This window comes from Saccostrea cucullata, unplaced genomic scaffold (genome assembly GCF_032062105.1).
Source record: "Saccostrea cucullata isolate Sc308-1 unplaced genomic scaffold, CSIRO_AGI_Scuc_v1 ctg142, whole genome shotgun sequence".
Classification (NCBI taxonomy): domain Eukaryota; kingdom Metazoa; phylum Mollusca; class Bivalvia; order Ostreida; family Ostreidae; genus Saccostrea; species Saccostrea cuccullata.
Window position 1 is genome coordinate 455,020 of NW_026939327.1, and position 144,179 is coordinate 599,198.

Consider the following 144,179-nt stretch of genomic DNA (forward strand, 5'->3'; position numbering starts at 1 on the left):
TGAATCAGATGTGGATACTCAAAAATTCCAAAGAACTTTTGGACAATTTGAAATCACAAGATTTTACCAAAATCAACAGCTTAAAAACTTACGACATTTCAACTTTATACACAACCATTCCCCACGATATATCAAAATCCAGGCTTTTTGATATCATTCACAGCTGCTTCTTCAATAAAAATGGAACTCGTAAATTTACGTATCTGGTCATTGGTCATTTGCAAAATTATTTTGTTAAAAAGGATTCTGATTGTACATACAAGTACTCTGAAGTTGACATTAAGAAGATGCTTGAGTTTTTGATTGACAATATCTATGTGGTTTTTGGAGACCAGCTCTTCCAACAATCTATTGGAATTCCCATGGGAACCAATTGCGCTCTGTGATTAGCAGACTTATTTTTGTATTCATATGAAGCAGAATTTATACAAAATCTTATGCGTGAAAAGAAGAAAACGCTTGCTGTGGCCTTCAAATCGACCTTCAGATATATTGACGACGTATTGTTAATTAAAAATGGTAATTTCCATTCCTATGTCGATACGATATATCCAGGAGAGCTTGAGATAAAAGATACCACATAGTCTGACAAATCTGTTTCATACTTGGATATTTTACTTGAAAAAGACGTTAATGGTAACCTTACAACCAAGTTATATTATAAACGTGACGACTTTAACTTTTCTATCGTCAACTTCCCTTATTAATGCAGCAATATACATGTACCTTCTTCACCTGCATACGGAGTGTATATATCTCAGTTGATTCGATACGCAAGAGCATGCTCTACGTATGAGCAATTTCTAAAATGAGGTAAATTATTTACAAGCAAGTTGATGAAACAAGAATATCAGCAGTCTCGTTTAAAGTCATCATTTCGTAAGTTCTATGGTCGATACAATGACCTTGTCAGCAAATACAATTTATCATTGAGTCAAATGCTGACTGACGTTTTTCATACTAATTGTTAGTCCATTATTTATACACTGAATTGACGACGGATTTTTCCGTTATTTCACGATCATGACAATGATCACATGGCGGGTGTGACCGGTCAGCAGGGGATACCCACTCCTCCATGGCACCTGATCCCACCTCTGATGTTTCGGAGGTCCATGTTTGCTCTGCTCTTGTTTTGTATTGTTTTATGGACTTTGAGATTGAATAGTGTTTGTTATCTCAATATCCTTCTTTCACATCTCAATGGCAAATTGATTTTGTGATTGATCAGGGTCTACATGTATACTTTCTTTGCGACTTCAGTCTACAGTTTCCGTTGACTTTTGAATTTATACCAAAGCAATATCTTTTTCATCCAGAAATTTCTTAGAATCACTTTCTTGTACTACATATGAAGAATTTCTTCAATGCCACATTAAGGGACAAAGGTAATCTTTCTGATAGGCAGCAGGAAATGGGCAGAGTCCTTAACCTAAAAAAATTTTCCAGACAAACTAGCATTTAAATATGTTCTGTATATCTTCGTATAAAAATACATGAAAATTTTAATTACCAAATGATTTCTAAACTGGTTTGTGATTGTCTTTAAGAAATCAAAATTCTTAAAGTTTTTTGGCATCTGTTACACTTTATCTCTTATCTGCAATTCCTCTTATACTACTGAGTGAAATTTAATGAAACTTTCACAGAATCTTTATTACATAATGCCATTGTGCACCTCCAATTCTACTTTTTTATTCGACACATATTTTAGATTTCCCATAGCAAAACATGGACATTGCCATTATATGTTTACCTATGACGTCACATATAGAAGCTTCTGGATAACATTTGATAGGACGAGTTATTCCTCTTTACACATTGCCGTAAAACAATATATAGATTATAGCAACACATGGACATTATGGGAGGCGGGGGATATCATTTAGTGAGCTCATTGCTCACAGTACCTCTAGTTTCTGAAATGACTATATAAGACACGTCATCATCGTGTGGTATCTCACACAAATGCATGGTAAAGTAAATACATTTTTTGTGAGAAAACATGTTTTAAAAAGAAGCAGTACAGTCTTCAATGACAAAATTTGTGGGGGAAAAATTATATATTATTTAGGAAGGTATCGTGTGTCCTTGAAATCCTGAATTAATTTTATCTAATATACATGTTTATTATACCTCTGTGAATTTGTTCAATATAAAAACATGACGAATAAACATGCTACTGTAAATCACTTTTAATTCGCGAGGACTTTATTTTCGCGTAATTACACGAGACAGTGTGCTCGCGAAAATTGAATTCTCGCGTATAAAAGTATTCCTTAAGATTATATAGAACAATAACCACAATTCGTGAAAATTTTGTCTCGCTAATCAAGAGTCAATGATTATCTCGCGAAAATAAAGTGTCGCGAAAATTTAGTGATCTACAGTATCTTTTTCAAACAGCCCCTACTGTGAAATAGTTTTTGTGCTATTTGCCCATGGTGAAATAGTAATCAAACTATTCACCGGCAGCATTCTGTTTCCCTCGCTTTTCATCTCCGAAAACTTCTGGTTTTATACGGATTGTGAAGCGTATATATTATGACGTAACAAAAGTTAAGTCAGCATCGGTATAATATGGAATATCATAATTGTGTGTACCCTGGACTCCCAAAGGTTAACAAAATTTAAGTCAGCATCGGTATAATAAAACACCTATTTACTGACTATTCGGACAATAGCAAGTTTATCGTTCCACTCTACAGCGAACTATTTCCCTCGGCTGCGCCTCGGGAAATAGTTTGCTGTCTTGGGGGACGATAAACTTGCTATTGTCCTCATAGCCAGTAAATAGGTGTATAATATTTGCCTGCTGTTAACAAGGGGAAAAATCAACGGGGACAACTATGCCGGTAATCATGTTGTCAATTTACCTCAACGCAGGAAGTATAAATAATCGTGTGCAAACGAGTTTTTGTCTCGTGTGTGTAAGAAATAATATCTTGTGCAAACGAGAAATCTCGTTCGAACGTCATAATAAGTCGTGTTCAAGACATAAAATTTCCAACATAATTAGTAATTATTTGTCCTTAATCAGCTGTTGATAACTGATTTCGATTTTAAAGCATGTGCGGTAACGTGGAAATCGAACCACTTCCATATCAACAAGAATTTATTTTCAGGTGAATTGAATTCAGAGATTACTAACTAGATAGTACATGTATATATATATTTATTCTGTTTTGCACATCAGGCTGTTCCAAATGAAGATAGGCCTACATGTAGCTTTTTAATGAAATGTATGGAGATAACGAATGGTATTCAAGATCAAAAGACCATTGAATATTACAAAATACGAGCGGAGCAAACACGGACCTCCAAAACATCAGAGGTGGGATCAAGTGTCATGGAGGAGTAAGCATTCCCTGCCGAACGATTACACCAGCCGTGTGCTCCTTGTCATAATCAGGAATAAGGGAAAATTCCGTCGTCAATTAAGTGTGTAAATAATGATCTAACAATTAGTATGATTAACGTCAGTCAGTATTTGACTCAATGATAAATTGTATTTGCTGACAAGGTCACTGTATCGAGCATAGAACTTGCGAAATGATTACTTTAAACGAGATTACTGATATTCCTGTTTCATCAAATTGTTTGTCAATAATTTACCTGTTTCAGAAATTATACATTCAATGTCCGCAGAGCATGCTCTTGCGTATAGAATCAACTGAGAGAACCCCGTATGCAGGTGATGAAGGTACATGTGTATATTGCATCTAGATCCCAGAAGGCTGTTCTCTTCATAGTAGTCCTTACTCTGCATGTTATTCTTGAAACAGGAATTTAATACCGGGGTGAGTTAGGTAGTTATAAAAATCGGAATAATATCTTGTTAAATCTTCATATTATTGTTGTGCTCGATATAGGTTTATTTAAATTTTATATAATGAAATCAAAGCTGTCTTCAATCCCCTTTAATTATCTTTGTATTACAGTTTAAAGCTCTATCTTTATTGTTCTATCATTAAAGAATTCCAATGTTCTCTATATAACTGTGGTATTTATGATGCATGATCGAGGCTTGCTCATGTGACAGTTCTTATTTCATCTACTCCCTACCAGAGAAATAGAAACCAGAGGATCATGCGCCTCGAGTGGTCACCAAAGTACAATGCAGCTCGATTCCTTATATCCCTTGGGTGCCAGGGGGTGCACCCCAAATAATTTTGTTGATATATAGTTTACTACAGAAAACATGTATACTACAGAAAAAACATTGCTACTACATGTATGCTCGTGCCCCCTCAAATAAAACGACTGATGACCCCCCCCCCCATTTTTTTTTGCTTGTGGAGGAATTTTTGGTAGTTAATAGTGCCCGCTACTGGGGTTATATGGCTGTGCCTATCCCCCATCTGAAAATGCTTCCTATGGCTGTATATACAGTATAAATGATTACAAAATCGGAGAGTCAAACAATTTCCTCATTGGGATGAAGGAGGTAAGGACTATGTGTCTATCATTAAAATGATACAAAAATGCAGAAAAAATATCTCCTGTGAGTGAGTTACTAGAGAACAGGGGAACGAATAGCAAGTTCCAAGTATCTGATGAAAAAAAAAAAACAAACAACAAATAATGTGACATCAAAGTCGCGCGTAAAATTAAGCAATGCTTCTGATGAAGAGCGAGAGAGAGCATCACATTAAAACAGTGTAATTTTAAATTGGAGCAAGCAAAATTTGAGACAGACAAGCTAAATACTCATCTAGTTTCGAAGAGCATGTATAATTCATATTTTGCTCCAAGATAAATAACCCATTCTATCATAACATCAGCTTGTCAGCTCTGGAATATCACTAATTCTTTTTACCCAGTTTTCCAATTACATTTCCATATATATGCTAATAGGAATACTACATATATACAACTAATATTTGAGACTCTTCATCTGGAGAAACCCCACACATAGTGTACACACTGAAATTCCCTGAGGGAGACAGAGAAAGCTGTAATAAATTTAGTGACAGCTAATTTACTTGGAATTGATTTATCAGATTAAGAAGTTGAACAACCTTCAACATGGGGATTCAGGGGCTCGTTTTACAAATAAAAAAACCCAACAACTAAGACCAAAACATAGGTAATCAGGGATAACAGAGCTCACGTAAATAAATGTTTTCTTTAAGTAAGATAAAGTACCAGAAGTGTACATCCAAAGAAGCAACATTTATGCAATTTTATTCTGATCTGATAGGACTAACAGTTACTTTGGAATAGACTTATCCTAAAACTTCAAACTAGTCACTCATACATAAGTTAAATCCAGCATCTGAAGCAACTTTGAGTATTCATCCCTTGATGCATCATCCATATGCAAGTTTGCTTCAGATAGACTATAGTTCTTAGTAATAGACCTGCACCAGAATGCTAACCTGGTCTATTATTCTGGAAAATGTATGACAGATCAAGCATCTGGAGCAAGTCCATTTAGTGTACATCCTGTATCATTCATGCAAGTTTGCTCAACAAAGGACTTTATAGTTACTTGGAAATAAGACCTACACCAAAAACATTAATCTGGTCATTCTTTGGCTGAAATTGCTGCATCAGAAACCTTGGCTGAAGAATGAAACTCATTAGTAGCATCTCCCATGCATCTCTGACTAATGAAGGGCATAGAAGTATTTAAAAAAACTGCAGCATAAACTTTAACCTGGAATACCGATACCAATGCCAATTAACACTCACACTGGGGGTATCACATATTTTGGTTCCTCCCACTTTGTTCAGATGAGCTAAAAATTAAGCAACATGCATCAGCAGATTGATAATACGTACATTTCAAACATGCTAACTTAATAAAAATGTCAACAAGAGATGGTTTTGAAAATTTGGGCAGTAGTATCAGTCTGTAATTCATATGAATCACAGTTGGGCTTTTTCCTAGGCCATAGTCCAAGATTTGGTTTCATTATTTAATTAAAGTAGACAATCATATATTTTTATGTCCCCATACACGATGTTTCGGGGGGTATATGGTTTTCGTCGTGTCCGTCTGTCTGTTTGTCTGCAAAAACTTAAACCTTGTCCATAACTTTTGACTGGGTGGGGCTTTGGTTTCCTATTTCACAGGTGTATTCCTTGTAACAAGACCTTTCTTTCTTTCGGTGTCACCAAATTTGACCTCTTAACCTTGACCTTGGAGTTTGACACACTTTTACACCAAAATTCCAAACTTTTACTTTGGCCATAACTTTTAAACTATGGAGTTGGAGCAAGGCTTTTCATACTTCCCATATGTATTCTTTGTGACAAGACCTTCCACTGAATTCCAACAAATTTGACCATTTGACCTGGAGATTGACCTACTTTAAAAAAAAAACTTTAACCTTGGTCATAACTTTTGAACGGTAAGTGCTAGGGCTTTAATAGCTGCAGATCTGTAGCTCTCCGAAAAAATATATTGATAGACCGGAGAGCTACAGTGCCACCCATTGAAAAAACTGTATATTTATTGCGCACAAAAAAGTGCGCTCGCTTCTCGATTAATTCCTCGAAATTCTTACCTCAATTGCAAAAAAGGGAAGATTTCAAAAAATCCCTTTCTCCTCTATCAAGTATTCTCGAAGGTGACATCTGAACGAAGCATATTGGACCGAATTATCTTTGAAACCAAAATGCCTGTATATATACGCGAAATGTTCGATGATTACAAAATAAGAGTCAGGAGGACTATTAACAACAATTATGAGGAATGTTTGGTTGTGAGAACAGTGAAAGAATATGTAATGAACATACGGTTAGTAATATTTTGAGATTACAGTTTAATTACATGGAGAAATAAATGTAGCGCACTTTTTTGTGAAATGTTACTTCACAAGCTACTATCATTATATTGTCTGAGAGCAAATTCAGATTTATACTTCACATATTTATTCTTTGTGACATGACCTTCCATTGGATACCAACAAATTTGACCCTTAGACCTTGGAGATTGACCTGCTTTTAAAAAAACATTAACCTTGGCATAACTTTTGAATGGTTAGGATTAGGGATTTTTTAATTTCAAAAATCGCAAACTAATTGAATAACTTCCATACAAGAAACAATATTTGGTTTTAATGTTGATTATATTTTAAATCAATCCTCCCCAATTTTCATGCACATCAACCACCGTTCTGCGCATGCGAAATCACGTGATATTAACTGTAGCGTTCTGTCACAAAAGTTAAAAGATTTTTCCGAGTTTTGTATTTCTTTCCATGTGAGTTAATTTTTATGACAAGAACAGTTAATTTGTCAGAAATAAAGCAACAGAATGGGTAATTATCACACTTTCCAAAAATAAGCATGGGCCATTAAAACACAAATCTTCTGTCAGGAGAGACCTTTATTCAAGGTGGATAGAGAATGGGTGCATTCTTTTTATCATATCTAATATGTTTAAAATCTAAAATAAACGATATCTTAGGTATTTAATACTCATATCATTGTTCAAATATTCAACTATTTTTCAAAGTGCTAATTGGAGGTCTTTGATAGCAAATTGCTTAATTAAAAATACATATCTTTTCAAACTTGCTTTCACTAGGCAAGATGACAAGTATCATTTTTAACCAGCAGCCTTCCTTCACTAAAACGATTAATCCAATCATTAATTGAACTTAAAGGAACTCATTTATCTCAATAAACTATGTACAAATTATTACTTGATACTGTAGAGGGATTTCTAAGATATTACAATAAATTGGAACAGCACTGAGACAACCATTTTTTCACAAGTGACCTATATATGACGTCATTATCACATTGTGACGTCACAAACAAGGAGAGAAACTTTATTCAGCATATGCTATTTATAGACCCTGTGTATGGCTATGTGTGTACCGAATTTCATTCTAATCTGAATTGTGGTTTTGTAGATATAGAGATAGTTTGCGAACTTTTTGATCACCCCTCGTACGTAATCCTTGAGACAAGACCTTACAATGAATACCAACACCTTTGACCCTGACCTTGGAGATTGATCTACTTTTTAAAAAACTTTGACCTTGGCAATAACTGTTTTAATAGATTAAACTTCACCTTGACCTCGGAGTTTGACCTATTTAAAAAACATTAACCTGGCCATAAATTTTGAACAGGTGGTGCTAGGGCCTTACTTTGGGTATCAACAAGTTTGATTTGCATTTGAGAAAATTTAACCTTCAGTATGTTGCCATATGGGGGCATCAGTGTTTCACAAACACATCTTGTTTCATATTTAAATTTTAATTCACTAATTATTTTATCAATTATGATTTTTACTTTTTCCCAGGTTTATATGTTTAATTAAGAAAGCATTGTTTGAAGCATAACAAAAAATCTTTCATTTTAATTTCCATTCTTTCTAAAGCTTGTATTTAGCAGCCCTGCAACAATAAAGAAAGACAATTCAAGCAAAATTGCAGAATAGAACAGAGAATTGTTTGACTCGGCAATACAATATTACCTTTAACTATAACATGTAAATGTACATTTTTCTGTAAGTGCCTGGCATGCTAGGATCTATGTTTGATTTACTTGGAGGAATAAATTAACCAAGTTGCTGTAAAATACATGTAATTGCTAAAAAAAATCTCACCATTAATTAAAACAGGATCAAGAGAATCAGATCTTAACTCAACTGAAAACCCTTCCATTAGATCAATATCCATTAATTCATTACATTGATACCATCTATCTTGATTTCAGCTTACTCAAGAATGTAGAATGAAATGTTACTTCACAAGCTACTTCAACTGTCTGAGAAAAATTCAGATTTTTCTTAGCAGTACCAGTGATATACAATATACATGTTGATAATAAACAAAATTTTAGCATTTATAATTTACATTTATTTTCATTTCAAAAAAGCTTTGTTTCTAACAACTGTGCATGTACATTGTGAATAACTTAATTCATCTGAAATGAGGAATTAACTGAACAGAGCATATTACATATCAGTAAAAAAAATGTCATATTATGCTACTTTTCAAAACATTTGCACCATAATCTATTCACACACCAAAAAACACATTCATAAAAAACTTTTTAAACCAATTAGATACTACAGTATGTTGCTCTAATTTGTATAAATATTTTTATAAAAAAGGATAAATAACATCATGGTGCTGCAAACCAACATGAACATATAAATTTTTTAAAAAATACTAGAAAACTGACAAAGTCTGAGAAGGGCCCCCTAACAGGAGTGGGTTAGTGGTGGGGTTGTCCCTAAACACCCCACCTGGGAATCCTCGGCTGTCTCCACTACGCTCCATTCAAACCTAAGATGTGATTGGTGGAGGAATACACATCAGGTCGATACATTTCTCTGCCAGAAACAGCCTTGTCACTCATTTCATATTTTGCTCTGTATTAAGTTCATGGAAAATTTTTTTAAACTTGTCTAATTCTTCTTTGTATATTGCTTTTAATTACAATCATATATCAGTAGTATTTTAAAGCAAGAACATGTTGGGCATGCCACAAAGTAACTCAGATTTCAAAAGTATAACATTTGAATGAAATTCAAATAAGATCACATGACTGAATCAGCAAGATGGTAGAACACCTTTGACGTCCAAGGTTAATGTGCAAGGTACGAGCCACCTGAGGAGCTCTGAATGCTAACACCCCAGTAATTTCCCTGCCATTAATAAAGTAATCCCCCAGTTATTCTAGTTTTTCCTAAAACCCTTGTTGGAGGGTCGGGAGGAAATCCAGACCCCCCCCAACAAACACATGCATGCTACTTTTGATCTCCCCTGCAATTACAATTCTTTGAAGACATCCCTGGTAAGGGCTTGTGAAGGGAATGTGATAACTGTGCTTAGTACAGCAATGCTTAGAACAAAATATTGCATATCACAGGAATACAGAACACTCCAAAGGGTACCGGTTTCTTCTTCTAACAGTAAAGTATTCCTCCTAAAATTTGTAATGTGACATTGAAAACTTTTAGGTGTATAATTACAAAGAAGTGTCAATCAATTAACATTCAGACTTACATATACAGACAAAAATATACAAGTATATTGCTTTGACACCTTAATCCACAAGAAAGTCGTTGTCTGCTTAATACATGTATAGTAAAAGCTTCTGTACAAAATATGAAAATATTACACCGAGCACTATTTGAGTTATTGCATCACATGAAAAGAGTTGATAAAATCATTCAAACATTTACACATACAGACAGACAAGGCAATATGGTCCCAGATGTCTTTTACAGTAGAATAACAATATTTCAGAACATTTGAGAACTGAGTTACTGAGTAACAACAAAATATTAATGGACATATGGACAGACAAATGGAGAATGTGACAGTTATATTTGTGGTCATCAATCAATACAATAATATAGCCTGACCATATGTACCTCCCTAGGAAATGATTTTTCAGGGCATCTACATGTACAATGTACGTTCAATATATGTATCAATGTTTTTGCATTATATGTCTTATTATAAATAATATCGTTAATATCTGTCATACATAATCACACAAAATTTTTTTTTACAATTAAGCCTAAATCATTTTTTACTTGAATTAAAATAAATAGGTATAAAAACATTGTTTAATAGAATAAATATGATGAACAACACATGCAAGTTCGAAAATAAAAGATGCAAAGACAATTCACAGAGCAAAGGTATCAGTCTGTCTTTAACTTCTGTTTCCTTTTTGATTTGATCCATTTGTATGCTTTAAATAGGGATCCAAGAATTGGTAGACCAATCGGCAGGAAGAGAGGTATGTATATGGCAAACCTGTTAATAGAATTTCAGTTTATCATGATTGATTGCAAAGAAAAATGTCTTTCACAGTCTAACACATGGAAAAGAGCTGTAATTTCTCTGTATGAATGACTTACTTTTGATCTTCTGGGAAGTATAATAACTCTAACAGGGACGGATCAAAGAATGCTTTCTCTGAAAGCAAAATAATATGTTTGGTATAAATGTCTATATACAGTAAAATATACTTAAAGTTAACTTGTTTCTAATGAATTCACACTTAGAATGAAGTATTTTTTATTCCCAGTGGTTTTAAAATATATTGTTAACATTTACAGTTTACAATTAACAAAGCAAAATTCTGTATGACATAAAATGGTTTTTCAATAAACAGAAAAGTTAAAGAAGTCAATAGATTGTATATAAAAATATCTCTGAACTCTCTTTCTGCGGCACTACATGTAATTCATATATCAAAATAAAGTAGAACTCGGTGCTTTCATTTTCTATAATAAAATTTTGAACTTTTTAAGAAAGCATTAAAAATCCACATATTGCAAAACAGGTATTAAAAAATTTTTAATGTTTTGAAATTTGCAGAAAAAATGTGTATTTGACAACCTTCAAGTAACCAAAGAATTAAAATATAAAAAGTCTATCTTTGATGTAGCCCCCACGATCAAAAAATTGATGTTTTTTGATCTTGTGCCTCTTTAATGCCATTCACTGCTTTCCATTATATATTAGACACAGTGTGTTTGGAATCAGAGGTTGTGCTGTTTTATTGTATGAAATATACAAAAAATGCTTCATTTTTAGATCATATATTTCAAAGGAATTTACTGCAAATTATGAGGAATATGACGCATTTTATGACGTCTTATTGACACATTGACTAGGATTATATAGGAAAATGAAATTTTTAACACTTTAAAGCAAATTTACAAATAGAAATGTTTTCCAAACCAATACTCCAAGTGATAAATACTGCAATATATTGCAACTTAAACTGAGCGGTTCAAAATGCCAAAAATTTTCAGAATTTCTGTTTTTATAGGGCCAAATAAGGCCATATGAAAACATTATAAAAATAATGGCTCAAATTTCTCTTTAAACAAAGCAATGTTTATTACTTTTTCCCTAATAATATTTTTCTACCCCTTTCTTTAAGAATGTAGCCCAAAAACACACTGATGAGGCCAGAGCCTTGTTAAAAATCAGTTAAAAAACTATATCAAATTGGCTCTATGCCTGTAATTTCTAATTTTGTTTAATTTTAATAATTAAGTGAAAAAAGTTCTTTAAAACAGTAAATACACTCATTTTTAATGATGCACACATTCAACTGCATTCTCCACCTACAGAATGCAACACATGTAGACAGTGTGTTACAAAATCAGTTAAAAAATCAGTTATATCAAATTGTAATTACATTTCTAGAAACACATAATCAAGTTTAATTTTAATAATTAAGTGAAAAAACACATAATCAAGGTTCTTGAGAAACACTTAATGAAGCACTTCTTTTTGACCAGAGAAATTGCAATAACCAAGTCAAAGGGAGGGAGGAGGAAGGAGTATTTTACTACATGAAAAGAAAAAAATGAATCTTAATATGACAGAAAGCAATATTTGTTTTGCATCCCTTAACTGTATGTTTTGCAACATCTAGATGCCTAGAAATAAAAATAAGGACAAACTAACCTGCTGTCCGATATCATCCTGTATAACTATATTACTGATGCCCTCTAACAAAGCTGTCAGGGACTGAAGAGTGGATATCGAGGTAGCCAGATTCTCTGTACATTTCTTTCTTAACCAGTTGTCCAGTTCCTAAAACGTAAGTTAAAATTAATTTTTTCTACATTTCAAAATGAAAATTCCGCTCTCAAATAATGACAAATACACATTCATTAGCTACAAATATGTCCATTGAAGGCCCTGCTGAGGGTTCATTGGTAAATCAAAAATGAAAATTTGACCACGTATCAGTGTATGATGTTTGATGATAATATCTTGAAAAGTTTCTTTAAAAATAAGCTAAAAACAAAGTAGCAGTCTGAAGGATAGACATGACAAACAGTATATACTCTAGCCATATTCAAGTTGGGGCAAAAAAAAAATCAGTTCACACCATCATGAGATTTCAAAAAAAATTAATAAAACATTCATAAAAGCAAATCTTGTACTTACCCATTCTCTTATGACAAGATTTTCTACTTCTCTGACCTTTACATCCTTTACTTCCTACAAAAATTCCCCAGTAGATGTCATTCAATTTAAACACATAAACATCATACATGTAACTGATATAGTAGTACAGAACTATAATATTTCAAAATTACTTTAGCCAACAGGAATAATGAGTAAAAATCTATGCAACATATGACAGTTAAAATATTATTTATTTGTGCTTTGAATAAATACATTTATTCTAAATTCACATGAATTGGCACACTCAAAATTTAGCACTGCCTTTCTCATCAAATGATTCATATAATCATTAATTAGCCAACCTTCTACATGTGTATGCATGAATGTTTTTATCATACATGTATACCTAAGATATACAGTAAAACTTGGTTATAACAAAGTCACCAGGACCTGTGAAATTACTTTGCTATATCCAAAATTTGTTATATCTGTATAAGGAATTCGTTAAATCAATATAGCTGGGGATCCAAGATAACTTCACTACATCCATGAATTCGCAATATCTGTGTATGTACTAAGCGAGTTTTACTGTATATTTTGAAATGGCAGAAAATTTTATGCAGCATAAAAGGTGCTATTAAAAATATGATTACCGCTAAATTTAGTATGTTAACAGCAAGGTATGCACATTTATTTTGTCAACAAACATGGTAAATATATGTATACAAAAAATACCTGAACACTAAAATCCATGAGAAGCCGTAGTTGTGTCAGGAAAACTTCCATCACCGTCTTCATGTCCACTTCAGCATGAACAGGGAGGGAGGAATTAGGAGGGGGAGAAGGGAGGTTCAGAATCACTATCCCTCCCCACTGGGGGCTCAGAAACGAGTTGGTCTTCACAGGTTTACCTGAATTAGCCAAGTAATAAACCAGTACATCAATTCACATAATCTTTCATGCTTGAAGCATTTACAAATTGTTTCAATGACTGAATTTTAAAAACAATACACTTCAGTAAAAAAAATAAATGAACTAAATTTTAACAAGAGGCCCAGGGGCCACAGCGCTCACCTGAGCACATCGGGCTTGAATTTACTCCCCCCCCCCCTTCCAGGCGTTCATCATTTGAACAAACTAGAATCTACACTACCTGAGGATGATTCATACAAATACCTGGGCGGGTATCACTAATCATAGCTCTGAAGTACTTGAAAAGAAGATTTTAAAAGGTTTCCCTATATATCCCTATGTAAAACTTGGGTCGGCCAATTTGGCCCCTTCCTTGCCCCGGGGATCAGGATTTGAACAAACTTGAATCTACACTACCTGAGGATGATTCCACATGAGTTTCATCTTTCCTGGCCCAGTGGTTCTGGAGTAGAAGATTTTTAAAGATTTTTCCTATATATTCCTATGTAAAACTTGGGTCGGCCATTTTGGCCCCATCCTTGCCCCGGGGGTCATGATTTGAACAAACTTGAATCTACACTACCTGAGGATGATTCCACCTGAGTTTCATCTTTCCTGGCCCAGTGGTTCTGGAGTAGAAGATTTTTAAAGATTTTTCTTATATATTCCTATGAAAACCTTGGGTCGGCCATTTTGGCCCACCCTTGCCCCAGGGGTCATGATTTGAACAAACTTGAATCAACATTACCTGAAGATGATTCCACATGAGTTTCATCTTTCCTGTCCTAGTGGTTCTTGAGAAGAAGATTTTTAAAGATTTTTCTTATATATTCCTATGTAAAACTTGGGTCGGCCATTTTGGCCCCATCCTTGCCCCGGGGGTCATGATTTGAACAAACTTGAATCTACACTACCTGAAGATGCTTCCAAATGAGTTTCATCTTTCCTGGCCCAGCGGTTCATGGTAAATATAGATTTTTTAAAAATGCCATTAATTTTTAACAAATTCATGATTATCTCCCCTTGGAAAAGGGCGTCAGCATGAACAGGGAGGGAGGAATTAGGAGGGGGAGAGGGGAGGCCCTTCATTTGAACAAATTTGAATTCCCTTCACCTAAGGATACTTTGTGCCAAGTTTGGTTGAAATTGGCCCAGTGGTTCTTGAGAAGAAGTCGAAAATGTGAAAAGTTTACAACGACAACGACTACGACGACGACGACAACGACAACAACGATAGACAACGGACAAATTTTGATCAGAAAAGCTCACTTGAGTCTACGGCTCAGGTGAGCTAAAAACAACACATGTATGTAATACAGGGGAAAAATTGTCCAGAGATTTTAAATTGGAGAATAAAATGCTTTTGGAAAGATAATATGAATATTTTGAATTCAAAGTTCATTATAAATGTACACTTGCTACACAAAACATACCATTTTTGTCAACAATGTGAAGGGGGCTTTGGTCTCTACTTGGAATGTAAACAATGAAATTCAACATGGGATTATTGGAGGCATGGGATCCTGAAAAAAGACGTCATTAAATCAGGTCTTACAAAGTGCTGAATAAATATTTTTAAATGCAAAAAAACTTCAAATTTTGAAGAAGAAATACAGAAAACAAATGTACCAAGAAAATGACTTTTCAACTGGCACTTATCAGTAAATATCAATATTCTTAGTAGTTAATAAAAGTATCAGATGTTTTGGTTATTTTTACTGATTTCATAACTTTGCATTTAAAAAAATATTGATGTTTGTGCCTCTATCATAATGTACATGTACAAATTTATAATTATGTAGCTATGTGCACTTTCAATAAAAAAAAATGTTAAAAGTTGATTTTTTATGGAAAAAAGATAATTGAGGTTTTATCTATAAAATGAATGTAGCATTTAATACAGTTAATTCTCGATAAACCGCCACCTTTTGTAATTTAGAAATCATGGCGGTATAACGAATTTGGCGGTGAATTGAATTTCCCATCTTTTAGAAAATAAGAAGTAGAGTTATCGTTCTTAGAAATACCATTTAGCGTTTCTATTCTTATTATTACATGTACATGTATATAAAAACATATTTCTGAATGAAAATACTTCAAGTAATTTTTTTAATGTACAATTTTGCTAAAACAAAATGTGCAGTTATGAAATAAAGACAAATATTTGTATATGCATGTAAACCTGCATGTTCGATACTGAAAAAAAAAACATACTGGGTCGATCGTCGTGATATATTTCCGATAATAAGTAAAATAAATCCTTGAAAATGTTCATTGTTTATGATATCATTGTTGAATATCCCAGATTTATAGCGTATAATTATTTTTTCCAGCAAACTTTGCACTGTTTAAAGCAGAGATCATCAAAATAATATCGTTATACTTTAACAACGAATAAAAGCCATGATTTTTTAAATGATTATATTAAACAGAAAAAAAATTATTATAACAGTTCATGTTAAAATTATATTTATTTATTTGTTGTTTAATTACTTAAATGTACCTTTTCTGCGTTTGCATGCTTTACAACTTTATTAAAATACCCGCGCTGACCACATGCACCTGTTATATAACAATTGACACTGAAAAATGATTGTTTGTTGTGAAAACAGTGTGGCGGATATATGCGAATTTGGCGTTATAAAGATATTTTTATATAGCAGGAAAAACGTTCTTGGGAAATCATGGCGGTATTGCGAAAATGGCGATGAATCGAATGGCGATAATTCGAGAATTGACTGTAATTAACCAAGAAAAAAATGACTGTTCTCTGTCCATCTCAATTTTCCCTTGGATAACTCTTATTAGAATCATCCCATATCACATTAACATGATGTCCTTTACACAGATATCTTTTTTCTGACCTAACTTGGCCTCCAGTGGATTAATTGTGTGGGGTAAATCTTTCTCCTCATAGTAGTAACCAGAGTCTTCACTGCCCTTCTTGGGTTTCCTTCTTAATCCAGTGAAAAATATCATCTGCAGAATATTAATATGACAGATTTTACTTTTATTGTGAAGATTGAAATTCTACAGTTAGCCTACATTTTCAAAATGGATAATGTTATAAATAAAACTGTATTTTTTGAAAAAAATATTGGAAGGAAAAAAATTAAATACACCATCAATTTAAATGTATATACACATCATCAATTTTTAAAAATGTATATACTGTTACTTTAACCACTTTATTAAAATAGCCTACATGATTATATACATGTAACTTACTTGTGATTTGGTGTCCAGGCTAATATATTCAGACAGTTGATTGGCTAAAGGATTCAAGTAAGCTGTAACATTAGAAATGTCGAACTTCATTTTAAAATTTTGTGCAAGGCAAAATATGATTTAGCTGCACATTTGTCATACAACTTCTAAAACAAACAACTGAATGACTAATATCAGTGGCAGATCAAGGAATCTTGAACGGGTGGGGTGGGGGTGGGGGTGGGGGGTTCTGGGTCAGGGTAGGGGCCCACAATCACACCAAAAAATAAATTGTTTTATCCCATGTTTACCCCTTTATCGCATGGATAAATCTCACAGAATGTTTTTTTCAAATCCCACAGTTAAGTGCAGTTATGAAGTCACAATGGTTTTTGCAGATTCAAGTAATTTACATGAAAGTATAATATAGTAAAATAAAGTGGAGTCCAATATAAAAACATTGTGAAACATTGTTTGTTAAGTATAAAACATATGATCAAAAAGAATCTCCCATGATTTGTAGCTGGATATGATTTTTATCCAACTCGCCAAGGCTCTGGGATAAAAAAACACACAACTTGTTGGATAAAAATCATATTCAACTACAAATCATGGAAGATCCTATATTCATTAAATATGTGTATTTGGGCATAAAAGGGGTACTCCCTCCCCCCCCCCCAAATCTGCCGGTGTATCTAGATATGATTTGTAATTCAAACAATAACCATGCAGTTCCTTACCTGCTATAGCCTCCTTGATTGACCAATCAACATTCAGGATATCAGGTTGTGGGTTCACCAAAGTGAATAAAAGGTCGTATCCTTGATGATAGTGAAGAGATCTCATGCTTTCTTTATCCTGTCAAAAAATTTTACATATACATTTTAGCTGTATATAATTATATTGTATATACAGTTTTCAATTTTTAACTACTGAGTACCGAAGCTTTGGATTTTCTCTTTATTATAAACTTCAGTGCTACAAAATATAGTTGGAATAGTTTCAGGATCCATGAACAAACATCAATTTATGTTGAATAGAAACACACAAAAACTGTAAGTTCTTGTCTTCTCCATCTACTGGCTTAAGGAAGTTCATATATGCTTTGATCAGAACTTGAAACCACTTAAACAATATGCTTTGCTCAAGGAAGAGCTATTGCAATATTTATTCAATTTTTCAATTCATATATCAATCAATTTTGATCACATTCTAAGTATATATGAGCAGGTCATTATCCACTAATAGATTATCCATTACACAGATTAGTTATATAGTTTTAAATTTTTTTTGAGCAATTTATGATTAAATAATTAGAGTGCAAAGTATATTTCGTAATATTTTAAACATCCTACTCTCCTCATACACATCTACTTTGAGGCATAACAAGGAAAAAAAAATTACCGGTAGGTGAGAGAGCCAATTTATAGTCACATTTTCTGCTAAAAAATTTCAGAAAACGGCAAGCAATGAAAGTGCAATGACCTGCATAAAGCATGGCGATGTGTTGGATATGTTCTGTGAAGACTGTGAGTTGGAAATATGTCTAATTTGTGGTCAGCAAGATCATGCCGCCCATAATTGGAACAGAGCAGTTAAAGTTTTGAACAGTGTAAAGTCTAAAATCAGAGACCACTGCGATATTTTATTTCAGATCCAAATTCCCCAAATGAAGGCTCAAGTTCATGAAATCAATACCATGAAAGCTGAAAACGAGAGGTTTATCGACACCCAAACAAGTAATATTCTTATGCAAACCACTGTGCTGGAAGAATGTTTGAGCAACATCTCATGTCAACAAATTAAATTCTGCAGAGAGGTTAAGGACAAGATTGATGCAAAACTGAACTTAAAAGAAAAAGAAATATGTAATTACATTTCACATGTGGAGTCCATTGTTGAGAAAATGGAAAAGAGCAAGATAACAGATATTTCAAAATTGCTGCATATGAAAAAAGAAGTGTCGCAAATGCCTGAACCTTTGAAATTCTCGGATAAAGATGTGACTTTACAGAATATTGAGTTTAAGGAAGTAACCCCTGGGGAAAATATCTTACGATCCATGCTTGGTGAACTAACTCTGACTTACAGAAACATCAAACTTACTCAAATGTTTTCATCAAAGAAGGGAGAAAAAAACATCAAGTATATTTCTCCTGTGACTGAATCTATAGCATGGTACCGGGAATTCAAATCTGTGGACAACATTCTACTTAATATCAGGAAAGGAAAATCTGAAACTGGCTACAGTTTTGGAAATTCTACTCCACTTCCGGAAAACCTAATTTCCTTAAAAAATGGAGAACTTGTATACACAAGCCATGTAGGGCAATGTGTGATGAAAATGTCTGCTATAAATATTGAGGCAGAGTCACTTCTGCACATCGTAAAATTGGCAGACACTTCCCCATTGTATCCAATAAATATTTGTCAGTCAGCTTCAGGCTGTTTCCTCTTCACAGCCATGGATAAAAAAGCAATCTGTAAAAACCTCTACACTGAATATCCACCACAACAAAGTGTTGTCATTGTGCTGTCTTATACAGGAAAAACCAAGAAAGTCTACCAGTTTGAGGAAGATGACAAAACTCCTTTGTTTTTCTTCCCTTATGCAATAGCAGAAAACAAAAATGGGGACATCTGTGTTGTTAATCGCACAGCCATTAACAGAGGACACATTTGTGTTCTGTCCTCCTCTGGGAAACTAAAATTTAGATACAAAGGAACAAGTCCAGATCTAGTGCCTTTTGCACCCTATGGAATCTGCTGTGATGCTCAAAGCAACATTTTAACAAGTGATTGTGAGAGCAATTCTATACATCTGCTCAGCGAAAAGGGAGAATTCTTGACATATCTCATCAAAGACAAAGAAGACTTAAGATCAATGGCCATGTACCTAAACACTCTATGGATTGGAGGAAAAGATGGATTTATCTACACCTACAGATATGAAATTAGTGATAACTGAACAATCAAGACATTAACTTTTATTTTTTCCTTAGGGAAGTGTATAGCTAAAAATTTCATATCGCTATACAAAATTTGGTTGCCCATAATTTTTATCAGAAAAAACCAATTATTTTTACATGCATTTTTTAAATATAAAATGACAAATTAATCATTATTTTTTCTTCGGAAAAAAATGTTGATAAAAACAAAATATCACTCTTTTAAAAATTTTTATGTGAATATAAACACACATGTTTGCAGGAATATTATTTCCTTTAATTTTTTTTGAAATTTAATTTTTCCTGTAAAAAGCTGAGGTGAATTTAAAGAGAGTTGTTATGTTTTAAATGAATAATATCGTGCACTCGTGAATAATATGCACCATATAATACCTTAATTGGGTAGAGAAAGTATACGTATCTCTATTTCAAATAATTGCGATATACGTAATAAAATCGCACATCCCGTATTTTTTAAACTACACAGTAACACAAACACAAGCATCAGAAATTCATAAAGGTAAGACCAGAAACGCTACAGGGATTCGAATGCAATAACAATGTTTTTTTTTGGCGGAAATCAAGTGTTTAATTTATTGTGTTGTTTAGAAACTTATGTGAGATTAAAAAAATGTTTCTATCAGAAATATCCACTTGGAAATCAGACAAGTACATTGATAGTTTCACTTGCCTAAACTCTGCTATAATATACATTGTACTTAAATAAGTACCGTTAATGTCAATCCCTGTTGAAACTCTTAATCAAGACATGTACTTTGTTATTCCCACTACACAGACATAAAACATCAGTAATTCATCCAAGACTTCCAATTACATTCTTCTTTTTACATATATTTGATATATAGGATCTTTAAAGCTCTCATAATGGATATGAAAATCCTTGAAATTTATAGGGATTATCATAACATGTAACTTCTAGAGGTTGTCTAAGCTCTGCTGTAATATACATTGTACTTACAAGTACTTATAAATAGTAAGCCCAGGAGAGGGAACTACTCTTGCATGTTTTTTAATTTAGTATGCAACATACACTGTAACTATGTGGTGTTATAAATTAGAAAATTAAGTTGTTTGATATATTTGATATACATTTTTTTTAGTGCTTTACATTGTTTACAACAAAATGGTTTACAGGAGGTGTGTAAAGATTGTGTTAACAAACTTTTCCCTTATCAGAACATCATGAAGAACTCCTGTAATCTTGGTAGAAACTGTCTTCAAATCTGAAAATAGTTTTAAAGAAATAAAACTTCGCAAAGAATTAATTTTTTGATTTTCTGTGCAATTTTTTTTCTAATTTTTAGATTGTTTCCAACAAAATGGTTTAAAGGAAATGTGTAGAAGTACATGTATATGTAAACATCCTCCTTAAGCATTGTTTGAATTCTTGGTCTTATATCTTACCTACATTCCTTACAGGTAAAAATACTGCCCTGTAGTTTCCCACAGTAGGTACTTTAACCACAGCATTGTTAGATGGCAGTAGGACAATCATGTATTTATTGATGGTTGACTCCTCTCCATGGAAATATTCATCCAGTTCTAACAACATAAAATTACATGAGAGATAATTTTATACAAATAAATTATTTATTTCAAATAAATGAAAACTTGTCTTTTTATCTGTATATAATTTCATTTTGAAATGTATCATTTGATCTAATTAAAAAAAATGTCTATATCAAAATATGCTGTAAACAAACTTTTATTCCTGTGCGAGAAATGTTTGCGAGTTTTGCAACCTACTTTCATTTGCAAATATTTCTCGCTGTGAACCATTTATTTGGTTTTATATTGGTAGAAAATGCTTCCTCAGTTGCTAAAATAAATTGTCACATTTGATTTCAAACTGACAAATTGCGAATAATAGTTGGTTTACAGTTTTCTGTGTTGCTTAGGTCACAATGACTTACGTCAGGAAGGTATCAATCCACTTGATGTTACATTTAAAATTGGCTCAATTTGAAGGCATTTTTGAAAAGATTATTTGAATTAATTTCAATACTTCATAATGGAAAAATTAAATTAGCCAGTATAAAGATGAATAAAAAAGCTACACTGTACCCAAGGAATACAGCTATAACCTGTTGGAGCAGTTTATGCTTTTTTTATATAAACTGCATAAAGCGTAAACTGTCCCCAACCAAGTTTTACAGTATAACATTGGGAGCTATAATTAAGTCATTCGTTAAAGTTAAAGAAATCTGCATAATGGATTGTATAACTCTGCTAAGGCAATGAACTATGGCTAAAGCAAAATCTAAGTTCTAAAGCTACAAAAGTAAAATATGTTTAAAGTATTTCTTAAAGAATAAATTTTTTTTTAATTAAAATAATGAATTCTGCATAACAAACATTGTACATGCAATCATCAGGATAGATTTACCTGTCAGAGTTTTAATGGAGTTTGCATCACTTATCTGGTTCTCTCCCCCTTGTCTGACTGTCACTCTGTATTTAGGAAAAATTGCTCCCTGTTTCCTGTCTCCGTCTAAAGAAGTATATAGTCTTAAACATGTTAGAAGTGATATGAAAATAATGTTCTCTATAAAATTACTGTTATCAAATTTGCAAAAGAAAACTTGCTGAATCACTTAATTTTTCTGCAGAACTGCAGATATTAAACATAGGTAATCAGAGATTAAAAATAAAAATGCAAATGTTGTATATTAAATAAAGCAAAGTCACACAATTAACCAACAAAAAATATACATTCCAAAAATGAAAATATCTAAGCAATTTTATTCATACTTTGAAGTAGACCAACATAAAAAATTTAAAGTAGTTCTTCTTCATGAAAATGTAATTCAGCATCTAAAGCAAATTTGAGTTTTCATCTCTTGATGCAACATTTGTGCAAGTTTGGTTTAAACAATGTTATAAAATGTTTTTTGGTAATAGACCTGCAACCATAACTTTAACCTGGTCTATTATCTGAAAAATATATTACAATTCAGCATGAAGAAGTCCATTAGTAAACATGTATCGTCCATGCAAATTTGCACATTATAAGTCTCATAGTTAATTGGAAATGAAACATACATCAAAAACTAACATTTTCACTCATCCACAAAATATATTCAGCATCCGAAGCAAGCCTGGTAGTATGCATCCTAAGATGTATCATCCATGCAAGATTGGTCATTAAAGAACTCATAGTTACTTGGAAATGAAACCTGCACCAAAAAACACAAAAAATGTAGGTCAGATTCAGCATCCGAAGCAAGCCCAGTAGTGTGCATATTGATTTATCATCCATGCAAGTTTTCAACATAGCTTAAATACTTGCAAATGAAACCTGAATAAACACTTTAACCTGTTCACTTGAAAATGTAGGTCAGACTGCATGAAGCAAGCCCAGTATCCATCCTTAGATGTATCATCCATGCAAGTTTGGTCAACATAGGGCTTATAGTTACTTGCAAATGAAACCTGCTCCAAACACTTTAACCTGTTCACTCAACCGGAAAATGTAGGTCAGATTCAGCATCCGAAGCAAGCCTGGTAGTATCCATCCTTAGATGCATGATCCATGCAAGTTTGGTCAACATAGGACTTACAGATACTTGGAAATTCGAAATACTTTAACCTGTTTCAACTGGAAAATGTAGGTCAGATTCAGCATCCGAAGCAAGCCCGTTTTGCATCCTTTTATCATCCATGCAAGTTTGGTTAACATAGGGCTTATAGTTACTTGGAAATGAAACCTACACCAAAAACTGCACCAAAAATGTTAACCTGCTTCAAAAACATTAACCTGGTCATTCCTTTGCTAAAATTGCAGCATCTGAAACTTTGACTGGTACAATGAAACACACTAGAACCATCTTCCATGCATGTCTAATCAATATAGGACATAGAAGTACTTAAAAAGAAAACTGCTCCAAAAAACTTAACCTTAACCCGGGACGCCGACGCCGAATTCGACACCGATGCCGACGCCACATATCACAACTTCGTTGAGGTGAGCTAAAAAATGGCTCAACTACATTGTATTTAGAAGTTAGAAATGTTACAAAGTTGACAGAAAATGGCAGAAAGATGAAGGAACAGATAGCAATTGCCACATTTCAGATGGACTCTGGTGGCATACCTAGGATTTAAACCTACAATGAACTGATAATATACATGCATTCATTTATCATTACTTTGTATGTGAGTTACATAAATATTACATGTACATATTATACCTAGGTTTGCCTTCAAAAGCTTGGACAAGTCTGTCAGATCCTTATCAGTCCAAGACGTTTCCAGATTTAAAACATCAATGTCAACTGTGAACTGAAACTGAAAAAATATTAATTATGTAAAATAGAGCAAAAAATATATAATATTTTAATACTTATCTTGCAAAATTTAGGTAAAAAAATAAAGCTGGTGTACAGTGCTTCTATGCTTTAATAAGTTTTGAAATATTTTTAAGTAAGAAATTGAATCACAGTATCACCTCATGAAAGTTTTTCATATACACTCAAAATTTGGGCATGGTCAGTCACTCTGCCAGGTTTATGCCTTCTTTATCATTAAAAGTAACATTTTTTTGACAGACTCAGTAAAAAGCTAGTTATTAAAGTTAAGATGAGCAATATCTTCATAATTTTTTTTTCAACTAGTGGATTTTACACTTATAGCAAGCAAAACCAGCAGAGTGAAGCATTGCTCACACAGTGAGCTCTATCAAATATGCCTGAGTGAAGAGAAAATTTGGACATGCACATTGATCCAAAATTTTTTTTTCTGCATCAGTAACTTCTTGATAACACTACATTCTTGCAATAATAACGACAAAAGTTCACACAAAAATTACTTTGAATTAATGAATATATTGCAGATGAAAAGTAAATAAAATAAAAAAGTTTGGCGTTTCAGAAATCAGCACTGTTCAGGCTTTGGTTAGGTAATACATGTGTACCTATGAGGCTATGACATCACATGAAATCCAAGTCTACATGCAGCAAATGTAGAGTGTGGTTTGAATAGATGATTCTTAACACAGTTAATAAATAGTACCCTGAAAAGTATCTGCGCTCACCCTTACGCCGTGCGGTTGCATGTCAACATATTTGTTCTCAGAAAAACAATGGAGTCTAATTTTTTGCTGGACGCATCAAGGCACTTGGTGAGACATCTTACCTTAGTATTTGATAATTCTGCTATCTCTGAATATGGCAGACTCACTCGATACACCTCAGTTGTCTTCCACCATAAGGGTATTCCAATAACAATGCAGATTACCCCAAAGCTTATCGCAGCAATATGCTGGATGGACTTGTCTACAATTTTAATCATTATTTGGAAAGTTTTACCACTGTTTACGGTTTAGAATTATTGTGGATAAATCAAACTTATTAAAATGTTACTTGTTGTCTTGCATTCAAGCTCGTTCACGTTCATCGATCAACAGATCAATAATGCATGTATTCCGACATCGCTTCAAATTGATCACTCAAGTTCCATTAATTACTTTTATTGTGCATTTCTATTCTATGAATCTCAGTTTAACCATCCATTTAAATGATCTATATTTTTTTTTTATTTTATCTGGGATATATCTCGTTTATTATGAATGAAAAAATGGTTAAAAGTGTACCCTTGTCCTCAGACGCATCTTCTCCCGGCATGATGATACAGGAAGTAAACAAATGTAGCACATTTTATTCCTCCTTACTCTAAAGAGTTCTACTTCTAGTCAAGGGTTTGCAAGAAGGTTTGTAGAAACTAGTTACTTCACTATGGATAGCCAAAACTACTTTCGAAAATTTAAGCGTAAAAATTTATTTTGGAGACTAAAAGCAAAAGAAATTAGAATTATATGAACTAGGCTTTTTTTTTGGTATTTCAAATTTTACAAAATTTTATTTAATTTTGATACGACCCCTATAGTGTCTTTATCAATTATAACATATTTTTAGATTGATAAGAAATGGCTTCAAACACAGTGTCAAGATTTCGAGAACTTGGCAAGAAAATAGTTGCAGTCGGAAGAAATTATAGGTGAGGTTTACTGGTTTAATTATTACCAATTTACTGTCATTTATCAAGTGAACCTGACACTGGGGTCATTATATAGAGTGTTCGAAACCCTGAGCCCGATGAAATAAAATACAGTACAATATCCATGCAGTGTTCAAGGATGTCTCCTCCTCATTCAGGTACCACAAGTCCACGAGATGAAGCTTGAAATTGTATGAAAGACTTCAAGGGTCAAATAATGAAAGACATGAAAAACTTGAAAAGTTGTGATAATTAAATCGATCATGATATTGATATTAAAAGTTTTTATTACAACTAAAGAAAGTCATTACGACAGTTCAAGAAAAATTATAATCAATATAAAAAGTTGCTATTATGACTATAATCAATTATGTCATATAATAACATCATAATAATGAAAATATTGACGAAATAAAAGGTCATTATTTAGACTTAAGGAAATCATAATATCAAGATAGACACAAAATATCCAGGTAAAAAATGTAATAAAGAGATAAAAAGTTGGTTATTAAATTTAAGAAAGTTGAAATTACATTACAAAATGTCATTAATAACCAAAAGCCTAGTAGGGTTAAATAAGAAAACAATATGGTTTAATTAAAAAATGTAAAAGTCAATAACAAGATAAAAAGTCATGATTATCAAGATAAAAAATCTTTAATACATGTACAACTAAAATGAGTTGTAATATCAATAACAACAAAAAAAAAAAAAAAAAAAAAAAAAAAGTCTCATTATGAGACTTTTATCTTGTAATAACTGACTTTTTATCTCGTAATAGACTTTTTAATTCTGGTGAATATATAACTGCATGAGTATAAATTTCATCTGGTTATTACAAAATTCTTATCTGTTGTAATGACATTGTGAACTTTCCAAAGTCACAATTTCATGACTTAAATTAATTTTTTTATCTTGCAATTACAACTTTCTAAAGTCGTAACTAATAATGTCTTTTTATCCGATTATTAATGACTTTTTTTCTTGTTATTACAGTGTATTTTACAACTCTTCTTTCATTCTCTAAGTTGACCTTTGTAGGCATTCATAAAAATTCAGGGTTCTTTGAAATTTTTGAAATTGTCACATCATTGAACATCACCACAACATTTGATGTCAAACCACAATGTGTTGACTCAGGACTATTGAGGTTAATTGTGAAGATGACAATTAATTGAAGAAAATGAAAGAATTAAGGGAAGTTCAACATCTTTAAAAAAAAACATTACTATGACATGCACTTTTCTCCAAACTCTGGATATACCCATATTTTTTTTTTAAATCCTAAAATATATTTGTTGTTGATCTATTTACATTTAGAGAATGTATAAAATGTGATTTTATTTGGATTTCCTGATATTTTGTTTTCAGTTTTGATAATTTTCCCTATTTAAAAGATTTATATATGATATGATTTTTTTTAAAAATAAAGTTTGAACTTTAAAGAAATACTATGGGTAAATACAAATTACTTTATGAAGAGACATTTTTGTGAGCATTTTCAAATAATTTACTCGATCACTCCTGGTTTTCAGAACCTGACGATCAGACTAATTAACTTTTGTAAAGATTTGAATTTTCTCTTATCATGTTTTCAAAAATAAATGTGATATTAACATGTACATGTACCATGCATTTATATATCTATTAGTGAAAACAAAAACCCTGGGGTATTTTCATTAAATAAAGTAATATATTGGAATGAAAGTATTTCACAAAATCACATATTTAGAGAAGTTAATAATTTTCAATACAGGGAACACGCTGCAGAACTAGGAAATGTTGTACCAACAAAACCAATCCTGTTTCTAAAACCAACATCTTCTTATATCACAGAAGGTCAAAATATAAAGGTAACTCAAATCTTATTTATGTTTATAATTGTCTAACATGTGTTGGTAGCATAGCCACTGAATTAATTACATATTTTTCACTTAACTGTACATATTGAGATCATGCAGTATTTTGATCAATAAAAGTGCTTCTTATTATCTTTACTTACTTTGATAAAATAACAGATTTCATTACTTGTATACATCTTGATGGAAAGATGCGTGGTTCCATCCTCAGGTGGATCCTCCTTCACCAGCTGTTTCGGCGCTGTCCACTACAGCCTCCAGAGGTGCGCCGACTGGGGTGATCAAGTCCCAGCCTGGAACCACTTGGCTCTACATCACTGCTGTACTAATTCAGTGTCTGTCTTACTGTTGTTTATTCACATCACTGCTGTTCTACCTTTACTGTCTATCTCACTAATGTTTATTGTCTTTCCACTTATCTGCTCTTCTTCTCCACAACCACATGGACGCTGATTCCGTCTCCCTGCACAGATTCCCTATCAGCCTCCTTCTCTCTGCTCCCGTTATGCCAATGGCTCTCAGTGCTCTCCACATAGACTGTCCCACGAATCCTCTACAACCCACTTCCACTGCAAAAAACCAGACCTTCCATCCGTTCTGCTGACAATCTTTCAGTAGGTCTTGGTACTTAAGATTTTTCCTTTCATATGCATCCTCCATCCTTTCTTCCCATGGCACTGTTAACTCCAAAATAATTGTCTGTCTTGTAGCCATTGACCAAAGGACTACATCCGGCCTCTTGTTTGTGGCTATTATTTCCGGTGGAAATACTAATCTTTCCTTAAGGTCTACCCGCATCTGCCAATCTGTTGCGGTCCCCAAGAGACCACTTCCTTCAACTCTAACTTTATGTCCCTTTTCACCTTCTTTCACAAAGTTGACGAATCTCAGGCTCTCTGCGTTCTTCTTTGGCCTTTTAATACCTTTCTCCAAGGTGTCAGCTATACTGGCTAGGACTCTATCATGTCTCCAAGTGTATCTCCCATCTTTCAAAGCCTCTGAGCATGCTGATAATATGTGCTCCAAGTTTGCTGGTCTACCACAGAGGACACACTTTGGATCTTCTGTCATTCCCCATGTTACCAGATTAGTTGGGCTGGGAAGAACATCATAAACTGATTTCAGCTTAAACTGAAGTCTGAATGGTTCCATCTTCCAAATATCATTCCAACCCAACTTCACTTGACGTGCATTCTCCCAGTTCACCCAGCTACCTTGTTTCTTCATTCCAACTGCTTTGACCATTCTCGAATCTTCCTCCATTGCACGCACCTCCCTCTGCACCAAACTACGCTTCTCTTCTACCGAAGCTGTACCCCATCTTGCTGTTGGTGTGACATCAAGTCCCTGCCTTCCTATTGCCAGTCTTCCAACAATGTCACTGTGTCTCAAGCGGGATTCTGCTTCTTGTACAGTTTCTTTTACTGACCATTTTCTCCCCGTCCTGATATCTACTTTTGCTGTCCGAACCTTCTCGTCTTTGCTATTCTGTAACATTAAGTGCTGACGCACCTTTGTCACCTTGAATTCCTCAGTAATTGACTTTAGAGGTAACTGTAGCTTAGTCCCAGAGCTGTATAATCCAATGCTGCTGAAACTTCTTGGTACCCCCAGCCATCTCCTCAGGTATCTGCTCGCTGTTGTTTCCATCCCTTCTACTGTGCTCATTGGTACCTCATACACCAATAGCGGCCACAGCAAGCGAGGTAGTATCCCATGTTGGTATATCCAGGCTTTATATTTACCGGGTAGTCCACTTTTATCCACAGTTTTCATCCATTCATCCAGCTGTCTGCATGTTTCTTTCACATTTTGTCTGTCTGTTAATGTGTCATTAAAGAATTTCCCTAAACACTTTACTGGCTTCTCTGAGACTGTTGGTATTGCCTCTCCTTCAATCATGAATCTAACTTCTTTTACTTTTCCATTCTTTATCACTAAGCTACGGGACTTGCTTGGTTTTACTTTCATTCTTGCCCAAGTGATAGCTTGTTCTAGTTCATGTATTGTCCACTTGGCTTCAATAACTGTTTTGGTTGTTATTGTCATATCATCCATGAATGCTCTCCCAGGTGGTTGGCGTACTCCTGACTTCATCCATGGCCCTCTGCTCTTCTTCTCCACTGACTTGACTATCACGTTCATTGCTGCTGAAAATAGGATTACGGATATGGTGCATCCTGTGACTATTCCAACTTCTAAGCGTTGCCATGCTGTTGTGTAATCCTGTACTGTGAATCTTAGTTGAAGATGGTCAAAATAGTCTTTTAAAACTACCCTCGTCTTCTCTGGTACATGGTATCTTTCAAGTGTCAGCTCGACTAGTTTATGGGGAACTGTCCCATATGCATTGGCTAGATCTAGCCAGATGACTGCCAACTCCCCTTTTGACTCCTTTGTTTCCCGGATAATCTGTGTCAGTACACTTGTATGCTCAATACATCCTGATACTCCGGGTACTCCTCCCTTCTGCACAGCGATATCAATATACTGATTCTCAAGCATGTACCTAGACATTCTCCTTGCTAAAATTGCGAGGTATATCTTCCCTTCTACGTTCAGGAGCGATATAGTCCTAAATTGTTTCAATGCCTCTGATTTCTCTTCTTTGGGAATAAAACAGCCTTCTGCTCTGTACCAGCTATCTGCCAATCTGCCCCTCCTCCAAATCACTCTTATCAGTTTCCAGAGGCGCTTTGTCAACCGTTGACAATTCTTATAAACTTTATAAGGAACACCATTTGGTCCTGGTGCTGATGCTGCTCTAGCTTTCTTGATAACATCTGCTACTTCTTTTAGTTTTGGTGGTGATTCATCAAAGGGTTGATTTGGTTCTTCTGGTTGTATCAACTTCTCCCACTCCCCCAACTCTTCCTCCCTATGTGGATCACTGTGCATCTCCCTCAAATATTCCTCAACGTCTTCCTTCGAAGATTTCAATGATCCGGACCCTTTATTTCCTAGTAATCTTGATGTAAACTGAAATGGGTCTGCTGTGAATCTTGCTCTTGCTCTGTCTCGCTGTTTCCTTCTACGCCTACTTCTCTCTGCTCTTCTTGCTATCTTGAGATGTTCCCTGATGTTATTTCGTAACTGTGATAGGGCCGGTTTCTCCTCATCGGTAGCCTTCCTATACTGCTTACGAAGCTGCCGCAAGTCTTTCCTCATCTTTGCTATTTCCCTCTCTCTCCTGTTCTTCCTTCCTTCTTTTTGTGACTTTTTCCTTTGTTCTGCACCAAACCTGTCTAGACCTACGCTGTATATAATTGATGTCATAGCTTCTATTTTCCTGTCAATACTGCCTGCAAGGGTTGTGTTCAGAATTGCATCCACATCTTTGTCAAACTGTTCCCAGTTGCTTTTGTTGTTACTGTTGGGCCATTTTACTTTCTTCTTTCTTATATTACTGTCAGCACCCCTGTTGTCTCCCATCTCTTCTTGCTGTTGATTGATGCTCTGTGATTGGTTATTGACCTCGCTGTCCTGACTTTCACTGTATGAAGCCTCGTCGTTACCTAACACGTGGAGGCTGCGGTCGCTGTGGTTTTCGTCCTGAACCACTTCCTCCTCCGTCTCACCAGGTTGCCCTGTGCGTTGTGTTAGCTGCTGATCTGGCTTACATCCCATCCTCCCCATGTGGATTTTCAGCCCCTTTTCATTCTTGCATACTTTCCCACAGCTGCATACATTTCCACTGTTCGTATTCGTTGTCGTTTTTCGTTGCCTGGTTGTATCCTGATTTTCCGTCCCAACAGGTCGCTCATCCTCCCCCGCTCTCGCGCGACCTCGGGGGTATCTAAGTATGTATCTGTCCATAGCGTGATGAAATGGGTCCTTCCTCACGGAAGATGTGCTTTGGCCTGCCAAGCCTCCACACCCCTGATCCCAGTCTCTCCTGGTTGTCTCCTGTCTCTCCAGGTTGTCACTGAACTTTTCTCAGTTGTCATCCAGACTTTCCTGGCTGTCACTGGTTTCCCAGATAATATTACTTGTATACATCTTGATGGAAAGATGCGTGGTTCCATCCTCAGGTGGATCCTCCTTCATCAGCTGTTTCGGCGCTGTCCACTACAGCCTCCAGAGGTGCGCCGACTGGGGTGATCAAGTCCCAGCCTGGAACCACTTGGCTCTACATCACTGCTGTACTAATTCAGTGTCTGTCTTACTGTTGTTTATTCACATCACTGCTGTTCTACCTTTACTGTCTATCTCACTAATGTTTATTGTCTTTCCACTTATCTGCTCTTCTTCTCCACAACCACATGGACGCTGATTCCGTCTCCCTGCACAGATTCCCTATCAGCCTCCTTCTCTCTGCTCCCGTTATGCCAATGGCTCTCAGTGCTCTCCACATAGACTGTCCCACGAATCCTCTACAACCCACTTCCACTGCAAAAAACCAGACCTTCCATCCGTTCTGCTGACAATCTTTCAGTAGGTCTTGGTACTTAAGATTTTTCCTTTCATATGCATCCTCCATTTTTTTTATCCATTGTTTATAACCTCCTCTAAATTGAGCTGAGGATGGTTTATCAGTCTGTTTGTATGTATACCTGAAAAAGTCATTAAGTGGTTTATGTGTGATCAATAGATTCCACCCAACTGCAAATCCCTTCATCACGAGGTAGAACTAGGTATTGTTATAGGGAAAACGGGGAACAATATAAGCGAGGAGCAAGCTATGGACCATGTCGGAGGTTATGTATTAGCCCTGGACATGACAGCCAGGGATTTACAGGTAAGTCATTGTTTGTGGCTGGCATCTACAGGTATGACATTTTATATAGCACAGCATCTACAGGTATGTCATTTAATATGGCCCTGCTTCTACAGGTAGTCATAATATATGGCACTGCATCTACAAGTATGTCAATTTATATGGCACTGCATCTACAGGTATGTCATTTTATATAGCACAGCACCTACAGGTATGTCATTTTATAAAGCACTGAGCATCTACAGGTATGTCATTTTTTATGGTACTGCATCTACAGGAATATCATTTTATTTAGCCTCCTATCTACAGGTATATAATTTCATAATACCTGACATTTACAGGTATGTCATTGTATATGGCCCCACAATAATAGTTATGTCATTTCATATAGCCCTGTGTCTATACCCTATACTTATAGATGTTTATGACAAAGGAACATCCTTTATCTTCACATAGCTTCGTGGAGAAAGTAGATGCTGAAAATATTTCCAAAAGTATCAATGGAAGATTCATAAGGGGGAGAAATGTTTTCACCCAGCAGTGCGTTTCATTAAAAAAAAGAAAGGCCTGGGGTATATTCCACTTTTTGTGTTATTTTGGACAATACAAAAAACTACAGGGTATGGAAAAGCTGTGTGGTTTTTATGACATCACAATCAATACTAAATACAGTCTAATTATAGTACTAATTCTAGCCAGTAGGGTATGGATGATACATAGAAAAAAATTATATTGTCAAAAAATACATTGTATATTGTTTATGGTGGACAAATGCTTGAGATTTTTTTTTTGAAATTCGATCCCACGAAATAAAATTCGCTCCCATGAAAGAAAAATTCGTTCCAACAAACTGAAATTCTTCCCATCAAATAAAAAGTCGTTCCCACAAAATAAAAATTGATTAATTCGACTCGTTCCAACGAAATTAAACTTGTTCCCACGAAATACAAATTCGATCCCATAAAATTAAATTCATGGGAACGAATTTAATAACGTGGGAACGAACGATTTGAAAAAAATCCACCGTACATATATAAATAAAAATAAAAAATTACAAAAGAACTGAATTTATTTTTGCAACTACTTTGATTTAATTTCAATAGTGCTAGCGCTTTACATGTACATGCATTTCGATGCTGCCACAATTTTATTGGACTTTACTAACATTTTCATAACCTCAAGTTCAAGTTCATTTATTCACTCAAGACCATTTAAAATATATGGTAAATGAGGACAATGAAAAATATTTACAGCATTATGAGCATATAAATTCAGGTCAGAGGTACAAGTATATAACATACATAATCAGAAAATGAATTGGGAGAGAAAGGAAAAAAAATCATGAAGGACAGACTAAATCATGTATTTTTAATATTATAATAAACATACATAGTTTTTTCAATGTTTTAGCATCTTGTTTTGTCATCAGTTCAATGAGAAAATTTAACTATGTTTGGTGTAATAAAATATATACTTTCTCATAATGTTTGACAATGCAGTACATTCAAGTATAAAATGGAATTCCTTGGCAACACGCTCAAAATTTATTTTTAAAAAAGTTTATACACAGTACCCTTAGATGAACTATTAGTTAAAATCACAGCATAATGTCGTAATTTGATTTTTGCAGAAAGTGTATATATATACGAGCATCTCCCAAACCCATAGAGATTATTATTTTTTTGATCACTAAACATAATATGTTTAATAGAAATTACATTGGTTTATACAGAATATTATGAGCTGTATTACCGGTTCTTTAATCCTGCTTATTCAGGATGTTATGATTCTTTCAAGTACAATCCTGCTGATTCAGGATAAATATCAGATAAGTACTTGAAATCATTTGTCTCTAGTTTATGGACAATTTTTCCAAAGAAATGACCCTCCCTCTGCACCGACGAACATGTCTCTGGAACCGCTACTTTCTTAGATCCAGTCAAGCACATACTTGTACGAGGGGCTATCAAAAAGTTCGTGGACTAGCGCTATAAAATTAAAACCGCTATAGGTACATGAATGAATTTTAAAATATCTAGTTATCATTGTCTTTTCTATCTATAGAATAAATCACAAATTATGAATTTTATTTTTTAATAAATTAGCAATGTTTTTGTAAGCAATGGTATGTCCATGCGGCGCAACCTCGAAAACGACGTTTTTTTCGACCTAAGTGTAACTAAGAAAAACTATTGTGATATGAACATTTGACATCCAAATACCCTGTTAATTCAGGTATGTGTTGGGACACTATTGTGTCATAAAATATTAAATTTTCACCTCATTCTGAAAGTTCTATGAAATTTTATCATAAATTTTACATGGAGTATCCAAACAAATATTGCCTTGAAAATGACGTCAAAAGGGGGGAGGGGTTTCCTTTTCCAACATTGCCGGTAGAAAAAATGGTATACACCTAGGAAATGTTTAAACTGGCTACGGAGAAATAATGTGCATCCAGATTACTTGTTTTTAATGCCAAAATAGATTCAGAGAGAAAAGGAATGCACAGTTAATGTCGATTTGTAGTCAAGGTGTGAAAAATCAATCACGGCAAAAAATGACGTTTATAATGTATTGTAGATCTATAATGAACTCCAAAAAAGCAAAATATGCTGGCACAATCAAGCGAGGGTCTCTGCCATTGTATAGATCTTATTTGTAATAGTATATGCATTGAAAGCCGCTGTTCATGACATTGTAAAGTCATATAAACAAGACGGATTGAAGTCCTTCCTCAGCTCCATGGAATCTCATCAGAAATAGTGTATGAGGTAGAAAAAACAGACACTGAAAAAAACAATGACGTTGTCGGACGTCATAAAACTAAACGGCGACAGCGCCGGGTGATGATATAATATCGTTTTTATTTCATAATAATTCAGGAAATAATGAACATATGTAGCTAAAATTTTCAACATTTCTTTATTTTTTGTTGTTTTATGTTCCTTCAAAATTTTGTAAGCTCAGACTACATAGTACTAATTTTAAAGCCTCAGTCCACGAACTTTTTGATAACCCCTCGTATAACTTAGAATTTGACATTAATTAACATTTATAAGTTAACTTTATTGGACAAGCCGGTTCAGCGGTTGACTATCAAAATTTATGTCCAGGGGTGCTTGTAGATAGGGCCTATATTTGCTAATTGATTAGTAGAATTTAATGTAAAGCCATAAGTCCTACGTTCTAATAGGTGTTGGTTGTTGGATGGGAAAACAGAATGATAGGACTAAAGAAGAAAAAAATTAAATCAGTGTATCAAAACAGAATACTTGTCTTCCGCAAAATTTTCGTCAGTGCTTACTTACCTTTGTCTCAGTGCGGAAAGGTTAGTATTAAGACTCAAGAGGTTAAAGAAAACTAAATATTTCTCGTTTATTTTGTAAAGGTATATACTTTGTTCTTCATTAAAATAAAAATATAATTTATTTCTGCAAAAAAATAGGAATTAAACCATTTTCACACAAAGACTTTTTAAGGTATTACCTATTATGCATGACGGAATTGTTAAAACACAAGAAAAATTGAATGATACTTACATTGTGCTCCATTATTTATATTTTTCATGCAGGGTGAATTATAAGGAGCTTTCATTTATTTTAAAGATATCAGTCAAATAGTTGATCATGTTGAAATCATGTTGATTTTGAATGGAATTTGACATTTTTGGTTCTTTTAAGCTCATTTTTTTTTGTAGAAAAATGATGTCTGAAAATTATCTATTTTCAGCATTTCACATTGTTTTTCAATAATTTGCATGTGCTGCTGTGAAAAATAGCATATAAAGGTATTTTTTTAATGCCTAAAAATTAAAGATAGATTACAAGGAAAGAAATTTCAAATTTCAAAGTTCTGAAAATTTCATGCAAAGACTTTTGGCCCCCTTAAGACATGATCATGAAAAAATATTCTTAAAATGTTTTCATACTCCATTTTATAGCTTTGTTGGTTGTGTGTTGTGCATTGTTGAAGCAATAGAATGTTTGTTTTCTACATGTCAGCATTCTCTGGTTGTATAGGAATTTATGCTTTGGGTACTGCATGAACAGTAAGGAACTGTCAGGATTAAAGATTAAGCTGTATTCCCTTGACTATATTTAAGTCTTATTTCTAAATCTAAAATGGTCAACCTTACGTTCGACGATATCAATAAGGATAGCTAATAAATTTGCAAATTTATTAATTTTGAAAAATTAAAACTTTTGAGATTTCAAGTAATTATGCCAAATCTTTATACATGGAACAAGCTGTGGAAGCATTGAGTCTCAAGTCAAAGAATATACTTCTTTAAACAAATCAAATTACATATTAATTTTTTAAAAGCAGCAGTTCTCTAAATAAAGTACACTATGAGGACAGGACTTATATAAGTCAAGAACTGGAATTTCTTAGAACATTCGTGAAACTTGTATGGTTTTTGTTTCTAGGATGAGGCTAAGAAGAAGGGTCATCCTTGGACGCTTGCTAAAGGCTTTGACACGTCATGTCCGATCAGTGACCTCATCCTGAAGGACAAACTACCACGGCCAGATAACGTCAATTTGTGGTTGAAAGTGAATGGTCAAACAAAGCAAAATGGTGACACCAAAGACATGATCTTTAGCATTCCTTTTCTTATTAGTTACATCAGCAAATACTTTACGTTGGAGGAAGGTGACGTCATTCTAACAGGCACGCCCTCTGGTGTTGGACCCGTTGATAAAGGAGACGTGATTGATGCCGGGATTGACAATATTACTTCTTTTAAATTTAAGATTGAATAAAAGAAAAGATTTAAAAGAACAAGGTTCATGTGTTATTATATTTTGCCCTAATAATTTTCAAAAATTAAAGTTTTAACTGAATGCAAACTTTATAGTAGAAATACATGTTGGATATTATGCTATTTACCTTTATCTAATAATTTATTTAAAGAAGGAAAAAGGACAATTTCAAAAATGTTCATACCAAACACACATATGATGTTTATTACACTATATCTTGAATGGTTTCTTTAAAACTGAAACACTTATTTAAGATAAGTGAGGTCAAGGTCGAAGGAAAGGCCGAGGTCAAAATTTTTTGTTGCAGTTGAATACTACTAGTAGTAACTCTCCTTAGGAGATGACGTACTAAGTTTTAAGAACTTGTGTCCAATCCTTTAGTTGTAACATCTAAACAATAAAATATGTTAAAATCACTAGTAGCTCTTATCAATATGTAATACAGTATGAATTTTGAATATATAATATATATATATATATATATATATATATATATATATATATATATATATATATATATATATATATATATATATATGTATCTTGAACTGTTAAGAAATTTTTGAGAGCTGAGCTGATTCCAAAGCACGCGACAGAAGGACGGAAGACATACACTGTGCATAACAAACTCCACTGGCCTATGCCCCAGCCATATTCAAGGATAAATACGGAGATATTTTAGGTAATTTTTTCTGGAATGAGTGACTAGTTAAGGAATCACTGTCTAGTTAGTGTAGTATGCCAGGGCATCAACGATAATGGGAAACATGGGATAATTTGCATAACGGGCGAAGCCCGTTATGCATAAATTATCCCATGTTTCCCACTATCGTTGATGTCCCTGGCATATTATACTAACTAGACAGTGATTCCTTATATACCCATTTCATTGTGAAATAAAATTGTAGATTTAGACTTTAAAAATGTAAACTAATCGATTTAAATTACAAGAGGACTCCCATGCCAATTTCAATAGTCCTCGCCCACTGACGTCAAACACAAAAGGCAGCCGCACGAGATTTACATGCATATTTGGCCTCCTTAGCGTCAGACACGGAGACAGATGCGCACGAGATTTGCACGCATATTAGGCCTCCTTAGCTCCTGACCTATCGACTGCCTAATTTACATTCCGGTAGAATTATCAAGAAATAAACTCCCCTAACTTTCAAAGAGTTACTTAGTATCACAGAGAAAATAGAAATGGAAATATTTACATTTATACGCTGAATACCAGTACATGTATATGCCTAATTCATTCTTTGGTTTCGGTCATACTAAATTTGATCCGATATATCTTTGAATATTAGTAACTCTAAAGGGTGAAGTCTAGTATGTTATGTTTTGAAACTGAAATGAAATAATCAAAATAACGGATGTGCTGTCAAGTCGAATTGTTGCATTTCACTTTCATACAATTCTTTATTGATTCACTCACTCTAGATCTACAACATTAATTTACTTAATATTAATTCTCAAAAAACATAATATTCATAGGAAGATAGGAGGTATGGAGAAGTGTATTTTGTGTTTTTACATAATTAAGAATTCCATATTTGTGTTCTCAAATACACAAATATTTACATTTATCTGAAACAAGAATTCTAATTTTTAAAAAAATATTCTATGCCTTAAAAAATTGCATTAGAAACAAAAAAAATATATAACAGAACTTCAGTACAAGTCGAGACATGATATGTAGTATATCAAAAGAGAAATCGCGGATCGTAAATGTGACGAATTACATAAAGATGAAGAGAACGCACTATAAATTTAAATTTCTACAATTTATGAGTATTCATGTAAGTCTGCTTCCTGTTTTTAAGTTTGTATACAATTACAGAAATTACTACCGGATCTATACAACCCTACTAGTACTCTGTCTTCCTAAGACCCACAGTTTTTGTCTACTTTAAGGGTCGACTGTGTGAAGATTTCTAAAATGCCCCATCCTCTTAGTATTTTGCTAACTGTCTTTTGGCTCTCGGTTGTTCGATCTGACGAGAGAGGTAAGTGAAACTTCTATATGTAGAAGTTGTAAAATACTGTAAAAATTGCATTTCTTCTCATTTAGTGATTCTATCACGTGACGTAGCAACAAGAAAGGGAAAAAAACCTTTCACTAAAAGCAAATAACAGCCAATTTAGGATAAAAAAAAAATTCAAAATTTTTTTTTGAATTTGATATAACGAATTGTCGAATAATTATTTTTTTTTTGAGGACGTAATGTCGGTTAAGTTCGCTATAACTGATTTGTAGGATCCATTATTAATTTAACAAATTCAAATATTGTTATATAACAGATTACATTCGTTAAATCGAATTCTAAAATTTATTTCAACGAATTAATTTCGTTTAAACAGGTCCTAAAATTGCTTTATGAATTAATGTTTTTTATTCAAATAATTTAACAAATCTGTTAAAGAAATTAATTCGTCTTCAATTAAAAAAGCAATTCGTTATATCGAATTCAAAAATATTTTTGGTACGTCCTTAATGCTATAATGCTAACTAATGCTACTAGTTTGTAGTGCAATAATTTTATCATTATTATTTATTTCTACGAGGATGACTGATGCAGCAGTTCTTTTGATTTTTTTTTGGCTACAAGGTGTCTATTATGATGCGGCTCCTAGAAGCTGGCACGCGTCTTCTACAAATTGTCAGCAACTGGGAGCCTGGGAAGATACAGACTTCAGCACAGAAGGGTTCAGGGTACTAGCCCGTCCATCAGAGTTCCCTCTGGATCAGGTTTTCTGGATCGGAGCAAACATGCAACAAACTCCATCGTTCACACTCCTAGGTAATACAGTGTATATAGACACATGGTAAAGGTATACACACACCATCGTTCACACTCCTAGGTAATACAGTGTATACATAGACACATGCTAAAGATATATAACCATTAAAGATAGATAATTGTGCCTAATGTCTGATCTTCTTCCTATCAAATTTTTGTTGTTTGAAAAACAGTTCCAACGTGTAAAGGCATACCGGTATACAGTAATAATATGATAATGAATACTAGTATTAAAAAAGAAAGTTTTTGTATTAGTATTTCAAAGATATGCATTTGAACAATACTGTATTGAATTTTCCGTGTAAACTTTTAATAATACTTGTACATAAAAAAATCTTAAATTTTATATTGAAGGATGCTTTGAGACTACGGGATCCACGAAAGGCATTTCTCTAAAGACCATCGCTGGGCGTGGTAATCCCACCTATAAATGCTCGACTTTTTGTAGTAACAACGAGGGCATTACGGCAATAGGCATATCGGTAAGATAATAAAAAAATTGAACTGTATGGCGCACAGCTGTTTCTATATTTTTTTTAATTTTATTTATATACCTGTATGTCTGAAATTTCCTCATGAAACAATGAAAGACAAGAAATCCCAGGGCCTTGATAGTCACCTGATTACGTATGAGTTTCTCTGGCTGTGATGTATGTACATTGTAACAAAAATTTTACAGTTTGGTAAAGACTGTTTGATTATTATCATATTCATACAGCTAGTTTCCTAAAAGTTCAGAAGTAAAAGGATGATTTCCACAATTTGGGAGAATTCATTTATATATTTATATTTTCAAATTACTTTTTCTGAAATAAAACTGTAAAGTAAAACAAAAACTTGATTTTGTCATCAAGTTATTGAGTCATGTATAGGTTGTTTAAGAGAGTGAAAGATAATAATAAAGAGAAGCAAGAGAGAAAGATAAGTGAGCTGGCTTTGATCAAGCAAGTTTAAGGAATCGTGTAAATTTAAGGAATAACTGTCAATTGTTTTTGCTCTATGATGATGATAAAACAATTTGGCTTATATGGTAATTCTGTGCATAAACTTATTTGGCGTTAAGATAAATATCATACAAGCTAATTGCTTCAGAATCGTATCATAATACCAAAATTTAAGACAGTTATTCCTTAACCCCCGTTCACACAGACCTGCGACTTGACGACGATCATCCCGATCAAGCCACGATCTTAAAAAGTTTTGGATCAAGGCGGATCGGAGCTGATTGGCTTCTAAATCGAGCAATTTGGCAAATTATGGTCTTCATTACATGTACGACATCTACGATGCCTCTACGTCAAATGCAATACTAACACGCTTCTACTACGATGTTACACAGACCGTTTGCGACCAGCGGCCGCGTTCACTGCCTTCATGCTATGACATTCAAGATCATCCTACATGTACGACGCTACGCAGACCTAGATGACTGTATGACAATATTGCTACGGTGGTGCCGATCATATTACGATTGTATTACGCTTCTGTTACAGTTTTGACGATGATGTATATATATCTTGGATTTGAAACATATTTTTCACTTCTGTTCAAACTTCACACATGAACGGACGTATTAAAGCTGATCTGATTCATCTGGCTTTACTTCAGCAAAAGCAAATGTAAGTTGAACTTGAAATTGTACAGATAGTTGACAGGCGGAGGCGCAGAAGGCCATGAAGATACTGGGTACAGCCATGGCTATCTGTAGATAAGATGCTCAAATCTGGACAGTATGACACACTCCTACAAGAACCCCGAATGGAAAACACCAATGCCTTCTTCAACTTTTTGAGAATGGAACCAGCGATGTTGGATGAGCTGCTCGAGAGAGTTGGCCTAAGGATTCAGAAGAAAGATACCGTCTGGAGGAAAGCGCTAGAATCAAACTTGCCATTACTATAATTCCGCTTCAGGAGATAAGTACCCTAGTCTAATTTCTAACCTCAGAGTGGCTAAGAATACGATAGCGTGTCTCATTCCTGAGGTTTGCCAGACTATTTGTGAGGAATTTAAAGAAGAAGTGATAAAATGTCCAACAATTCTAGATGAATGGTCTTTCATAGCAGACGAGTTCAGATGGAATGTCCCACATGCATGTGGTGGCCTAGATGGCAAACACAGATGTCCACCGAACAGTTGCTCGCTTTACCTCAGTTACAAACACTTTTTTTCCATAGTGCTACTAGCACTGACAGATGCTGATTAAAAAAAATATGGATTGACTGTGGAGGACTTGTTTCTATTTCTGAAGTATTTAACGAATCTGAGCTCGAAACCATAGCGATTGGATTTCTAGCACCAGACCTATTTCCTCCTGACAATGAGCCGATGCCCTACTTTACTATAGTATTCTGGTATATGATGCATTTGGGTTGAGAACATACATGTATTTGATGAAACCTTATGCGCAAAGCTCTAGGTCTAATCAGAGAGAACTTAATCACAAACTACAGAATATCAAGGGGTCGCCGTGTCATTGAAAATGCTTTTAGTATTTTGGCACAGAGATGGCAGGTTTTACTCACAATTATGCAGCAATTCCCTGCAGAGATACAAGACATCATAGAATGTTGTGTTTGCCTTCCTAACCTCATGAGATTGCGCTACCCGGCTTTACAAAATGCCCAACTTGACCAGGATGATGATGACAATCCAGAGACCAGTGCCTGGAGAGAAGAAGCTAATATGTACGAAATACAGATGCCAGGAGAACCAAACAGGGACAGCATCGCTGGGAAGAGACAAAGGGAACTACTTAAACTCTATTATATGTACGGTATAACCTCATTCTTGAAACATACACATATAAAATATAAAAAAAAACATGACACACAGACAGACAGAACAATTCAAAGAACTTTATTCGGTAATAACCAATATTTGCCCCCCAAAACAAACATTGATGGAGATATATTTAATTAAGTTCTTTAACAGGGCATCATATGCTGACTTCAAAGCACTGAATATTTTCATAAGTAATGACGCCATTTGTACGTAATGACGTCACAAACATGACGTAAATTTCAGTTTTTTATGAATTTTACAGAAAAATGTACATATTTCGTCAATATTTTGAGTAAAAGTCACCGAGCGCATGAGTGTTCAGGATCAATATTTTGATATAATGTGTAGAATGATAATATCAATGAAATATGTCAATATTGTTCCTGAACAAACTTGCGCTCTATAAATTTTAAAGCTATAATTGATGAAATTTTGTTCATTTTGTTCTCTTTCTGAAAAAGGATATAAAATCGGACTAGTTTGTGACGTCATAAAAACAAAAATTGTGAATACACTGCTTTGACATTATAATATTTTCTGTTAATTTATATTTCTCATACAAATTATTGAATTCAGCACATTTCAGGAAGTTTTCAAAATTTGACTTTTGTGGGGGCAAATATATGCAATATACCGCATATAGTTCTTTGATTGAAACCAAACAGTAATACATTCGAGTTTATAGAGGTACAAGTATTGCCTTTATAAATGCAAATTCTTGAACTAAAGAGTATGCACAAAATTGTACATATAAACAGCGTGCATCAAAAATCTATACTGATCCGTTTTTGAAAACAAAATGAACTACAATTGTCAATTTAAAGCACGTCTGACACGACTTCAAAATAGCTTTAAGAGGTTTGACTGTTGCAAACAAAATGATATTGCTAGAACTACATATGTCTATATATTTATATGCATTGCATTGACTAACGTTTACTGCTGCTGTTGTCCGTCAGCTTTATCTAACAGAGAGCTGAGGCCTGCAAATACCATACCTGATCCCTCTTGTGACGGTCTACTAACGGGAGGGGTATACGCTTGCTTGACTCGTTGCTGCAACTGTTGCTGCTGCACCCAAGCACGTTCCTGAGATCCCCACACAGACGTTGTATTGACGACTTAGGATGGCCATTGTGAGGGATTAGGCTGCCATTGTACGGAATAGGGCCTTATTTGATAAAAGGTCAGGTCTGGGCTGGATCTGTTGTTGCTGCTTCTCCTGCATGTCAATATAGCGGCTCACCAGTTGTTGTACATCAGTCTGGAAGCAGCTCCGATGAGTCTTATTAAGACCTGCCACAGCTTGCTTAACCCAGTCCATTAAGGCATCACGCTGCATGTTAATAAGGTGTTCCCGACTACTTGCCAGGTCTGTCAAGATTGCATCATCGGAGGACCGGTTTTGAGGCTCTTGAATATCTTGATGTTGAAGATACACTTGTGAAAGTGGATACCGTTGTAGTAAAATCATCGAGGGTGTTAATGTAGAGAGCGCCTGTACCAACGGTATCATCTTGGGGATCAGCTGAGTCTGATGTCAAAGTCTCTTCAGTGTTTGTGGGGACCAACTTCGCCGTCTTCTGTTACTAAAATAAGTACGAATTAATACATTATCAACATTTTCATGTGCAATGAATATTAACATAGAAAACAACATGTCCCATTGTACAGTTTGACTTTTAACAACATAAACCATTACGCCATCTTACTATATGTAACGTGAATTATTATCATTGGACGGCTTATTGGGATCCACTCAGTTTTCGCTTGGAAATCTGTTCCAAAGGCATCAAGACTCAAGCAAATGACATAATTTCAACCTTATAATGAATGTGTACTTATGTACTTACACTAACAGGGATGTGTTTTTGTCGTCAATGATATAGGGCTGCAGGAAACTCACGCAGGATCCAACTGTCCCTTTCTATTAGTTCCTCATCTGGAGCATCGGGTGACATTTTCTTCAGCCGCCCATACCTTGAACAAATGCTACTATACTAGGTTTTGATGATGTCACCGTCTTTACCAAGCAGATTAGCTTGTTCCCTCCAGAAATATTCTTTCATCTGAGTTTCTTTATACCCCCTTAGCTTTTTGTCGTTAAGGTTTGGGTACGCGCTGAGCCATTCAAACATAGCCTGCTCCTGGTCCCCTGTAAGGTCTGTCTGTATTTCACTGTTTTGCTGCTGGAGGACATTTCTACTTTCTTCAACTTTGAATTGAGACTCAATAGAGGGATCATTAGGCTGAGGGGTTTCAGTAGAAGGAAGGGCACCAGCTTCAATGGTCGAAGGTTCGTCATATGCATGCTCTTTTCCGGCCTCAGGATTTTCTGCAGCAGGATTTTCAACGTCACAGAGCTTATAACCGCAGGTTTTTCACGACCTTTACCATAGGGTTTACAGGGCATTTTCAATTGTAACTGTAACAAGATGTGAAAATTTCGAAATTTTAACTGCAAATGATCTTCAGATATAATGTCACCCTTGATATGTAGTTGATATATGATGCTTGGTCAAATATCAGCACTATAAAAACAAAATGCTACCTGATAGGTCGTGGCATGATCGGCGCAAGGTCATTGTAGGTCTTCGTACAATCGTCAGGAACGTAAAGGGATCGTAGTGGGAACGTAGTTGGATCGTTGTAGGAGCTTGCCCCACACACATGGACGCCGCTTCTACTACGATCAACGCTTGGCCGAAAACGTGGCCAATCGTGACAAATCACAGGAGAAACGTAGTGGAGTCTTCATAAACGCAGTATGACTGCGGTATGGTCTTCATGATCGGAGAGCTCTACGCTCTCTCCACGCCTATTTTGAACATGCTCAAAACAAACGTAGCCGAATCGTGGCCGACAAAAATTGGGATAAAGTCGTAAAAAAGCGTAGTTGAAGCGCCTTAATCGTACAAGCAGCGCGGAAGCATCGTAGAGAGATCTTCGTGATCGTGGTAAAAGCGCTGTTAAAGTGTAGGAACGTATCACGCAGGCTCTTATTACGCTCTCACTACGTTTTGATTAGGTTCCCACTACTGTCTCTCTACGTTCCTGGTGAACCTACGAAGAACTACAAAGATCTTACGCCGATCATACCACGATCTTTCATGCAGCAGTTTGTTTTTATAGCGCTGATATATGACCAATCATCATCTGTCAACTACATGTAAAGGATGACATTAAACTTGACGATAATTTGCAGCTGAGACTTCGAGCTTTTCACATCTTGATACAGTTACAAATTAAAAATGTTGAAAGTTGAAAATGCCCGATAAACCACATGGCAAAAGCCGTTAAAAAATCTGCGGTCGCAAGATATATGCATCATTGCCCAAGTTGTACTAGAAAAATCTGCGGTTGCAAAATATACATACATCATCGCCAAAATCGTTCTAGAAGCGTAATACAATCGTAATATGATCGGCACTACCGTAGCGATATCATCGTATAGTCATCTGGTATGTGTAGCGTCGTAGTATAATCTTGAATGTCTTAGCAGCAGCGTAGCGTAAACGCAGTAAACACCGCCGCTGGTCGGCAACGGACTGCGTAACATCGTAGAAGAAGCGTGTTAGTAAAGCGTTTGACGTAGGTGCATCGTAGTATGGTCGTAATGAAGACCATATTTTGCCAAAGTGCTCAACTTAGACGCCGATCGGCACCGATCCGCCCCGATTCAATACTTTTTCAGATCATTGCTTGGTCGGGATGATCGTCGCAAAGTCGCAGCTCTGTGTAAACGGGGGGTTGATAAGTTCCCGACTGTACAACGCTTATACAGCGCTTTTACTACTTATATGATCGCAAAGATCTCTCAATGATGCTTCCGCGCTGACTGCACCATTACGACGCGTCTACTACGCTCATTTACGACGTTATCCGGATTCTTGTTGGCCACGATTCCGCTACGCTTGTTTTAAGCATGTTCAAAACTAGAGGTACTGTGAGCAATGAGCTCGCTAAATGATACCCTCGCCTCCCATATGAATATAATGGCAGTGTCTATGTTTTTCTGTGGGAAACCCAAAATATGTGTTGGATGAAAAAGTAAAATAGGAGGTGCACAATGACAATATGTAATGAAGATTCTGTGAAAGTTTTATCAAATTTCTTTCATTGGTATGAGAGAAGATGCGGATAAGAGATGGGTACCCCGAAGCGTAACAGTCGGACGGACGGACGGACGCACAGACGGACGGACAAACAGACAGACAGACAGACGGACGTACACTGTCCTACATATACATATCCTACATATACCCTCCCGCTTTTCAAGCTAGGGGTATAATAAGCGGTGCGAGAGCGTAGAGCTCATGAAGAACCTACCGCAATCATACTGCGCTTACAAAGACTCCGTTTCACCTGCGATTTATCACGATCGTCCATGTTTTTAGACACACTTTGATCGTAGTATGTTGAGCGGCATCTATGTGTGAACGGGGGCTTACACATGTTACACCAACAGTTTGTTTGCTAGATTTCCAAGACTAAAGAAGACGGTTTTATAAGATATAAATTGCATTTTCATATATATATGATCAATTTAGTCACACCTTACAGTAGTTACACCTTACAGTTTAAATCATGAACCTAGAGATTATGCATAATATCATTTTGGTATAAAAACCCATTGCTTACTACACTGTATATTAATACCAACAATTTTAATGCTTGATACCTAGAAAAAAAGACGATTAGGCATATTACTTTGATTGTTTTGGTCCCAGCTCTCAGCAGTCTCAGTACCCAGGAAAGCAAATACATTGAATCTCAAAATTTGTCTTTTAACTCGTAGATGCTAGTACATTTTCAGGCACGTAATATCGGAGAGGGGGGAGGGGAGTAGGAGGTCTGCCCCCCCTTTTTTTTTTTATTGAAAATGAACCTTGAATGGCTGCTGGTTGCCCCAAATTTTTTCAGCAGTACAGGGAAATATGGGTAAGGTATTGAAAAAAAGTTCCTCAACCTCCCCTCTCTCCCGGACGAGCGGAATACATACAGATGGAAGTGTAGGTTAATATTGCCTCTCAACAATTTAAATATTATCATTTGTCTTGTGGGCAAAGCTTTGATTCCTTTAATCATTCTGGTTGCCATTGTTCCTACCTATCTTCTGATTTTCTCACAAGGGCCTGAATCTTCCCGTCGTTCTTAATGAGATATTTCAACTGTAATGTATTATTATGAATATCCTGTTATATTATTTCCATAGAAAACGAACTGCTACTGTTACACCGATGTGGAGAAATACCGCAAGGTGGTCGAAGAGTGCATTTACGAGACTTTTCCAGAGTACCCTGGCGAACTATTTGGAGGACCAAATGACGGGAGTGTGGTGGTGTACCAATACAACAATCAGGAACCATCATTGAACTGTATGGCGCCCGTTCGAATAATAACTATCCAATTTATAAATTTTGATGTATCAATCAATCAATCAATCCTTGACAAACCTTACTGCTTCTGGTGTAGACGCAAAACCACCAACATTTAATATTACACGAAGATAATTATGATTATGTGCTTCCATTTGCAGCTAATGAATTTGGTAATTGCGCCGCTGTGAAATATTTAGGAACAATTCCGGTTCGTCATCAATTCACTTCCTGTCAGAACAGAATTGGGTTTATGTGTTCAAGTAAGTTAAACAACCATCTTTATGATTTTTTTTTGAAAAATAAAGATCAAAAGTGATTGCTTCTAGTATGCGAATGGACGTTTTATGAACAGCCCACAGTGTCGTTAATGAAACAAGTAATTGCAAGGTCTATCCGACCAAAATTGCATAAATATTGTATCTACATGTAGGAATGCACACTAACTATACTATAAGTGTAATATGGGATTTTGCCTTGATTATATGAACTATATGTAGATAACGAACAGCATTCGAGCTCAAAAGTTCAGAAAACAACACAAAATAGGAGCAGAGCATACACGGACCTCCAAAACATGGTGGGATCGAGTGAGCATTCCCTGCCGACCGGTCAAGCCCGCCGTGTGCTCCTTGTCATGATTGGGAAATATTGGAAAAATTCATCTTCAATTCAGTGTGTAAATAATGGATTAACAATTGGTTTGAAAAACATTAGTCAGCATTTGACTCAATGATAAATTGTATTTGCTGACAAGGTCATTGCATCGACCATTGAACTAACGAAATGATGACTTTAAACGAGACTGCCGACATTCTTGTTACATTAACTTGTTTGCCAGTAATTTACCTCGTTTTAGAAATAGTACATACGTAGAGCATGCTCCTGCTTATCGAGTCAACTTAAAGATAAAAACTCGTATGCAGCCGATGAAGGTATATAGTTGCATAAGTGAAAGAAGTTGACGATTGAAAAGTTAAAGTCATCACATTTATCAAAGTGCTTGGTTGTAGATTACCATTTAAGTCCTTTAAAGTAAATATCCAAATATGATACAGATGCGTGAGACTCCGTGGAATCTTTTATCTCAAGCTCACCGGGATATAGCATATGACATAAGAATGGAAATAACCATTGGTAATTCACTGTACGTTGTCGATATATCGAAATGTCGAGTTGAAGGCCACCGCAAGTGTTTTATTCTTTTATGTACATGTATATGATCTTTGACAAATTCTGCTTCATGTAAATATAAAAAATATGTCTGCTAATAACAGGGCGCAATTAATACGTATGGGAATTCCAATAGAATGTTGGAAGACCTGGTCTCCAAAACCTCATTGATATTATCAATCAGAACTCAACAATATTTTTGATGTCAACTTCAGAGTACTTTGTGTTTTCAATAAGAATATTTTTAACAAAACAATTTTGCAAATGACGAATAACAAGGTAAGCAAATTTACGAGTTCCATTTTTATTGAAAAAGCAGCTGTCAATGATATACAAAAGTACAGACTTTAATCTTTAATTTATCGTGGGGAACGGTTATGTATAATGTTGAAAAGTCGTCAGGGGTTAAGGTTAGGGTTAGATTTTAAGATTTTTAAAAGTTTTTAAGCTGTTTAATAAGTATGTAATTACAGATGGGCGAGTCTTTCCCGGAGAATTACCCTGGACAGAAGCTGTCAAACAGTGTGGTACATGTTCTTTAAAAACGGACATCATTGGCCATTATACTGGCTTGACAGATTCTCACAAGAACCACGAGTTTTGGACGGGCTTTTACAGACAAAGCTACGTATATTGGAGCCCTCCGGGTAAATATACATTATTTTCTCTTGGCCATCTTTGAGGCCTATGATTGCTATGTTATAATAAGAAGCTAGTACGAAAGTTCCACCAGTCCAGAATTCAGGCCGAAAGTAGGCTAAGACGATTTACATATAAAAAAAACTAGCTTTTAATTGAGTTTTTAGGTTCCTTGAGAGATTGAGGCAACCTTGGCTATGAAAAAAGGTGACGGTAACATATCAATCTATTTCCGTCCATTGCAGTACAGTGTGACGACCATTTAAAAAAAAAATTTCACGCTTTCCCTCGAGCTTCCATTCAATATGGCATAAATCACCCTTAAAAAGAGAAAAATTGTAAATTCATGATTTCTGACTCCCTGATGACTGATATTGAGGCTGAAACCCTCAAAATTAATGAAATAGTCAAAGTAAGAGGGTTGTTCGAAAAGTTCGCGGACTGGCGCCATACAATTAAAACCGCTTGAGATATATTAATGACTTTTTAACGTTTAATTAGGCATAATTTAGCATTATCTTTTTTATTTATATAATAAATTATGCATCATTAATTATCTTTTTAAATAAATTTTTAATGTTTTTTAAAGCAATGGTATGTCCAGGCGTCGCAACTTCGAAGATAACGTTTTTCTACCTGACTAGCTGAGAAAAAACTTTTTTCTTATATGGGCATTTGTCTTCCAAAAATGCCATTAATTCGATCACTCATACGGTATTACAATATTATACCGTAAAATTTGCAATTTTTGCCCCATTCTGTAAGTTTTATGAAATTTCTTAGCAAATTTTTTATGTAATGTCCAAGCAGTTTATGAGTTGTAATGACGTCAGAAAGGGGAGGGTGGGTGGATTTCTTTTTCTAACATGCTATAAAGTTTCACTCCTGGAAAAACTGGCATAGACCTAGGAAATATTTCAATGGGACATTGAAAAATAAAATGCATGTATAATACTTGTTTTCAAATACCCAAAAAGATTAGAGAGACGAAAAATATAAAAGTTAATGTCAATTTGTAGTAAGGGTGTTCAAAGTTTGTCACGTAGAAAAGAGATGTTGATCACGCGTGATAGATTTGGAACACCGACAAGCAAATACCGGTATGCTGTTATAATTAAGTTAGAATCTTTCACCATGTATAGATCTTATTACAATATCATATGCATTGAAATCAGCCATTCATGACATTTTAAAATTATATAAACAAGACGAGTCTGAATCTTTATTTAACCCTAAGGAATCTCATCAAGATAAGTGTATGAGGTGGAGAATGTGGGCATTGAGAAACAATGACGTCATGCAAGTAAATGGCGAGTGGGCCGGGTTTTTATTTTTATTTTATGATAATTTGGAAAACATTTAAGGGATGAAGCTAAAATTTTCAACATTTTTCTAGCTTTTGTTGTTTTATGTTCCTTTTATTAGTATTGATTTAGTTTTATTAGTATTAATTTTATCGCATCTGTCTTCGAACAACCCTCGTAGTCAAGTGGTAGGACGTTCTTGATCGGATGGTCTGAGTCAAAAATGATGCTAGTTCGCCGGGCAAAACTAAAAAAAAAAAAAAAAAAAAAAAAAAAAAAAAAAAGGGACTTTGTCACGGAAGTCATTGCAAAAAGTAAGAACCCTTACTGCTCAATGGTCCCAGGTACCGAGTATAGGTCTAAATTTGAAGCCCTTCACAGGTATACATGTATGTTCTCTTCAGGAGAGGAAATTCTCAATTATCACCTTCTTTTCTCAAGGATACCTAATAGACATAATTTTTGCATTCTTGAAATTACAGTCAATGCCATGGGATTCTCTTTATTTATTCTTGTATGCCTAACAAACTACCAGCATTTAATGCACGGTTTGAGATATCTAGCTACCCTTTTCGAAATGTTTATGCCCAGAACATTAGGGAATGAAGTTTGTCCCGCCCAGCACGTGATTTTTTTTTACCACGTAGATTTATGTAAAATAAAGTATTTTTTCTATTTATAGTTTTATCCAAGACAAAGAATTTCAAAAATGCAAATATTCATATCCCATTGATTCTTAACCAATTTGTTGCCAAACTGAGTTGAGCGTTTTAATTTCAGGATATGGACTGAGATGGCCATGTGTAGCTATATGCAAAGAAAAAATCATACTCTTTAGTTGATCTGAAAGGACAATTACTTCTGTCTTTTCAGAGATTTAGGACCATAAAAGTATTCTTTATTTCTAGTGTATTTTGAATATTATGGTCTTTTTTTCCGACTTTTTTTATTAGGTGGCTTGGAGAGCGGTAGAAAAAACTCAAATCTCCATCATTGCATAGCAGTTAAAGTGAACGAAGATGGAACACTCTACCCCGTCACTTACCCACAAGATTGCTCAGAGTCATTACCTTCCATTTGTGAAAAGTCAACAAAACGTATGTTTCAAATTAGATGACGACTTTTCCTATTCAAACATCGTCATGTGTTTCTTATTTAAGATGAATAATCTCTGACCAGATTTCAATGCTATCTTGATTGTCGTCTTTTGATAGTATACCTATCAAATCATATTATTGTACGTCAAAGTTATACTGGGCCTTCAAAAAAAATCGGATGTTATTTCGAATCGCCCTGTCACCTCAATGAGAAAATAAAGCGCAATGACGTTTTTCTACGTCACACTATAGGTGGAACTTTTCATTTAACGCAAACATAGAAGCCAGCGCAAGATCATCCTTGCAAGCTACATGTAGAGGCTGAATCAACATGTTGCCATTGGACCATTGACACATTTCATTCCACATCAATGGGTTTGCTTCTCTCATCGAGAAGCGCCAAACGAATTAAAGCTTTCATATACAGTTAGATAGGGAATCAATATGACAGAATGGCTAGATGGGATTGTTTGAGAGATAAAACGATAAGTAAAACGATCAAGATTTGTCTGCAATTAAGACATCAATACACTCTGCCCAGGAATATTGAATGGAATACGTCACCGGTCCAACGACAACGTGTCGACTCAGGACCCCAGGCTTGCGAGGATGGCGCAAGATATATATGAACATGCAACATGAAGGTTTTGACTGTGTTCTCGGGCAACAATTGTTTGGAAAATGAATGTTGATGCCATCAAATCTTATAAAAATCACCTTTTCAAACTTGAAGATACTGTAAACCAATTTTTATTCGCGACGACTTTATTTCGCGATTTTCCGGGGTTAAACTAGTTGGCGACGATTAATGAGAGTTGTATCTGATTTTGGTGACAGTGTCACATATGATCTTTTACACAACGTTATTTAGAGCATTCCCTTTTCTAAGTTAATAAATAAACAGCTCATGTTTACATGTAGGTGATGGTGGTTGGTCGGACTGGTCTGACTGGAGCGAGTGCTATTTCGTGAATGGTATGGACAAAAAATCTAAGACTCGCACATGTACCAATCCTTCTCCACGACATGGCGGAAAATACTGCGAGGGGGATGATAAAATAGAGCGACCTTGCCTTGAACCTCAATTTGTTGGAGGTAAGTCGTACAATTACTTATCCCACTGAAACACAAATATGTGCAATTTTGTTTTTACCAAAATTTCAATGGAGCGTTTAGATAAAAGGCGTCTAGTTCGCTGCAATCAACAGTTTATCGTGTAGATTTAGGCTTTTTGACCAAATGCATTTCCTTTTTATATGTTAGGCATTGGACAAACAACGTACCGAGTATCAACAACACTTTCTCTAAGAACACACGAGGACAAATTTAATCTATAACATTAATCATTGTATAACATTGGAACATATCAGAAAATATAAAGAAAATCTTCTCTCCAAGAACAGCAGGAGTGTGATTATTCATTAATTTGAATTCCCCCAACAGAGTACACTTGGATAACAGGAGAGAGGGTCAAATTTATACACAATATGTATGATGAAATTTTTGAAAATCTTCTCATGAACAACAGAATCTGATAAGACATTCTTCCTGTTAATTGAAAATCGGCAATCTACCATTATACTAGCAATTGTCAGGCAGTACAGATTCAACTTTGTTCAAATAATGACTCCTAGGGTAAAAAGTGGGACCACAATTTAGGGACAACACAACACATTTTTGATAGGAATTAAAAATCTTTTTTGAAAGAATAGCAGAGTCAAAGTGACACAGATGAGCGTTGTGGCCTATATAAACACTTGTTCAGCCTGTGCTTTATATCTAGATCTTGGAGTTCATGTTTTTATTTTACCAGTGAATTAAACTTGATATAAGCACACATTATTTCTCAAAAACAGGTATTAAAGAAAAAACCGTTCCAAGCAAAGAGAATGGAAGTAAACAAAGGAAATAGAAGATAAAACGGTTATCAGTTAAAAATATGGAGCCATTGAAGACAAAATGACTTATTTGAAAGCTTCAAAGGATTCTATACAAACCATATATGTACAGAAGGCAGGGTGGAGAAAAGACTTTATTTTTGAGCAAGCCTTCTTACTGCATTAATCTTTGAGGGCAAATGATGCAAACAAACTTATTTTACTTAACACAACAACTTTAGTCAGGTGTAGATAAGTAAAATGAATATGTTAACCATATAGGTTTTTTCATCGAATTTTTCCCAACATGTCCCATAAAATTGATAAAAATTAAAAAGATTTATTAAGGTTATTATAGTATTGCAGAGAGGTAAACTTTTGAACATCATAAAAAGTTAACAATTTCTTGATATTTTAGAAATTTGATACTTTACTCATTTACAAACAAAATAGGTCCAAAAAATGGTAACCATTTTTGTTTATTTCAACTGTCTTTAAGCAATGTCTTGAATAATCCTTACAATAAAAATGTTTGTATTCATTGAAGAAAATCCAAATAGGCCATTGTTTTTTCCCCTGCGAATTCTAAACAAATTTCAGTCCAATGGTTTGAAATAATAAATCAAAAATCTTAAATGACTTTGTAAATGATTGAAAAAGATTCCCTTTTTTATTTTTTTCTTTGAAAATATCAAATAGTTATTCCTAAACATTTTGTGTTTCTTTGAGATTTGAAGCCATATATGAAATATACTGAACATTTTTAAAACCAAATTATTTTTGCTGCAATTAATAAAGATGATATAGGAATATGTTAAGAATTTCTTATAGTTAGTGTTAATGATTTGTCTAGCTAGCATCCTTTATAGGAAAAATTGTGGTCATATAATGTATACATAAAGTCAAGTATTGTTTTTGTATGTATCGTGCAAATGATTCTTATGTATTTGATATTGTTTACTCTTGCAGTTATTGATTAGATACGGAATAGCATACTCTGATTATATATTTTTTAAAGGAAATTATTTGTTCAAGCATTTTCTTCAGTAATATCAGCAAGAAGGATTTGACATAATAACATCCAATATCAGTATTTAAATGTTATTAATACGAATTCATATACAAAATAGAAAAGTTGACGCTAACAAAAAGTGCTCAATCCTATAGATAAAAGAAGTCAAGAATGGGGCTAAATCTTGAATTTCGAAACTCGAATTTCGAATCTCGTATTTTGAAACTCGAATCTCGAATGAGCTTTCTGGGCTTTCTTAGCTAAAACACGGAGCCATGAAACATCAAAGGTAGAATTGGACTTTTGAGAATAGCGCTGACTTTTACAGTCGACAGCTGAATTTTACACCGGAACAATATACAGAGGCTCTTTTGCAATGAAAATATTTAGTTTAGCATTTGAATAAAACAAAAATAGCGACTTGAATAAAGCACATATACATGTAAGTTGAATAATCCATGAGCCCTATCCCCAAATACCGCCTTTCATATGTTAGTTCCCCTATTACAATACCTATGACCAATGGGAAGGTTTTCTTACCTATTGAGAAAGTCAGTGGTATTCGCAAAAGTCCATAAAGTGCCTAGGAGGGTTTAATTGATTATTTAGCATCTTCGGTCTGTCGACCAGACACACCTGTCTCAAACCCTCAATATCGATCAGGTAAACAACATGCTAAGTCAGGTAAAAGAAACATTAACTCAGGTAAATTAAATACTAAGACAGGTAAACTTAATACTAACTCAGGTAAACTAAATACTAAGTCAGGGTAAATGACATACTAACTCAGGTGAACGTCACACTAACTCAGGTAAACTAAATACTAAGTCAGGTAAACTACATTGTAAATACTAAGCCAGGTAAACGACACACTTAGTCAGGTAAAAGACACAATAAGACAGGTAAACTAAATTTTATGTCTGGTAAACAGCATACTCAATCTAAGTCAAGAAAACGAAATACTAAGTCAGGTAAACTAAAAACTAAATTTTATGTCTGGTAAACAGCATACTCAATCTAAGTCAAGAAAACGAAATACTAAGTCAGGTAAACTAAAAACTAAGTCGCGTAAACTAAATACTTAGACAAATAAACTAAATACTAAGTCAGGTAAACGACACATTAAGTCAGTTCAACAACATACTAAGTCAGGTAAAGACATACGTACTTACTCAGGTAAACGACATTCTAGCTCAAGAAAACTACATACTAAAACAAATACTTAAACTAAGACTTAGTCGGGCGACCTACTAATTCAGGTAAACTACATACTAATTCATATAAACGCCATACTTAGTCAGATAAACGACATACCCGACTAAGTCTTTGATCCATACTCGGCATTCAGAGCCATTGAGCAGTGAGGGATCTTTTTCGTGCCAGTACCAACTGCGACACGGGACCTCTGTTTTTATACGGTCTCATCCGAAGGACCGGTCTCTACGTTCCCACAGTGTGATTCGAACCCGCGACGTGAGGATCAACTCCCTACTCCGCCACTCTACAGTAGAAGATCTTTCCACTGCGCCAGGCAGGCAACAACAGAATGATTTTAAACGAAAAAAAAAGTTGAAATCCCTATAACTTCATCGTCGGTAACCCACGGGTGATTCACTTCGATTCTCTCTATCGAGGAAGCTTGCAGACTCAAAACCCGTGGTTTGCGACGATGATATAACTTCAACTTATCTGAACTGGGTTTAAAAATTGCTTGTAATCGGAACAAGCTTTGGAATACCGGATAATATGAAGACGTAAAGACCTTATGTAGAATATAGCGGGATATTACTGAAATAGTTGATTATAAAAAGATAAAATCAGTTGTTGATTGGTTTTTATTTGTGGTTGTAAATTGGCCTTTATTGACATTTGTAGTGTATTTTCAATGACATGCAGTTGGTCACATGATCAAACTTTCTTGCGTATGGAAAGTAAACTGCACTTTGGAAAGTTTAAACTGTGAAATCAAATAACGTCGTAGATACGTTACGTTGCATTTTAAAATCAAAGTCTAAATAATGCCTATATTTCTTTGTAACATGAATAAAAACGTAAAATATAAATATAAGAAATAAAATATCATTTTTTAAAAGTTTCATTTGGGTATGACATGAAGTCGGTACGTGAGCAAATCTACTATAACGCCCTTCGGGTGTTATAGAATTTGATCACGTGACCGTCTTCATGCCATACCCAAATTCACAAAGAAAATATACATCATAAAATCAATGTGAATGAACTTGTTCTTTTAGTTTATATATATTTGTCACAAACTCATTTTTAAATTTCATTGCATCCTAGCTAGCTCCATTTCAAAAGTTACAAAATCATTAAGCGTAATTTGGAGGATTTACTTGAAAACAAAAAAATCTTTATTACTTAGTTTGTCAATGTTTTCTAAATACAATTTTATTAAGCAAAGGAAAAAAAAATAATCACCATAATTATTTGCTTTAACAATACAAGCTGGATCAGATATCATTAGACATGATAGATCACATACTCAGTAACACTAGAGTTTTAATTTACCTACAGTAAAGGTTTAAGAAAAAAATGGACTCTATGAAAAAATGTGTACTGTACACATTTCAAATTAGAATCTTACAGACTCATTATTATTGTCCCCCGCTTTCGCGAAAGCGAGGGGACATTAAATCTCATTCGTCTGTCCGTCCGTCCGTCTGTCTGTCCGTCTGTCCGTCAGTCTGTCCTTCCGTCACAAAAACTTTAACCTTGCCCATAACTTTTGATTTAGTGGAGCTATGACTTTCATATTTCATATGTATATTTCTTGTGACAAGACCTTTCTTTGGGTACCACCAAATTTGACCTTTTGACCTTGACCTTGGAGTTTGACCCACTTTTACACAAAAATTCCAAATTTTTACTTTAGCCATAACTTTTGAATGGTAAGTACTAGGACTTTCATATTTCACATATGTATACTTTGTAGCAAGACCTTTTATTGGATACCAACAATTTTGACCTTTTGACCTTGACCTTGGAGATTTCCGTACTTATCAGAAAACTTTAACCTTGACCAATACTTTTGAATGGTAAGGGCTAGGGCTTTCATACTTCATATATATAATTCTTGTGAGAAGACCTTTCATTGAATACCAAGAACTTTGTCCCTTGGACCTTGACCTTGGAGTTTGACCTACTTTTCAAAAACGTTTACCTTGGCTACAACTTTTGAACGGTAGATACCAGGACTTTCATATTTCACATATGTATTCCTTGTGGCAAGACCTTTCATTTGATACCAACAACCTTGACCTTTTGACGTTGACCTTGGAGATTTTTTGTACTTATCAAAAAACTTTAACCTTGACCATAACTTTTGAATGGTAAGGGCTAGGGCTTTCATATTTCACATATGTATACTTTGTAACAAGGCCTTTTATTGGATACCAACAACATTGACCTTTTGACCTTGACCTTGGAGATTTCCGAACTTATCAAAAAACTTCAACCTTGATCATAACTTTTGAATGGTAAGGGCTAGGGCTTTCATATTTCATATATATAATTCTTGTGAGAAGACCTTTCTTTGAATACCAAAAACGTTGCCCCTTAGACCTGGACCTTGGAGTTTGACCTACTTTTCTAAAACTTTGACCTTGGTCACAACATTTGAACAGTAGATACCAGGACTTTCATATTTCACATATGTATTCCTTGTGGCAAGACCTTTCATTTGATACCAACAACCTTGACTTTTTGACCTTGACCTTGGAGATTTTTTGTACTTATGAGAAAACTTTAACCTTGACCATAACTTTTGAATGGTAAGGGCTAGGGCTTTTATACTTCACATATGTAATTCTTTTGAGAAAACTTTTCATTGGATACCAAAAACTTTAACAATTTTGACCCCTTGACCTTGGAGTTCAGTGATAATATTCTAAGTAGATGACATATGATAGGGCGTTCATATTAGACACAAAATGTCATCAAAAAATGACATCTCACCCAAAAAGACACCGAAAGCGGGGGACCACAATTCTTCGAATTTGCTTGTTTCAGTTACAACTTTGAATGCAAAAATACAATAAAGTAAAAAGTTTGCAATCAAAATAATAACGTAAATCTAATCCTTTTATGGTAAGGAAACACATAATCAGATATATAAGTAACATACCATAAGATGCGTATGATGGACACTGGATTATAAAGAAATACGCACGCCAACTCTCTATTCCCGCCTACATTTTGGAAGCATTTAATTCAATATGAATAGCAATTTGGTCATAAAATCTTTGTTTAATACAAAGAACAGTTCAATGGTAATTGAAGAATTGTCTTAATACCAGCGCTAATCAGTAAATTATCCATAATTCTAGCTCTTCAAAAAAGGGGGGTAGACGATATTTTTCATTGAAATCGGAGTTTCAAGCATCACCATATTTTGAAATAGTCTTGGATATGATTAAAAGTTCCTTATATTTTTCATATGTTTAGGCAAATAAATAAAACATAAATATATCAATAAAATTTGTTTCAGTTGTGAATCGCTTTGAAATTGGTGGAGAATAAGCATTTTTATCGTTTTTTGTCAATAGACATATGTTCCCTCCGTGTCACACAAAAAGTTTAACATTCCATATTACCTGTTAAAAGGAATTTTTGTGGCACGGGGAGGAAAGATGTTTTAAAAATATTTTCCGTTTTCTGTTGATTTCTATAGTGAAAAACACAAGTTTTACCAAACCTTAGAGTTATCTATCTTTGATTTCCCAAATAAGTAATGTTTTTAGGACATCTATGATTCACAACGCTTACCTTTATGAGATTGTTTTCTCTGAGTTTCTCAGTCCCCTGCCTCTTGCACCAATAAATAAAAAGCCCCCTCTTTGGGGCCCTTAACCAGGTTTAGTGTGATGCATTTAAAATGTAAGTATTGATGACTACATTAATCAAACATAAGTTTGTCAGTGTTCTCCATTTCTAGGTAGACTTTGAATTTCTTTTCCAATTGTAGCCTCTCGTTGTTCTCTAGCCTGATGATCCCTCCCCCTCCCAAATGAACCTATAGTAGATTGTCTAATACACACGAGGATACACTCTATAAAACTAAATACATATAAATGTGGACATTTTTAGAATACTGATCTGGTAAAAATCTTTTCCCTTATTTTTTATAATCAATAAAAATCTCGATTTATTGGTTAAGTGAAAGACTGAGGTGCCTTAGATTGGCATAAATTTAAGAATTTAATAAAATTTGAAAATGTGTACGTGACAAAATATACATGTATACTAGTATTCTAAAACAAGTTCATTCACATTGATTTTGCTACTGTCTAATCTCTTTGTGATTCATCGTTGATAATACAATGTTATTCATGTCAAACGTAACAAATACTTGAAATAGTATACTACTAATACTAATATACTACTGGGATAAAAAATAAACATTCAAAAAATTTGATTTTGATGTTGCACATTTTTCGTTGTCTGAAAGCAAAGAATTGAAGAGTTTGCTATGCTTTATAGACATTCAATATCAATCAATATTTACTATAGTATAGTATATTACACACAAATCCCAACTTTTAAGGTGTTCATATAATTAAAAATAAATCTATATTAATTTTACTTTTACTTTTTAAAATAGAGGAGTATTATTACTTTTCCTGTAGTTTTAAGTTTCTTCATTTTAAACCTTTATGTGCCTCCATAATAAGAAGTGGTCTGGAAAAATTGATAAAAATAGATCACGTCTCTGTATGAATACGAATTCCAAAAATCTATTGGAATTCCCATACTAATTGCGCCCCGTTAGCAACAGACCTATTTTTTTTATATTCATATGAAGCAGGAATTTGTGAAAAACCTTATGCGTGAAAAGAAGGAAACACTTGCTATGGCCTTCATCTCGACATTTAGATATATCGACAACGTATTGTCAGTTAACACTGGTAATTTCCATTCTTATGTCGATACGATATATCATGGTGAACTCGAGATAAAAGTACCACAGAGTCGGACACGTCTGTTTCATATTTGGATACATTATTTGAAAAAGACGTTAATGGTAATCTAACAATCAAGCTCTATGATAAACGTGATGAATTTAACTTCTCTATCGTCAACTTCCCTTACTTATGCAGCAATATACCTTCATCACCTGCATACGGAGTTTATATATCTCAGTTGATTCTATACGCAAAGAACATGCGCTACGTATGAACAATTTAAAAAAAAAAGGGTTACATTATTGACGAACAAATTGATGAAATAAGAATTTCAGCTGTCTCGTTTAAAGTCATCATTCCTAATGACCTTGTCAGCAAATACAATTTTATCATTGAGCTAAATGCTGACTGACGTTTTTCATAGTAATTGTTATTGACGCCGGATTTTTTTCGTTATTTCTCGATTATGACAAGGAGCAGACGGTGGGTGTGACCGGTCGGCGGGCGATGTTTACTCCTCCATGGCCACTAATCCCACCCCCAATGTTCTGGAGGTCCGTATTTGCTCTGCTCCTATTTTGTATTGTTTAATGGACTTTTGATCTTGAGTAATGTTCGCTATGTCCATATGTATCAAGACTGTGTGATAGCTAAACGTACGATCATTTGATAAAAAACTCCCATTCGTTTTTGACTGGATATCACTTCTAGATTACTCTTTGTTTTTTTTTTTCAAAGATCAGGAATAGAGAGAACAATTTGTTTGATAAATTTCATATCCAACCAAAAACTATAGGGAAACTTATTTTTAAGGACGCTCTATAAACACTGCACACTAAAGAGCTCTATTTTTTGGTTAGTTTTTTGCAGTTAGAGTGATCTGCCCATATATGTAAGATTAAAGAAATTGTTATTTACTGTTGATTACTAGTAACTTATAATAGATTTAAATATTTTTAGCATTACATAAGACCAAGAGTAAGATATCTAATTTATTATTTTCATTAATTTTCCCAATGTAAGTAAACAACAGTGATTTCTGATCACAAATAGTCCATTGTCTTTGAACATTTTTTCTGTGCAAATAAGGTACGTATCCTATGTTCTAAATGAATGAAAAAGTCTCAATATGCATATCTTTATGTTATATATTTTTCCCTGGGTCCACAAGTTAGTTTCTGTTAGTGTTTAGAGCTTCCTTAGATTAAGAAAAATAAAGATAGAAGAATTGAAGACATCCTGTTTATGTGTTAATTTGACATATATGTAAGAACAAGGTTCACTTTTGCCTTATTTGGCCCTGTGAATTTCTGAAAAAATGAAACTGCACAGTTTTAGTTAACAATGTATTAAATATCACTTAGATCTTTAGTGACTGCGTATCTATAAAAATGACGTCATTTTCTGGCTAGAGTCAATGCGTTATAACGTCATGAAATGCGTCAATTTCCTCATATTCTGAAAAAAGCCTACAAAAACGGCCAATTTTTAAACTATTTTTTGATATTTAATATAGAGCACAACCTCTGATCTAAAATGTGCAACTAGTAAATGATAGAACTGTGTCTGAGGATTACTGGACATGTTTTATTTTTTAGATCAGAGAGTGCGCTCATATTATTTTTCTTCACTGAAAGTACTCAATTATACCTGTTCACCTAAAAATTTAAGAACATTGCAATTTCATAAAGCCAGCTCTCCTAGACTTGAACTTTTAGAAGAAATTTTTTAATAGGATATGAAAACACCAAGTCTCTATTTTATTTTAGTGCTTCAAATAGAAAATCAAGTGTTGATCAATTAATTTGTATATCTACAGGTCCATTTTATGCATAAAGTGCACCGAATACTTTCTTCAGTGAGATAGACAGGTCAGACACTATGGACTCCTCTAGTAGAAGTTCAAAGAAATACATCGAATTAAATGTAGGAATGAAAATGAATATGTCCATTAATAAAACGTTGTTGTTATTTGTAAGTGTGTAATTGAAAACCACAGCAAAATACTTTACTTTTGTTCCAGATTAAAGTAAATGATATGGGCGTCAGAAAGGGTAAAAAAGACTTGAATGCAAAACTTACAACTACTTTTAAAAACATACTGAATAGTCAGACGGCATAGGCAACATATTGTGCGTTTTTTTTATATCAGTTCGTGTGACCTTATTGGTGACTGGAAAGTGGTGAAATTTTCCAATATTGTTGCATTATAACTCTATACTATGAATATGCCTGCTGTTTGCTTTCACGAAACACGATAAAATTGTAGAAAGAAATTCCAGGAAATTTTAGATCAACCCTCTTTTTTACAACATTTATTCCATTTGATTATTATCAAAGGTAAACATTTATTTTTTATGAAAATATTTTCAAATAATTTGTCACTTTTTCCCTCCTTGTATTCAAAAGAATAAGAAATGCTAAAAATAAAAATATTAATAATAATTAAAAAAAAAAAAACTTTTTTTCCAAATTGAAAGCTATTATATATGTTTTTATAAATCTGTTTTATGTTTTGTAGAAATTAAAGAAAGATCATGGTTTCTTTTTAGGAAATTCAGCGGGACATCGGATCGACAGGAGGATAGTCAATTGTATATTGAATATCATTGTGAATAATGTAAGCAATACTTATTGTTTATGAGACTCTTTGGTATATGCAATATTCCATTAAGCATTACCTTCAATTTTAAAGGAAACTCATCTTCAACTTTTTGTACATCCATTCATGCATTAATCAATTTCATTTGATAAGTTTTTGTTATCCTTTCATGCAAATCAATGCACGTATCTTCCTATGGAAATTCTGAGCGATCGATTAATTAATGTATTAAGGATAAATAACACAAACTTTTTTTTTTCAAAAATCAGCAATACTTCTCATAGATTTACATTTAACTTGGTAATTTGAATACATTTAACCAAGTATAGTTGGGGAATTTTATAAAATTTCGTCATAAGATTAAAATTTTATATAGAATTACATAGAAAGCAAAACCAAGTTTCATATTTAAGCGCCAAAGAAAACCTACGGCTTCATTATATTTCAGGGATTTTTAAAAATGTGGGTCATTTCAAATCAAAATCAGTCAAAAAATATATATCAATCCATGCATCACATTTTTGTTCATGTGAAGTACCCTTAACAATGAAGTGAAGAACATGAAAAAATATTTGACTTACATATAAAGCTCACAAAGTTGTTTTTGACTTAGTTTCTATGACATGTCCAGTAAGAGTCCTCGCAAATGATAAGAGTAATAGCGGAATTTTGATGTGAGACGATTGAAGTCAAAATACACTCAGCATTTGAGTCTATAATAATTCAACACTGTGAGTGTTCAAGAGATAACGTGCATTCTCTTTTATTTTTATTCTCACATTCGATGCGTTTTTCCTTGTGAAAGGAAATTGGACAAGAATAACTTGAATCTGACTGTATATTGATAAAAATGCCAAATGTAATTTAAGTACAATTGATCGATTATGGAATATTTATATATTTTTATGTTTCGTAAAACTCTTTGGTTTGACTAGAGACTTCATTATTTTTTTATTTCTTTTGTTTACAAAGTTGCACTTTTTTTAAAATATCTGAGGAAATAGAAAATTTCAAATAGGACTTAATCCTCTGAAATTTAATACATTCTTAGTATTTCAATTTCGTATTGTGCATAAATACTTCAATCTTTTCCGTACATTTTTGTGCTTCTCAGAAATCAGTATGGAGTCCGACATTAAACTTGGTTGAATCAATGGTAACTTTTTTTTTATCCTGTCTCTATTTATATATAGAAAATTATGTTTATATTGAGAACCAGAAGTCTCTGTCGAGACTGTAGCTCTACTGGTTTATACTTAAAACAAAGGAAGAGAAAAGTAGCAGTTGGGACTTGAAACTTTAAAACAGCAATAAATAGAAAAATGATCCTTGCCACTCATCAAAATAAAAACCGATGCACAGAATTATGTATCTTAGTATAGTCTACTTGTGTGCCAAATTATATTGTAATCGGACCAAAACTGTAGGAGAAGCATTTTAAAAGAATTTCTCAGAAACTTCTATTTTTAGTTACCATGGCTACACCTTTCATTGAAATAAAAAATCGATGCACAGAATTATGTATCTTAGTGTAGTCAACTTGTGTGTCAAGCTATATTGAAATCGAATTAAAACTGTAGGAGGAGTAGCATTTCGAAATAGTTTCACAGAAATTTCTATTTTTAGTAGCCAAGGCAACATCGTTCATCGAAATCAAAAACCGATGCATAGAATTATGTATCTTAGTGTAGTCGACTTGTGTGCCAAGATATATTGAAATCAGATCAAAACTGTAGGAGGAGTAGCATTTTGAAAGAATTTCACAGAAATTTCTATTTTTAGTAACCACGGCAACACGGTTCATCGAAATCAAAAACCCATGTACAGAATTATGTATCTTAGTATAGTCTACTTGTGTGCCAAGTTATATTGAAATCAAACCAAAACTGTAGGAGGAGTAGCATTTTGAAAGAATTTCACAGAAATTTCTATTTTTAGTAACCACGGCAACACCGTTCATCGAAATCAAAAACCGATGCACAGAATTATGCATCTTAGTGTAGTCGACTTGTGTGCCAAGTTATATTGAAATCGAATCAAAACTGTAGGAGGAGTAGCATTTCGAAAGGAATTTCACAGAAATTCCTATTTTTAGTAACCACAGCAACACCGTTCATCGAAATCAAAAACCGATGCACAGAATTATGTATCTTAATGTAGTCGACTTGTGTGTCAAGTTATATTGAAATCGGATCAAAACTGTAGGAAGAGTAGCATTTTGAAAGAATTTCACAGAAATTTCTATTTTTAGTAACCACGGCAACACGGTTCATCGAAATCAAAAACCCATGTACAGAATTATGTATCTTAGTGTAGTCTACTTGTGTGCCAAGTTATATTGAAATCAAACCAAAACTGTAGGAGGAGTAGCATTTTGAAAGAATTTCACAGAAATTTCTATTTTTAGTAACCACGGCAACACCGTTCATCGAAATCAAAAACCAATGCACAGAATTATGTATCTTAGTGTAGTCTACTTGTGTGCCAAGTTATATTGAAATCGGACCAAAACTGTAGGAGGAGTAGCATTTTGAAAAATTGTTTACAGACAGACAGACAGACAGACGGACAGACAGACGGACGGACGACGGACGCATTACTATCGCATAAGCTCTTCTCTGGTCTCTGACCAGTAGAGCTAAAAACGTACTGACAACTTTATCTGTCAAGGTTTTGATGTTATGCAATCGTGCTTGTGGCGATTCTTTTTCATATTTAGTACAATAACAAATTTTATGTTAATTTAACAATGAAACATGAAATGATCTAAGTTTTAAATCGGTAAAAAATTATAAATTGACAAACATGGGATGTGTCTGTAGTTTTCTATGTAATTATTTTCATCTCAGATAAATATACGCAATAGCTAACCTTCTTACATGTTTATTGACGAACCATGTTTACTGTCAGAATGAAAAACAAGGATGTAGACCACACAAATCTTAATTCAGCAATCTTTAGATCCTGCATTTTGTGTTTCTATAACAAATGTTGATCAAGAACGCTGAGCGTAAATATACAACGTTACGCTAAGCTGTTCTCCTTCGACCCAGAGTGTCTGCTTTCACAGGGCCCTCTGAAGATAACTATGGTGTCTCATAGGCTCGGCATTTTGCTGTGGGTTTTTTGGCTCTCAGTTGTTCGAGCTGACGATAGAGGTAAGTGTCATAAATCAAGACAAATTTGTTCTTTAAAAAGATTACACTAGATGTTTGTAAAAAACGATGCTAATTTAGCATACCTTTATCGTTCTCGTATGGAAAATATAACACAACTATTACTTAGAAAATGAAGTCCAGTAACATTAAACATATAATAAGAAAAAAAGAATGTTAATGCATTTGTATTAAAATAATTCCAAACGATTTTTTCTATTTAGTGCATGTATTACAAAAAAGATATTTGAACTTGTCCAAACAGAATTGTGATGGCAGGTCTTTTATAACACGGTTTTTGGTTATTAGGTGTCTACTATGACACAACACCCAGAAGCTGGCACGAGTCTTCTGCAAATTGTCAGCAACTGGGCGCCTGGGAAGATACCAATTTGCTCAGGACTGCCCGATTCAGGGTACCAGCACGACCTTCCGGTTTCCGTCAGGATCAGTTTTTCTGGATAGGAGGATCTGTTCATCAGACTCCATGGTTTAAACTTTTGGGTAATAGTTTGTGCATATTTAGATACGTGGCAAAGGTATTTTAATTTTGAATAATTATGTCTTATGTTAATGTCTGTTCTTCTTTTTAAAAAATCCAAATTAAAAAAAAAATTGCTCGAAACAAAATTCTATTAAAAGTAATTTTAAACTTTGAAAAAAATGCTAGACAAAAATTATAAGAAAGGAAAAACATATTTGATGATCTATCTGATGACTATGGATAAAGGATGATGTGCCAAAACTACGGTCTAGGGACCTTTTTTGTACACAACTTTACATTTATTGAACAACATTTTTGATAGCTTTGAAATAAGTGTGAATAAATAAATAGTTTCAATAGTTCCGTCACATTAAAATTATAAGGAATATCGCCTTACGTATAATTTTTAGACCCCATGACAGCATAACTTAACCTGGTTAGTGAGAATTTGTTCATTATGAGTTGATATATAATAGGAGGGTCTCAGTACAATAGAAGGATGCGCATGTCTGAGAAATCTACTTTATATAGCTGTTGTTATTATTTCGCACATTGTCTCGTACCGAAAACAATTGTCCAATACGATGTATTCACTAATACCTTGGAATACATGTAGCCAAAAACCTAGCAAAACTATAAAATTATACATTGTATGCTTATAAATCAATTCTTTGTTATTATGAGCATGGAGTTTGTTGATATAATTATGTCTTATATTGGAAAGCAGGTAAAAAATGCCCTTTTTTCCCAAGCATTAAGGTACTTCCACGTAAGGTCTCGTATATTTTAAGGGCTTTAAAGAGTGAGGAGGGGCCAAAATTTAATGAGAATAGGATGTACACATGGTATCCCTACTCAAAATAAAGATATATGTCTTCCAAATATTATGTGTCTATTTTCGGTGAAAGTAGTATTCCATATGTGTACATTTATGAGTGCTAAAATAAATGCAAAAATGAGAGTAAAATTTTTTTATCATTAATTTACCGTTCATTATACAGAAGTTTTTAAAGGACAAATGTCTCGAAGAAATGCGTGTAAATATTAGCAAAATAAAAAATCTGTTTAGAACTCGCATAAATTATGCTCCTACAGGTGAATGTAGCATTTACCCAACAATTTAATTATATAATTATAATATGCCATTAGAGGTGTTAGGGTGAAATTTTGATTTTTTTTTAATTGAAGGTTGCTTTGAGACCTATGATGCGACTGCACAAAAGGAGTTTGATTGTAGTGCTTTTCGTGAACCAAAACGCACATACAGCTGCATGAATTTTTGTGATGGCTTCGATGGTATTACGGAAATAGGCATATCGGTAATATACAAGTACCCCAAATATTTGACACCTTTGGTGCATATTGACCGCGCTTCTTTATATTTATTTATTTTTTCAAATTCACAAATCAAGGGCCCTCAGGGGGCATATACAATTGAAAAACAAACAAACAATATAATCATGATTATAACAACATTAACAGGCAATGGTTGCATCAGGTGCAAAATTGACTTGATCCTCACTTCTCAGTTCTCAGATTTGAAATACTGGTATAGTTCACAATGAAATATAAGCATCGCATATAATGTAATAATGATACAATATAAAGAAAAAAACCAAGCTACATTTTATACTGAAATGACCAGACGGATAGTAGCAAACAAGTACATGTTATCCTATATTAATCAACATTATTACAAAAAGTATACATTTTGTTGGCCTGGTGGCATAGGGTACCAAGGGACGATGCCTATTGAGCAGTCTGGAAAAAAATAAACTCTGAAAAACCAGCTTGCTCAGTCTTGTACCCCAAGCAATCAAGACAGCTTGCAGGAGGAAAACTTAATTTGTTGGCCTGACTACTTGGGGCACCAAGGGACGGTGCCTATTGAACAGTCTGACAATACAGACTGTCAGTCTTGTACCCCAAGTAGCCAAGACAGCTAAAGGATCCTCAGGGGATGCTCACTCCTCGATGGCACCTGATTCCACCTCTGATGTTCACGTGTTTGCTCTGCTCCTATTTTGTATTGTTTTATGGATTTTGAGATTGAATACTGTTCCTTATCTCCATAAATTTCATCCTAGTATATAACTTGTAATGTAATGCATAAAAATAGAATTCTTCAGAAATCAGATTCCATTGTTCTGAATCATTTTACAAGAATTTCAACATTTTCATAGGTCATTAACCATATTAATTTTTGGTCATTGTCCATCTTATCAAAATTCTTACAGTATTTTTCAATTATCTTATACAAAATAGCCCTTTCTTCCTATTTTACATGACGACATAAGAATAAAACATGTTTTTCATCATCAACTAAATTGTTGTTACATCTTTGACAAAACAGTTCATGTCGAGGAACATTTCGATATCGCCCCTTTTCAATTTGGAGTCTATAGGCTGATATTCGAAAGCGTATTAGATTTCTTCTATGTTCAAAGTTTTTAATTGATCTTAAATAGTTCTCAAAGCTAAAATTTTGTTTAAAGGTGCAGTAGATTCTTAATTTTTGTCAGAGTTTAGTCCGAGATGAAAATGCCATTCTTTAATGTAGTGTTTACTTAGTTCCTAATGTCAGTTTTAATTTTATATGTTTTTATTGAAGACACATCTTTAATTTCAATGATATTAGAAAGGAAAAAACTTGATTGAGCCATACCATGAAGATGTGTTTTGCTGAAAAAGTAAATTCGATTCAGAGAATGCATTATGCAATTAAGTGAATGATTGGCCAAAATTTTCTAGTTTGTGCCAGTAACTTAGCATGCTTTTTAATACGTCAAAGTGCAGGGGAAACCTTTCCGATTCAGGCAATACAACAAAATTTGTTGTCGATTGAATTGATTTACAGAATTTAATATGGAGTTTTTCATATAATAAAGGGAATAAACTCTGTCTATGGTACAGCTAGAATATGTGAATTTCTTAGTAAATGGATTAAAGCAACCCCAGATTTCAAAGGAGTATAACAGTATTGGTTTGATGGTGTGGTCAAATATATGAATAATGGTTTCAATATCAGGTTTTTTAATGAGATTATGTCGTTGTTGAGTTTAAAAAATGCTTTTACAGCTTTTTGATAGTTGTTTTTGTGAAAGGAAAAATGAACCAGAGGTGCAGAATGAGACCCAAGGTATTTGTAGTTGGACACACACTCAAGTTCAACATCAGCAAAGAAGAATTTTCATTTTAATAACCTGCCTGCTTTATTAAAATGAGGATCTTTGTTTTTGAAGTATTAATATTTAAACACCAGTCCTTGCAGTATCTCTGTAAGATATTTAATTTTTGCTGATAACCATTAGCTGAGGATGACAATAAAACAATGTCATCAGCATACATCAAACAATGAAGGGGGTGCGAATGTTAAATAACAGGATCAAGAGTTGAGTTAAGATACTCTGGGAGATCATTAATAAATATTTTAAATAATTTAGGATTGAGATTATCACCTTGATTTACACCCACTCTTATTTGGAAAAAATCTGTGATATTACTATCCAGACGGACACAAGATTCGCTTAGTGCATACATTGTCTTAATAACCTCATAAAATTTTGTTCCTACCCCTATTCTAAGCAGTTTAATTTTGATTCCTGTGTGGATAACTGTGTCAAATGCTTTTTGAAAGTCAACAAAACATGTATACACTCGGTCCTCTTTGGTTTTACAGTATTTATCAATAATGTCTTAAGCATGAACATATGATCTGATGTCCTTGCTCTTCGAGTGAATCCTATTTGAAATTCACTAATTATATAATGTTTTGTAAGAAATTTATCTAATACAATGTCAAGTATTTTATGAAACATTTTATCAATAGCATTCGTAAGTATCATGCCTCTGTAGTTATTTGGATAACAGATTTTATGGATAGGAGTAATGTAGCCCAAGGCCCATGATTTAGGATAGTGGCCAATAGTGAGGCAGTTGTTAAAAATTTTGTAAAAGCAGGGCAACAGGGCAGTTTGACCGTTCTTGATCATGTGGTTAGAAACAACCTTGGAGCTTTTCCAACTTTTATTTTTCCAATAGCATTTGAGATTTCTGATAAGAATATCTGTCTATCTAATTCATTAAAACATGTTTCTTTTTCTAATTCATTGAGAATGCTATCTAAATGTGTCAAACGATGGTTAAAGTTTGGTTTAGATTTGTTTAGGTCTTTAAAATGGGAGACTCATATTGAAGAGTCAATTGCCTCAGTACCGTTATTTTTCTCTAATCCTTGAAGCTTATCTATTAGATTCTAGTAAGATTTAGGGTTTTCATCGTGTAACATTTCTAGTTGTTTTAATAAACATTGTTTGTATTGGCGACATTTATATTTTCTTGATTTGGTATATTCTCTATACAATTTGTAATAGTGATTTTTTGCAGTAGGAAATTTCGAGTATATTTTACTTAAATGCAAAATGTGCATAACTTTTATAGCTAGGAATGTTATACGTTCATAATAGTGATAAAATTACAAGGAATGATCTCTTTATACAAAAATGTGATTTTGTAATTTAGAGAAAATATCTTTTATTTTTGTTTGTTTAATGGCCTTTCCAAAAAATTCATTCATATTAAGTCGCCACCACTTGCCGATTGATGGATGCAAATTAAGACCTGCACTTATTATTGCCTTTGAGCAGTGAAATCTTTTAGTAGGTTAATACATGTAGGTCTCATTATAAGGATCGGTCTTCACATTCCACAGTGGGATTCAAAGGCGTGAGTACAGAATTAGCTTCTTACTCCTTAACTCTACAGCAAACACAGTAACCTCTGTCGGCGACATCAGATCACGTCATTAGAAAAACAATACTGTTATGATACAACGTCTCATATTTTTGAGAAAATATTTCATTATTACAAAAAAAAAATTATACCATCCTTAAGCGAAAAAAAATCCATCATTTCGAATCGAAAGAAGTTCTAGTTATTACAAGAAAATCTTTTCTCCTGATTGGGATATCTTTTTTCTAAGTTTCAGGATATTTTTTATTTGGTATTACTAGAATATTCACGTACATACGAGTTATTTTCTAATTATTTCTCTTGATGAAGAGTTCATTTAACGACATCTTATTGCTATGATTATGCAATTTCTACATGTTCTAGCTGAATGCTGATATTTTTTTTTCTGATATTGATGCAGATTAATATATTGAACTCAGTTCCATGGCCCCTGTTGTTATGGGAGGAGTAAATATGTAGTAAATCACAACGACTCTCAATTACAAATCATGCATTTTTGTTTTGATCAATCTTTGATTCAACTTTAGATTTGGTATTAATAAAAAGTTTTCAATAATTATTCTAATTTTACTCATTTTTATCAGACTTTTTTCAGAATTTTGTGGAAAATAACCAATCTCGAAAAAAGCTATCTTTTTTAATGTCATATTTTATATAATTATACATATCCATCAGGTATATGGAATTTTTTTTAATAGAAAACAACATGTTACTGTTATAAAGATGTACAGAAATTCCGCAAGAAAAAGGAACAGTGCTTTTATGAGACTTTGCCAGAGTACCCCGGTGAACTGTTTGGTGCACCAAATGCCGAAAGTGTGGTGGTGTATCAACACATTAAAAACAGTCCTTCGACATACGGTAAAACTTAAGTTTGCGGGGCATGTTTATTTGATATTTAAAATGAATTACTAGGATTGATCTAAAAGTAATGTCACAGTGTCCATATCTTTTATATTTGGCGTAATATTGTCAAATACGATATACCAAAATATGTATTTAGATATATAACTCTAATTAACATTGTACTGTTCAAAGAATTTTGACATAAGGCTTAATTATGAAAAGGGTAAGTGTACGATGGGTACCAAGAATTCTTTCAAAAAAAAAAAAAGAAAATTTGTAAACGTGTTCGTGAATCTCAAATATATGTTATTGAAAAAAAAACGTTTGAGTGTATGACGGCGTGTATCTATTGTATGACGCTATTTAGGTGCGACGACTACCAAAATCGCACTTTGTATAAAAAATATTTTTAAAAGTATAAAACATGTTGAATTGAAATTTTCAGGTCTGATTTGAAATAAATTTAGCTTCCATCATTTTTAACTTTGATGTTTTACTTCGACTTGTTACAAATTTATAGAAGTTGTGATATTACTTTTGGATCAACTCTCGAATTTAATAATGTAATATAAGATAAGTTACACAATGTAATACGTGCTATTTTTTTATTGACCTTAAGTTTATTCGAAGTCAAGTGTCCCTTATTCGGTGTCATAAACATCATAATTGACTTGAATATAAACTGAATAAATCGCACTATAAGACTTGATTTAATGATGCACCAAAATAAGTTAATACAATAAAGTGATCAAAATATTCTTATTTCTCTTTTTCAGCGCCTGATTTTGGTAATTGCGCAGCTGTGAGATATCTAGGATCACTTCCGATACAGCATCAGTTTTCTTCCTGTCTGAACAGAATTGGGTACATGTGTGCAAGTAAGAAAAAAAAAATTCCATTATTATAATTTCTATCATAAAATAAATGTAAATAGAATGAAACATATGGAAATAATGAGCAGCATTCAACATAAAAAGTCCATAAAACTATACAAAATATGAGCAGAGCAAACACGGACCTCCAAAACATTAGAGGTGGGATCACACGACATGGAGGAATGAGCATCACCTACCGACCACACCCGCCGTGTGCTCTTTGTCATGATCGAGAAATAACGGAAAAATCCGTGGTCAATTCAGTGCATACTTAGTAAATAATGGACTAACAATTAACATGAAAAACGTCAGTAAGCATTTGACTTAATGATAAATTGTATTTGCTGAGAAGGTCATTGAATCGACCAGAGAACTTACGAAATGATGACTTTAAACGAGACTGCTGATATTCTTGTTTCATCAACTTGCTTGTCAATAATTAACTCGTAGAATTTGTTCATACGTGGAGCATGCTCTTGCTTATCGAATCAACTGAGATACATAAACTTTTTGTGCAGATGATGAAGGTATATTGCTGCATAAGTAAGGGAAGTTGACGTAAGAAAATATAAAGTCATCACGTTTATCACAGAGCTTGGTTGTAAGATTACCGTTTTTTGTACATTTTTCTTGAACTCAAAACAATATTCTTACTAGCTTAAACTGTACAAACCAAATGGCTTTCCACGAGTAAGACGGACTTTTTTGCTGTGAACTGAGTTCCTCATTGTGATTGTATTTTAGATGGCCGAGTATCAACTGCAGAGGTGACCTGGACTGAAGCTGTTAGACAGTGTGGTACTTTGAAGACAGACGTAGTTGGTTATTATACAGGCTTGACTGATTCTGTCAAATATCGTGCATTTTGGACAGGATTTTACAGACAAAGCCGCGAAATCTGGAGAAGTCCCGGTAGATTAATTAATGCATTAACATCACGCAATGATTTAAATTCTTCTTTTACGCAGGAAAGTCATTTGATTTAAAAAAAATTTCTTTATGTTTTTCTTATACAAAGAAGTTGGACCATGGCCCATGGCTTATATTTTTCGGCATTTGACTGTTTTCTTAAATGGCTTTAAATTTTATCACAGTGTTATCTTTTCAATTGATATAAATTTACGTTTACAAATCTATTTAAATTTTTGACCTTATAGCTCACTTTAGTTTATAGTCAAAATTTACATTTCAAAAAAAACCTCAAACATTCTCGGATTTTATCTATCTTTCTGGAGCAGTTCACATGACTGGAAGGTCTTGAAATCAAGCTTTGGTCGGGACAAATCTAAGTCGGTAAAATATAGATAGCAGCAGGTCTTTGGACACATCCTCGGTACTGTTAATTAAATGAAAGTTGTGGGTTTCTCGGATGAGATGTTAAACAGAGGGACCCCCTGTCGCTAGCACCTTTCACGTTAAGCTTAAGATCCCTCGCTGCTTGATGGTTCCGAGGGTACCTTTACGTATTTATTTGAAACCCTTCCCTGGTAAAACGTGATCCCTCATATTATTAAAAAGTCCGCCAAAAGACAGAAAAGTGAAATTAATCAACAGTTTTAAATGAAAAGACCATGAAAGTATTATAGTACGTTTCATTTTTATGTTTGATATGTATATATTTTTTGTTCAGGTGCCAAAATGAGCCCAAAAATATTTCGTAACTGGGTCAGCAGTAACCCAGAACATATTCACTGCGTAGCAGTTAAAGTGAAGGAAGACGGAACACTTTATCCCAACACTTATCCACAAGATTGCTCAAAGAAATTGCCTTCCTTGTGCGAAAAATCAACAAAAGGTGACAAGTCCGTTAATTTCAATACGCAATTGAAAATCTATTTAAAGCAATAGATTAAACCATGAAATTTAAGGAAAAAAAGATAAGGAAAAAGAAGTTATTGTAAACATGGGAAGATCGTGTTTTGGAAAATATGTATGAGATGGTTTTAAAATATGCATCATTGACAAGTAGTCCTAGCCGAGAATATTATAAAATTTACAAATGATATGTTGTAACATTTATATTTTTTTTAATCACTTGAGGGTGATTTTAAATAAGAAATCTAATTTGAATATTATGAATTTGATCACTTTTCATAAAGAAGTGCCTTGTTTTACGAGGGTTGTACGTAAAGTTCGTGGACAACATTGATAATTACTGACAAACATTGATATAATATATGAAACTATTATTTTCATTAAATTCATGTTTCGTTTTATTAACATGCAAGTTTTCAACGAATATAAAGCTTAAATAGTTATATTTTATCAGATTAAAAAAGACAGACACTCATACCCGTAGCACTAAAATGAAAATTCTTGACGTTACCCGACGTCAAAAGCATTATACGAGTACATGTAACTTTTTGTCCCCCGCTTATAAAGTGGGGGATATCAATTTGGGTGTACGTCCGTCCCTTCGTCCGTCTTTCTGTCTGTCTGTAAAGCTTTCGTTTCCACACGATATCTCGAGAACCCTTTGAGCTTTTGCAATGAAATTTAGCATAGTAACTCCCTATGGACTAAAGAAGATCCCTGTTGATTTTGAGGTCAAAAGATCAAAGGTCAAGGTCATAAATAAGCAAAGTCTGTCTGTTATAACACTTTCGTTTCCACACGATATCTCTAGAACCATTTGAGCTATCACAATGAAATTTTACATAACAACTCCCTGTGGCCTAATGAAGACCCCTATTGATTTTGAGGTCAAAAGGTCAAAGTTCAAGGTCGTAAATTTATACATTCTGTCTGTGTGTAACACTATCATTTCCGGGCGATATTTCAAGAAGATTTTGAGCTTATGCAATGTAATTTTATACCAAAACTCCCTAGGACCTCTCTCACCCCTCTCAAAGTACCCCGCCCCGTTTGTTTTATTAGTATTTATAGTATTACATGTCGCTATTTTTAGCACAGGGGTATTTCGAGAGTTATTGCGTATAAAACAGGTTCTCGGCGGACTTTATGTTCTTATTACATCTATTAGAACTGTATAACAAAGGCTAAATAAATCAAACACCATGGATTGTGTAAAATTTTGAGAATACCGAACATGAATGACTTCAGTTCTGCATATACTTAATATCAACTAAAGCGATTCCGTATGTCTCTCGCGTCACCTGTGAGAGGTCCCGGTATCGAATCTCGGTCGATCCTTTTTTTTTTTTTTTTTTAAAATACTTTTCTTTTTTTTTTTTTTTTTTAAATACTTTTCTTTTTTTTTTTTTACTAAATGATAGTATTCAGCATGTGAAATGAAAAAATTATGAGGTTATAAAATCATCATTACAGTGTGATAAATATTCCATATAAAAAGAATCTTCTATACACATAATAAAGAATAAGCAATCAAATCTTTATATGCATATTGACATACATGTATTTTATTTGATTCAAATATAGTCACTGTTTAACTCAATACATTTCTTGTTTGTTGCTTTAACCAGTCATAAACATGTGCATAAAATGTTCAGGTTTCATACGTAAAATAATATTTAACAATACTAATGCCTGTCTCATATCCTGCAATCCTCCAACTTCCAACCTCCGTAAAAACGATTTTATTTATGGAAATACGGTAAAGTCACGTTAGGAAGTTCATATTTTACAGGACTGCTATCTCGGAATGATGGTCCTCCTTCGCGCATGTCATCCTGTAAACTGTTCCTTCCGTCCGAAAATATTATATGCCACTTAAATATTAATAAACGGCTTCTTTTACTATGTTTTCCCGATTATTTACAAAATGTATTGGTCTCTGTAGGTGTTTATCCGATGTCTACGCAAAATTTTGTAACTGCTCAGTGCTCCACCTATTCCGAAAACGTCCCTTTTTTTTGAACAATTTCGATGTTCTAACTTTGATTGCTCGGTCATTTTACAACTTTGAATGTTCAAATTTTGTAGGTTTGAAGTGATAAATTCTGTCAACCTCATAATGTAAAAGTCATATAGATTTCTGCAGAATTTTATAAAATACAAATAAAATTCATAAAGTGATAAATAAATTTTTAATTAAAATTTTGCGATGCTCCGGGTCTCCATTCCTAGTCTAATTATGAAGTCATACTTGTATTTAAACATTTGAAATTGAATCAGATTTTACATTTCTTAGTTCACATTTAGTAAAGGATTGGAAATATGCTAACAATAAATATCAATGACGCAACTTTTATTTAATTCCAAGCTTGTCCACGAACTTTACGGACAACCCTCGTACCTGTGTTACTTTGTAATGATGAAAATAAAAAAAATAAATTCAGATAAAGATACAAAGAATATTCAGTATTTAATTGTTTAGTGATATCAATCTCTTTTAGTTGATGGTGGATGGACAGAATGGTCTCAATGGAGTAAATGCGGTAATGTCATTGATGGATATGGTGGAAGAAAACAAACTCGCACATGTACCAATCCTATTCCAAAGCATGGCGGAAAAGATTGCGAGGGAAAAACCTCTAAAAAGGAAATTTGTACTCCACCTTCAGGTAACACTTCTATAGTTTTAAAAAATCTGAGTTAAAAATGACCAATAAATTTTTCAAACATAACAAAATGTTCAAGGGCCCAATTTCTCACCTGATTACAATATTCTGCAAAGGATCTATATCATAGTAAATAATTTTATGAAAACAACAAGGTTAACGGGGAGAAACAGGATGATCAGAGATCGACAAATTACGTTTGGTATTCGAAAAAAAAACAAAACACGAAACTTGCCTATTCATTTCATTGTTATCTTCTTACCATCACTTTCGCCGAACATAAAGCAATGGTGCTTTAGTACTCAAAAGAATACTTAAGGAGTATGCCAAGTATAATCTCCATACAATTATTATTGTCTATTTTGATCTTATAGCAACATATATTGTGCACATTTTCATTTTTCTAGAGTTACATGTAATCTCATCAATTTTTTTTTTACAATTTAACATGGCCATTATCAAAGATGAAATAATCTTAGAAGCAGAGACTACCAGTTGTATTATTGTATACAAAAACAGAATAATCATGGTACTGATTACAATTTTATTGGCTGACTGGGTCATGGTGAGGGAGATGAGGCATCAATATACTGCCTTTTAATGGCAATGGCAATAAGAACCTTTGGTACATATGTTCACTGATTTACAGTCCATACTTGAAAACATTTGTTAAAAGGATGAAAAAGACTTCATTGAGCCTACTGGTAACTAAGCCCAATATCCGTAAGTCTGGCGTCAACAGCAGGTATATATCATTTATAAAAATGCTGTGACAAGGAGACGTATCATAGATACGTAGCTGCTTTCATAGATCTGATTAATTTACTGTGAAATCCCTTAGTTTAATTTTCACTGAGTTTGAGGTATGGAGAGGCCCTCCAATTCGTGACCACCTCGAAATGTATAATTACACTCTGCTTTATGATAAACATGACAACTTTATTTTTCCAATCGTTATCTTCCCTTCCTTATGAATCAATATACTTTCATTAGCTGCATACTGGTTTTTTTTTATTTCTCAGTGGATTCGATACCCGCAAGCAGGCTCTACGTATGCACAATTTCGAAACGAGGTAAATTACTAACAAAACAGTTGATGAAACAAAAATATCAGCAGTTTCGTTTAACGTCATCTTTTCTTTGGTCGATATAATGACCTTGCCTGAAAATACAAATTATCATGAAAGCAAATGCTGTCTGACGTTTCTCATACTAATTAAAAGACTATTTTTACTAGTATATACCATTTATCGACGGATTTTTACATTATCTTCCCTACCATGGCAAGATGCACACCATTTGAATGACCTGTGGGCAGGGGTGTTCACTTCTCGATGTCACCTGATCTCATCTCTGACACTTTCAGGGTCTATGTTTACTTTGTTCTTATTTTTATTGTTTTTTGGCTTTTGGGCTGGGGTGCTACTGGTTATTTACATATATTTCATATACATGTAGAGATCATTTGATCTTCAGTGTAACACAGTGGATATATGAATTCATTCCAAACATATCCTGGAACTTACTCAATTGTTACTACATTTAGTAATGAAAATAATGAATATTTTTATATAATAAACATTGAGTATTTACTTGTTAAGTAACAAAAAAAAAAATCTTTAGTTGATGGTGGATGGACAGAATGGTCTCAGTGGAGTAAATGTCATGCCATAAAGGACGGACAGGGTACAAGAAAAAAATCTCGCTCATGTACCAATCCTTCTCCACAACATGGCGGAAAAGACTGCAAGGGGATGGACTATGAAAAAGAAGAGTGTACTCCACCAGGTAAAACTTGTATGGCTTTTGAAAATCTGACTTATAGGTCAACAATTAAATCTTTAAACATTATAAGATGCTCCAGATGCTAAACTCTGACCTGATTACAACATTCTATACAGGATACACATCATAGTAAATAATATTATCAAAATAACAAACAAGGAGAAACAAGTTGATCAGAGATCGACAAAATATAAGTCTGGTAGTCGGGAAAACATAGCAAAAAATACCATTATAGTTAATTATAGTTAATCATTATTTACTATATAAATCAAAGTTCCGAAGGTTTTATTATAGTTAAAAAACATTTTTATATAAATTTAAATCAAAGTTTTCACTTTTTCATGTAATCAAAGTTTCAAAGTTTTTTTTAAAGTTCCAAAAATAAAACAAAAAGTTCCAAGTTTTTAAAATACTATATAAATTTAAGTTCCAAAGTTTTCACTTTTTCATTAATCAAAGTTTCAAAGTTTTTTAAATAAATAAAACAAAAAGTTCCAAGTTTTTCAATTACGAAAATCAAAGTTTCTTACTCTTTAGTAGCACAACGTTTAATGGGTTTTTTTTCTATATAAATCTAAGTTTCAAAGTTTTCACTATTATTCATCAAAGTTTCAAAGTTTTCCATAAGTGTAAATCAAAGCTCCTAGTAAGTTTTTACTCTAGAAAAGCAAAGTTCAAAACATTTTATGTGCAAAATTTAAATCTAAGTTCCTACGTTTTTGCTGTAACTTATTAAAGTTTTAACGTTTTTAAAATAAAGTAAATCACATTTTTTCTTCAGTAAATCACAGTTCCGAAGTTTTAGAGGAGTAGATTAAATATGCAAAAAAAAAAAAATTATCGAATTTTTACATGAAAGTTTAGAATTTTAATTATTGTTAATCAAAGTTTTTAAAGTGCCTCCTAGACACCTGATCCCACCTCTGATGTTATGGAGGTCCGCGTTTGCTCTGCTCCTATTTTGTATTGTTTAATGGACTTTGGAGTTTGAATACTGTTCGTTATCTCCTATTTCTTTTTCATAAGTTTAAAAACGTATGTATTTTTTAAAAAGTGTTTTAAGTAGTTAACTGTTTTAAGGGGGTTGATATTGGGTTGGTTTGGGCTTGTTTTGTTATGGAACGCCGTAACTGCCTTATGTGGAGAACTTTTGTTATATACTGGTACTTTGTCATTATATGTTGGTACTTTGTCATTATATGATGGTACTTTGTCATTATATGATGGTACTTTGTCATTGTATGATGGTATTTTGTCATTATATATGGCACATTGTCATTATATGATGGTATTTTGTCATTATATGATGGTACTTTGTCATTATATGCTGGTACTTTGTCATTATATGATGGTATTTTGTCATTATATGATGGTGCTTTGTCATTATATGCTGGTACTTTGTCATTATATGATGATACTTCAACATTATATGAAGATAATTTTTGAATAGGTATAACATCGGGATCGGGATACCGTTAACTAGTAAACTAGTTTAAGGGAAAAAATGGCGCAAAATTGTGACAAAATACCATCATATTATGACAGAGAACCAGCATATGATGATAAAGTACCATCATATAATGACAAAGTACCAGCATATAATGAAAGTTCTCCACATAAGGCAGTTACGGCGTTCCATATTTTGTTGTACATCTTAATTTAAATATTCAGAGTATTTAATTCAAATGAAATGCACTATTTACATTTATTTAAAAAAACATGTCAACTAAAGTTGATGAAGCAGATACTCAGTATTTTGATTCTAAATGCAAATTTTATTTTCAACTATATTATTTTGCCTTCCATAAATAAGACTTATGTTACATCTGCTTTACATTAAAATTAAATAAATTTAAATGATTATTGATGCAGATTGCACTTCCATGGCAACTGATCCAACCTCTGGTGTTTTGGAGGTCCGCGTTTGCTCCGCTCTTATTTTGTAATGTTTAATAACAGAAGAGCTTGATTACTGTTTTTGTCTTCACATATTTCATTGAACTGATTGAAAATCATTAATGTTAAATATGAGGAATAAATACTCCTAAAGAACAATTAAAAAATCCTATGCTCAAACATAATAGCTCTACATCCTCACAAGCTAACTCTTGTCTCAGAAGCTTGGAATTTCACAATCTTTCTCATCAGATATATGGCATTGTGCGTAGTTTTTCTGCGATTTATAACAGCATATTGTATTTAAAATTTTGATTCGCTTTTTTTTTTGGTTTCAAAAGAGTACAAACCACTTAGGTGACATGAAATAATTTTGTTCCACTCCTGACTGCTTTATGATTCTTCATTAAAAACAACAACAGAAAACCATCCAGATATAATTTCAAACAAAAATTACATTTGTCATGAAATGATGCAACATTAAGAGTTCCATTCATTTACAATGCATTAACTTTATTAAATTTAATCTAATTTTAGGCACCATGCATTTTTAGGTTCATTACATCACATATTATATTGGTAAAATAGAAACAATGTAGCTATTAATATTTATATTTTCAAAATGCGAGTTGTTTTAAAAGAATTATTAGACCGTCACAATTAGTAGTATAATCTTCACTCATTACATCTCAAATAATACAAAACTGTGTCCGTCGCTGTGTAAATAAATGCTTTCCTTCCTTCAGTTTTCGTCTGATTTCAATATAACTTGGCACACATAGTAGACTACGCTAAGATACATAATTCTGTATATCAGTTTTTGAATTCTATGAATGGTGTTGCCCTGATAACTAAGAATAGGAATTTCTGTGAAATACTTCTGTGATACCTCAATTGTAGTTTTATTCTGATTATAATATAATGTGGCAAGTAGACTACACTGAGATACATAATTGTCTTTATTATTATTATTTTTTTTGATGAATGATGTTGCCATCCGGCATTATAGTTAAAACTGAAAATCTGTAAAATTTTAATAAAAGTCACTCCTACAGTTGTAATATTGTTGCAATCTTGCCACAAAAAGAAACTTAATCAAGCATCCTTATTCTATTTATTGCTGTTGTAAAGTGTCAAGTCCAAACTGCTACTTTTCCCTTCCTTTGCAATAAGTAGAAACCAGTAGAGGTACAGTCTCGACTTCTGGTTATAAAAAGACCACTTTCTTTCATTTATTATATAGATCAACTTTTCTACAGAATAATTTCAGAAAATGGGTCCTATATCTGATTGTTATACCCTAATAAATATCTTTCTATATACTTCTTACTAATAAAAAGTCCAGTGATTACATATGAAGATAACGAAAATTATTCAAGGTCAAAAATCCATTAAACAATACAAAATAGGTGCAGAGCAAACACGGACCGCACAAACATCAGGGGCGGGATCCAACAAAAAAATGTTTATTACTAACAATTACATTGTTGACAGACATGCCAGTCCAACATAAAAATTGTTAGACATCAATGCTACTACACAAGCAATTAATTTTCGTTAAATATCAGGGACACGGAAATAGCCGAAATTAAGAGCTGCAGGAGCTTTTTAAAAGACAGAGAAAAAGGAAAAATATGCTTTGCATAAATAATTCTTGACATATTAATGTAACAGTTTTTCAAAAAGCTTGCCTGATTAATGCCATCAATATTTATAGAACCTCTAAGCATGATAAGTTATAAACGTTTACATTGAGGGGGGGAGGGTTAAATTGTTTCACTAGAGTAAATTATGAAGATGTTGCACAAAACATCATACATTCATTTTAAGTTGTATGATACTCATCAGAGCAATGGAAAAAGAACACATTTTAAATAAATCGTATAGTATTGTTTGTATCTCAAATAAAAAATGAAATCATGTACATGTCCCGCTGTAGATTCGAACCCGCGACGTAAAGAGGAACACCTCACTCTGCGAGTCTAAAAATGGTTTTAGAGGATGAAGTAAAAAAGGGAATAAACTAATGTAATTGATTAATGCTTGAAAGCATGGCTATATGTAAAGGTTACATAAATTAGATTCAACTGCATACAGCATAGGCTTTGAGGAAGACACCTGAAAATATGATAACTACAAGAAATTGGGAATCGTAACGGTTATAACTGACATCCAGAATATGTTTACTAGTTTCTTTGGGTATGCCAGAGCAACAAAGATTGTTGGAAACGTAGGATAAATAAAGCCCTATATGCTTAAATGACCCAACAAACTTGACGGCGATATATGAATTGGCACGGACTCAGGAAGTTTTTCCCAGGGATAAGGGGTACACATCAAAAATATTTGTACGAGCAAAAAAGTAATAAACTTTCTCAATCCTGAAATATGAAAGGACACTTTCATGTCTATACTCTGTTTTTGTAGGAGGAAACCCCCTGGAGGGGGAGGGGGGTTATGATCAGACGTATACATGTATTTGGCCAGTGCATCTTCTTAAGAGGTTTTTGTTCGTTTCGTTTTTATTACTTTAAATAAATGATGTAACTTCTAACTCACTTCACAATATCACCGATATGTTTTTTTTCCAAAGCTCGACCATGATTCCGACAAAAGAGAACATACTTTATATCATTCATGCAGTTTTCATTTCCATTCAATGGAAGAGTCCAGGAAAAGGGTGCAAAAACTTACACGTGATATTTTGGCGCGAAATGTGTCACCCCTTACACAGAAGACAAATGGACTAATCCAGTAGTATAGAAATGCAGAAAAAAGGTCAAACGGACATGTCCGTATGAGAACTCGCATGAAATAAATAACTGCTAGCAAAAAGCTAAAGGAAATAAATACACCAATGTATTGTATCAGCAATATGATGATTTTTCTGCTAACTGTTATTGCTGAAACGCATTTAACAAAATCCGATGATAATCAGCATGCACAAAATTTTGCTGGCTAACTGTGACCTCTTAGTTTCGCACCTAGGAAATATTGGTCCTTAGTAGTGCCTACGCCGTGACGTCAGGCAATAAATAACACTTTTTTTGCTCTGCCATTGTTTTATATTTACTGACCAAGCAAACCTTTTCCATATAAAGTAATGAATTATACAGTGTGTATTGATTTAATCTTAAATGAAGTATCAAAAACAGTATAGATTTAAATTCGTGCAACATATGATTCTTTCAACCTGGAGGTGAAAATGTTGCCCTTGGTCTGCGGCCTTGCGCAACATCTTCACTTTCAGGCTCAACAAATCATATGCTGCCCCTTACCCTGTCAATAACTGTTATTTTTCATTGTGAATTTTAATAGCTCTTAATATCATAAGAGATGCAGACCCTAACCCTTCTCCGGAATAACAAAAACTATATTTCACGAAACAGGCACGTTCTATGAGGGAGTTTGCCTCTTCCCCATTCCCACTTTTCCAAAATGAACTTTTAATATTGAAAATGTCATCAAAAGACTGGCCTTCTCCGCACCCCGACTTTTTGTTGTAGCATTATAGTGAAATCATGGTTATAGCAGCCCAAAGGACCGGGCTGCTCTATTCATATAAATTTAAGTTTTGATGTGTGTGGATTGAGTTGGGAGAATTTATTCAAAATTGAAGGTTAACTATACATTAAAAAATATTCATCAGAATGTTCTAACCTGTTATAGATTACGATATACAAAATATGCTTACTTGTATATATGCTTACTTCCATGAAGTACATCTTTAAATATATATATATATATGTGTTTTTCATCTTTAATTTGTAAAGTTGCTTATCATTTAATATCGAAAAAACGACAGCCCCCCCCCCTATTTTTAGAACATTAAATTTTACATATCGCGTAAAAACGTGCGTTACAAAGTTTGTGTTTTATATTCATTAAGTCAAAAATATTTTTGGTGATAGGTGATCCATGCGTCTGATTTTAATTGATATTTTATGCAGCCAACAGTTACTCAAGAAATTGATAAAGTTTAAAAGTGTATCTTTTTTGTTCGATTTTGATCCGACTATAAGCTTTCCGTAAATCTTCCACTATAGTCTTAATCATTCAGACGCATGTCTTTAGCAACATATCGAAGCGGTTTGATGATAAAGAGTAATTTCCATTGTTTACTTAAAATTTTTTCCCCGGGCGACAATTTATGGCTACACCAATGTTTTCGTGTATTGATATATTAATAATATCTGGATGTGAAAGTCATTTGAAACCTCCTTCCACCAACCAAAATAATATTTTTTTTGCTTATAAAAAATTTTCAATTAAGTTTTTTTGTTATATCTTTTTTAAAATCTATACTAAAAAACAAAACATTAAACAACCCCATTTGATTTTATTTGGCGACTCCCCCATGCGTTGTGTTTCGTAGAGAGCGTTCCATCTTCAGGGTAACATTTCTCACAGTAGAAATATGAATACGTTACAAACATCTCTTGTAAATGATTTAATAGGTACTACATGTAATACAGAAAATAATGAATACACTTAAATAACAAATGTGGATTATTTACTCTTTTAGTGATAAAATGAACTTCTTTTAGTTGATGGTGAATGGACGGACTGGTCTCAGTGGACTAAATGCGAAGTTTTCAACGGAAAACCTAGAAGAGAAAAACGTCGTACATGTACTAATCCTTCTTCACAACATGGCGGAAAAGAATGCCAGGGACCGATCATAACAGTGGAATGGCACTGTACTCTACATTCAGGTAACACTTCCAAGTGTTTTGAAAATCTGAGTTTAAGTTACCAATTATACCCTCAAAGATGCTCAAAGGGCCAGTTTCTCAACTGATTACATTCTGTAAAGGATCCATATCATAGTAAATAATTTTATCCTGCAACTACCCCTTGTATTGACCTAATAAAGGTAACCTAATAAACCAAAGCTTTATCCGGTCACTGCCCTAATAAAGCCTCGTGCATGTACTCCGACGTTCTAAAAGCATTTCGATGTCATGTATATATTGCAATGTTTACGCCATGGCGTCATAGTTTCAACTGCAGAGACGTGCCTAAATCTGTCGAAAAAAGCTAGTTTTGGAATATGTTGCAGGATAAACAAAATACATGATAACTGACTTGAAATATAAGCGATATTTGGGCTCGGGTCGAAAACGTAAGAGGGCTCGGCAAGCCTCGTCCTCTATCACGTTTTCTTACCCTCGCCCAAATATCGCTTATATTTCAAGACAGTAACCATGTATTTTATATTTATCAAAACAACAACCGTGAAGATACAGAATATTCAGAGACTGACGTAGTATAAATCTTGTAATTGGGAAAAACACAAAACTTGCCTATATATGTCAGATGTTAGGGAAAATGTTGTAGACCATGGTATAGGTAAGTTATAAATTAAAATTAAATCCAAGATATACAAACAAGTTCACATTTAATTTTTACACTAAGCGCTTTTGCAGTTACGGCTCTTTAGAGTGTAACAATGATGATATATAAAATACATGGTTACTGTCTTGAAATATAAGCGATATTTGGGCGAGGGTAAGAAAACGTGATAGAGGGCAAGGCTTGCCGAGCCCTCTTACGTTTTCGACCCGAGCCCAAATATCGCTTATATTTCAAGACAGTTATCATGTATTTTGTTTATCCTGCAATAAAATTTTACATTTGAGCGTCCAAAACAAGCTAATTCCGACAGATTTAGACACATCTCTGCAGTTGAAACTATGACACCATGGCGTAAACATTGCAGTATACGTGACGTCACAATGCTTTTGGAACGTCGGAATACATGCACGGGGCTTTATTAGGGCAGTGACCGAATAAAGCTTTGGTTTATTAGGTTACCTTTATTAGGTCAATGCAAGGGGTAGTTGCAGGATAAAAAAAAACAATACAACTTCGTTGTTATGACGTCGTAATTATGACATCAGAAAAGCAGCGTTATACATTGGCACAGGTAAACGCAAAAAGGCGCCAAAAGTATAGAATTTTAAAAACACTTACTCAAGGAATGAAGCTTATTTCAACTTTGTTATACAATATAACATAATTTGGGCCAGTTTACACTTTATAAACCGCGAAGCGGTTTATTAAAAAGTGTAAACTGTTATGTTATATCATATAACAAAAGTTGAAATAAGCTTCATTCCTTATAATTTAATTTCAAGTTATGTTATACTAAATGAATAAAATCTTCTACCTAATCAAATGACGTGTTACAACAAGAATTAAATCATATTGTAATAAAATAGACCATTTCTTTAAAGCTAAAATGTTCAATTTACATTTAATTTAGGCTGAAATAATTTAACAAAATAATCCTTTGAGGCCCTCCGTAATTGTTCATTATCTTCTGTGACTTTATCAAATGTCAAATGTTATATATTCACTCTGTTACTTTCACCAAACATACTTGTAAGAAGGCAATAGTCCTTTAGTATTTGAAACAATACTCACGGGGTATGTCAAGTATAATCCCCAAACATATACCATGCTTGTCTAGCTTTATTAGAAGTATTTATTGTATAGTTAGTTATGTATTTTTCTTGACTTATTTTTAATCATATATTATCTGCAAGTTAACATAGCCTATAAAAATTTGGAAGGAAAGTTATATGTCGAATATCGAAATTCTTAAAAGTGGCTCATATTAGAATAACACTAATTATATTGTAATTCGTTCCACTCAAACGAACGCATATTTTTTTTTACAATAACAACCAATACACTCATCTAGGGAATCAAGCGCTTCTATCCCTGGACAAGTTTTTAGACATATTCTAATACGTTATATTCGTTTGAGTGAAACAAGTAGAACGTAACAGTACAATCAGTACATTTAGCGTTTGTGGAGCAACAGGAAAACCATCTATCCTTCTATCTTCAATAATCCAGAAGTGAAGAAAATACATGATTACACATCAATACTGGTCTTTGTTTGTAAGGCTTATCATTTATCAAAATATGCGACGTTTGGGATGCCTCTTTCAAACCCAAATGTCCTAAAGAAGTCTCCTTTTGATTTTGAAGTCCGTCCGTCCTGCTGTATTTCTGTTTCTTAGAAACACTTTCGTATTCAAGCGATATCTCAAGAAGCCTTTGACCTTTTGCAATTAAATTTTACATGACAACTCCCCATGGTCAAAAGAAGAAGACTATTGAATTTGAGGTCAAACGCTTTAGGAAAGGCTAAAATAGGCACACTAGGTTTTGTGTAAAATTTTGACAGTGTAGAATGTGATGTTAACATGTATAAGTGACCTACAATTTGCTTTTTATTCCTCTCAACACCAGGTTCCCCGATGGTCGAAGAAAGAGGGGTATGACTCTTGCTTAGTGAGAGGCCATTGTTTAAATCTCAGATATTTATTTTATTTAAATTTTTTTTTATATATAATTAATGATAGTATTAGCATATAAAATGAAGACGTTTTGACGTATGACGTGTACAATTTATTGTTACAATTTGAAAAAAAAAGAATCTTCATTTACACATTTTAAAGAATAAGCCGACAAATCTGTATACCCATATTGGGTATCCCTCCCTATCTGAGCATCTTCCTCTTTTTTTCCTTACTTAACTGGGTCCGCTGGGTCCACTGCTGTATTACTTTGTTTTGTGTGTCCATATTTTTTAAACTTCATTAATTATGTATATGATCTTTTTAATATTAGTTGATTTGATTTTCTCATTAATTATTCATCCAATTTTGATCAATGATATGTTAATTAATTGGATTGTCTGATTAATTTTTCATCCAACATTGAACTTTGATAATTGATATCTTAATGTTCACTTTGTTACATGTATGTTATGGGCCCTGAAGGCAATGGATGTTCACTCCTCAATGGCTCTTGATCCCACCTCTGATGTTTGAGAGGTCCTTTATTGCTCTGCTCCTATTTCGTTATGTTTAATGCATGGACTTTTGAGTTCAAATACTGTTCGTTATCATTGGTTGGAATATCCTAAATAATAAATTTTTCTATTTATTCTGACAGATGAACTCTAATTAAGAAGGCAAAGTAGTCAAAATTATATAAAGGTAAGTAGCACACCGGGGAGTAACAATTTAAACTCAGAATTTGTTGTTTTAAGTTATGTTTTAATAAAAAGAACCTGACAATTATTTATGTCTGGATATATTTTTATCTAACTCTTAATAATTATTCTATCCCCGATCCAAGGCCCCGGAATAGAGAAACGACTCGTTGAATTAATATCATATCCAACCACAAACGATGGTGAACCCAATTATATAGATAAAAGAAGATAGCAGTAAAAAAGTTGAATCGTCACGTTCAGTTGTTAACTGACATTCATGTTTTTTTCCATTTATTCTCTTCGATTATTACCGAATTGACACATCTATTTTCTCATTAATTTTTTTGACATAAATTGTCACAATTTTCCTTCTTTTATTTAAAAGAATAAGAAATGCAGGGAAAAATCAAACCTTAAAAACTTTTCCAAAATTTAACGCTATTTTATTTAAGATAAATCTGTGTTATAATTTGTTCATGTAAAAGAGAAAGACAACTGTTTGATTAAGGTTTCTTTTTTTCTAGAAAATTCGGCGAAACATAGGATCGACCCTGGGAAAATCAATGATAAATTATACAACTTTGTAAATAATTTAAGCAATACTCATTGTTTAGCTCCTAGTTCTTAAATGTAATCTAAGATTCAATGAAACTGAAAATTGGAATTGAAATTAAACTTCATTTTGCATATCCAATCAAGCATTTAGCAATTTGAATTGATGAGTTTTTTGTTACCCTTTCATGCCAAGCATTTATCTTCATGTAAATGTAAATGAAAAAAAAACAACAATATTTGAATTATTTATCATGCTTACAAAATTGTATCCGAGCAGGTTTCTATATATGTCAAATAAGAGTTATTGCAATTGATAAGAGCAAAGGCGAATAACATATTCATGTGAGACTTTGAAAATAAAGTACCCTATTTCTTTTTTTTTGAAATTTAAATCATAAAGAAATGCTTTTTAAATAACATTTCAATCGTTTAATATGTACATTTAATTGTGTGTAAAATAAAAGTATTATGCTTCTATTGTTTAATATCTGTTTCTTTTGCTTCTGGAATAGTCATACAATAAACGCATAAAATGAGCCAATTGACATCTTGCTTTCTTTAAAATTTATATCATAAATTGGTTTAATTTTGTTTTACCATACTGAAATATGACCAAATGAAAGGTTGGAAGCGTTTTAGCTACAAATACATATACAGTGTACGAAAAGAGTTTTTTTAACTGAAGCACGAAAAAGTATTTCGGATGAGACCGTATAAACTGAGGTCCTGTGTTGCAGCAGATGCTGGGACCAAAAAAATCCCTCACTTGTTAGTGATTGCGTCTCCATATGAGTGATAAAGTATTCAACATAATTACATGTAAATAATGTATTTACATGATGTCGCATCATTATAGTTATCTCTATAGCTAAATAAGAAGTAACATCTCATTTCCCCATGTGCACATTCTAACACAACCAAAAAAAGATCGGCCGCTTCTGTGCCCGATACTACAAATGGAAGTTAAAGTATATTTTACTAGATATACTGTACGTCACAAGTCACGGGGTGTGGAGGACCCTCGAGGGAGCTTTATTTCAATATCCTATAAACCAAAAATACAATAAGGATGTTATTTTGTTTATTTAATATGGCGCTGCTAGCCGCCGTGATCAATTTGCTAGGTTAAGGCCCTGTCACACCGAACTGCGTTCACACGTACGGAGTCATTACGGCGTTGTTAAATTTTTAAAATCGCCGTGGAATCGCAGGAAAATTGCACAAATTTCTGTAAAATTTTCACAATGTGTAGATGTCACGGCGTTCCTACGGCGACGATCGCGATTCTACGGCGATCTTACGGCGATCTACTGCGTTCCCACTTAGATCTCTCGTCGATTGACTGCGCTTCCGCGGAGTTTTCACGGCGCGTTAGGATGTTTCACATCGTGTTCACGGCGTTCTCACTGCGCTGGCTGCGTTCACAATACGTTCACAATGCGTTCTATATATATTCAGAAGGAATGTAAAACATTTTTGTTTAAAGATTCAAGTTACACGATGAAAAGACTTCTTATCATGCCAAGAAAAATTCTTAATAATTAAAAATGTTCTATTTAAATAATTTAGTACTAAATTAAATAATTTAGTACTAAATTATTTAAAATACTTTTATGATTTAACTCTTTTTTTTCTCAATTTTATCGGTTCAGATGTGTTGTTAAATTTTCTTTGATTTTATTATGAACGTAAAAAAAAATAAACACACTGAAAAGTTTTCTACAAAATTTAAGTGAAACAACAGAACAAGTTCTGGTGTAATTTTCTCTTCCATGTTTTACTTAAATGCTCCAAGTGAATCAAATACGTTGGAATTATGATCCTATTGCTCTTGTTTTGTGAGCTGGCTAACAACGCTCTAACAACGCCGTGAAAGCGCATTGTGATCGCCAACGGACGCTGTAGAAACGCCACGAGAGTGCAACGATCGCGGTGACAACTCCGTGCTGTCGCCGTGTAATCGCTGTCGGAAAAATAACAAGACGATAAATCTCATTAGAAGCGCCGTAAAAACGCGATAGAAACGCAGTGACATCTCCAAGGACTCCGCGACATCTCCGTGAGGTCTCCGTGGAAGCGCAGTCTTCTATCACTGCGTTCGTGCCGCGATCATGTGCGTCTTCACGGCGTTTGTACGGAGCTCCCACTACGTTGTTGGAGATCTCACCGCGCTGCTACGGCGATCATACTACGTTTCTACTGCGTTCTTATCAGACCGCGATCACACGGCGCGTACTTTGTGCATGCCCAAAGTGATCGCCGTCCTCTGGCGTTCTAGGAGACCCTACGCGACCCTACGGCGTTCAGTGGAGATCTCACCGCGTTGTCACGGCGCTGTAGGAGACTCTACTGCGATCACCTCGGCGTTTTGCATTTTTTGAGGACGCCGTGCAGTCGCCGTGAGGACGCAGCCCCGGTGTGACAGGGGTTTTAACCACAGGGCTTCCCCACAATCAACAATCAATACAAATCAAAGTACTGAAAGTACCCATGGGAGTTGCACATGGTGTAAAATAAAATCTTTGATCGGGAGGTTAAGTGAGTGAACAATATTATTATTTCAAATACAGACAACTGTTTCAGATTTTTTGTGTTGCAACAATCTTGAGAAAGACATTGAATAGCAGGGAAAAAAATGCATGGGCCATAATGCCTGCCTACATTAGTCCTTTTTTTTATACCCCCTGCTTGAAAAGCGTGAGGGTATTTAATTAATCGGGATGTCCATCCATCTGTTTGTTACGCTTTAGGTATACCCATCTCTTATCCGCAACTCCTCTTACACCACTGAATGAAATTTTCAAAGAATCTTTATTACATATTGCCGTTGTGCACCTTCTATTACTTTTTCACTATACACATATTTTGGGTTTCCCATTGCAAAACATGGACACTGCCATTATATTCATATTGGAGGCGGTTGATCATTTATATAATTCACTGCTCACAGTACCTCTAGTTCATCTTCAATTTTGGAATATATTTTTCCTTGCCACCTTTACCCATGCGTTATGAAAATTTCAGTTTCACAGGAATAATATCAATGTTGATAAAATGTGGATTTCCACACAGCATCCCTTTAAGAGCTAACAGGTTTGTTATATAAAACTTCTCTGTGAATATAAATGTACATGTATTTCACTTACACGAACATTTTATATGGAGTACGTAAGAACTTAAATTTTTCAAAATTGTGAAGAAAAAATCAATACAAAGTTAAAAACAAATGTTTTTAAAATGACCAAACATTAAAACAGTGGTATATGTGAGAGTTTGTGTGCGTACAAATTATCTGGTATCATTATGTAAACAAGGTTTTCTTTTTATTTTATATATATATATATATATATATATATATATATATATATATATATATATATATATATATATATATATATATATATATATATATATATACTTCATTTTCTTGTTTTTAATCGCGAATCTACGAAAACATCGGTGTCCGTTTTTGGTTTTAACATTCATAACAGAGTACTAGATTAACCGCTTTTTGGCAGGTGCTACTGCTGATTTAGTAATAAATACGCATATTTCCTAAATTTTTATGCATCAATGAATTCATTTAAACAAAGAAATGTTCATGAAAAGTTGGAATAAATTCTGTGCACCGGTAAAAAAGAAATTTCTAAAAATCCAAAATCCGGGACCGTTGGGAGTCGGGCATCGGGAAGACTAGATTTACCGCTTGCCGTCAGTATGTAGAGTTGTCGTTCGTATCTTTCGGTGTTTATATATGACGCTACACTAAAAATGAGTTCCATTACGAAAAACTTTTGAGGTTCTTTATAATTTAGTTTTACTTTGAAAGAAATTTAATATTCAAAATAAGATTACTTTATTATTACATTTACTTACATTTCAAATTATAAGAATTGGATCAATTCAGGAGAAAATGACACGAACTATTTGTGGCGGATGTTTATGCATGTTTTCTGTTGAATATCATCGGAGTAAATTGGTCGACACAGTAGCCTCGCTTTCTGCTCTATATAATCAACACAAATTACTGTGCATGTTAAATGCGTGATGACCATGGGAGATTGAACATAGTTCAACTCCCAAAAATGAGACGACCCAAATCGGGCGGATCAGGAACTGGGTTAGTCACAAGTGCATGAACGTCACCAATTCAATAATCAATCAAATTCAATCATACAATTATTAATCAATCAATTCAAATATCAATCAAGTCAATTACTTCTCAATCAATCAATTATTAATCAATCAATCAATTCAAATATCATTCAAGTCAACTACTTGTCAATTACAATTCAATGCACAAATTCATACCCTGAATTTCAATTTGCCACACATGTGTAATATGATAAATAATGAAATGAGCGTAAGAATATGTGAAGCACTCGTCCAGTTGCGTTGAGGTGCGACAGAATACGCCACTTGAAAGGGCCGTGACCACTCGTCTCTACTTAATGTAATCATGGAACTGCAACCGCCATCAATGGGGTGCCCAGAACCATCGTGACAGCGGCAGTACCTCAACGCAAATGGTCACCGTCGACAAGAGCCTGCTCATTCACCAATACAAACTTACAAATTAAGTGACTACACAAGTTTTAAAAAATGGAGATAAAGACTTTTCCGTTTAAACAGCTTTTATCTAATGTTACAACGCACTTTGACCAAATCAACGCACTTTGAAAAAATAAAATTTCTTTCAAAGTGCGTTGATATCGACAATATCAACGCACTTTGAAAAAAAAATGTGAATGGCTTGGTCAATATTCTTGAAAATCTTAGGTTTGATAAATAATTGAATAATTTCTCCATACTTTGAAAATTCTTTCTCTCTCAAATGTTTTACTGTACTTATTTTTTTCAGTTTGCATGCATTTATTGTAAACTAAAATTTATTGAAAGTTTTCAACGTCACACCAGTTATGCAAATCCATATATTTGGGTGTAGCGTAGGAATCAGTACCGGGAGGAGGAGGTGGTTAGTCAATCAAATGTCTTGCAAAGCTATACATAATAAAGGAATTAAAAATTGGGGCTTACCTTGGTGGGGAAGAGGGGGGGGGGTGTCCACTTTCAATTTGCTACTGAAGTAAAAAAAAGAGTTGGTCTGAGGGACCTTCTATATACTCATCTTCTCCTTGTTCTCGATGAGGGTTTATCAATACATGTAAATTAAAACGCATTTCGAAAGATATAATTATTACAAATTGGTTCTCTCAATTACTAAAATCTAAGTCTAGAATTTTTGTTTTATACACATTTTTTTCAAAATGCGTTAAATGCCCACATGGTAAAAATGTTGATGTACACTCTTAACGCACTTAGAAAAAAATTTTCAAAGTGTGTTGAATGTGTCCCAAATTTTAACGCACTTTGAAAATTTTTTCAAAGTGCGTAATTTTTTCAAAGTGCGTTGCCACAATCTAGTCTCTGTGTTTCCCGTTGGTTTCTTGTATAAATTTCCTAATTATAATAGACTGTCACTCTTTTTATGGCTTTTACATCATAAAAATTCCTTACAAAGTTTTCTTGCATGACAAGTCATAAAGAACGTAGCAAAAAAATAACTATCTTGGCAAGTTTTGTTAATTATAGTTGTCTTTAAAAGGTTTTGTATTCAAACAAGCCCAAAAGGTGTACCCAAATTGGAAAAGAAAACAATACTTACATGTACGTCATCTCTTAACTTAAGGTATTAGGATATGTTTAACTACATAAATGTTTGTCCTAATACATCCCCCTGTACCCAACCCCTAATTTACCTATCTATCAAGAACCTTCTTCACAATTTATGAACCAGCTATCCATTAGTAACAACAAACTTAGAATATAAGTAAAGAATGTAAAAATAAATTTAATAATTTTAATGATGCATATATGATATGCTTTTGAAAGCCAGCTCTTAAAAACTATAATAGCGTCCCCTGTTGCATTTTTTGTCGCCCGCGTGGCGCAGTGGTTGGAGCGTCTGCTCTAGAGTCGCGAAGTAAGGAGTTGATCCTAACGTTGCGGGTTTGAATCCCACTGTGGGATGAGACTGTATAAACCGAGGTCCCGTGTCGCAATAGGTGCTGGCACGAAAAAGATTCCTCCCGGCTCAATGGCCCTAAGTGCCGAGTGTAGGACAAAATTTGCAGCTTTCCACCGGCAAGTAGTGGCGTCTCCATAGGAGTGAAAAATTCTCGAGAGGGACGTTAAACAACATACAATCAATCAATACCTATTTCATTTTGATAGGAAATGTGTACTTGTTGCTTCCTTAATTGAAGTGAGCGAGATATAATATTGTATCCTACAATAATGACATATACCGGGATGTTATATATAATAAATTATCCAATACTGTCTAAACCTGCCCGTAATTTTCATTATAAAGAGGTGAACCAAACGTCCCTTCAACCTCTATATAAATCTTTGATGAGAAGGATATGGAGATAACGAACAGCATTCAATATCAAAGTCCATAAAACAATACAAAGTAGGAGCAGAGAAAACACGGACCTCCGAAACACCAGAGGCGGGGTCAGGTACCATGCATGGAGGAGTGAGCATCCCATGCTGACCGGTCACACCCGCATGGTCGGGAAATAACGGGAAAATCCATCGTCAATTCGGTGTTTAAATAATCGACTAACAATTTGTATGTCAGTCAGCATTTGACTCAATGATAAATTGTATTTGCTGACATCCTGGTATATGGGATATTGTTTTAAATCATAATCATACAAACTCTACCGGTTAAAAATCAATGGCCAAAGGAAAATAGTTAAATATATACTAATTTTGGATCAGACAATATACTCGAGCAATTAAAGCCCGGCTTTCAGTTCTTTCAGTACTTGATTGTGAGATAAATCTACCTTCGTCCAGGCATATTTTTTAAATACTCGTAATATTTTTTCTGTCTTAAATGAGTTAAATTGCCCTTTTGACAAGATGTAATATAAATCTAAAATTAGCTGTAACTTAAATTGCATGCGTGAAAAGAAGAAAACACTTGCTGTGACCTTCAACTCGACATTTAGATATATCGACGACGTATTGTCAATTAACAATGGTAATTTCCATTCCTACGTCGATAAGATATATCCTGGTAAGCTTGAGATAAATGATACCACCGAGTCTGACACATCTGTTTTGATACCTGGATATTTTACTTGAAAATGACGTTAATGGTTATCTTACAACCAAGCTAAATGATAAATGTGATGACTTTAACTTTTCTTTTGTCAACTTCATTTACTTATGCAGCAATATACCTTCATCACCTGCATACGGAGTGTATATATTTCAGTTAATTCGGTACGCAAGAGCATGCTCTACGTATGAACAATTTCTAAAACAAGGTAAATTATTGACAAGCAAGTTGATGAAACAAGAATGTCAGCAGTCTCGTATTAAGTTATCATTTCGTAAGCTCTATGGTCGATACAATGACCTTGTCAGCAAATACAATTTATCATTGAGTCAAATGCTGAATGACGTTTTTCATACTAATTGTTAGTCCATTATTTATACACTGAATTGACGACAGATTTTCCCGTTATTTCCCGATCATGAAAAGGAGCACACAGCGGGTGGGACCGATCAGCAAGGGATGCTCACTCCTCCATGGCACTTGATCCAACCTCTGATTTTTCGGAGTTCCGAGTTTTCTCTGCTCCTATTTTGTATTGTTTTATGGACTTTGATATTGAATTTAGTTTGTGTTCTCCGTGTATTTTTTGTGTAAAAAATGTAATTTTAATTGTCATATACATTGTAATTTTGAGAAGCAGAAAAGAAAATATTTTCGCACGACACTATTCCGCCCAAAATATTGCCCGGCTAATTTCAAACACAGTTTACCATTTGTATTTAAAGTTGTATGATTCCTGATTTTAATGCTAGTTATCCTTATCCTAATCTGATTCTTATCCTGATGCTACTTTGCTTGTTCGAACCTTTCTAAAAAATACAATGTATAAGCAGATATTAAACTCTTACGTCTAAGTATATAAGACATATAAGCAAATATTAGTTCAATGTGAACTACGTGTACTGATCGCCCCTCGCACAGGTCCATTTATGAACTAAGTTTACTGTGAGAATGAAAAACACGGATGTGGTGTACACAATGTAAGTAACTGGAATTTAACAGGCTGTAGGTTTACGCTTCCTGTTACATTGACTTACAGAGGTTAACGATTTGATGCTTCCTGTTATTGTGAAATTTACTTATTCTTGCCAGATCTACAATACTTAGATACCCTCCTCACCTTAAAACCAGAATGTCTGCTTTGCAGGAACGTTCAAATATTTCTATGATGCCTTACACGCTTGGTATTTTGCTGTTGGTGTTTTGGCTGTCAGTTGTTCGATCTGACGATAGAGGTAAGTTTATTTATCCAAAAAGATTCTATTTGGAAAAAAATACACTTGATAGTTTATTAAAGTACTGTAATTTTTATCATACTCACTAATGTTTATCTTGTTTTTCGACGGCGTATTAGTGTCATTTAAATTTTGCAGAAAAAAATAACTTGAATCATTTGTACAATGTAGAAATTCGTTTGTGCGATTTTTAAAATCGTTTGATTGAATTTTTTATCGTTTGAATGATTTAGAAATTCATATGTGCAATTTTTAAAATCGATTTAACGATTAAGAAATTCGTTTGTATGATTTTTTTTTTTAAAAAAAAACGTTTCAGCGACTTAAAAAAATGGTTTGAACGATGTAAAAATATGTTTATACGATTTCACAATACTTGATTATTTTTTAACCTTATTAATTATTTTTTAAATAATGTCTTATTTAGAACTGAAATGTCGTACATTATCATTGAACATAAGTCTTATCTTTATGTCTTGTTATTCTTTTTCTCTAGTTTAAGAGTGAGACTTTCATCGAAAGGCAGGCTGCTCCTCCTCACCTTTTATTTCAGAAGGGTCAAACTGTAGCACGTTTCTGTACATGTACTATCAAAACATTTTATTAGATTAGTGTTGTTTCCCTATCCCCTCCAAAATATGATGATTACGTTTAGTCACGTCTCCTTTTTTTCGTTTTGATTTTTTTTTTATTGTTGTGGGGGAAAGCTTTCTCTGTCTGCTTGTCCATTTAAGTTTCTGCCTGCCACCCCCTCTTTCCACTTCAAAAACTAGGCTTCATGTCTGGAGTCTAAAGTTAATGTTTTGAATGCATTTTTAAGAGAAGAATGAATTACTACACTAAAAAATGTTGCATAAGTAAAGAGCAAACGGTTTTTTGCCAAATTATCAATTCTGTTATATTTTCAGGACTTTTTCCTGCTCTCTTTTTTTGTATTAGTAAGCTTTGGTAATTGTGTCGTTGTTAGAGCGTATTTTTGTTACGGCAAAAAAGTGCAAGTATTGACAATGATACAAAAAAAAATTGAAATAACCAAAAAAATATCGAACTATGAATTGTTTCACTCAGGTCGTGTGAGAACTGCAAATTCATTTGCATATAAATGTATTTCTCTTGTTTTTGTAAATTGTACAAAGTTAATGATTATCTTAGTCGAAATATACATTTTTCCAAAAATCGTATAAATTTCTACATCGTTTAAAGGGACATAGACACAGATTTGAAGATAAAATTTTCTCAATTTTTCTGTAGAATGCCATGACGTATAAGTTGGTATAGACATTTACACGGAAATATGGCTAAAAGACTGCTTTATCTAGAAATTATTGAAACTACAAATTTTAGGACGCGTTTGATTGATACATCATTGCACTTTCACAAAAATAAACTTTATCCTTAATACTAAAGAAAAGTAGGGGTTTTGTTGTGGACTTATGAAAAATATTAAAATTATAATCCTGAAAAGTCATAGTAGAAATGTAATATAGTAAAACTAACTCACCAGTATTGTCAGTCCGTTCTTAGTTATGTGCGCAGAGTTTAACTTGTTTAATTGAACACACCCAGTGAAACGGTAATAGTAACAATAACAGAGCTCGTGTCCTGTTTACCGTTTACAAAACAGTTAATTCATTTTGTTAAACATTGCACACATCGCTGAGCACGGACTGACAATACTGGTGAGTGGGTTTTGCTTATCACATTTCTACTCAGGTTTTTTAAAATCATAGTGTTAATATTTTTCATAAATACACAACAAAACTTCTACTGATCTGAGGCATTAAGGATAAAGTTGATTTGGTGAAAATGCAAGAAGATGTCTATCAAACTCGTTCCGAGTTTCAATAATTTACAGATGAAATACGATTTTTATTATGTTCCCATGTGATATGCCACACCAAGATAAAAATCATGATATTGTTCTGAAAATTTGAGAAAATATTAACATAAAAATTCTATGCATCTATCTATTCTATTATTTAAACGATTTTAATCTTACAAACGATTTTCTTAATTGTACATGCAATTTTCTAAATCGTAAAAGCGAAATTCTAAATCGTTCAAAACAAATTTCTAAATCATTCAAATACTTTATGAAATCAAACAAATGAGTTTCTAAATCGAGCTAATGATTGTATTTATTCATTCCGCAAAATTGAAATTTAGCTGTCATAATTTTAATATGGAAATGTGACAAATATTCACAATATTCCTTAAACATTTATTGCTTTAGACGAAGAATATGAAATAAAAACTCTATAAATGCTCTTGTATTAAAATAATACCAACCGAAATGTTCTCGAAAGTGTACAGTGCAATAAAAGATATATGATCTTTTCCAAATAGAATTGTTATGGCAGGTCTTTTACATATATGAACCGTTTATTTGTTGTAAGGTGTATACTATGACACTTTCCCAAGAAATTGGCAGGATTCTTCAAGAAATTGTCAGCAATTGGGAGCTTGGGAAAATACCGATTTCAGCATTGAAGGATTCAGGGTACCAGCCCGACCGTCCGGTTTCCCTCGGGATCAGTTTTTCTGGATCGGGGCAGATGTTCATCAAACGCCATGGTTTACACTTTTGGGTAGTAGTTATTGGATATAAAGACATCTGAAATAAACATACACATACAATGTCTGTTCCTCTTTTTTTCATTTTCAATTCAAAATTTTTCGTTTTTAAAACATTTAATCACCAAAGATATAGATGTTTTTAATTACTTTTAAAATTGCTTGCAATATTTTTCATTGATTGAATAATATTATGAAATAAACTCTAAAATTTCTCTATGAAAAAATGAGTTGACGGTTGAATAATAAAAAAAAACACAAATTAAATGAAAGGATTTCTACGTTTTTCGTAAACAAATCTCCTTACTGTAATAATTGTAATTTAAAAGAAATATTTTTTGCCGATTAAACCTTTTTAAAAGTAGTTATGAATTTCAAGAAGCAGGTTTTATTGTAATCAAAGTATCACGAAGATATGTGTTTGACTCTTACCATAAGAATAATTTTGAATTCCATATTGAAGGTTGCTTCGAGACCAATGACGCTGACGAAGCAATTGAATTAAAGAAGATTGCTCATCATGGAAAACCCACATTTGACTGCTACGCTTACTGTGCTTCCTACGATGATGTAACGACAATAGGCATATCGGTAAGATACTTGAAATAAGAATGTTGAATCTTTTTGGTGCTAGTTAATGGTTTCTTTATTTATTTGTCTAAACTCTCCCCAAGGACTACAAAATGAAGAGCCATCAATATAAATGCAAAACTTGATCATCTCATGAAACCGCAGAGTCATCTTATAATAACGATTAAATTATTTCGATATAACAAGAAGAAAAAAAATTTTTATTTGGAGAAACTTTCTTGTAATTTAGAGAATTACAAGATTGTCTTGTTGAGGGTAGTGGAGGTCGAATTATTAAGAGAAATTCTTCTCTTGGAATAGTCTTCTCTCTCAACTACGAGAAAAAAATTCTCGTTATCGCAAGATAATTCTCTCATTATTCACTCAATATAATGAAATTTTTTTCTCTTCGTATAAAGTCTGTCACCGTATAGGGGCAAAGAACTGCAATGCTAGACCTTTACTGAAACACTCTGGGGCTTTGGGTGGGCAGTGAGAGTGCTTTATTGCTTTGTAATTGGACAATTACTTCCTAGTTTTCTTATCGACTTAGATCAGTCGCAGCCATACGTGGTTCGAACCCATGAAATCGAACTTTGTTAGGTACAAATTCTCTTTACCCTACCTCAACCGGGGCAGGATCTTAAAAGAATTATTCCATGATTCTGGTATGTCTCCCAGCCAAATTCTTTGGTAATTGTTTTTATAAATGGATTTCATTAAATAGATGACAAGATTTTTACACTTAACATGTTTTCTGTTGTGAAATTTGGAAACAAACAGAGCAGCTATGTTGCCTTGGTCTTCCAGTAAAGTTTTAACATAAAATTATATATGGTCTCGTATTCAGAAAAAAATCTATAGCTTGAGAGTTAAACTCGGTACATTTCTTTTTATACTCAGAAACCAAGCTCAATTGGTTATGGAAGCTGTTGAAAGTTAATAGGTGTTTAAAAATAACTACATAACATTTTTTTGTGTCGTACTCTCTTTTTAAATAAATTAAAGACTACTATACTGTATATGTAATAATTATAAGGTAGCTACTAAAATGTGCTGAAGCATTTATATTGAATAATTATTTAATAAAAGGTGAAGTCACATAACTTGCAACGCAAGAAAAATGAGTAGCGCGTTATAAAACTTTGTTTACACACAGTTACAGTTATTCAGTGCTTCTATCTACATTGTTTGAACTCATTTTTTACATTGTAATTAATATAAAATGGAAGGCCCATTAATTGCTACAGCCTCTGTTCAATATGAGAGAGAATTTTGATTTTCACTTAAATGTATGTCCTTGGACCTAATGTTACGGCGTTAGCATGTTATACAAAAATTGATATTTTAAAACACACACTTTAAAAGCAAAATACATTCACAAAGTAGTGTTTACATTTACAAACAATATTTACATTCGCTAATGTTTTCAATCATATATCACTTTTAAGCAACCTTTTTACTATTGGTCATAAATGAATTGACGTCATAAAGAGTAGACGTGCATTCAATGGATCAAACTTTTGCCGTTGAGATTTGAAAAGAAAAAGATTGCATAAGTTAGAGTTGACAATTACGCATAATTAGAAACCAATCAAAAATGTGCAATAAAATACATTTGGGAAGTCAATGTTTTGCATAAAAAAATAATTACAGGCATTTAAAACAGGGGTATGTAGTCGTAGCTAGCCCTCCATTCTTTAAAAGTAACGGGTATCAGTTTTATTGATTTTAGGAAATGGCGCGCTACTCGTTCATTAACCCTTACCTTTATTGGTTTTAGTAAATATGAACCATAACATTGCTTATTAATAACAAAAAATTCGTGGTCGACTTCTAACGTCGTCAGTAAAACACATGAAAAACAACAATCAAATTCAAAACTACTGTAACAATCATTTTAAAATCATTTTAAAAAATGCATCAAAACAAATAAAATTAACATGTTTATTACTATGTGTAGCAAAAAAGAAACAGATAAAATATAATTTGAAGACAAACGCAGGGTGCTCTCCGTTTATGGTGATGGGGTTTGGGTACTAGGTAATAACCCTTGATTAATACTTAAGCGTCACACTACCCCAGTAAAAGAAGGATATGGAGACAATTACCGAATAGTATTCAATATCAAAGTCCATAAATCAATACAAAATAGGAGCAGAGCAAACACGGACCTCCAAAACATTAGAGGTGGGATCAGGTGCCATGGAGGAGTGAACATCTCCTGCTGACCGGTTACACCCGCTATGTGCCTCTCGTCATGATCGTGAAATAACGGAAAAATCCGTCGTCAATTCAAGGTATAAATAATGGATTAACAATTCGTTTGAAAAACGTCAGTCAGCATTTGACTCAATGAAAATTGTATTGCCCAACAAGGTCATCTTCAGCGTGATATCATATTTTCCCTCTGGATAGTCTGAAAAATAGGAAAGACCTCGGAAAAATAGAAACTTTCCACATTTCGCTGTGACATAATTTACCTATACATGTATATATAATATACTGTTTTATAATTTGAATAGAAGGTGGCATGTTACTGCTATACCGATGTAGAGAAACACCGCAAGGCAAAGGAACAGTGCGAGTATGAGACTTTTCCAGAGTACCCCGGTGAACTGTTTGGTGGACCTAATGGGGGAAGTGTGGTGGTGTACAAATACAACACACACAGTCCAGCGACATATAGTAAGTAGTTAGTTAGACATACATTTACTTTTTTTCTAAATTCTATGAATTGTTGAGTGAAAAAATATAGTAAAGATAGTATAGTCCAGCATAGAACTTAATTTTCATATAGAATACAAAACCTGTAACTACTAAGAAAGATTTCCGTATATTTTCACTGGCTTTTCTTCGAAGTCTTTTTTTTTTTTTTTGATTAATATAGAAAAAACGGCAAATACATGTATATTGTCTGGAATATAATTATTAAGAGATGGAAAAAACGGAAGCGCAATAGTTCGACCAAAATAAGTTTCAAGAAAATTAATAAACAAGATTATTAATAAAAAACGAAAATATTTAATAAAAACACGATTATTTAAATAAAAAAACGAAAATATTAATTGAAAATGATATTTTAAAAAACATAATTATTAAATTAAAAACGGTAATATTATATTAAAACTGAAACTAAAAAACGGAGTTTAGATGTGTATGGTAAGGGTGTGTACCCTTGGATCATTCCAGCAGGCGCAGGTTTTATTTAAAGAATAAGGGGTCAGTTTAAAAAGTTCATTGGGATATAAATACAGATTGGTCATGTGCAATCCAATTAATCCCGATGGGCTTTATGGTAAATTTGATAACATGCAAAAACCCGTATTCACATCGCGATAAAATTTTTTCAAGTAATACCTTATCACTTTTATTTACATTTGGGACTGATTTCTTACAAATATAGTAAGGTCCCAAAGTTTTCAACCCATTAATGATTTATTTGTTTTCAAAATTCAACGGTAAAGTTTGAATGAGTTGAAAACGTTGATTACTTATGAAGTCACTTTGAAATTATGTAGATCGTTTATAACTAAACAACCAAAATATGGTCGACATGGAGTAGACAATCACAAAGGGGGCCGTTGGTTACACTGTATCTAAGATGTTAGATCTATGTTTTGATCTTACATTAATGGGAAATTACCAGTTTGCTGAATAGGCCAGTAATTCTAGAGAATAAGTGGAAAGTTAACATTAGCTTTTTTTTAGCCCAGTTTTTGCGCTCTGCTTTTGCAGCTGCCTTTTAAAGGTCTTCCGTTTCCAACGGAAGACCTACTGATTCTGTTGGTAAAGATATTTTTCTTCTACTTCCTAGACGCCAACTTTGAAGCCTCATATCTCACTCATTTCTCAATTGATTTCGCTCAAATTTTCAGAGGTACTAGAAGTTACTCAACTCTATCAGAATGCTATCAAAAATTTCAAAAAGCCACTTCCGGTTTTGAGTTATTACCCTTTAAACAAAATTTTATAGGCTTTAGTTTCCAGACAAAGGCTCAGAGACGGCTAAAGCTGGAGAAGAAATTCTACTGATTTAAGATAATAGAAGGATTGAATTGTGCACATCGGTTTTTGTTTTTCGATTTCTCTATTCAAAATGGCGCTATATAGGGGTAAAAAAAATTAGAACGCTTAGAAGAGCCAAAAATTACTCATATTTTGCTTTTTATCTTCTAAACTAAAAATAATTTGTTAAAAGATATAGAACATAATTTGTGCAAAATTAAAAGATCTTTCGAATGATATCTCGAAAAAAGGGCTGATCCCTTAATTAAGGGATCTAGAGGGGCCAAAAGTTTTTTCCAGATATCACAAAAAGTATTGAAAATTTGTTATACATCAAAGAAACAAAGTTGTTGAAAATCTCTGCTAAAATCTACTGATGTCATCAAAATACGTCCTGTGACGTCACTTCCGGCCAAACCGGAAGTAGTCCGAAACTGCATATTTTTGCCGTTTTTGACATGTTTTGGGGAAATATTTGTCACTAAAACTTAATTTTTCGTCCGTCGACGTCACTTCCGGTCAAACAGGGAGTAGCAAAAAATGGCTTACCTTACTTTTGCAACATTCAACATAGATTTGGAATATTTAAATCATTAGAGACGTCATTTTTTCCTTTTTTTTTTTAAGAAAAGTTACTTCCGGTCAAACAGGACGGAAGACCTACTCGTTGCTTTGCATCGATTTTTTCTCTAGTTTACCTCTATTTTACTCTGCAAAGCTGACAGAGTTTAAACCAGCTGCTTACCTTGCCTGCTCTCACATTTTAGCCATATAGTTTCCTATCGGAATGTTCAGTTACGTCTGCTTTGCAGACTGAAATGTTCTAAAGTGTCTGTTTGCAGACATGCAGTGCAAACCCTTGTTTACACGCTCTTCTTTTGCAGCTCTACTTCAAAACAGCTGCAAAAGCAGAGCGTGTAAAATGGACTTTAAGCCCTCAGCTCAGAAGGTCCAATGACTCTGGACATGAAATATCTAAGAGAATAAATTGCCCCAAAATTTAAAATATTGATGTCCGTCTGTTGTTTACAATTGCTGATCTTTAAAACATTAAGGACATTCCCATGGCTATTCATCAATTTCAATTATCACACAGCACAATAAAGCTGTTATCGATCGAATTTTGCTGTGTTTTGCAAGAGAGCAAGTGCAAAAACTGAACAACAATGACTAGGTTTTAATGATTGCTTACTTTATTTGAAATTAAGCAAACACTTCTCATACTTGGTCATTTTATCAAAGTTTATTTTTAAGTTATGTACCAACCAATTGTTCTCACATATTCTTAATCTGTATAAATTTATATTGTGAACAAACAATGCAAACATTGCATAAAGTTCCCACATAGTATAAGTTAAGCCGAAAAGAATGATAAAATATACTCTTAATTTTTTTTTCAGCCCATGATTTTGGTAATTGCGCTGGTGTGAGATATCTAGGGACATTTCCTATACCTCATCAGTTTTCTTCCTGTCTGAACAGAATTGGGTATATATGTGCAAGTATGAAAAATAGAATCTTCATGTATTACGTATTATCATATAATAAACGTGAAAAGTAATTATACGCTTTCCTTATAAATAAAACATTGTTCTTTCCAGCGTAAATTGTTAAAACCAAATAGGCATTGATTTTGTTTTCCTAGAAATCTTAACGGTGTTCTTAATCGTTATTTTGTTACAGATGGCCAAGTATCAACTGCAGAGGTTACCTGGACTGAGGCTGTCAAACGGTGTGGTACTTTGAAGACTGACGTCATTGGTCATTATACAGACTTGACTGATTCCGTTAAATATCGTCCATTGTGGACAGGGTTCTACAGACAAAGCTATGAATACTGGAGTCCTCCTGGTATGTATGCATTAATGATTAAAGCTTTTGTTTCTTCGTTGATGGAGGTAAAATCCAACATTTAGTTTTCTTCATGTTTATTTTATTCAACCACATTACACCATGACTTTCATATTTTCGAATTCATGTAAAGTTACATATATTTGTGGGAGAAATTTCCGAGGTTAGAGAAAAAAGATTGATATGTGGGGATTTGATTTCGTGGTTGGAGAAATGTTGAGTAGTAATGAATATTAAATTTTACATTTCGTGGTGGTAATCAATTCTTAGGTCTCTCCATACCTCAAAAACAACGAAAATTAATCTCCGCGGAAAGTGATTTCACAGTAATCTTTAAAAAAAAAATCCGCATGACTCTGACTTTTTGTCTCAACAGTGAATTTTATTTGATATTTATTAAGATTTGATGAAATTGTTCCCTTTATTTCCGGAGGGTGTGGATCTAGAGGGGAATCCATCAGAACCTGATGGAATATACATAATTATAATTTTTAGCTAACGAACGTTTAGAATGAACTTGGATTCCTCTTTTGAAAAACGGACCCCTCAAAAGTAAAAGATTAGATAGGTCTCTTTGGAAAAATTGACTAAGACAATAGTATCAAATAAAAAACTCTATTGTTTGCATTTTACCTACATGTATAATGACTTTTAAACGCAAAGTTAACTTGCGTTTAATACCAAAATTTGTGATTTAGAAAAATATTTGTTGAAGCAATTTTTTTTTTTTTTTTAGATATAATCTCCGATTTTAGAGTTGGTTTGGTGATCTGAAGGTCTTGGTTTCAAGCTAAATCAATTAAAATGAAAATTTCTCATAACCCTATCAGAACGAAAAACAAAAATCAATTACAGAACATCTGAACGATTCTAAATTAAAAAATCATTCAAATGTTAAATAAAATATATCAATGACATATAAATTCCTACATGTATACATATCATGTTTCTGCTTGAAAGGTGAAAACGTAGGAAACAACCCAGAACGGAAACATTGCATAGCAGTTAAAGTAAATGAAGATGGAACACTTTATCCAGTCACCTATCCTCAAATTTGTTCAAAAACATTGCCTTCCTTATGCGAAAGGTCTACAAAAGGTGACATTTTAATAACCTTTAAAAAGCTCTGATAACTTTTTAAAAACTCTGATATCTAAATTAAACAATCAAAGATAAAAATATATGTACAATGGAAAAAATAATTTTAAAAAAAGGAGCTTAATTACATTCTATTTTAATCTAAAGTAATTTATATTAAAAAAGGGTATAAACAGTATTAATGATTGCAGTTTGATAAACATATAAAGATATTTAGTTCATTTTTAGTTTATTATTTTTGTTTAGTTGATGGTGGATGGACAGATTGGTCTGAATGGAGCGAATGTAATAACGAAAATGGAGAGTGGAAAAGATCGAAAACTCGCACATGCACCAATCCTTTACCACAACATGGCGGAAAAGATTGCGAGGGAGAAGAAATGATAGAGGAATCTTGTATTCCACCTACTCCAGCCCCAAGTCCACGTAACTTTTTTATTTTATTTTTGGATTCTGAATGTACGAGATAAAATCATAAATTACAGATTTAAATACTTGTATACATGTAACAACAGTCTTTTTATAATTTAATATTTACATTTGCTTTGTTTTTCTTCTAAGTCAACTGCCCCACTTAACACAAGAACTTCTAAACCTGCCGTAATGAATTTGACATTTTGGATGGGGGGAGAATTCTTTTTAAATCTTTCCATTAGCCATTGCTTGCAATTGATACCCATGAGTAAAGAAGAGGGTTTTTTCTGATTGATTGAATTTGAGAGATTTAAGCCACATGCAATCTAAAACCCCCTCCCCTTTCAACAGATACAGACACTATGAAACCAACTTTTGTGCCCTTTTATACCCTTGGTTTCTATTAGTACAAAGAATAAGTCTCAATAAGCCATTATCTGTGGTCCTCGGTTACTCGTCAAAATTTCAAACTTTAATTTCATTAAAAACCTTAAAAAGTAAAATTATATTATTTTCTTATGTCTGTAGTATTTGCACAAACATTTGAAAATATCAAATAATTGCAAAAAAAACAACGCGCGAAGCTGCGTTTTGAAGGTGGGGTCCTTTGATTTTTATGAATATCAAAAGAAATTTCTGACGGGTACCCACTTCACACCTTTCGTTAACATCGAGCGGAGGTTTGTTCAAAGTCGAGATCAAAATATATTGTGTATATTATATGTATACAGACTGTGTGAAAATATCTTTGTCGAACAACCTTGCGCTCTATGTTTTCTACTTAAAAGTATCATGATTTTGAATCTGTTCGGCGAGTACATTTACATAGGATTAACCTCTTTTTGACCTGCTAAGAATAGATAATATGTCACGTGATTCCATACCGTCACAGGTGAATACCTTCGGAACGCGGGTTTTCCTGTAGGAAGCGACACATGTAGCTTGTATTTGAAAAGTGCAGTCACCAGCTTTCATTTTCATTTACAGAATCTCTATAGACTTCGATGAATATCAGTTATGTTAAACTTTGATGATTTTCCGGGACATATTTTAATTCCCATGCATGTAATCGCAAATTTCCTCGGCATTGCAAACAACACACGAATCAATATACGAGTAGATGTATATAAATACACATTTAATCAATTTCTTGCAAAAAGAAACAAACAAGCAAAAAATACCAAAGACGTAGCAATTGCTTCAGATTTAATCAATCTAAACGAATGCACTGTATTGACCACTGCAATATTCAAAGCAACCTTACACTCTTGCCACGTTTTGGGGTGCATATAAACTCAGAACATCTTCGAATGTACTAATGCAACGAAGAAGATGATTATTGAGTTTAAATATTATATACTAATCTTTTGATATTTAAAATAAGAAAGAATCTTTGTTAAGCCATTATTCCATCAACTGTTTTTGAAGTATTTGTACACATGCATATTACATGTATTTGTACACGTCATGTATTAAGACCGCGGAACATTAACTGGCAAAATTGGAAATGTACAGCTTACGTCATTTCTATATGTTACAATCAAAACATTCAGTGATAGACAACGAAATGGGCAGGTACAATTCGACGCGGACGTTTGGAAAACATCGGATTGAAATAGCAGATCGAAATTCATTTTCAATCCACCTGAGCTGTTTTCAAAGCAAAGAGTGAATGTATGATACAAAAATCAATTATATTTCAACTCACAAATACATATTGTTTGAAGTTCACATAATTTTGAGAACGCGAAATATCATACAAGACAAAGATTATTTTTCAGGAGATATTTGATTCTAGAAGGGGGGGATAAAAAATTATCGAGTCAGGTCATGGCTTAATGGAGTTTTATGAAGAGACTTACTTTTACATTTGACAGCTGACTTTTACATTTTAGTGATTGGAGTTTGTCTATGTTAAAATTGTAAAAGTCAGTCGTCAATTGTAAAAGTAAGTCTCTTCACAAAACTCCAATATGACAATATATTTTATTTCTAGGATTATAAGAGTGCATGAGTTTTATACTTATTCTCACTGAAAACTGTTGGACAACTTTATTCAAAAATCGTTCAAACCCCAACCCCCCCCCCCACCAACACAAAGATATTCATATATTTACCAAACAGAAATGAAATATTTCTCCCTTAAATATTTATTCATTTCATACACTGGACAAAAAAAATTCAAACTGAACCAAAATTGAAATTATTTGTCTTCTGGGTCAATCAGTGGTAATGTGCCTTCTAACGTAGCTGAGGTGGATTGAAAATGAATTTCGATCTGCAATTTCAATCCGATGTTTTCCACCCGTCCGCGTCGAATTGTACCCGCCCATTTCATTTTCTATCACTGAATGTTTTGATTGTAACAGATAGAAATGACGTAAGCTGTATATTTCCAATTTTGCCAGTTAATGTTCCGCGGTCTCAATCAATAATCGATGAGCAAATCAGAATATTAATTGCAGAATTTTGAGCGATATTAAGAAATAAATGTACATGTCAGGCAGGTAGTATCAGGGAAGATGTTACTCCTTCTTTTCAGAGATAAATCTTGATTTTTTCACACACACCCCCCAAATATTAATTTTTCATATCAAAATGAGTACTGTAAACAGGGCTATTTTCGCCCCGTGTTATTTTCGCTTTTTCACGCAAACAATTTTGCCCCGTTTTGATTTCGCCCAATCACAGTTTTGTTTAATAAATCATACTTTTTTTTGAATTCACCCCGTCTTAAATTCGCTCACTTGTGTCTAGTCTAGGGCGAAAGAGGCGCAAATAAAACGGGGGCGAAAGTTCCCCTGTCTACAGTAATAGTTTGACTCCCACTCCTACATAATCGATTTTTTTCTAGTTTGGAATCGAAGGGTTTCCTCTTTTTCAATCAAACTTTTGTTTAGGTTATCTATATAGATATTTCCTTGTTTATTTTGTCTCAGTTACCTATTTACAAAAGAAAGGGAGTGTATTTCTGTTTGTATTTGCCTTAAGTTATTATTCGGTCACTTTTTCTTTTTGAATTATCATATAAAAGAAAATATAGTATTTAAAATATTTTGACATTTTATTCAACAATGATAGATTAAAAGAAATTAACGTGATTAGGGGAGCCAAAAATACTCCAAGAACAAAAATAAGACCTCTTACCCACCCCCAAGAATACGATAAATGCAAAATAGAATTCAAGCTTATTAACATCGTACATAATGTTAATTATTTCTTATCTCACGCTAACGCTCACTATGTCTTCCTTTATATAGTACCTAATTTAAATGTCTCCGCCCATTTGTATGTAATAGAGAAACCGCACTCTTTTCGAAAGATATATCAAAACGGGTATTAACAGTATTATTAATGATTGCAGTTTATTAAACATATTAAGATTTTAAGTTCATTTTTAGTTAATTATTTTTATTTAGTTGATGGTGGATGGACAGATTGGTCTGAATGGAGCGAATGTAATAACGAAAAGGGAGGGTGGAAAAGATCGAAAACTCGCACATGCACCAATCCTTCTCCACAACATGGCGGAAAAGATTGCGAGGGAGAAGAAATGATAGAGGAATCTTGTATTCCACCTACTCCAGCCCCAAGTCCACGTAACTTTTTTATTTTATTTGTGGATTCTCAATGTACGAGAGAAAATCATAAATTACAGTTTTAAATCCTAATATACATGTAACAACCGTCTTTTTATACTTTTACATTTGCCTTGTTTTCTTCTAAGTCAACTGCCCCACTTAACACAAGAACCTCTAAACCTGCCGTAATGAATTTGACATTTTGGATGAGGGGTGAATTCTTATTAAATCTTTCCATTAGCCATTGCTTGCAATTGATACCCATGAGTAAAGAAAGCGTTTTTCTGAATGCAATGAATTTGAGAGATTTTTAGCCACATGCAAAGTGAAACCCCCTCCCCCTTCAACAGAAACAGACACTATGAAAATCAACTTTTGTTCCCTTTTATACCCTTGAATGCTCAACACGTCTTCCTTTATAGAGTACCTAATATAAATGCCCATTTGTATGTAATAGAGAAACGACACTCTTTTCGAAAGATATATCAAAACGGGTATTAATAGTATTAATGATTGCAGTTTAATAAACATATTTAGATATTAAGTTCATTTTTAGTTAATTATTTTTGTTTAGTTGATGGTGGATGGACAGATTGGTCTGAATGGAGCGAATGTAATAACGAAAATGGAGAGTGGAAAAGATCTAAATCTCGCACATGTACCAATCCTTCTCCACAACATGGAGGAAAAGATTGCGAGGGAGAAGAAATGATAAAGGAATCTTGTATTCCACCTACTCCAGCCCCAAGTCCACGTAACGTTTTTATTTTATATTTGGATTCTGAACCCCGAGATAAAATTATAAATTACAGTTTTAAATACTGTTATAATGTAACAACCGCCTTTTTATACTTTAATATTTACATTTGCCTTGTTTTCTTCTAAGTCAACTGCCCCACTTAACACAAGAACCTCTAAACCTGCCGTAATAAATTTTACAGTTTGGATGAGGGATGAATTTTTGTTAAATCTTTCCATTAGCCATTGCATGCAGTTGATACCATAAGTAAAGGAGAGGGTTTTTTATGATTGCACTGAATTTGATAGATTTTAAGCCACATGCAACGTGAAACCCCCCTCCCCCTTCAACAGAAACAGACACTATGAAAATCATCTTTTGTTCCCTTTTATACCCTTGAATGCTATTAGTACAAATTGACAGACATAACAAACATGTTTATAAGCACGACGAATAACGACGGACAAAATATAGACAATGGTTTCCAGATTAACTCAGTTGTCCTAATAAAAACAGAAAGAGAATTTTTATCAGATGTTTTTAAATTACGAAAAGTAGAAATTGTGGTGGTTTTTTATACTATATAAAATGTAGCTGCAGAACTGTAGCTCTCTGCTTGAGAAAATTCGGACCGATAAAGCAGAGAACTACAGATCCAAGCGTTGTAAAAACCTTCGATTGACGCCGCCGATTTGTTTGTCGCTCCTTTCAGGTATTTTCTCTTGTATTTTATGTTTTTTGACGCTCTTAGAATGAAACCCCATTATTCATCATATATTACTCCAATTATTGATACTTTATTAACCTTTCAATGGTCCGAAACAGCCCACTCTGGATTTTGAATTGCGGTTCATCGATTCCCATTTTTACATCACGTCCACAAACGGATATTCTTGAACGCTGCATTTCATTTCCGGAAATATGCATAGCATTTCCGACATTTTTTTTTTAATTTCATTTCCGACATTTTTTGTTTTCATTTCCGACATAATTTTGTTTTCATTTCCGGAATTTACCTGTGCGCCAATTCAATGTTTTCTAAGTAAGAAAAAATGGAATTTTAAAAGTATTTATTACAAAATATTAAAACTTTTTTTAAAAATAAAATAAAACATCTACACATATATCTGCATACATATAGCACTATGTCTAGGTAAAAGAGTTCAATGAACTTTAATTTTTCACCACACCTAAAATGTACTAAATTAAATGCCAGTGACAGCTCCACACTTATGTTCAAGTCATTGATAGATTTACAAATCGCAGATAATGGATTTCAATGATTTATTTATGATTTATTCCTTAAAATTTTTCATAAGTAATGTTATTAAATCTGTTACTATAGGTACTAAATATGTATTTGAAAAATGTCGGAAATGAAAACAAAAAAATGTCGGAAATGAAAAATAAAAAAATGTCGGAAATGAAAAGTTGATAATTACCAAAAATTCCGGAAATGAAATGCAGCCTTCTTGAACTGTTGAAAGTTAAATAAACATTTAGGAATAGGTGTGAAATATATGGTTAATTAATATATAGGATATCATTTATAAAGCTGGGGAAACATAAAATATAAGAAATAATACCCCAATTCAATTCAATTCAATTTATTCTCTCAAAACCATGTAAATGGTACATGAGGTACAAAAACATATAAAACATATATACATATAATACAGTGGGTCAAGCAGAAGGTGATAATTAAGGAGAACAGACAATACTATTAATTTTAGAAATAAATGTACATAATTGTTTCAAAGAATCAACATCATTTTGGCACATGATTTCACGAAACTTGATGATATTTGGATTGGAACAAAATTTTTGGTTCAAATAAACTTTTCTTAGTTGGTTTAAAGCACTACATTCTAAAATATAATGATACTCATCTCATATCTGGTTACTACTGCATAAGCTACAAACTCTTTCATTTCTTTGAGTACCATTCCATCTACCTGTTTCAATTGGGAGGTGGTGATTTGTGGTTCTAAACTTAACAAAAATTTTCTAAATTTAAATGATAACAGTGTTAAATATTTTTCGCACTCAAAATTGGTTTTAAAATTTCTATAATTCAAACTTTTTGAAGATTCTTGAACTTCACTATTCCACTTTTGAATATATTGATCTTTTAATCTTTGTTTTACTGTAGCAGTTATCCATTCTACATTATAAAAATAATTTTCGTGCTCATACCATATATTTGATAAACCACATCTGTCAAAAATCTTTTGTACAAATGATATCCATGAATTTTTCATTTCCTCTTGTTGTTTACGTAAATTCATATATACTATTCTACACAATTTGTTTTCTTTTCCCTTCACAAGGTTTGCCCAATATTTTATCATTCTTGAGTAAATATTTATGTGTAATGGAAACCTACCAGTTTCTCCATAAATCATATAACCCGGAGTGCTACTTTTCAAATTCAATATATGTTTTAAATAACGTAAATGTACTCGTTCAATAATATCGATATTTTCATACCCCCATATTTCACAGCCATATAACAATACTGGTAAAACTACTTTATCAAACAAATCTAATTGACATTCGAAGGGGAGATTAAACTGCCTAATTTTACGTATCACAACATACATTGCCTTTTGTGCTTGTTCACATAGGTGTTTTCTTGCTTTACATTATGAACATTACGAGAAAATACAATCCCTAAATAATTAAAATCCTTGACTACTTCTATGATACTGCCATCATATGTAAAAATATTCTTTGGCTGTCTACACTTTGAAAAAATAAGTATCTTTGTTTTCTTGATATTCACACATAATTTCCATTCTTCACAATATTTGTAAAATTCATTTAATGCTCTCTGAAGATCTTCAGCAGTTTCGGCTAGAATTACAGTATCATCGGCATAAAATAAGATAAACAATTTCATATACAAAAACAACTCATCCTGTATACCTTTGCTATTACTAGACAAACCAACAATATTCTTTTCTGTCAAAAAATCTTCGAAGTCATTAATATATAATGAGAATAAGAAAGGCGATAAGTTTTCACCTTGTCGTACACCAACATTACAATTAAAAAATTCAGATGACAGACCATTCATTTGTATTTTAGATTTTATACCACTATACATAATTTTAATAAAAGTAAAACATTTACCATTGACCCCACTTCTAAGAAGTGATCGAGAAATAATCGGCGGCGTAAATCGAAGGTTTTTACAACGCGTGAATCTGTAGTTCTATGCTTTATCTTTCCGAATTTTCTCAAGCAGCTATATAAATTGCATTCAAACAATGTATTATGCAGGGAAAGATTTGAAGTTAAGAATATAAATGGAAATCTTACAAAGTAGATGTTTGCACTCATTACGTATTATATATATATTTCTTTCACTTTTATATTTTTGCACTGATCAGCGATTTTGAAATAATAAGATAAGCCTTTTTTTTCAAATACATATATATTATTTTTTTTTTTTACATATGAATTATATAATGCGTACTATACGTGATTAAAGTCGCAATTAATGAATTCAATTCCAAAAGACATACTTTAAAGGTTTTATTTGTAACTTATGATATTTTTTCAGTTGATGGTGGTTGGTCTGACTGGTCTGCCTGGAGCGAGTGCTATTTTGTAAATGGTATGGATAAAAAATCTAAGACTCGCACTTGTACCAATCCTTCTCCACAACATGGCGGAAAAGACTGCGAGGGGGATGATAAAATAGAACGACCTTGTATTTCACCTCAGTTTGCTCCAGGTTAATATTATAATATCTTGACAAACATTATTTATAACACTAATATACCACTATATTTTATTTTCTTAGGAAAAAGACTTTAATGTTAACCTACCAACAAAGCTTAACAATAAACGTGATATATAACTTCAATTTTTCAATCGTCAACTTCCCTAACGTTTGTAACAATATGTCCATATCGCCTGCATATTGGATTAATGTCTTCCAATTGATTTGAAATTCAAGAGCAGGCACTACGTTAAAAAATTCCAAAATGAGGTAAGCTATTAATTGATTTATATTGTTTAATGTCCCCCTCGAGAATGAGACACCACCACTTGCTGGTGGAAAGCTGCAAACTTTGTCTATACTGGGCACTTATGGCCATTGAGCCGGTAGGGAATTTGTCATGCTAGCACATACTGCTACACAGGTTTTTACGGTCTCATCCGAGGGACCGGTCTTCATGTCCCACAGTAGGATTTGAGCCAGCGACGCAAGGATCAACTCCTTACTTCTCGACTCTCGAGCAGACGCTCTAACCACTACGCAAAGCGGGCGATGGTAAGGTATTTGAAAACATGCTGATGAAACAAGAATATGAACAGTTTCGTTCAAAGTCATCATTTTGCAAGTTCTATGGTCAATACAATGACCATGTCAGTGAATACAATGTATCATTAAGTCAAATGCTGATGAATTTATTTTTTTCACAATAATTGTTAGACCATTAAGTTCACACTGAATTTTCTATTGATTTTCCGTTTGTTTTCTTTTTTATCATGACAAGGAGCAGAAGGCGGTTGTGACTTGTCGACAAGACATGCTTACTACTCAATGACACCTGATACCGCCTCAAATACTTTTTGATATAAATTTATGCATAGATTTTAGACGAAAGAAACATTTTAATATGAATAATGTATATCCTATATCATTGATTGTGAGGCCATCTAGTAACGTATCTTTTGATTAACAAGAAACAAGAAAGCATTTTAGTAACACAATTGATAGATTGAAAAATGGCAGTCAACTGGCCCTAAATTTTTTTTATTTGATAATAATATCATATTGTATTTACATAGGTGGAGATAACAAACAGTATTCAAGCTCAAAAGTCCATTCAAACAATACAAAATATCAATATAAGTTATCAAAGGCATTTAACAAAGTGTAAAATGTGAGCACAATTCATGAACAGTGATTGACTTTTTTATCCAGATTACTACGATTTCTTAAATAGATGCAGCATCCAATGTTTATCCTGTCATTCATATGATAAATCTTTCTTCTATTGTCACCTTCCCTTACTTATGCAGCAATATACATTCATCACCTGCATACGGAGTGTATATATCTCGGTTGATTCGATATGCAAGAGCATGCTCTACGTATGAACAATTTCTAAAACGAAGCAAATTATTGACAAGCAAGTTTATGTAACAAGAATATCAGCAGTCTCGTTTAAAGTCATCATTTCGTAAGTTCTTTGGTCGATACAATGACCTTGTCAGCAAATATAATTTATCACTGAGTCAAATGCTGACTGACGATTTTCATACTAATTGTTAGTCCATTATTTATAGTTACACTGAATTGACAACGGATTTTTCCGTTATTTCCCGCTCATGACAAGGAGCAAACGGCGGGTTTGACCGGTCAGCAGGGGATGCTCACTTCTCCATGGCACCTGATCCCACCTCTGATGTTTTGGAGGTCCGTGTTTGTATTGTTTTATGGACTTTGATGTTGTATACTGTTCGTTATCTTCATATCCTTCTCACAATGTGACTGTGTACTGTGCAGATAATTTCTAATTCGATGTCTATTGATTATAATTGCCAAAGACAAATGCAAAGTAATGACTTTCAGCTTAGAAACCCTATACGTAAGTGACAATGAATACGAGCTTTCTTTATACAGGTACACTGTAGATAAGGGGAAAACAACAGAAAAGTTGACGTCATCACATTGTTATAAATTTTAGTTGTTAGTTTGCCAACAATGTATTTTTAGGTCACCTGAGTAACTCAGGTGACCTATTGCTATCCGTTTTCGTCCGTCGTCGTCCGTCGTGCGTCGTGTGTTAACATTTGAACGTTTTCAGCTTCTTCTCTGAAACCACTGAACCAATTTCAATCAAATTTGGTATACAGCATCTATGGGTGAAGGGAAATTTAAATTTCGAATTTCATGGTCCCCACACCCCTGGGGCCTGAGGGGTGGGGCCAAAACCACAAAAATTATTGCAATCTTTAAAAATCTTCTTCTTTACTCCTGGACATCAAGTAGGCAAACTGTTGGCATGAATGTAATGAGCATTGAATCCTCTACCAAAATAGTGAAATTTATGGCCCCAGGGTCAGGGGTTCTAGTGCTAGGGCGGGGCTATATAAATAATATAGTGAAAATGCATTATTTCTTTGAAAATCTTCTTCTCTGCTCCTGGGTATTAAATAAACTAACTAAGTACATACATGTAGTTATGATGAGCAAGAGTGCCTCTTCCAGATTTGTGAGTTTTATGGCCCCAGGTTCAGGGGTTCTGGTGTTAGAGCGGGGCTCTATTGATTATGTAGTGAAAATGCATTTATTCTTTGAAAATCTTCTTCTCTTCCAAAATTGTGAATTTTATGGCCCCAGGGTCAGGGGTTCTGGTATTAGGGCGGGGCTCTATTGATTATATACTGGTGAAAATGCATTAATTCTTTGAAAATCTTCTTCTTTGCTTCTGGGTATTTAATAAAGTAACTAAGTACATAGTTATGATGAGCAAGAGTGCCTCCTCTAAAATTATGAAATTTATGGCCCCAGGGTCAGGTGTTCTGGTGTTAGGGCGGGGCTATATTGATCAAATACTGAAAATGCATTAATTCTTTGAAAATCTTCTTCTCTGCTTCTGGGTATCAAATAAACTAACTAAGCACATCGTTATGATGAGCAGGAGTGCTTCTTCTAAAATTGTGAATTTTATGGCCCCAGGGTCAGGTGTTCTGGTGTTAGGGTAGGGCTCTATTGATCATATAGTGAAAATGCATTATTCTTTGAAAATCTTCTTTGCTTCTGGGTATTAAATAAACTAACTAAGCACATAGTTATGATGATCAAGAGTGCCTCTACCAAAATTGTGAATTTTATGGCCCCAGGGTTAGGGGTTCTGGTGTTAGGGTGGGGCTCTATTGATTATATAGTAAAAATACATTAAGTCTTTGAAATATTTTCCTCTGCTTCTGGGTTTTATGCCAATGATCCAAGTATACATATTTATGATGAAGGAAGGTGCATCTAGCAAAGTGGTTTTTTTATGCCCCTCTGGGTCAGAGGGGGAGGGGGGTTACATAGGGGGTCACTCAGTGGTTCCTTTGGGATGAGGTGCACAAGTGGGTGCAAGTGGAAGTGCATTTTCTCTTTGTTGCTCTGATCTACCTCTGGGTATTAAGTAAATAGAGTAATCATGCTAAGTTAATAATTATGATAAGCAATGGTGCCTCTTTCAAAATTGTGAATTGTGAATTTCATGACCTCTGGTTTAAAACATGAACCAAATTAGTTGTTACACAATACTCAGGTGACCTATAAGGCCCGTGGCCTCTTGTTTCAGTAAATATCATATTGCATGTTATCTATTTGAAAGCAGAAGGAATACTGGAATGAATTAATTTTAAGCACTTTTTTCTAAAACTAAACTTATTCCTGCACATAAACATGTTTTTATAAATGGTACAAGACAAATACAAACAACTATTTTGACCAATTTTTTTTTGTCCTAGGAAAATCTACTCCAAGATGGCTCCGGCGGGGGAATTATCGGCTGAGAACAAGAACAACTTTTAATAAACGTAAACAATAATCGTCGATTATTTGTTTGCGCTTTTAAAATAATGAAAAATGGTACAACATCGATTCGAATGGAAGAAAACAAATTGATAATTTGGAAAACTTTAAATAATCTTAATGATACTCTTTTTTTCATTGGTTTTCAGAATCTTTTTGATACTGTGATGTATCTGGTAAACCTATGTATCTTTATTTCCGCCATCCAGTGATGTCATAGGTTTTTGCAAAACTGGTATTGATATAAATTCATATCCAGTGGAAATTTATATATCCTTAAAAGAATGTAATTATTTCAATAGGTGCAATGAAAACAAATATTATTTAGAAAAAGAAATTGAAAAATTGAAAAACAATATACTTTACAAATTTTGTTAAGGGCAATAACTACTTCTCCTGATTCTTCAATCAGGCAGTTTTGGATGTAAAAATGTTTTCCCAATATTCCTAATTCAAACATATTTATAAAGTAACAATTATTTTTGTAACTTTTAGCCTCAGACTTATGTATTGAAAGTAAGCACTTTCTTTACTTAATTTTTAAAATAGTTTTTACTGAAATATATTGACTTAAGTTGACTTTATAATATATACTTGTGTTTATTTATGCCTTACATCTTAAAAAAACATGGCAACCTACTCTGTTTTGCGAATATTCATATATTGAACCTTTATTGTTTGAATGAAAATGCATTTTTTTGTTTACTACTTTTAACCCATAAAATTGTGAAGATTGAAATATTTTAATCAAGTGATTTATTTTTTTAAAAATTGAAGTAATATTAAAAAGGTTATTGGAATATGACTCTTACGTATCTAACTACGGTGTCCATGATGAGAAATGAAACGAATATCTTTTTGCTGATATACAATATTGATAGAAGACAATTGCTCCGGCCTTTCTACAAGAAAATATTGAAGTTTTTCCACAAAACAAATATCTTATCTAAGCAATAAACAATGTATAGATTACAAGTGCTACTTCCTCTATTAATTCGTATACGTATTTGGTACCTTTGTTCTGAAATACTTATACATTTATCTGCATTAAATGAGCAAAATAAAAACGTGTTATTTTATTACAATGTGTTATTGTATATTTTTCAAAGTACATGTATCCTGATTTAATTAAGATTTAAAATGAATATGCCATCATAATTAAGGATGACCAAATGATGTTTTAAAACTTGAAAATACATGTTAAAGTACCATAATGCTGTATGTTTGTATCAAACTCAAACACAATAGTCTTATATAGATTCTACTTTGATTTTGAAATAATTACCTACATAGCCTAATCATAAAATCCTCTTGATAGTTTGAAATCCAGCATATTGATAGACTTAAGGGTCCCAAGAAAAGACTAATGTTAAAGTTTCTTAAAATTTGTATTTGTTTTCCATATATAAATTACCAATGTCTTAAATGTTTATCCTTGCTACAAATACAAGTGTGAATTTTAAACACTCTTTTCGAGGAAAACTAAGTAAATATCGAAAACCTGAGACCAAAGGTTTCTTAAATATCTATAGAAAATCAGTGCTCAAAGTATACGAGTGGGTAACGAAAGGTTCGTGGACTAGTGCCATAAAATTGAAACTGCTTTAGATACATCAATGCATTTCAAAACATTTAGTTAGCATCATCTTTTCTTTCTATAGAATAAAACACAAATGATAACTTTAATTTTTTTAAAAAATAAATTAGTATTTTTTGTAAACAGTGGTGTTTCCAGGCGCTGCAACCTCGAACATGACTTTTTTCGAACTTAGTGTTACTGAGGAAAGCTCTTTCGTCACAACGACATCCAAAATTTTGTAAAGAGTGATCAAACAATCAAGGTCTTAAAAATGACATAATAAGGGGGAGTTTTCCCCCAACATTCTATCAAGTTTTGCCCCTTGAAAATTTTGATATAGACCTAGAAAATTCTTTAACTGGCTACAGGGAAGTAAAATGCATTCAGAGTACTTGTTTTTTTATGCTTAAATAGATCCAGAGAGAAAAAGGGATCTGCAGTTAATGTCGAATTTTGGTCAAGGTGTGAAAAGTCAATCACGCCAAAAAATGGCGTTGATCATGTTTGGTACATTGGTAGATACTGAACTCCAAAAGAGCAAAATATGCTGGTATTATCAAGCGAAGATCTCTCCAAGTGTATATATAAATCTATTTGAAATATTATATACATTGAAAGCAGCTGTTCATGACAGTATAAAATATTATAAACTAAACTGGTTTAAGTCCTTACTCAACTCTAGGGATTCTCATCAATGGTGGATATGGAGATAAGGAACATTATTCAATATCAAAGTCCATAAAACAATACAAAATAGGAGCAGAGCAAACACGGACCCCCGAAAACATCAGAGGTGGGATCGGGTGCCATCAAGTTAAGTATCAGAGGCAGAAGTTTTCGGAAGTCATGAAACTAATAAAAACGGCGACAGCGCCGGGTACCGTAATAATATTATTTCATTTTTACTTTATTATAATTTGGCAAATACTGAACGTATAAAGCCATCATTTTCAACATTTCTTTCCTGGTTGTTGTTGTTTTATGTCTCGTATAAATTTTGACAGCACAGACTGCATAGTACTAATTTTATCGCCTCAGATGATGAACTTTTTTTAACCCCTCGTATATATATATATAAAAGGAAGTAAAAATATTAATTATCAAAATACGACCCATGTCAGGGAGTTTGGATTGCTCTTGAGAAACTTTAGTTTTATATTGAACAAATTAAAGTCATAAAGACAAAGGTGCACTCATACACAAATATATTAAAACCTGCTCAAACCGAACTTGTCGTTACCGATGTTTTGACATCTTAATAATCTGATTTTCAAAGCAGTTCATCAAAAAATATATAAGTTATGGCTATATCAAGTATATTGGTCATTTTACGTGTTGCATCTTTGTTCTAAGTACGAATATCTCAGAGAGGACAGCTATCATTTTTGTCATAGGCTACCCTGCCTAGGATAATCAGAGAATGATACAGGTTGAAGCTCTTCAGAGTATAATATTATTACACTAAGAAACCCTCTCTCCTGATCAAATTATATTTACAATTCCCATGACTTTGTCCGAGATAAAATTACAAAAGGTTTTTATTTCAATTTATTATAAGGTTACGTTTCATCGATAGGCGCGGTTAAAACATCACATAACGGGCGGGACAAAGAGACAGAAGTAGGGCTTTTAGCACGTTAATTTGTGGAATCAAGGGCATGTAAATATAAGGAATAACTGTATGATGTTTTGATTTCATGACGATATCAAACGATTTGCGTGATAATTTTATGCATTAGTTAACGCCTCTGGGTTTAAGCAAATTATCACGCAAGTTACTCGACTGATAACATCATGAAACCAAAAAATTAAAAATTTATTCATTAATTGAATACTTTGCTGTTTAGTGAAATGCAATTCCTGAATAAAACTAGCACTTCAATTTTTCAAGTCCAATTGTACACCAAAATTTCAAAGAGATTTTGATATAATTTCATATTTTAGTTTTAATGTTAATTTCCTAATATTATTTATATCTATATTTACTTCAAATCTCAGCTAGCATTCCCGTTTAACATATCGCACGTTTTGTTCCGTTGCTCTACATAACATTAACCCTTTAAAAAAAAGTTTCACCTTAATTGGATGTGTAGATCACTCTCGGACAAAAACTACCCGGAAACAGAATAATAAAAAAAATAACTAAAGCAAATTCAACAAGTAGGTCTCCCGACGAACGTCAGACGTTGAATATAATGTATTAAGAATTTATACCCGAATAATGATAACATTTAGGCGAATTTATGAATATAGTATTAAAACAATAATTTTTGACAATTTCGGATTTCGTCGGTTTAACTTTTCCAGCCTTTTTTAATCGTCACTTCGGACCGACGTCAAAACTCACAAGATCAGAATAAAACCTTCTTTAAAGATATTAAAAAACTAACACGTAATTAAATATCAAGTTATACTATTTCTCATGATATCATAGGAACAGCTCCATTTTTCGACAACTTCCGGTTAAAACCTGAAGTGTTTTCAGTGGATGCTTTTTATTGGCGATCTTCTATGTGAAAAAAAGTACTACATGCTTTTTTCCCAAACTGTTATTCTTTTCAAAAAAATCATTAAATAAAATATGTCAACCGAAAATGATAGATGCAAAATTAAAAGATAATTACATTATTTAAAGAAATGATTTATCATCCCTAAAAAATCATGAATCCATCTTGAGTGATTTACAAGAAAATGCTTAAATAAAATGGCAATTTGAAAAAAGGAAATCTTAATAAAATATTACTTGGATAAATTTTTCCAAAAAAAAAAAATTGCTTGGAGACATTGAAACAATGCATGAAAAAAAATCTTTGAAATCGGTCGGGTAGTTTCCAAGAAATCACGTATACTATTAAAAGGGAATGATAATAATAAAAGGAAACAGAAGAAAAACATAAGATTTACAGAGATAAGTCAGATACCTTTTTAAGAAACAAAGTAAAAACAATACGTTCCCAAACTTTGTTTGGAAAACATAAATATGCCAGACCAAATAAATAAAAGATTTAATAGAAATATGCATGTAAAAATAGCCTTGATCTGAGTTTCCTAAAAGTATTAAAAAATTACTTAGAAAATCAATATATTAATCATATATTATCATATTCATCTACTAAGTATGCTTTTTAGCTATCTCATTTTTGTAATTGATTTAAAATCAGCATGAGATATCCAACGATAATACATTATCAATTAAATTAATGACATGCTTTTACTTTTCACTTATATAACGCCCAGAAAGCCTGTTCCTATTTATTTCTTTTTCAAACCTTATCATCGAAACATGTTAAGAAACAGCGCAAGTCTTCTTCTGCTAGTCGTGGTTAGGTTTTCTTCAGCAACTATTTTAAATCAAGATAGCTTGAACTTAGCTGTCAGGGTAAGTTTATATTTAGTTTTGCAGAAAGGCTAGAAAAATTTAAATGCAATGAAAAAAATTGAAATATTCATAACCTTATGTAAAAATGTACCAATTTCTTTTACGCATGATCGAAGGTGTTTTATTTTCTGTATTTATTTTTTAGAGTGGTGATACTTGTTGTAAGTATTTTATGTCTGTGTTCCTCCTAGTCTATTCAACTACATGTACCTATGTTCTTCTATTTATTTGTATGAATCATCCTTTTGAAGTTATATAATCAGTATATAATCATCCTTGTGAAGTCATATAATAAGTTTATAAAATACTGAAAATAAAAATCAATTTTCTGATTAACCTTTATTAGATATGTTATGAAACTTCTAAACGTAAATAAATTTATTTTTCAAAATTCCATTTATTTTTTTTTTCGTTGAAGCACCTTGTTCCGGCATACAATGCCAAAACTATGGAACGTGCCAAGTGTACGACAACTATCCAATTTGTCATTGTGCACAATATTACATAGGATTCACATGTGGAATTAAATTAGCAGGTATTTTAGTACCATATTTCCAAAGACAAACTGATATGTCTTAATAAATATAAAATACGATTCAAATCACCGTCTAGTTGAATTTTCACCATGATTGATCCTATTTCTATTTGTCACATATTTATTAGCCTTCACACTTAAAGTGTAATAAGGTTTTAATGATAATATTTCTAATAAAACCCGTCAAAAGTCATCAGAAGGACCTGGTAGACTTGGTTTAATTGTCTTTATTTGCATAATATGTATCTATATAACAAAAATAATATATGTAAATTTACATAAGGTACTTTACTTTAATTTAGATTACACCTGCGAGACCTATCTTTGCCTTTTTCAAAAGTCCTTTGATGCTGGCAAAAAGCAAGGGATATGGAAACTGAGACCAAGCGTAAGTCCAAAGACTCGATCAGCAAACACGTTATTTACGTTTAAGTTTATACTTTATTATATATTAGATATGTCAAATGCTGAAAGATAAATTACACCAAAACTAAGATACAAATGTATCGTGTTACTGAGTCAGCATGTACATGTACCTCTCTTTAGAAGTAAAACCATTAGGATTCAGTGATTAATACAAGATGTAAGATTACAATTAAAGTAAAGTTTTTAATTAAGAGAGGAGTCATTTTTGGAAGAGAAAGCATGGATTTGTGTTATCTTAGGGTATAACAATGATATTCACGTCAATTTTACTATTTTTAGTATGTTCATAACTCCATTAACCAACTAGTAGTCATATTGAAGAAGGGTAGCAGTGCAGTTCTATCTACTGGTCACATACTTTGGGGTAAATATTGCTTTACTTGAATCTTTAGTTATTTAAACCTTGTGTGTGTTTAAAATTCGACCAGGAACGCTCATGCTGAAGTTCATTATGCTTTCTGTCTTTTTGTTTCAAGAACATTTATCAAGCATAAGCATAGTTTGTCAAAAAAAATGCCCAAAAAACTGTCTTTTCTAGAAGAAAAATTGTAGCCCTTACTCCGGGCATAAAACTCACGATATCGAGAATGTCAATAAGCCGCACTATCGAGTACGCCATATACACATATTTATAATGGATTGTATTTTAAATTAAATAAACGTTATTTTACTGAAAACAAGAAATAAAGGAATATAATTTCCAAAAAAATTGATTTAAATAATAATCGAAATTTTAGAATAAAAAAATTGCAACAATTCAAGAAATTGCACTTCGCATTGCTAAAAGAAGCTTTTTCTGAATGCTGTTATGTAATTTTTAATTACTAGTATACTTATTAATCGACATATTTCCCCGAATCTTTAATTCCTAAAATTCTTATTCACTAATGTTATTTAAAATATTGATTTTTTTATAATTCCACAGGAAAGTCCGACTACGCCCTAAACTTAAGGGTCAAATTCTTCAACCCAAAATATGCAACAGGAGCAGACAAAATCCTGATTGTTGTGGACTATCCTTATGCAGGGGGTAAAAAGATTGTAAAGGAACTTCGCCGCTCCGATTTCAAACCCAACTATGTCTCCGCTGAGCAGTGTATTCTCATTGACCACAAACCATCCAGGTTTTTTTCGGTCAGTAGATTTTTATAAACAAATGGTGGTTGAATAAAAAAAAATCACATTTTCGGTAGGATGAACATTTACAAAATAGCGACTACGGATATTCAGTATGGAGCGCATTTTGTGCAAAAATATTTTAAGTAAAGTATAAAAAGTATTTTAAACTGCTTTATTACACCTTCAATGGGATGTCGTCAAACATCGCTAAGGGTTTTCTAACATGAGCTACATACCATATGTAGATGATCTGAAGTACAAACCATACAACCTTGCAATCTTTAGAAAATAAAATTAAGTTGGGTTGATAAAATAAAATTGGTCCTAGAATTCTAGGCCCTTATGAACTATTCCAGTTTGAGGGCACAACCAAGCATTTTCGGTGAACTATTAAGAAAACGATATGGAGATAACGAACAGTATTCAATCTCTAAGAAAAATTATTTCAAGTAGGTAGCATCGCTTTTTTAAAAAAGGGAGGGGTAAGAACAGTTAAAAAAAATCGAAGAAACCTTACATGTAAAATAGGTTCCAATATCTTTCATTACTAACTTTTATTCATTAACTACAACATTATCCTATTTAACTCTACTGCAACAAAAATTGGAGAATGGGAAGGGGCAACCAGGCAATGGTCAATGAACATTTTAAAGAGTAAAAAGTTTTTTAAACATTGGGGGAGCAGGTCCCCCTTGCCCCCTGATACTACGTGTCTGTTCCTTCACAGGCCAAAAAAGGTCATCAGATGTGCTTATGTCGGGGAAGAGATACATAAAGTAGCTTAATTTTCTGTAGTTTATCATATATTGCATGATTATATAAGGATGGGGGCTCCACTGCTCCCCTACAGTTCATAAAACCACGAATTTCATATGTCTTTCTTAACAATTCATTCCTAACATCTCAAAAATTTTGTGGAATTCGTTCCCAGTATTTATTTGTCGGAGTAAAGCTCACTCCAGCTTTCAGCGTCACACGTGTTTTGCTTCCAAGTTTTATAACCTACACTGTACAATGCGAGAATGTACTCGACTTCAAACTTCTGATTCATAATTTGAAGCCAAGAAATATAACCACAGATTATTTAGAGCCAAATTCCAAATTTCTCTTTCAAACTAGCCTGAGCCAATGTTTATAACCTTCTTGCAAGATTATTTATATCATTTTCGAGGGGGTCAGAAATACTGTGGTTCATATATAAAGAATATATTTTATCATTTAGTAGTATTACGATTTTGGCATTTGGTATTTTGCGCAGATGTAACATGATATTATATGGAATACTTTTTTGTTTTGAACTTTTTTTTTTGCTTAAAATGCAGACTCGAATGTATCTAATAACCGTTTTGATTGATTACATTACATGTATATCATTTGTTTGTATTAGTTACAGTATTTCATTTTGGCACAACATGGTTTCCATACGTCTTTATCCATAGTCGCTAACAGCTGTAGAAGTTCGCCCAACAGAAAATCAATATATCGTTTAATTACTTGTATAAATGAAAGTTAATCATTATGACTATCAAAGAAAACTACGGTTTTGTGTTAAAAGGACGTGACAGAGTACATCTTTTTTGACTACACAAACTAGTTTTCAAATATTTTTTCACCTACTTGTTTGAAAGGAATAATTGTCAAGCTTCTATTCATTTCTTAATTAAGTCCATTTTTTCAAATCATCCATTTTTTTTAAATTCAGGTGTCCATTATAGTGAAATGTGAGTCTACACAATGCGGAGAGGTACCAAAACATCATCATCACGCAGATATCACCGAAATACTTTTGCAGGGTGTCGTGATCCAGAAAACTGACAGAGGATGTAGTCGAGGATGATGATTTATGTTAACTTTTGCAAGACAGAGAATAAAAAATATGATTAAATATATACTGTCTTATTCTTTGTTAAATGAATGAAAAGTTCTCGAGAGTAATGTTAAACAACATTCAATCGTAAAATACGTACAATTAAGAATCCGTTTTTTGTTATAAACTTACATGTACAATCAATTATATAGTCCGAAAAATCTGACGTTTTCATGGCTTTTTTTTTTTACCATTTTGATATTTTATATGCCAGGAAAATAGTTCAAAGCAAAACTATTATAGAAAAATAAAATTATAAAGGGGTCTTCAACTGGAGTTGATTTTCAAAGTTTTGAAAAAAAAAATGCCAAAATCAGAATTTATCGAAAGCACAATGAAACAGTACTAAAATATCACATTTAAAGAAAATATCACTCCACATTTCGTAACAGGACATGCAAGATTTTAAAATGCACGAAATGAAGACAAATCTCGACAGTGTGATAAAACCTTTTTCAACGGATTATTTATTTCATAAATGAACCATAAAAACTATATTGGTAAGTTCTTTAAGTATTGTACTATTGATAACTTTTATATTTGAAATTTAATTTTAAGTATCTAAAATCATATTACAAAGAAATAAAAGCCTCCGGTTGGATTTTGAATTGCAAAGTTTACGTAATGGCGCCGGTTCTGATGTTTTCCTGGCATGTAAAATATTAAAATCTTAAAAAAAGCCATGAAAACGTAAGATTTTTCGGACTATCAATTATAATGAAACACCAAATAGAACAACAAAAAATTATTTTGTTTTATTTTGATCCATTTAGCTACATTCAACAGAAGAGAAATTAAGAAACAAAACTAAAATACACATTTAAAAAATACGTCCTAAGGGCGTAAACTCAGAATGGTTCTTTTAGAAATAAGATATCATTTTTCACTTTCATTTGAGATTTTTCACCTCCTTCAAGAGGGGCATACGCAATTACATGTTATTGTATGCACCGACAAATACAAACTGATATCGTTTTTTCATAATTGTTTTATGTTTGCAAAATTATAAATAAGGATATTTTATTTCTTATATTTATATTTTACGTTTTTTTCATATTACAGAGAAATACAGGCATTATTCAGACTTAAATTTTGAAATGCAACTTTAAGTAGACTACACGTCATGTGGCGTCACAGTTTAGACCTTAAAAAATTGCTTTTGCAGTTTGCTAAATGAATAAATTCCAAAAATATTCTTTTTTAAAAATTGATCTACAGTCATTTTACCAAACATTCCTTAAAGTCAAAAAGAAAACTAAATGTCTTAATCCGATTGGGATGAGAGGATTCAGGTTAGGTACACTCTCATTTGTCACAGAATTACTGAATAGAAATAGAAAGATTAGAGGGTTTATATACTACAACCAAAATGATGTTTGCCCTACCATTGTATATATAAGGGTCGTTCAATAAGTAAAACAATACTAGTATATACTGTTTATCATAATAAATGTAGAAATATTTAATTTTATTTTTTCACAGTAAAAGTTCTATTAAAGGGCTCTTAATCACAGAAAACCCATGATTTTTTATTGTGTCCTCGCAAAGAAATTGTAAAGTAAGCATGGCCACTACACTGCGCTGAAAAACTGTTTGTAAATTATCTCTGTCAAGAAGTTGAAATAAAGGGTATGGAGATAACGAACAGTATTCAATATCAAAGTCCATAAAACAGTACAAAATAAGAGCAGAGCAAACACGGACCTCTAAAACATCAGAGATGGGATCAGGTGCAATTGAGGAGTGAACATCCCCACCACTTGCCGGTAAAGAGCTGCAAATTTTGTCACCCAGGGCCACTGAGCAGGAAGGAATTTTTTTCGTGCCAGCACCTACTGCGACACGGGACCTCGGTTTATACGATCTCATCCGAAGGACCGGTCTCCACGTTATACGGTTGGATTCGAATCAGCGATGTTAGGATCAAGTCCTTACTTCGCGACTCTAGACCACTGCACAACACGGGCGATACATATATAGTGTATATGTTAAATAGAAAAATCATGGTAAAAAGAAAATAAATAAAATATTTACTGAAATTGATTTAAAGATATATCTGTGGAATATAAACAGGTCGACTTATAAATTAAAGGAACACACTAAATGTCCCTTTTAAATTCAAACAGTTTATTTATAATAAACGCTTTAAAAATCAGAGTTTACTTTATTTTATTTATTTATAGAAGGTAAGCCGATTAGTGCAAGCAGAATGAAAAAAACGACCGTCAGTATTCGACCTAATGATAGATTTTATTTGTTGTCAAGTTGAGTGTATCGACCATAAATCTTACCAATTGAGACTAGACTGTTGATATTCTTGTTTCATCAACTTGTTCGTCACTAACTTGCCTAAATTTTGAAATTGTTCGTACGTAAAGCATGACATTGTTCGTTCAGTATGAAATCATTTAGGAAAGCATAAATGAAATACGTAGGTGAAAAGGTTGTCCATAATATGTGACATTTTCCTGGCATTTGAAAGATTTTCATTTGAAATATTTTACTTGCCAGGAAAACGTCAGTACCGACGTCATTATGAAAACTTGGAATTCAACAAGAGGCGAAATTATAGGGTTGATTGTCGATAATTGCGAACGGAATTAAATGGCAAATTTACAACTTATCAATAGTCCAATACTTTTAGTTCTTACAAATATCCTTTTTATGATTTGTTTATAAAACGATGAAAACATTTTATCTGACTGTCAATATTTAGCGATATTTTTTTTATTTTGAGCTTTTTAAAATTCTGCAATTCCCATATGGAAAAGTGAAGTGATGTTTTCTTTACGTCAACATTGGTTAGTACTAGTTTTAAGCATTGTACTGTTGAAGAAAAATTAGTTAGGCATTTAATTTTGTTCGCAAGTATTGAAAATTTACTCTGGTTTGAGACGATGTAATTTCAGGTTTTTGTAATTATTCGGTTCCGATGTTTTCCTGGCACGTAAAATACCAAAACCATCCAAAACCAAAGCCAGGAAAACATTAGATATATTAGGACTAGTGATAAGGGTACCTGTATTATGTGTCATAAGCAACGGAAGGCGACAATAAAAAAAAACCTAAAGTTATCACGTTTATCATTGAGTGTTGTTGTTGGGCAACCATTTTTTGTAGTAAAACACTAAGTACATGTATCTTATTATGATATATATTTAATTTGTTATCTTTACAGTCCCCTGTGATAAATTGTGTCGACTAATGAATAAAAGTAAGTTTTCTTTAATTGATTATAAGTCGTCTATTTTCCTAACTGGCGAGTAAAAATCCTCAAGACGAGTTTTCTTCTTTTCATGTGTAAGATTTTTAATAAATTCTACTTCATATGACGACCAAAAAGTTCTGTTTATAACAGGGAGCAATCAGTACCTGTAAGGATTCCAACAGATTGCTGGAAAACCTTATCTGAAAAGAAGAAGAAATAAATATTGAATAAATAAATAGATAATATTAAAAAAAATTGTGTTCAATAAGAATATATTTCATAAAAACAATTGTACAAATTACAAGTTAGCGCTCTTTAAAAATTATGACTATGTGTCAAATATGTGTGATTTACACGTATTTCAGTAACTCACACAAAACTTAAAGACATACCTTAAATAGTGCTGAAAAGTCATATGTTTTGATTTTATTAATTTTTACCTATGACTTTAAATTGTCAAAATTTACTTTGAAGTGTTGGAGTGTTTCAGTATTCAAATCTGATTTACACCACTTCTCGAATATACATGTACTGTCGACCAGAATTCCTGTTGTTTCTCTGTCATTGCTAATATTTAACTGAGTAGTTCAGAAGAAGGCTTATTATTGGAATCCATCATAAATTTTTGTTTGTAAGAAGATTTATGACGTTTAGGTATCAAGAACAGTACATTATTAATATATATATAAAGAAAGCTTAAATTTTATTTTCTTTTTTATATTTTAAGAAATAGACGCACTTAATTTTCTACAAATTAAAAACCGATTTAACGTTATGAAGTCAACGAACATCTATTATTGATCATTAGAGCGACTATCATTGCATAAAGAAAATCAGTCAATATGCTAAATCATACATACCAGCATTTCATTTTTCCTTGTCTTTATCTTAACGTTTTACTTAAGTGGTTTAAAAGCATTGTATAGTATTTCTGATAGTATCTTTCCTTCAAATGGATATAATTTATAATTATCTATAAAAATCAATAAAACTACTTTGTTAAAATTATATTTCATTAACATCCGATAAATAGTTCAATAAACGTATTTATTTGAGGTCCTATATATGTAATTTATCAATTTTTATATTCATTTTAGATAGAAAACTTGAGAGAGATGAGACTTGTAGCTGGCATTCTGATTTTGTTCACTATTCCGGTTTCTGCATATGACAGCTGTGGTATGTTATTCTATACATAATTTGTTTTAAATATAGTTTTTATAATAATTATTCAAAATTAAAATTAAAATTATGATATCTTCTTTTGAATTAAGATGGAGATTTACTATATTTTTTTCACAGGTGAATAAAAAAAATATAATGATAATTCATTGTAAATGCGAAGCCGGGTGGTTCGGAAGGAAATGTGAATATTATGGTAATTTGCATGCTATTTTTTTTTTACATACAAGGTTTTGCTTTCTGCAAATATAACTTTTAAACAATCTTTTTTTCAAAGAACTATATGTCGGTATGTTGCATATATTTGCCCCCCACAAAAGTCAAATTTTGAAAACTTCCTGAAATGTGCTGAATTCAATAAATTGTATGAGAAATATAAATTAACAGAACATATTATTGTTTCAAAGTAGTTTATTCACAATTTTTGTTTTTATGACGTCACAAACTAGTCCGATTTTATATCCTTTTTTAGAAAGAGGACAAAATGGACAAAATTTCAACAATTTTAGGTGCAAGTTTGTTGGAACAATGTTTACATATTTCATTGATATTAATACACATTATATCAAAATATTGAGCCTGAACATGACTTTTACTCAAAATATCGACAAAATATGTACATTTTTCTGTAGAATTCATAAAAAACTTTTTACATGGTTTTGTACATATGACGTCATTACTTATGAAAATATTCATAATTTAAGAACATAATTAAATATTTCTCCATCAAAGTTTGGTTTGGGGGGCAAATATCGGTTGTTACCGAATAAAGTTCTTTGAAATCAGCCAGAATTTAACTTTGTGAAAATTTAGAGCATATGTGTCTTTAGAAAAAAAAAACAAAAACACAATACACTTCTAATATAGAAAAAAATAATTTCTTGCTAATAGTATAAATTTTGTTATAATCAAGTTAATCTGTATACATCTACTGGCGAACATTTAAAAAAAAAAGAAATGTATTTCTAAACGATCATTTAATAAAAAGATATGATAGCGTATGTCACTATCAAAATTATTTGAAAAGTAAATGTTTAAGAGAAATCTTGAGATAGATAAAGCTACATCAGGATCCACCGCTAAAAAGAAGGAAAATCAGAGGTATTATCTTTTTATATTGTTTTTTTTTTTCTCTTTATTATATTGAAAATGTGTAAATATTCATCATGTGCATAAATTTATTAATGTTAGCTATTTTAGTATATATATTATTAGTTTATTTATTTTTCAGAGGAATGTTCCAAGAATGATCGATCATGTATGTTTTATGGCAGAATGCAGGGACAGGCACACTTAAACGAAATAAGTGTAAGATTTTTTATGAATATACTAGTATAACGATAAAGGTAACATGTTTGAGCAAAGGATATTTGATTTTTTCATTAGGGCGACACCCATTAATCACTTGAATAAGTTGCACTATTAAACACATATTTTTTATATAGCGGTCTATAGCATTTGAAAGTGCAAAAGGCGGAATTTTCTTGGCAACTACAAAACCTATCTTTATTGGTAAGATTGCACACTTCATACAGCGATTCGTATATTTACATTATTAGCTAAAAGCATTTCCTTTGAAAAATTAAAGCAAAAAAACTGTAATCGAATGTTTCATAGAAAATGATATTAACATTTAAGCCCAACCGTTCCGTTTGATTCTGACCTACACATTGGCTGCTAATCTCCTGAATTACCACCCCAAGGTCATATATTACTCTCCATATGACTTTGACGCCTTGGAACTATTGCTGAGGGCCTGTTCGGAAGATAAGGATGGCTTTTGTATGTTTAGAGAACAAAAATATTGCACAAAACCTTCTCCTCGCAGCAACATGTGCAGCTATAAGAAGATGGATTACTATGCCTATTATCCTCGAAATTACTCTGACAAGAAAAGAGTAGTCTGTATCGATATTCGACCTTTTCGAGGAAAACGTTTCATTGAAGTAAGTACACTTTTTTCAATCTTATGTTATAATGCAGTATGAGCATTGGTTTCCTTAGTTTCTCATGGGGTCAAATTTTGTTTTGTTTTAGTGAATAATAAATGATTAGTTGAAGAAAGGGGAAGTTTTTTCTATAAATAACAGTTGGCATTCAAACTTTTCTTTTGCCTTAATTGAAATAAAACTAATATTTTTAAAACTTATCGTGACACGATTAGCACTTTACCATTCTGGTTTGTATCAATGTTAACGGTCTTTCAAAATGTCTTTATAAGCATCTGATTATGTTTTTTGTAATTTTCAGATTGGTGTCAAAGCAAGTTGCAATAATCCAAATGGGTGTAGCTTGTATAAAATTGGAGCAACTACAATAAGATTTTCCATAAAAGTTGAACCTGGTACGTGTGAGAATTTCAATATTGTTCACTGAATACAAATGATATGTGAATAAATAAATCTTTTTAAACTTTCATGATCATCATATTTCAATGAAATTATAAAGATCAAACTTGGGATTGAATACCGTATAAGCATAATTTTTAGCGAGAATTATATATAAATTTTGGAATTATGAGCGAGGGTGCCCTGATCGCTAAATTTGAATATCGCTAAAAATTAATTGCGTTTTATTTATAATAGCTACTTTAATGTGCATTTTAAAATCGTTAAATTAACATTTCGCTAAAAATAAATTACCAGTTTTTAAGAACAAATCGCTAAATTTGCGTCTCGCTAAATTTTCCACTTAAATTAGATTATATTACATGATCAGTACGTATTGGTCCCTGCTGACAAAGCAGGTAACAACATCGTCTTTGTCTGTAAGGATCATTATTTATACTGTATTGTAGAAGTAATTGGATTTAATTCAACAAGCGTTAATCCACTTTTACTCATAATTCCCTTTCCAAGGAAGAAAATTACACATGTCAGTTTTGAATATGTTTAAAATCCCAAAGATCCAAAATGAATTTTAACTTTCATATATATATTGGATTCCAAAACTTTATAGGAATCCTTACAAACAAAGATACATAGCGGGTTCCAGTAAATGTTCAACCAGTCCTCTTTCTTTACTCCTCATTAAGAGATAAACAGTAGTAAAGGAGAAACTTAAAGAGTACTGTGTAACAATATAATCAAGAAGTGATGTTAGTTATTCAGATGTGGATACTTCAAAATTTCAAGGAACCTTTGGACAATTTGAATTCACAAGATTCTTACCAAAATTTACAGCTATAAAACTTACGACTTCAACTATATACAGGCTTTTTATACCATTGACAGCTTTTTTTCAATAAAAATTGAGCTTGTAAATTTACTTTTCTCGTTATCGGTCATTTGCAAAATTATTATTAAAAAAATTCTGACTTTTCACAAAAGTACTATAAAGGTGACATAAAAAATATGCTCGATTTTCTGATTGACAATAACTATGTTCTTTTTGGAGAGAAGGTCTTTCAACAATCCATATTTACATTATTTTTCTGATGACTTGCCATAAATTTACGCCGTTCAACTGTCATTTTTAAAACAAAACAGTGTGCACTATTTTTTTTTTTTTACTTTTTGACGTCAAGAGCGGTATTATGACGTAACAATGGAGATATTCATGCTTATTCGTGATACATACCTAATGTAGTTCATGAGAAAATATACTGCATTTTATTTTGTAAAGAATCATAGGGGAAATTTATTGGAAATGTAAATATATGAGCATAATTTGTGCAAAATCTTATGGGTGAAAAGAAGAAAGGACGACGTACTGTCGATTAACAATGGTGATGTTCACTCTGATGTCGATACGATATATCCTTGTCAGCTTGAGATAAAATTTACCACAGAGTCTGACACATCTGTTTCATATTTGGGTATTTAACTTTACTTGAAAAAGACCTTAATGGTAATTTGAGAACCAAGCTCTATGATAAACCTGATGACTTTATCTTTTCTACTGTGAACTTCCCTTACTTATGCAGCAATATACCTTCATCATCTGCATACAGAGTTTATATATCTCAGTTGATTCGATACTCAAAATCATGTTTTACGTATGAATAATATCTAATACGAGGTAAATTACTGACAAACAAATTAATGAAACAAGAATATCCGCAGTCTCTTTTAAGGTCATCATTGCATAAGTTCTATTAACCTTGTCCTTGTACAATTTATCATGGCGTCAAATGCTACATTATGTTTTTCATAATATAATTGTTAGTCCATATTTATACAATGTTATTCTCCGATCATTACAAGGAGCACACGGCGGATGTGACCTTTCAGCAGGTAACGCTCACTCCCCCATGACATCAAATCCCGCCTCCAATGTTTTGGAAGTCGGTGTTTTTTATGCGCCCGAATCGAAATTTCCGAGGCGTCTGTTGTTTTTGTCCTGTCTGCCTGTCTATCTATTTGTCTGTTTACCTGTTTGTCTGTTTGTCTGCAAACTTTTACCTTCGCCATAACTTTTGAACCATAAAAGATAGAGACTTCGTATTTTGTATGCATACACCACTGAATAAGCTCTTTCAAATGACATCAAGGTCAATGACCTTGTGACCTTGACTGTGACCGATATGCTAAATATAGCTTTTTGTCGGCAAACTTTAACCTTAACCATGTATTTTGAACGGAGAAAGATAGAGACTTAATATTTTGCATGTATACTCCACTAAATAAGCCCTTCAACAGGACACCAAGGTCAATGGCCTTGTGACCTTGACTGTGTCCTATATGCTAAAAATAGCTTTTTTGAACCTTCACCATAACTTTTGAACCATGAGAGATAGAGACTTCATATTCTGTATACATACTTCACTTATCAAGTTCTTTTAAATGACACCAAGATCAATGACCTTGTGACCTTGACTGTGACCTATATGCTAAAAATATGTTTTTTAACTTTGTTGCCGCCGAGTGCATAGTGTTTCACAAACACATCTTGTTCTATTTTTTGTATTGTTTTATGGAATTTTTGATCTTTAATACTGTTTGTTATTTCCACATTTTTCATAAGAATTATCACCGTTGAACCCAAATAGTTACTTAAAGAGCTTATGCTACGCAATTTCCATGTAATCACAAATGCTAGCTTGTATAGTGCTTACATTCTGCAATTGAAGTACCCAAGTATGGACTTGCTTAAAGGTCATAGGAAACGATTCCTAACATAATAATTTCATAATTTCACTTTTTAAACCCAAAGATATAAGAAAGAATGTTAAATTACGAGTAGTTATATTTTCTGGCCTTTGTTCTGTTGTGAAATAAAGATAAATAGTATTCCACTTGTTACTTTTCCTACCAGCTTATCGTTCTTGATTTTCTGGTTTAATGACGTCACAAAGGCCCACTGATGCAAACGGATCATTGGACATATTGTACATTTACTTTATTTTATCAAGATAATTATATTTCAATTTTGTGAATATAAACGCGTGTCTGTGTTCAGGTAAGTTATATGGTTTCGTAGTTCCTTTATTTCAGTTTGAACAAGTTGTTAATAAATAACGGCAACTGAAAACTGGGGTTTTCTTCGGAAGATGATCCTGATGAATATCCTATATCAATTACCCTTTTACCCTCCAAATATGATTACTTACTCTATATAAATCAAAACGTCAGAAACAAATTATACCATTTTCCATGTTTAATACAAAATCAAGAGGATTTCATCGTCTTTTGAAGAAAAGAAATATTAAATGTCCTTTTTAAATCCAGAAAAATCGCAAAATGCAAGAAGAGAATGATGTATTAAGATAAACATATATCAACCTACAATAGAAATTTAATTAGGCCTAAGAAATATAAAAGGAAAACAAGCATGTAGAGAATATCTCTCCTGTATGCTCCAAAAGTAAACACGTGAACCAGTGGTATTGAAGTCTATGATAAGCGTGTACCACTTAAAATGTCAGCATGTTTAAAGTTTCGTATTTTCTGATCTGAAAGACACATATTGCTGCAATATCGATACAGCAGTAGAATCCCTGAGCATATGACATGATCCATAGGCGTAGTCACAGGGGGGGCAGCGGGGGCACTAGCCCCCCCACTTTTAGATCTGGGGGGGCAAGAGTATGTCTGTGCCCCCCCACTTTTTAATGAAGAACAAAATCACAGCTATTTTTCCCCAACATTACCTTTACTATAGGAAAGTATAGTTATATCGAAGAATTGTGGGAGAAAATTGGAATTGAAAGTAACTTGTCTTTGAAAAAGTTGCCCACTCCCCCCCCCCCCCCCCCCCCCCCCCCCCCCACGAAATAGGATTTTCGACTTTGGGGAACTTTCAATTTCTCCTTTTTTTTTTTTTTTTTTTTTGCTTGTCAAAGAATTTCTGGAGTTGAGCCCCCCACTTTTAAGAACTTTCAATTTCTCTCTCCTTTTTTTTTTTTTTTTTTTTTGCTTGTCAAAGAATTTATGGAGTTGAGCCCCCCCACTTTTAAGTTTGGGGAACTTTCAATTTCTCTCTCCATTTTTTTTTTTTTTTTTTTTTTTTTCTTTTTGCTTGTCAAAGAATTTCTGGAGTTGAGCCCCCCCACTTTTAAGTTTGTGACTACGCCTCTGTGATCGTATTCTCGTACAGAAAGACAATACATTATTACGAATACTAATAAGAATTCGAAGAAATTAATTTTAAGCTCAAAGCAAATGAGATTCTTACAATACAGTGAAATTGATAGGCACTGCTCTTTGAAAAAGACTGTCAAAATACTTGTAAAAATACGGTGTATGCCGTATTTTTTTTAAACTTTACTAAATTGAAAAAATTCAATTTCTTATCTATTCTTTAAATCCTTATTTCATACATTTCATATATGTAATTCTACTTAATGAAGCCATGATATATTTCTTTTTTTTCCCTCGTAGACTATGACGTATTTTGTTGGTTTATTCATTTATTTTCTTTTAAGTCGCTTGCACTAACCAACACATAATATACAAGTTTAATTTGTTTAGTTCTTGTCCTAGTTGTTAAAAACCATCTGAGAAAATATTAAATTTTGAAAAAAATCTTTAACAAAAAGTATGGAAAATAGAAAATAATGGGGGGGGGGGGGCGTAGAGTGAGAAACAGGAGGTGGGATAGAGTGTTGTTCATTAATAAGTGAATATAAATAAACGTTGTCAAATAATTAGAATTGAATTGATTGAATAAAACATTAACACATTAAAAATTTCATGTTTAACTTCACATTTAAAAAAGTAAAAGCTACAGGTCCTACCTTTCATAAAGGTAGCGCATTCACTAGGTCTATATTATCCAGAAATAATTGACCACGCTCTTGATTATAAATACAATGTTGTAAATAAATGCCCTGCATATAAAAGTGAATTCTCTCATCTTTCTCTCTTTCGATCGCTTTTATCCTTTATCTCAATCGGTCGAAGTGTCAAACGATGAGAGTAATCACTGACTGATACATGATATGCTACAAATCTTGCAAAAATGCGATGAAATTGATACAAAAGAAATACCAGCCCGTTTGAAGATCGTATAATTATACAAGGTTTCAGTCATAATGATGATATTTCTTAAAATTAAGCTGTAAAATGACATGACAGTTTGTCAACATTGCATAGCCTTGAACAGCGATTGGGCCTTTCTGACGTCATAAGCTAAGGGGGATAAGCAACGTAAGTCAAAGCGCCTTTCCTGACTGAGTAAATTTGATCAATTGTGTTGTCGCTATCTTGCATTAAAAAGCTAACTAACATTTTAAGTCTCATATTATCAGCTCGGATAAAGTTATTCCCGTATGTAACTCTATATGTTCAGGTATTTGTCTCTTATGACCTTTAATTAGCTTCTTCAATTAATCCATTCAATAATTCAAAGTAATCGAGTAGAATTGATGCAAATTAATGAAGAAATTATTGTTTAAAAACATATATATTATTGAGGAACGTGCCATCAGACCTGAATTTTGTCTTTTACGATTTTACTTAGAGAATACACACACACACACAACGCTTTTTGAAGTTTATGTCAGTGCAAAGCCTCAACGTTTTCTTCCCCTAATATTTCCTGTAGACCTTAATGTTAGATTAATCTTCATCAAAAACAAAGAATTTTTTTATTTTCCCATTTAACTTTATTCAGGAAAAAATTGCAAATCCTCTGGAAAATATCAGTTGAAATATGACACAAACATGTCGGAATGAACACGTACGTCCTAGTCCCTTACCGAGAGTGTCGTCTTTAAGATGTAAGCTGTTTTGTTACCTCAGGATAATTATGTCTAACTGAAATCGTAGATTTAATGTTTTTGGTAGAATTTTATAATTTTATGTTTGTTTTTAAATTACCATTTCGGACTAGTTTCTGCATAGATAATGGATCGCAATTTCTCCATGTTTTCGTCATCAAGCATGGGACATGTTTCTAGTGCCCTTTCGACGTTGAATATCAGTTCTCATACCCCCACCCCACCCCAAAAAAAACAACAATGCAATATAATGAATAATCGTAAGAAGCATTTCACGAAATATGTATTTAAAACTGAACCTTTTATCAGAAAAATTTTAAGCGTACTCGCTTTTCAAGCCGATATACTCCTTGCCTACCATTGTCAAATCATCAAAGGGCATTTAGTGTAATACAAGGGTTGTCCCTGAAAAACGCCAATGTTATAAATATTTCAAATACCATTCAACCCAAAAATTAAAATTTTTTGCATGTTGTTGGAAAATTATACTTATCTTATTTCTTTCTTAAAATATTACAGGCTTGTGATGTCATATGCAAATAAAAAACAGCATCTAAAGGGTGTTTAATATCGGTGGTCGTCGCACGATAATGTTAGGACTTTTACGAATATCCTTGTCATTAAAGGTTTTTTTTTTTATTATCAGGCAATACGGAATAATAATGTCATAAGATTTATCTACATAAATACTCTATAATTTAGTGAACTCGTGTTTATTTGACACATTAATAACAAGTATATGACGATAATTACCAAAACACTTTGAATTTGACATGTTAAAAAATGATGAGGTTAAGCGGTAGTTTGGAGCATCGAATTATAAAGCAATCTTGATCGGGATATGACTCCTGTATAAAGCATATGGCGATAACGAACAGTATTCAAGATCAGAAGTCCATAAAACAATACAGAATAGAAGCAGGGGAAACATGGACCTTCAAAACATCAGAGGTGGGATCAGATGCCATGGAGGGGGAGCATCCCATGCTGACCGGTCACACCCACCGTGTGCTCCTTATCATGATCGGGAAATAGCGGAAAAATCCGTCGTTAACTCAGTATATAAATAATGGACTATCAATTAGTATGAAAAACATAATTCGGCAATTGACGCAATGATAAACTGTACTTGTTGATAAAGTCATTGTATTGGGGATCGAACGTAAGAAAAAATAAGTTTAAGCGAGGCTGTTGATATATTTATTTCATCAACTTGTTTGACAATAATTTACTTCCTTT

The 144,179-nt window shown here is 33.2% G+C and overlaps 8 protein-coding genes across 9 annotated transcripts; 6 read left to right on the forward strand and 2 right to left on the reverse strand.

The window, feature by feature from the left end:
* Nucleotides 1–10,602: 10,602 nt before the first annotated feature.
* On the reverse strand, nucleotides 10,603–25,612 carry LOC134252866 (GPI transamidase component PIG-S-like). The gene is made up of 18 exons (XM_062735410.1): nucleotides 25,542–25,612; nucleotides 25,085–25,224; nucleotides 24,142–24,238; nucleotides 22,338–22,442; nucleotides 21,356–21,493; nucleotides 21,114–21,174; nucleotides 19,549–19,678; nucleotides 17,723–17,840; nucleotides 17,004–17,065; nucleotides 16,640–16,754; nucleotides 15,209–15,298; nucleotides 13,599–13,774; nucleotides 12,903–12,956; nucleotides 12,414–12,542; nucleotides 12,054–12,067; nucleotides 11,419–11,434; nucleotides 10,847–10,974; nucleotides 10,603–10,742 (listed from the first exon to the last, which is right to left on the reverse strand). The coding sequence occupies exons 1-18, from the start codon at nucleotides 25,570–25,572 to the stop codon at nucleotides 10,628–10,630; spliced, it is 1,719 nt and encodes a 572-aa protein (XP_062591394.1). The 5' UTR covers nucleotides 25,573–25,612; the 3' UTR covers nucleotides 10,603–10,627.
* Nucleotides 25,613–28,197: 2,585 nt separating this feature from the next.
* On the reverse strand, nucleotides 28,198–31,620 carry LOC134252867 (uncharacterized). The gene has a single exon (XM_062735411.1). It carries the CDS (start codon nucleotides 31,618–31,620, stop codon nucleotides 28,198–28,200), a length of 3,423 nt encoding a protein of 1,140 aa, XP_062591395.1.
* An 8,236-nt stretch (nucleotides 31,621–39,856) lies between these two features.
* LOC134252868 (uncharacterized) lies at nucleotides 39,857–48,572 on the forward strand. Its single transcript, XM_062735412.1, has 4 exons — nucleotides 39,857–40,091; nucleotides 40,446–40,573; nucleotides 48,091–48,253; nucleotides 48,415–48,572. Exons 1-4 carry the CDS (start codon nucleotides 39,857–39,859, stop codon nucleotides 48,570–48,572), a joined length of 684 nt encoding a protein of 227 aa, XP_062591396.1.
* Nucleotides 48,573–49,374: 802 nt separating this feature from the next.
* Nucleotides 49,375–54,503, forward strand: LOC134252869 (semaphorin-5A-like). The gene is made up of 5 exons (XM_062735413.1): nucleotides 49,375–49,390; nucleotides 49,900–50,073; nucleotides 52,323–52,466; nucleotides 53,388–53,561; nucleotides 54,323–54,503. Exons 1-5 carry the CDS (start codon nucleotides 49,375–49,377, stop codon nucleotides 54,376–54,378), a joined length of 564 nt encoding a protein of 187 aa, XP_062591397.1. The 3' UTR covers nucleotides 54,379–54,503.
* Nucleotides 54,504–66,896: 12,393 nt separating this feature from the next.
* LOC134252857 (uncharacterized) lies at nucleotides 66,897–87,219 on the forward strand. Its single transcript, XM_062735402.1, has 11 exons — nucleotides 66,897–67,036; nucleotides 67,343–67,537; nucleotides 68,706–68,836; nucleotides 72,968–73,130; nucleotides 73,892–73,993; nucleotides 74,735–74,902; nucleotides 75,621–75,785; nucleotides 78,307–78,474; nucleotides 80,095–80,259; nucleotides 86,700–86,867; nucleotides 87,215–87,219. The coding sequence occupies exons 1-11, from the start codon at nucleotides 66,967–66,969 to the stop codon at nucleotides 87,217–87,219; spliced, it is 1,500 nt and encodes a 499-aa protein (XP_062591386.1). The 5' UTR covers nucleotides 66,897–66,966.
* Nucleotides 87,220–98,868: 11,649 nt separating this feature from the next.
* Nucleotides 98,869–122,536, forward strand: LOC134252872 (uncharacterized). Of its 2 annotated transcripts, XM_062735415.1 has the most exons (12): nucleotides 98,869–99,094; nucleotides 101,491–101,682; nucleotides 102,132–102,259; nucleotides 104,764–104,926; nucleotides 107,647–107,748; nucleotides 107,930–108,097; nucleotides 109,058–109,195; nucleotides 109,442–109,621; nucleotides 113,029–113,208; nucleotides 113,765–113,944; nucleotides 117,498–117,671; nucleotides 121,421–122,536. In XM_062735415.1, the coding sequence occupies exons 1-12, from the start codon at nucleotides 98,992–98,994 to the stop codon at nucleotides 121,498–121,500; spliced, it is 1,788 nt and encodes a 595-aa protein (XP_062591399.1). In that variant the 5' UTR covers nucleotides 98,869–98,991; the 3' UTR covers nucleotides 121,501–122,536. The 2 variants fall into 2 exon arrangements, with proteins under 2 accessions (XP_062591399.1, XP_062591400.1); XM_062735416.1 differs by lacking the exon at nucleotides 113,765–113,944.
* Nucleotides 122,537–126,346: 3,810 nt separating this feature from the next.
* On the forward strand, nucleotides 126,347–130,383 carry LOC134252858 (uncharacterized). The gene is made up of 7 exons (XM_062735403.1): nucleotides 126,347–126,442; nucleotides 126,588–126,603; nucleotides 126,861–126,977; nucleotides 127,280–127,365; nucleotides 127,683–127,767; nucleotides 128,329–128,537; nucleotides 130,225–130,383. The coding sequence occupies exons 1-7, from the start codon at nucleotides 126,347–126,349 to the stop codon at nucleotides 130,357–130,359; spliced, it is 744 nt and encodes a 247-aa protein (XP_062591387.1). The 3' UTR covers nucleotides 130,360–130,383.
* Nucleotides 130,384–136,054: 5,671 nt separating this feature from the next.
* Nucleotides 136,055–137,155, forward strand: LOC134252859 (uncharacterized). Its single transcript, XM_062735404.1, has 4 exons — nucleotides 136,055–136,087; nucleotides 136,225–136,291; nucleotides 136,418–136,725; nucleotides 137,030–137,155. Exons 1-4 carry the CDS (start codon nucleotides 136,055–136,057, stop codon nucleotides 137,153–137,155), a joined length of 534 nt encoding a protein of 177 aa, XP_062591388.1.
* The last annotated feature ends 7,024 nt before the right edge of the window (nucleotides 137,156–144,179 follow it).

Bases quoted from the DNA above. Each gene is read 5' to 3' on its own strand.
- LOC134252866 (XM_062735410.1), bottom strand. From the start codon at position 25,572: ATGCCGGGAGAAGATGCGTCTGAGGACAAGG. The intron at 21,494-22,337 runs GTAAATCTATCC...TTATGTTGTTAG, and splicing joins CTCCATTAAAACTCTGACAG to AACTGGATGAATATTTCCAT. The intron at 16,755-17,003 runs GTAAGTTACATG...AATATTCTGCAG, and splicing joins GCCTGGACACCAAATCACAA to ATGATATTTTTCACTGGATT.
- LOC134252867 (XM_062735411.1), bottom strand. From the start codon at position 31,620: ATGGACAGATACATACTTAGATACCCCCGAGGTCGCGCGAGAGCGGGG.
- LOC134252868 (XM_062735412.1), top strand. From the start codon at position 39,857: ATGACTGATGCAGCAGTTCTTTTGATTTTTTTTTGGCTACAAGGTGTC. The intron at 40,092-40,445 runs GTAATACAGTGT...TTTATATTGAAG, and splicing joins TCCATCGTTCACACTCCTAG to GATGCTTTGAGACTACGGGA. The intron at 48,254-48,414 runs GTATGGCGCCCG...TTCCATTTGCAG, and splicing joins TCAGGAACCATCATTGAACT to CTAATGAATTTGGTAATTGC.
- LOC134252869 (XM_062735413.1), top strand. The intron at 50,074-52,322 runs GTAAATATACAT...TTTTTTTATTAG, and splicing joins CGTATATTGGAGCCCTCCGG to GTGGCTTGGAGAGCGGTAGA. The intron at 52,467-53,387 runs GTATGTTTCAAA...GTTTACATGTAG, and splicing joins TTGTGAAAAGTCAACAAAAC to GTGATGGTGGTTGGTCGGAC.
- LOC134252857 (XM_062735402.1), top strand. From the start codon at position 66,967: ATGGTGTCTCATAGGCTCGGCATTTTGCTGTGGGTTTTTTGGCTCTCA. The intron at 68,837-72,967 runs GTAATATACAAG...TTTTTTTAATAG, and splicing joins TTACGGAAATAGGCATATCG to AAAACAACATGTTACTGTTA. The intron at 78,475-80,094 runs GTAACACTTCTA...AAAAATCTTTAG, and splicing joins AATTTGTACTCCACCTTCAG to TTGATGGTGGATGGACAGAA.
- LOC134252872 (XM_062735415.1), top strand. From the start codon at position 98,992: ATGTCTGCTTTGCAGGAACGTTCAAATATTTCTATGATGCCTTACACG. The intron at 113,209-113,764 runs GTAACTTTTTTA...ATTTTTGTTTAG, and splicing joins TACTCCAGCCCCAAGTCCAC to TTGATGGTGGATGGACAGAT. The intron at 117,672-121,420 runs GTTAATATTATA...TTTTTGTCCTAG, and splicing joins TTCACCTCAGTTTGCTCCAG to GAAAATCTACTCCAAGATGG.
- LOC134252858 (XM_062735403.1), top strand. From the start codon at position 126,347: ATGTTAAGAAACAGCGCAAGTCTTCTTCTGCTAGTCGTGGTTAGGTTT. The intron at 127,366-127,682 runs GTAAGTCCAAAG...TACTATTTTTAG, and splicing joins TATGGAAACTGAGACCAAGC to TATGTTCATAACTCCATTAA. The intron at 128,538-130,224 runs GTCAGTAGATTT...TTTTAAATTCAG, and splicing joins AACCATCCAGGTTTTTTTCG to GTGTCCATTATAGTGAAATG.
- LOC134252859 (XM_062735404.1), top strand. From the start codon at position 136,055: ATGCAGGGACAGGCACACTTAAACGAAATAAGT. The intron at 136,088-136,224 runs GTAAGATTTTTT...TTTTTTATATAG, and splicing joins CACACTTAAACGAAATAAGT to CGGTCTATAGCATTTGAAAG. The intron at 136,726-137,029 runs GTAAGTACACTT...TGTAATTTTCAG, and splicing joins GAGGAAAACGTTTCATTGAA to ATTGGTGTCAAAGCAAGTTG.